The sequence below is a fragment of the Rhipicephalus microplus genome, chromosome X (genome assembly GCF_043290135.1).
Source record: "Rhipicephalus microplus isolate Deutch F79 chromosome X, USDA_Rmic, whole genome shotgun sequence".
NCBI classification, from domain to species: domain Eukaryota; kingdom Metazoa; phylum Arthropoda; class Arachnida; order Ixodida; family Ixodidae; genus Rhipicephalus; species Rhipicephalus microplus.
The window spans coordinates 395,723,865-395,868,043 of NC_134710.1; positions in this window are offsets into that span (position 1 = coordinate 395,723,865).

The window sequence follows — 144,179 nt, forward strand, 5'->3', positions numbered from 1 at the left end:
AGTGTATATCAAAGGACATTCAGGAGTTAGGAGGAGAGTGCAAGATAATTATACTAAGAGATATGAATGCACACGTAGAAGATATAGATGGGTATACCGGCCCGACAGGCAAAATGATCATGGATATATGTGAAAGGCTTGATTTGATCATTTGCAACAGTACCGAGAAGTGTGAAGGGCAAATAACATGGGAGGTAGGAGGCTGCAGTCGACGATAGATTACGCACTGATGTCACATAGGATGTATGATAAGCTATGTTTTCGAAGAGCAGTGAAAGGGGGAAGGAGACAAGATGAGCAACTACAGGAAAATTTTATTCAGAAAGACAAATTGAATTAGCCACTAAACAAATTGAGAAAGTAATCACTGAGGATAATAAAACAGTGTGGACATACACGAATATAATTAGACTGTTTGAGCTAGAGCTTGCTAAGGCACGTGATAAGTCACCCCGAAAAAGAAGACACAAACCCTAAAGTTGGTGGAATGAGGAAGTTAAGAGAGCCATAGCAAAACGTCACGAAGCCTCCAGGGAACACAGACATGCTAAGCAGCGGCATGTACCGACAGATGATGTTGAAAAAAAAATGGAAAATCTTCCTAAGCTCTAGAAGGGAAGCATCCCTCCTGATCAATGAAAAGATTAGAAGAAAGGATGCTCAGTGGCTGGCAGAAGTACATAAAAAGGACAGAAAGGCAGCTGCAAAATTTTGGAAATATCTAAGCTCCCTAAGAAATGAAACATATCTAGAGCAGAGGTTTATAACTACAGCTCAAGGTGCTAGGCTGGAAGGGGACGAAGCTATTCAATATGTAAGAACAAGGGTGACAAAAAAATTTCAACAAAGAAGTGCCTTATGCACCACAATAGGGGGCGACTGCAACATAAACCTTTTACAGCAAACTAAAACCTCTGGTAACTTCCAACTACTACTTGATTCCTTTGCGTGCGCTAATATTGTTACTGAACCTATACGAGTCACTTAAGATACTGAAAGCCTTATCGACTCACTTATTACAAATGACATAAGTGATTCAACCGTATCTGGAACTGTTATTGCCGATATTAGTGATGACTATACCTATATACATGTTTCAAAATCGCAACGAGTATCTTAATCGTGCAAAAGTATCAACTCCAGAATCATACAAAATACAGGAAATCAGTAACAAAACATTAGACACTTTTAGGCGTGAAATTGCGCAGATTTGTTGGGATCCTGTCTATAAATCAGTTAAGGCTAATGAGGCGTATGAAATATTCATGTGCCTGTTAAGAAAAACTTACCATAAGTGTTTTAAATATAAAACTGTCGAAACCCTAAATAAAGGTCGGAAACAATGGATGACGCGAGAATGTCTGGAAATGATTAAGAAGAAAAATCTACTGTACGCGAAATTTGTGAAAACAAGACACCATAACGATCTTTCGTAATTCAAGCGGTATAGAAATTTTGTAACGAAGTAACTGAGAAAAACTAAGGATGCGTACTATGGAGCTCTCTTCAAGAGGGTTAGCACTCGTGGTGACGTGCTTTGGCGAGAAATATATAAGCTTCTAAATAGAAGTTGCTCTCGAGACAACGCACTTGAGTTAAACATAGATAACAAGATTGTAAAAGGTCAAGAACTTGCTAATTAATTTAACGTGTACTTCACAACGCTGGTGTCCTTTGATTTACCAAACCCTTCTCGTGCCTGTAATATTGATTACAGAGACTTTCTAGGTGTGCCAAACATGAGTACTGCATATTTTTAAACACAACTCCTGAAGAAGTATTGTCTGTATTTATGTCACTAAAGAACACTACTGCTCGGGACATAGATGACCTACAAATTAGACCCATTAAAGCAGCGCTTAATCTTTTGTTACCTGTTCTTACCCATCTGTTTAATATCTGCTTATCCACGGGAGTTTTGCCAGAAAAAATGAAGCATGCGAGAGTTAGTGTCTTATACAAATCTGGTGACCGAAATATCTTTTCTAATTATCGTCCGATCTCGATACTTCCTGTTATATCTAAAGGGCTAGAGAAAATAATATATCAACGTGTCATGTCTTTTTGTGAAAAGTACTCTATATTATCACCGCATCAATTTGGCTTGCGACGGGGCATGTCCACGGAACTGGCTCTCCTCACACAAAAAGAACTCATATCTAACTCATTTGAAAAGAAACTGTTAACACTGGTTGTTTTTATTGACTATTCCAAAGCGTTCGATAGAATCAACCACGAAGTACTCTATGCAAAATTGCGTCATTATGGTTTTCGGGGAAGCCCACCTGACTTTCTGAAATCTTATTTATCACAAAGAAAGCAATCTGTAGTTATATATGACAGCCAATCCTCCCTACTAACCATAACGTCAGGTGTACCTCAGGGTAGCATATTATGGCCCCTATTGTTTAATATTTATATAAATGGTATAACATGTGTAGGAAATTATGTGGACTTTATAATTTATGCAGATGACACTAGTATATTTTTCATGGTAATGATTTAGGTAAGCTTGCAGACTCAGCCAACAACATTCTTAACGACATCTTTAGATAGAGTACTGCAAATTATTTAATGATCAACACAAAAAAATCCAAAGTTGTGGTATTCGCACCGGTTCAGAAGGCTGTCTGTCGTGGTTTGGATATATAACTCGGGCCCGAAAAAATTGAGGTTGTCAAAGAAGTTTCATCATTAGGAGTAATTTTTAATGAAAATCCTTATTGGGACGAACACGTTAATAAAGTAACTAGAAATATAGCTAGGACGTGTGGTGCTCTCTCTAAACTTCGACAGATACTTCCAGCAAACATTAAACTTTTACTCTATAATACGTTGTTTTCATCTCACATAAACTATTGTAGTCTAGTGTGGGCAGATACATCTAAAGCAAATCGGAACAAAATATTTTTACTGCAGAAAAAAGCGATTCGTCATATTGCAAACGTACCATACGACGCACATGCAAGTCATTTATTCAGAGAATATAAGATTTTACCGATCGATCACATACACAATTTCAACCTTATTATGAAATACAAACAAAGCTTGCTATCAAACAACGCTTGTTTTCTTAAACTGTGTAACCTCAGAAAAAATACACAATCCTATTATGACATTCGGAAAAGGCCTTCCTGGTTCGTTCCTTATTCGCGAACTAATCACGGTTTGAGAAGACTTGAACACTGTATTCCAGCTTGTTTTAACATGTTTGAAAATAAAAACATCGACATCTTTATTATACATAAAAAACAACTTAAGAACCTTCTCATCCAAAATGGCGGCGTGTAGTTTAGCTTCTTCTAGTTGTCTGGCTACAGTACTATACGTAAAAGAACCACCCTATAATAGTGCTCGTGTGTAACATGGCATCCTATGATGTTTGCTTTCTTTGAAATTTTTTTTCGTTGCTTTTTTTAGGAGTGAAACATGGAACATTTCACTCGTCAGTGTTTCCCTTGTGCATTAAAACTTGTGCTTTTCACATACCCAGTATTGTAAACGTTCTATAATCATGTTGTAATACTTTGGTAGCCGTTTAGCAACGTGTGCATTGTTTCATGATTGACCGCACGCTGTTTTCCTTTGTTTTTTGTTGTTTTTCTCTCTTTGTGGTTTGCTTATTTTATGTAAACCTGAAACTGATGTAATTTTGATGCATTTTCTTTTTATTTCCTAATTTCTTGAAGTTTTGAAAATCGACGTCAAATTGTTTTTTCATGTTTTGTGCTCTGCGGATTTTTGTAATGCCAAGTGAAAAGGGGTAGGAGCCTCGTCAAGCTGCTAACATAGCAGCTTTTTCCTCTTATCTTTGCGTTTTTTTCGCAACTTTGTGAAGAAAATGCTCAATAAAACTGAAAGTGAAACTGAAAACTGAATAGACAGGGATTATCAAGTGGCACAATGGCTCCATTTTCGCAACGAGAGTGGGAAAGGGCTGAGAAGAGGGTTCTAAGTAGTACATCAACAGGCCCAGATGGCATTCCAATTATGCTGATAAAGACATTGGGTCCGAAGTCTAAACAGACTTTAAGATAGGCAGTGAGCAGAACTATAATCAATGGTGAAGTCCCTGATGGATGGAAACTTAGCAGGATGAGCATGTTCTATAAAGGAAAGGGGGACGAAGCTGACAAAAACAACTCCCGTCCTATAACTGTGACTACAGTGGTCTACAGGCTGGCGATGCAGATTATAAAGGAATGACTGTAGGCATGGATAGAGGATGAGGGGGTGCAGGGGGAACTGCAGAATGGGTTTCGGAAACACAGGAGGTTGGAAGACAATCTGTTCTCACTGACGCAGTTCATCGAATTAGCAGAAAAGGAACACAGGTCTCTGTGGCTAGCATTTTTAGATATCAAGGGAGCGTACGACAGTGTGGTTCAAGAGGAATTGTGGGGAATACTGGACACACTAGGCGTAAAATATGTAGTATCTAATCTTCTAAAGGATATCTATAAAGGTAACAAGGTAATTATAAAGTGGGAAAAACAGGTATCCAAGCCTACAGAGATAAAACGGGGGCTTAGGCAGGGGTGTCTTTTGTCACCCTTATTATTCATGATGTACCTACAAGGATTAAAGGCCAAATTAGAGGGAAGTGGACTGGGCCTCAGCCTCTCTTTCTTAAAACAAGGAAAATTCATTGAACTGGTACTACCAGCATTAATGTACGCAGATGTTATAGTGCTAATGGCCGACAACAAGGAAGATTTGCAGAGATTGATGGACATCTGCGGTAATGAGGCAAATAGGTTAGATTTCAGTTTCAGTAAGGGAAAAATCAGAAGTCATGATTTTTAATGACAACGAAAGTAGTGAGCTTAGAATACAGGAGGTCACGCTAGAGATAACAGATGAATACAAATATCTGGGCGTATGGATAAGCAATGGGGCCGAGTACCTAAGGGAACACGAAATCTACGCGTCGACTAAAGGTAACAGGAATGCAGCGGTAATGAAAAACAGGGCACTGTGGAATTACAATAGGTATGATGCTGTGAGAGGAATATGAAAAGGGGTCATGGTTTCTGGTCTGACGTTCGGCATAGCGGTATTGTGCATGAGATCAGAAGTTCAAGCAAGATTAGAAATTAAGCAACGTGGAATAGGTAGGCTTGCCTTAGGAGCTCATGGGAATACACCAAATCAGGGAGTACAAGGTGATATGAGATGGGCATCATTTCAGGGCAGGGAAGCTAGCAGCTAGATAAATTTTGAGAAGCGATTGAGAGAAATGGGGGAGGAGCGTTGTGCTAGGAAGGTATTCAGCTACTTGTACGTGAAGAATGTCGATACAAAATGGCGGAAGCGAACCAGAAAATTGACTGGTAAATACTTGGAAAACAGCAGGGGGCCAAACCAAAAAGAAATATCGGTTAAGAAAAAGGTGAAGGAAGCTTAGACTGATATGTGGAAAATTGGCATGATTAAGGAGTCCACACAAGAGATCTATCAAACTTTTAGGCGGGAAATCGCCAAGGAAAGAATCTATGATAATACTCGGGGTAGTTCTCTACTGTTTGTGGCCAGGACGGGAGTATTGCGAACCAAGACATATAGGACCAAATACGAAGGGGTAGACACGGTATGCAGTGCGTGTGGAGAGGAAGAAGAAACTGCCGAACACTTGATAATGTTCTGCAAAGGGCTTCACTCTATAGTTCAGGATGATGGCGCAGAGTTTTTCAAAGCACTGGGGTTTAGGGACAGTGAGGGCAAAATATATTTGGAGCGGATAGAATTAACTAGAAGGAGGTTATCTGATTTGTGGCTAATGTCAAGGCACGAGTGAAAATTAAACCCTTAACTGCAAAGTACGAATCCCCAACCTGTTGATTTAAGGGAAACATTAATCTCGTTTTTGGTTCATTAGGTATTACGGCGTGGTGGCGTTAGCCACCACCTGATCTAAAGTGTACAGCCATATACATCCATCCATCCATCCATCCATCCATCCATCCATCCATCCATCCATCCATCCATCCATCCATCCATCCATCCGCCATCCATCCATCCATCCATCCATCCATCCATCCATCCATACATCCATCCATCCATCCATCCATCCATCCATCCATCCATCCATCCATCCATCCATACATCCATCCATCCATCCATCCATCCATCCATCCATCCATCCATCCATCCAACCAGCCAGCCAGCCAGCCAGCCAGCCAGCCAGCCAGCCAGCCAGCCAGCCAGCCACCGCCTTCTTCTTGGTGGCGCGTCCGTGATGTGGCGTGTGGCGGACTTTAACCTGCCGCCTACGGGGAGAAACGGTAGCGGTAGTGATTTTTGAAGGAGGAAAAAGGCGCCTCATTTCTGTCAGCCATAAGGTGACACTGCGCAGTACCTAAAAAAGAAAAAAAAGCAAAAAAGAGAGAGAAATAGGCGGCGCGCACTGTGCTCTGCACCCGTTTTGCTGGCCTTAAACCCGGGAGCTGTAGTGAAGAATCAGCCAGCCATCGGACACGGTGAAGAAGGTGGAAAGAGACGGCTATTCAATCACGTGTTCAATCGTGGCAGCGCCCGTTTGCTGCTGCGGAAAAGCCGTCTATAGATCTCATATGCAACTGATCGCAGCCTTTAATAAGTGAGCACAAACTGCTTGCAGAAAATCTAACCTTGCTTCAATTGTTTGCAAGAACTGCTCAGCGGAAGCCTCTGAGATAGCATGTGGTGATATTAAAGACGCACCCTTAAGGAGCGCACTTTCTTCCCTCCGAAACCATAACGGAAGCTATGATTAAAAGCCCCTCTTTGTACCATGAGAGAAGCAGGAGCCTATTCGTGGATTGGACGAAATGTCTGACGCGTTGTGAAATCGGCATGTACGTGTTGTATGTCTGTACAGTACGCCCCGCTGTTAAAGGGAACACTCGAATGAGTATCGTTTATTACGCTGGCCCTCTAACGGCTTGTGGATGAGGAAACGATGTTCACACATGGCACTATTTCGTCAGAAGGAGTCAGAACTGTCAATCATTGATAGGCGTATACAAATTTAGGCCATTATGCTTTGTCAACAAAATCTAGAAATGCAATACACGCAAGTGTTTCTTTAAACTGGGGATCCGTCTGTACATCGATCCTAACTGTTGCATTGAATGATCGAGTAGCACAAGGCAATGAAAACAAAAATAAGTAAAAAAGATGCTAGATCCCACGTACTGCGGCAATCGACGCTATGCGAAGCATGAAGGAGGAAGGTTGAATTGTCACTTTAAAACCGGCAGAAGCTTGCGAGACTGACGTAAATTATGCTGTACATGACTTCCATGTCTTGATTATTTATGGCATGATTATTAAATTTGCACCTAGCATTTGTGCTCATTATCCATTCACGTTACGTAATACCAAATTTGGTATATGTGAAGCTAGCGAAATGGCCTCAAGCGCAATATGAACGTTGCATGTATTCATATTTTACGTGACACGCATGTCATGATTAACATGTTTGGACATCTCATCTATCTTCTCGTCTATTCACGTCACGTAATACAAAATTTGGTATAAGTGAAGGTAGCGAAACGGCCACGGGCGCATCATGAGCTTGGTATGTAGTCATTTTCTTAAATGACATGCATATCATGATTATCATATTTGCATCAGTCACATACCTTTGTCCACCATCCACGTCACGTATCACCAAATTCGGTATGTGTGATGCAACTGAAATGGCCGTGAGCGCACTCTGAGCGTAGCAGGTAGTCATGTTTTACATGACTTGCATATCATGAATATTATGTTTGGACGTGTCATTTACCTTCGTATTCTATTCACTTCACGTGATACACAATTTTGTGTATGTGAAGTTACGAAACAACCACAAGCGCATCATGAGCGTGGTATGTAGTCACGTTCTTACATGACACGCATGCCATGATTTCTACGTGAGGGCCCATCACTTAGGTTCACCGTGCAGTCATGTCATACCTTTCAGGTTTTGCGATATGTCATGTGAAAGAAACCACCACAGGAGCAGCAAGACCTGGACACGTAGATCACGAAATTCTTGACATACATGTGATGATTTTTGTGTTATGACTAGGCACTTTATCTCGCCATACAGTCATGACATGCCACACCAATTTTGGAGCAGATTCTATTATCCAAACGGGCAGGAGAGCTAAAAGTCATAGATGGCTATATATATATATATATATATATATATATATATATATATATATATATATATATATATATATATATATAACTCATCCCCTGATGAAGGGAGGACCCCTCCCGAAACAGTTGGGAAACAAATATACTTATCCTTGTTGACAACGCTCCCGTTGTGCCATATCCCATATATATATATATATATATATATATGCTTTGTATTAAAAAAACGTAATGCCTATGCGGGGTGGTCGCTTTTCTGTAAACAATGGCACTGTTTTTTATTCGTGTATTGCACACTGTACCATATTTGCTACATCGCATATAATGACGAAAAGGAGATTACAAAGCTGTCAGAGCTTAAGAAAATGAAACAAATGGAGAAGAGAGAGAGAAGTGAACGTTTCGTTTTTGAAACAGTGCCCCGAGCAATGCCCGGTGTCACCCGGAGGTGGGAGGGATGGAAACAGAGAAATAAAGGAAGGAAGCAAGCCTGAAGGAGAAAAGGGAAAGAAATAGACGCTGAAAAAGAGAAATCAAATAATGAAAAAAATTAGGAGTCTGAAACTTGCTGAAGCCTTCCACTTTCACATCATCAACTAGCTGGCCAAAATTCACGCTTCAAAAGTGGAAAAAAATAGAAATAACCAGATAGCCACAAAATACGTCAAATACACAGAGAGGAAAACGAACAAAGAGATGAAGAAAAAAAATATAATAAAACAAACAGGCTGGCCTGCTGCGCACTTACGTCGTGCTTGGTACTTAAATGAGTAGGTGCACTCACTTTATTAATGTTTAGCAAGTTATACTCGTGATAACTTCATGCCTTCCTATGCCAACTCCAGTATATATACTGAGTTAATCACTTGACCATGAGTGCACCCATATCTAGATGGATAGATAGGTAAACGGAAACGCTCAGAGTGTTCTTGGTTAGCACAAAATACTTGACAATAAAAAATAGGCCTTGTTTATTCTCGGAACACATTTGAATTTCGCAAGGCGTGAGAACTTTTCAACCAATTTGCAGGCAGATGCCAGTTTTCAGATGTTCTTTCCCAAAGTGTGTTACGAAATGCGCCTGCGTTGTAGTTACTTTTCTTCTTCAGTATGGAAAGTGGTGTTCTAAAAAGTAACTAACAACGGTGCATACTTTACTATAACTTTGATGACGTGTCCCAATTTGGAGCCTCCGTGGTGGTGCAGCGCTTACGCACCTCGGTCGCCAACCCAAAAGTAAGAAAGACGAAAAAAGAAATGAAGGCCCAAATATGAGCGCTCTGCTAGGCGGGAAAATGTTGGCAGACGGGTCCGAATAAGATCCGGTCGGGTGCCATGTATACATATTACACGATCGAATGCCTGCATTGGTATTAAGGGCTCCGTGTAGACGTACTAGCAAATATAATGGGTGGTTGAGTCGCTCCTAATGACGACATCTAGCTAACCCGTTTGGGGTCGTGATTGTATGTCAGACACACCTGTGGACGTTTGCATCTGTCGATGTCAAGATGTACGCATCAATTTATAAAATGCCAATATAGCGATACGTGGCCTCCTTTGTCTTTTCATTAGGAAGATGGATGAATTTAATCGAACTAACTGTGTGGTTAGTTGAACGCTTCGCGGTGTGCTAGTTCTTATGTGGCATATGGCACACATTTTTCCGCAGTGATACTGTGTGCGAAAATACTTCACAACATATCTAAATAAGTCGCAAAGTGTGCTCATAGAGCAGTCTAGTTTCTTAATAGCTGTCAGCATCCAAAAAAAATATGAAGTACGGGAGTTGTGACAGCGGAGGCCACTGGATTAATTTAATGTTGCCTCAAAGTATAGTGTACGAGTATTTTTCATGTTTAGAATATGGCTGCCAAAACGCTTCCACTCATCGGGCACAGAGCTCCTGTAACGAACGGTGTAATGAAGAAATGCAGATGGTAACAAAGCCTGGTAATTAGGACATGTACGTCTGTATACAATAATTCTCTTGCATGTAAAGCATGCTAATTGTAATGCACAATGGCAAAGTAGTGTACAATACCAACAGCTGTTAAAAGAGTCAACTTGACAGTTTCCGTCTGTTGTTGGCAAGCGTAGTTCTGGTTGGCAGCATCTTGAAAAGTTTCCTCGACCCTTCGTGGCATTGCTTATCTCGTATGTCATTGCAACTTCCAGGCATGGCTATGCATTGTACTTCTGCATAAAGGAGGGGTTGTCACTTATGTAACCAATGCCTGCAAAACACTTGGAAGCTTTTGCCTTTCGTTATTTGTACCGTAGAAGTGTCGATTCTTCCCGCAGGGGCGTCTGCACAAGTAGGCGTTTGGTGCGTAGCGTCACCACGGACCCAAGCTAACGGAGTTTTTGACTCCCTCCCACGCATAGCCGTGCGTGGCTTAGCCATGTCCTGGGAAGGGGTTCCTGGGGGTTTAGCCGACCGGGTGGTTGGACTTTTACCAGGTGAACTCCATTGCCGCACACTTCGAGGAGGTTTCTAGCTCGTCGCACTATACTGCAGGGTTTCAACGATACAAAGTCAGAATAGAAAAAAAAACCTACAGCGCAAATACACAACCCATGTGGCATGCAATGCACCTTTCTGTTTAGCTGAGCTACAGGCCTCATTAAACTGCTGCAACAAGTCTGCCCCAGGCTCCGACCATGCGTCATATGAAATGCTGAAACACCTGCCGATCGAAACTCAAAAAGCCATTCTCTGCCTGTGTAATGTTGTACGGTTTTCGGGAGAGGTGTCTCAACCTGGAAAGAAGCCATAGTTATTACTATTTTAAAATAAAGCAAGGACCCGTCCTCAGTTTCAAGCTACAGGCCAATAGCATTAACCAGTTGTCTTTGCAAGTTCTTTGAAAAAATTATAAACAGGCGATTTATGTACTTCCTTGAGACTAATGGCCTACTTGACCCTTACCAGTGTGGGTTTCGGAAGGCCAGGTCTACCACTGACCACCTTGTCCGTATCGAGGCTCAAATTTTTGATGCCTTCGTTCATAATCAGTTTTTTCTCTGTGTGTTTCTCGACATGGATAAGGCCTATAATACCACGTGGTGCTTTGGCATACTTAGGGACCTTTCACACTTCGGTGTGCGGGGTGGAATTTTGAACATAATCAAAAGCTACTTGACCAATCGCACATTCTGAGTTCGATTAGGCACTGTTTTGTCGTGAGCATTTATCCAAGAAACAGGAGTGCCGCAAAGAGGTGTATTGAGTTGCACACTCTTAATCAAAATGAACTCCTTGCACCTCGCTATACCTCGCAATATGTTTTGCTGCACATATGTTGATGATGTACAGGTTGGTTTTAAATTGTGCAATCTCTCAATATGTGAAGTGAACGACAGGTGCAGTTAGGTTTGAACAAGGTTTCTCAACGGGCAGGTCAGAATGGTTTTGAACTGAACGCGCAGAAGAGCATATGCGTCTTGTTCTGCCAGACCAGGGGCATTCATTCTGATCCCGAGATTGACCTGCATGGACAATGTCTGTCTGCGTAGTCTGAGCACAAGTTTCTGGGCGTAATATTAGACAAAAAAACTAACCTTCATACCCCACAACAAGTATTTAAAGAACAGGTGCTTAAAAACAATGAATATTTTGAAAGTGTTGTCACGCACTACGTGGGGTAGTGACAGGAAATGCCTGATGAATTTCTATAGAAGCCTTGTGCTTCTTTAAGCCTTGATTACGGTGCTATCAGCTATCAGTCTGCGACACCATCAGCTTTAGAGATGCTTGACCTTGTCCACCGCCTAGGCATTCGCCTTTTTACGGGTGCTTTTCGATTTAGCCCCGTAGAAAGCCTGTATGCAGAGTGAAATGAATGGTCGTTCCATCTGCAGAGATGCTGTGCGTCTTTTACATATTATCTCAGTGTGAACGCAGACGGGAAACATCCCACTCAATCCACAATTACTGATCTGTTCCATTCTACTTTACTCCATAACCGTCCTTTGCTGAGACAGCCCTACTCACTCCGTGTCAGGAGACTCACTGAGGAAACAGCCGTGCCACTTGTGAAAGACTGTTTGATGGCTCGCAGTATATCTGCCATCGAGGCAATGGCAGGTTATAGACTGTGATTTATCTTTCGTGGAAGTCACTAAACATGCACCTACCGCACATATACGCATGCACTTCCTCGAACTCCAATACCAGTATACTTGCCCAGAAGTTTTTACAGATGCTTCGAAGTCTCACACTGGCGTGTCCTATGAAGCTGTTGGCCCATCTTTTTCAAATTACGGTATTCTGCACACCAAATCAAGCATTTTCACCGCAGAGCCCTTGCAGCATCTGTGGCTGTCAGGCATATTAAGGAACTATAACGCGCGGTTGTGTACACGGATACTCTGAGTGTCGTGACAGCTTTGAAAACACTCAAAAACATAAATATCCTGTACTTATGTTGCTTTACTATCTTTTATGCAGTATCTACGCCCTCAAACGACATGCTGTTGTGTGCTGGGTGCCAGGGCACTGTGAGATCGCAGGAAACGAGGCAGCAGACTAGCTAGCCGCGTCTACGCATGACCACGCACCCGCCAATACACCCATGGTCGTCCCTTCAATTGACATGAAACCTTTTTTTACCACGGGAGCTCAGAGCGTGCTGGCAGCGCCTATGGGATAGGCAAGCAGACAACAAACTACATGTTAATAAATCGATTCTTGGAATTTGGCCACCAGTGTCCAGAACACGCTACACACAAGTTGCACTTACAAGGCTGCAGACAGGACACACACACTCTACACATTCATACCTTTTGTCTGGCGATGATCAACCCATCTGTGAAAGCTGTGGAGATCAACTTACGTTGCTCCACATCCTAGTTCAGTGTAGTGATTTAGACGAATTAAGGAAAAAAACACTTTTCATTGCCCTACCGAAAGCAGCTACCACTACATCCTGTCATGCTCAACGTTAATTTTTTGAAACGGTGTAGCGGTGTAGGTTCCGCGTCCATCTTAGGTGGGAGGAAGAACCCTCTGTCTGGCCTTCGGTGCCTCCTTGGTTCTGGCGATGGGACTTCGTTGTTGGTTGTCCTTCGTTGTCCTCCAAAACGAGCTTGGCCTCCCACGTTTCGAGTAGGTTCCTGTGCACGAAGGGCTAGAGGGAAACGAGGCTGGAGGGTCCCTGAGCTACGGGCCCACGCGCGTATCTCCCATCATTGCGTTCAACTGAATTTTTTTCGTTGAACCGAAATCATTCGGCTGTTTTTTTCTTTCCTCTCTCGTGCTTACGCTTTGTGGTCACGCGAGTGTGTTCCCCCATCATTTTATGCGCCTCTTAGGCTCATCCTCTTCTTTTTCGGTGAATTATTTCTTTGGCCTGCCCGGCGGCTTTTCCTGATGGTTGCGGATCATCGCAGCGGTTTCGGACGCACGCTATGTGATGCGGTGCGAATGCTTTTCACTACCCTCCTTCTACCTCTTCTCTTCTGTCTCTTTAATTTCCATTCCCCCCTTCCCTGCGCATAACTGTGGCGGTGCCCTCGATTAAGAGAGGCAGTAACGGGACTGCGCTTTTTTCTTCCTTTTTCCTCTTTTCAAAAGCCACTTGGAACTTGAGTCACTTTTTACGTTTAAAAAAAGTAAATAGTTTTCACCCCATATACCAAAGTGATCCGTAGCTCGGCCCCTCTACAGAGGTCTTGGCTGCGGCGCTCCTCACCACTAACACTGCCATTTATTCTAGCGCCACGTGTTTCATGTCACCGCCATGATTTAAATACTTTTGAGGTCTAACCCGCCTCCAGGCGTGGAATTTTAGGCCCCTTTACAGCCGTGCAACTTTATCATCGTTCGTATCCTGTTCATATCACATCAATAGCGTACCATTGCTTTTCAGTCATCATAGTTCCTGGTGCTGTTTGGCCATCACATGGCCCTTGCGCCAATTAACGCCATAAATCATCATGGGTTGTCGATTCCACTTCTTGAATTGTTTTTAGAGGCTTGACATCAAGGCATTCAGTTGGAAGCGTGGTTTTCTTTACCATTAGAATTGTGCAGAGATACGTCGAACTTCACAAATTGGCTGGAGATGGTAAGCACGATGTTTTCACTGCAAGCTAAATAAACTGTCTAGGGTGTCGTCAATTTGATTTAGTTTAATTTCATTCTTCAGTAAAAGCATCGGCTCCAGAAGAACTGCAAATAAGAACGTTATCAAGCACGGCATGAACAACAGTGCATTGGAAAACAGCGTGTTTTGTTAAGGGGGTGAACCTGCCATTTATGACCGTGTGGAAGATATGTCTCTCAAGCCTAGAGTGCTTGATGCTTGATAAGGCCTTGCCACAGGTAATTGCAGAAGAGTGGCTGTGTTTGTAGCTTTTGTCTTTATAAAAAACGAGAAAACAAACATGTTTGATGGAGATTGACTTTAAGCTGTGAGGAGGAAGATGTTATTCTGGTCTCTTGGATAGTTTTGTAGTTTACGTAAGTATTCAGAAGTGTTTATTAGTGCCAGATTTTTCGCGAGATGAAAAGTTCGTCAGCACGGGATGTGTTCTGAGGTAGACGTCTCGACAAGCAGACTTGTTGGTATGTTGGCTCCAACGTTGTCCCGTGCTCCAGAATTTTTCGTGTAATCAAACTTGCATCTTGCCCTGTACTTCTGCCTTTCACAGCTTTGTCATGTCACATGTGAAACCTCCTGCAGTAGTTTTTTGTTTCTAAGTACACCAAAACAGTGCAGTCGATGTTTTTCAGCTGTTGTGATCTTGTTGTACGAACACGTATCAAGTTGGCTGTTACACTCGCTTATTCTGTGCGTGCACGCATCATGCAGAGCTGTCTGAAGAATTGGTAAACATCCAGGAGCCGGTGGTGGAGGGCATCACCTTCTGTGCCAAATACCTGGGCAGCACCTTGGTTGAGGAGCCTAGTGGGGACAAGGCTACGGCAGATGCGATCAAGGCCATCATTGCCATGGTGAGCGTGTTGTTCAGGGCCTTTGCTTGACAACTTCTCTGCACTACCATCGTTTCCTTACCGTTTTCCTCATTGCATGCAAGGCTTGCATTACATTGCCCACACAACCCTTTCTGTTACTCATGGTCGGGTGAGACTGAAAACGAGCTTTCTAAATTTGGCTGCACAACAGTGGAACCGGCCTCGGTGGTTCTAGTGGCTATGGTGCTTCACTGCTGACTTGCAGACCGGAGGAACGAATCCAGGCCACGGCAGCCGCATTTATGAATGGGGCGTGTGTACTTGTATTTAGGTGCACGTTAGAGGGACAATAAAGGCAAAAACATCATCAGATACCATGCACCTTAGATTATACGGAGAGAAGGTAAGAGTGTGTTGTAATTAAATTGCTATGTGCCATTGCATGGAGATGAAGAAGAAAAGCATATAGACTGGCGCGAGCTAATCTGTGTGGCTGGCGCTGCTCGCTCAACCGGCTGAAAATACATCCGCGACTACCCCTGCGAGTTGGTCCCCTTCTCGTAACATATTTGGTGGAGTTGTGCGATTCCTGTCCTCGCCACGAAACTCCGAAACGGATGCTCTCTCGCGACATTCAACATGCCCACTCAGGACTCGGCTATATCCTTCCCGGTCGCCCGCCCTTCTGCCCGGTCTGTCAACCTAGCATCCAACCCAACTTTCGGGACGCCTTCCGCCCTCAAAGACCCTGGCGTGTTCTTGGGCTGCGAGGGTTCCGACGTCGACAAGTGGCTACGCCTCTACGAACACGTCAGCGCCACTTACAGGTGGGATCCCACACTTATGCTCACGAACGTAATCTTTTATCTCGATGGAACCCCTCGTGTTTGGTTTGACAACCACGAGCATGGCATTACGAGCTGGGACAGCTTCAAGGAAAAGATCCGTGAGCTTTTTGGCAACCCCTTTGGTCGTCGTGAAGCTGCGAAGAATGAGTTGTCGACTCGCGCACAGTCTTCCGCGGATTCCTACATTAGTTACGCGCAGGCTGTCGTCTCACTGTGCCGCCAAGCTGACGAAAACATGTCCAAGCCTGACAAAGTTGCGCATATCCTAAAGGGTATCGCCGACAATGTGTTCAACCTGTTGGTATTCAACAATGTGTCATCTGTTGATACGAATAGTCAAGAATACCGCCGGTTCCAACAAGATAAAAGCAGGCTCATCTCCCATCAGTTGCAGCGTCTTCCGAACACCGCTGCGACGTCCTCGTGTCTGGACACATATCATACCAGACACCTGTGACAACTTGACGCGACTCGTCAGGCGAGAACTTAAAGCGGCTGCTCCAGCTAATGTTGGACCAATGTCTACTGATCCTTCTCCAATTACGTTGCCCCTCATTCATGCAGTCGTCCGGCAGGAAATTGCCAGCTTGGGAATTCACCCTATTTCACCGCCTTCCCGCACTGAATTCCAGCCCCAATACATGCCTGCACGTTCCTTCCCGGCTGGCTCTCCATCATCACCACCATCATTATCATCATCATCATCATCATCATCATCATCATCGTTATCATCATAATCATCATGATAATCATCATAAGCCTGACTACGTCCACTGCAGGACAAAGGCCTCTTCTATTTTCCGCCAGTCAACCCGGTCCTGTGCTTGCTGCTGCCAATCTATACCCGCAAACTTCTTAATCTCAACTGCCCACCTGATTTTTGGGGTTTAACGTCCCAAAACCACCATATGATTATGAGAGACGCTGTAGTGGAGGGCTCCGGAAATTTTGACTACCTGGGGTTCTTTAACGTGCACCCAAATCTGAGTACACGGGCCTACAGCATTTCCGCCTCCATCGGAAATGCAGCCGCCGCAGCCGGGATTTGATCCCGCGACCTGTGGGTCAGCAGCCAAGTACCTTAGCCACTAGACAACCGTGGTTGGGCTCTTCTGCCCACCTAACCTTCTGTCTCCCCCTAACCCGCTTGCCTTCTCTGGGAATCCAGTTATTCTTAACGACCAGCAGTTATCCTGTATACGCGCTACATGCCCGGCCCATGTCCATTTCTTCTTCTTGATTTCAGCTATGATATCTTCAACCCCCGTTTGTTCCCTAATCCACTGTTTTCTTCCCTTGTCTCTTAAGGTTACACCTACCATTTTTCTTTCCATTGCTCGCTGCGTCGTCCTCAATTTAAGCTGAATCCTCTTTGTCAGTCTCCAGGTTTCTGCTTTGTAGCTAAGTACCGGCAAGATACAGCTGTTATATACCTTCCTCTTGAGGAATAGTGGCAATCTACCTGTCATAATTTGAGAGTGCTTGCCAAATGTGCTCCACCCCATTCTTATTCTTCTAGTTACTTCAATCTCGTGGTTCGGCTCCATGGTTATTACCTTCCCTAAGTATACATAGTCTTTTACAACTTGAAGTGCACTATTACCTATCTCGAAGCGCTGGTCTTTGCGAGGTTGTTGTACATTACTTTCATTTTCTGCAGAGTCATTTTAGGACCCACCTTTCTGCTCTCCTTATCTAACTCCGTAATGAAGAGTTGCGATTCGTCCTGTGAGTTACTCAGCAATGCAATGTCATCGGCGAAGCGCATGTTACTAAGGTACGCTCCATCAACTCTTATCCCTAACTGTTCCCATTCTAGGCTTCTGAAAACCTCCTGTAACACGCGGTAAATAGCATTAGGGAGATTGTATCCGCCTGCCTTACACCCTTTTTGATTGGTATTCTGTTGCTTTCTTTATGAAGCACTATGGTAGCAGTTGATCCCCTGTAGGTTTCTTCCAAGATGTCATAGGCCGCTGACGATCAGCGACTTATGAGCTAAGCAGCCGCGCTTCGCCGCCCACCAGCCGTTGCACCGTCGTACCGCCAGCCATCGGCAGCCGTTCCTTGGTCGCCACCGCAAGAACAGACACCATGGCGCCCTGCCATCGTGCCGCCGTACGGAATGTCGCCGTACCAAGAGCTGTCTCCCAACAAGACACGGCATTTGCCTCATTACGAGCCGTTGCGGCGTCCACAGCTTCGTAAAACAGACGCTTGGCGCACTGTAGATAGGCGTCCGCTTTGTTTTACCTGCGGAGGTCTGGGCCACATTTTCCGTCATTGCTGGCACCGCGTAGATAAGTTTCGACCTCTTCGGCAATGGGCTGACGATCGACCCGCCAACGATGGCTACGCACCACGCCGGGACGCTCATTCTCAAGGACCCTCTTTGTATCAGTCCCATTTTGACAACCGCCGTGCCAATAATGACGACAGTGTCCCTGATTACCAGCCAGGTTTGGGACGTCGACCACGCTCTCCGTCTCCGGCTTATTCGCCTTCGTCGCGCCATTGAGCTACAGCCGACGTCACTGGAAGGAGGTCACCGGGTTCACGCTGGGGAAACCGAAGGCGGCAACCTCCGGGGGTGAGGTTGCAAGCCGTCAAGGCGATAAAAAAAGCCCTCGGTACTTGTACCACAGGACGCCGTGAAGCCGAGAAGTTGTAACACCGACGAAACTGTGACCACAGATCTTACCGTTTCGGTAGACGGACAGCAAGTAACAGCCTTAGTTCACACCGGCGCCGACTTTTCTATCATAAGTGAAAACCTTGCCGTACGCATCAAAAAAGTGACGACTACGTGGACGGGACCTCACCTGAGGACAGCAGGCGGCCAGCTGTTGATGCCTGTCAGAAGGTTTACAGCAAGACTCGACATCGGTGGCTCTTCTTTCGTGGCGACGTTCGTCATCCTCAACTCATGTTGCACGGACTTGATCATAGGGATGGACTTCTTAAGAGAATATGGTGCCGTCATCAACATCCTGGACCGTTCAGTTACATTCCACAACAGCCCTCGTTTAGTTGACTGTTCAGACGCAATACGTAACACTTTACGTATAATTGATGATGATGTGGTCGTCCCGCCCCGGTCATGCACTCTTGTTTCGGTGGAAGGCCACGAAGCGTTTGATGGTGATGGCATTGCTGACCAAATTGGCTCGTTGCTATTTAGTCATGGCATTTCAGTTGCTCGAGGTATCGTCCGTCTCACTGGTGGACGCAAGAATTTAACTCTAACAAACTTTAGCGCTGAGCGCCAGCACCTTCCGAAGGGCACAGCTGTCGCTTCGTACGACAATATTGTAGAAATGCGAGGCAGTTTATGTTTGTCGGTATTGGAAGAAGTGCCTAATCAAGAACCAGAACCCGTTCTTGACGTTGGCACTACCCTGTCAAAGGACGAGCGACAGAGACTTCTTCAGCTGCTAGCCGAATTCCGCGACTGCTTTTCAACGACATCACGAGTTGGACGAACGCCTTTGACAAAGCACCGAATAATCACTGAGGACACGGTGAGACCTATCCAACAGAACCCTTATCGTATAGCTTCAATGGAACGCGACGCCATACAACAACAAGTTGCGAAAATGCTTGCAGAAGACGTATTCAACCGTCACAGAGCCCCTGGGCACCGCCTGTAGTGCTAGTAAAGAAAAAGGATGGCACCCTGCGTTTTTGCGTGGACTACAGGAAGCTGAATCGGGTGACCAAGAAAGATGTGTACCCGCTCCCACGTATTGATGACTCCCTTGACAGACTTCGGCACGCTCGCTACTTTTGTTCCATGGACTTGAGGAGTGGATACTGGCAGATTGAGGTAGACCCAAGAGACCGAGAGAAAACCGCTTTTGTGACGCCAGATGGTTTATACGAATTTAAAGTCTTGCCTTTCGGTTTGTGCTCCACGCCCGCGACTTTTCAAACGCTTATGGACGCGGTACTTTCGGGATTGAAGTGGATGACGTGCCTAGTCTATCTGGACGACGTTATAGTGTTTTCGACCACTTTTGACAAGCATCTCAAAAGGCTGGAAGATGTTTTACGTGCCATACGGTTCGCGGGCCTGACATTGAAACCAGAAAAGTGTCATTTCTGTTTTCACGAACTTCAGTTTCTCGGTCACGTCATCAGCAACGCAGGCGTCTGGCCTGATCCTGAAAAAATTGCCGCCGTCGCAAAGTTTCCAGTATCCTTAAATAAGAAGGCTGTGAGAAGCTTCCTGGGTCTTTGTGCCTATTATCGCTGGTTTATCGCAGACTTCGCCCGCATCGCATCGCCACTAACTCGTCTCAATAGAGACGATGTTGCCTTTGAGTGGAAAGAAGAACAGAAGGCTGCCTTTAATGACCTGCGTCAACGTCTTCAAACGCCCCCGGTGCTTGGCCACTTCGACAAAAAAGCCCCGACGATGTTTCACACAGACGCTAGCAATGTGGGTCGTGGAGCTGTGCTTGTGCAACGGCAAGAGGACACAGAAAGAGTGATCGCCTACGCAAGCCGAACGCTAACACGCGCAGAGGCTAACTATTCAACAAGCGAGAGAAAATGCCTCGCCAAAGTATGGGCTGTAATGAAATTTCGCCCGTACTTGTATCACCGGCACTTCAAAGTTATTAGTGACCGTCACTCCCTTTGCTGGTTAACTAATCGAAAAGATCCCACCAGCCGATTAGCGCGTTGGAGCCTAAAACTGCAAGAGTTTGACATGACGGTCGTGCACAAGTCAGGCAAGCGACATATGGACGCTGACTGTCTGTCCCGTTCACCCATTGAGTCGGCAACCCTACCTGAAGAGGAGGAAACACCATTTCTTGGTGTCCTCGACACGACCGCCATTGCGCAGCAACAACGTGACGACACTGAGTTGCTTGGCTTAATTAACTACTTGGAAGGCAGATCTCAGAAGGTGCCAACAGTTTTCTCATGAGTGTTGTCATCGTTTTGTTTACGGGGCGGAGTACTCTACAAAAGAAACTTTTCGTCGACAGGATCCGCCTATCTGCTCGTCACACCAGCAGCCCTTCGTACCGAAGTATTCAAAGCATGCCACAACGAGGTGACCTCTGGCCATTTGGCTTACGTGAGAACGTTGGCCAGAGTACAGCAAAGGTATTACTGGCCGAGACTAACTACAGCGGTGAAGCACCACGTTCGTACCTGTCTCGACTGCCAGCGACGCAAGTCACCACTGACTAAACCAGCTGGCCTCCTGCAGCCCGTGCAGGTCCCAACAGCTCCAATCTACTAGATAGAGATGACATTTTGGGCCCATTACCTACTTCTACTGCAGGGAACCGTTGGGTTATCATCGCGACGGATTGTCTGACCCGTTATGCCGAGACAAAGGCTATCCAGAGAGGTACAGCAGCGGTGGTGGCAAGATTTTTCATCGAAAATAATGTACTGAGGCATGGTGCACCAACCGTCGTGATCACAGACAGAGGAACCGCATTTATGGCAGCTCTTTCGGATCACAACCTGATACTGAGTGGAACAACGCATCGTAAAACCACCGCCTACCACCCACAAACAAACGGGCTGACGGAGCGTCTGAACAAAACCATTGAAGACATGCTTTCGATGTACGTAGACATTGAACACAAAAATGTGGATGAAATCTTGCCATACATAACGTTTGCGTACAACACGGCCAAGCAACAAACGACCCACATGACCCAGTTCAGCCTCGTTCATGGACGAGAAGTACGAACTATATTACATGCGATGCTGCCGCACGAAATTGACGACATCATCCCAGACGCCAACACGTTTACGGAACGCGCCGAAGAAGCTAGACAACTGGCACGTTTACGGATCCACCAGCAGCAAGAGTACGATGCAGGCCGCTACAATGCTCACCGCAGAGCAGTTGTCTATCAAACTGGCGACAAAGTATGAGTTTGGACACCCGTACGGAAACGAGGACTATCTAAAAAGCTCTTAAGAAGATACTTTGGGCCATATCAAGTGCTGTGACAACTGAGTGACGTCACTTACGAAGTCGTCCCCGACAATTCGTGTAGTACCAAGCGTCGCCAGCACCATCCTGAACTCGTTCAAGTAGTGCGCATGAAGCATTACGTCAGCGAGTGATTGCGTGAGACTTTTCTTTAAAAAAACTGCATTATTTACTTCGCATCGGGTCGATGATCTTTGAGAGGGTGGCGAATGACCCGTGCCTACATGTGGACAAAAATGATGATTGGGGGATTTAGCGGACACCAGATAGTGGGCGTTTGGCTTGACTGGAGAACGAAGAAAAAAAATCTTGCGGCTCAGCTGTTGAGAACACGCTGCTTTCACTGCCTCAAGGCGTGCTTGTGCTTTGTTCGCGTTGTACTGCGACAACATACTTCATCGACGCCCTGATTCCGCAGTGTCTGCATGACGCCTGATATTTATACTGAATCAAACTCCTTCTCTTAATCTATGAAGGCTATGTATAGTGGTTGGTTATATTCTGAGCATTTCTCTATTACCTGATTGATAATAAGAATGTGGTCGATTGTTGAGTAGCCTATTCGAAATCCAGCTTGTTGCTTTGGTTGATTGAATTCTAATGTTTTCTTTACTTTGTTAGCAATTACCTTTGTAAATAGCTTGTACACTACAGAGAGCAAGCTAATCGGCCTGAAATTCTTCAAGTACTTGTCATGTCTTTTCTTATGTATTAAGATGATAGCGTTCTTCCAAGACTCTAGTACTCTTCCCGTCAGGAGACACCTAGTAAACAGGGTGGCTAGTTTTTCTAACACAAGCTGTCCTCCATCTTTCAGCAGATCTGATGTTACCTGATCCTCACCAGCAGGTTTGCCTCTTTGCATGCTCTCCAAAGCTTTTCTGACTTCTTCTATCATTACTGCTGGGGTGTCATCTGGGTTACTGCTAGTTCTTATAGTATTAAAGTCGCGGTTGTCCCGGCCACTGTACAGATCTCTGTAAAACTCCTCCGCTATTTTAACTATCCTATCCATATTGGTAGTTATTTTGCCTTCTTTGTTCCTTAGTGCTTACAGCCGATTTTCGCCTATCCCAAGTTTCCTCTTCAATGCTTTTACGCGTCCTCCTTTTTCAGAACGTGTTCAATTCTCTCCATGTTATACCTTCTTACATCAGATACCTTACGCCTATTAATCAACTTCGAAAGCTCTGCCAGTTCTATTTTGTTTGCTGTACTTGAGACTTTCATGATTTGATGCTTCTTAATGAGATTCTTCGTTTCCTGGGTAAGCTTGCCAGTGTCCTGTCTAACTACCCTGCCTCCAACCTCCACTGCACTCTCCGTAATGATACTCGCCAGATTATCATTCATTGTATCTATGCTAAGGTTGGTTTCCTCACTAAGAGCCGAGTACCTGTTCTGAAGCGACACTCTGAATTCCTGTACTTTCCCTCTCAGTGCTAGCTCATTGATTGGCTTCTTGCGTATCAGTTTCTGTCGTTCTTTTGTCAACTCTAGGCGAATTCGAGACCGTAACATTCTATGGTCACTGCATCGTACCTTGCCAACCACTTCCACATCCTGCACGATGCCTGGGTTTGCACTCGATATAAAGTCTATTTCGTTCTTATTTTCGCCTTTAGGCTCCTCCATGTACACTTGCGGTTTCCTCGTTTTCGGTAGAAAGTATTCAAAATCCGTAAATTATTGCGTTCTGCGAATTCTACTAGTAGCTCTCCTCTGGCGTTTCTAGTACCGATGCCATAATCTTCTACTGCCTGGTCTCCAGCCTGCTTCTTCCCTACCTTTGCATTAAAGTCGCCCATCACTATAGTATACTGTGTTTTTACCTTACTCATTGCCGATTACACGTCTTCATAGAAGCTTTCAACTGAAGTGTCACCATGACTGGATGTAGGCGCGTAAGTCTGTACCACCTTCATCTTGTATCTCTTATTCAGTTTAATTACGATACCTACCACCATTTCATTATGCCTTAATATTCCTCTATGTTGACAGCTATGTTTTTGTGAATTAGGAACCCCACTCTCAGTTCTCTTCTGTCAGCCAAGCCCCAATAGCAAAGGACGTGCCCATTCTGTAGCACCGTATAGGCCTCATCTGTCCTCCTAACCTCAGCCAGCCCTATTATATCCCATTTAACACCCTCTAGCTCGTCGAATAGTACAGCTAGACTTCCCTCACTAGATAAGGTTCTAGCGTTAAACGTTGCCAAGTTCAAGTTCCAATGACGGCCTGTCCAGATTCAGAGATTCTTAGCACCCTCTGCTGCGTTGCAGATCTGACCGCCGCCGTGGTCAGTTGCTTCACAGCTGCTGGGGACTGAGGGCCGTGGGTTATTTGACGTATGCATGTGGGAAGTAGTGGCCAGATACTGCACCAAGGTGGCCAATCCTTCTCTGGTCTGGGAGTGCATTCCCGGCGGTGGTTACCGGTGAGGCCGTACCCAGGCCTCGTGATGGGGTTCCATCACCACGCGGATATTTTTTTATCCGTTTGGGAACTGCGCGGATCCGGGATTTCAACTACGGACCTTTTACATGCGAGGCGGATGTTCTAACCACTACGCCATTGCCGCTTCTCTTAACGTTCCGTAATACTTCTGCATGGCGAACACATGATGACAAGCCGATCTGCTTTTCGTGTCACCGAATCGGGCACATTTCTCGCCATTGCAGAAGATGCTCGAGTCCTCCAGCACAAGCTTCCTCTCGTCCCTTCCATGCACGTTCTGCCTATCGCCATGAGACCAGCCGCGACCATTTTGCCCAAGAACATGCTACTGAACACCGCTACTTCCACTCTCCATCCCCCCCAACGTCGCCCGTCTCGTTCTCTCCAGCCCCGCCGATCATCTTTCCCCGCCTTCCCACGAGGTTCTTCGACGGCAAACTAAGTGTTGCAGCCCCCGGAGGTGGCGCTACATCGCTCAGGCTGACAGAAAATCCTCTCTTGACAAAATGGACAAAATAGGACCTTATAGACGTACAAGTAGACGGCGTACATGTCACTGCTCTTGTCGACACTGGCGCAAAACTTTCCGTGATGACGAATGATTTTCGCCACAAGCTCAAGAAGGTTCTCACACCTGTTACGACTCAGTTCGTCTTTGTCGGATGGCGGAATAGCATCTATCGTTAGAATGTGCTCCGCTAGTGTGAGCATTGCGGATCGACACACAGTTGTTCTCTTCACGATCCTTGATAAATGCCCCCACGACGTAATCTTGGGCCTCTACTTCCTGTCCGCGCATTCCGCACTCATAGACTGTTTGACTAGTACGCTCCATCTACACTTGGCTGCAACAGAACCTGTTGCACAACGGCCGAGTCGCCTCTGCACAACGGCACATGCGCACCTCCCTCCACAGACAGTGACCTACGTAGAGCTCGCCTCAATACAACCAGTTACCGACGGTGACTGTGTTCTGACCTCTATTGCCAATATCCTCATAAACCGCGGCATTACATTACTGCACACCATTCTGTCCGTCGCAGGAAATTCTACGCGCCTCCCAGTTGTCAGCTTTACCTTGACACCTCAAGTGCTGCCACAAGGGATCTCTTTGGCGTTGCTCTGCACCTTGCAAGACAATGCGGTAGATGTTTTCATGATGGCCGCTCCTTCTGACCCCCACACTCGACATCAATCTGACACTTGCTCTGAAAGCGCTATTACGTCGATGATCTCTTTCAACTTAACGCCGCAGCAGACTGACGAGCTCCACCGAGCTCATCTGTCCTACATCGACGTTTTTGACTTCAATGGCCGTCCGTTGGGGAAGCTACTGGTACGACTCCCCGCGTAATCACTGGTATTTAGCACCCTATTCATAGGCGTCCATAACGGGTGTCGGCGGCCGAACGTCACATTATCCAAAGTGAGGTCGACAAAATGCTCGCCAAGGACATCATCGAGCCATCCTGCAGTCCTTGGGCTTCTCCTTTAGTGCTAGTCTGCAAGAAAGACGATGCATGGCGTTTCTGCGTTGATTATCCACACCTCAGCAAGATTACAAAAAAAGACGTGTACCCTCTGCCACGAACAGATGATGCGCTTGATTGCCTCTATGGGTCCCACTCTTTTTTTCCTTAGACCTTCGTTCCTGCTACTGGCAGATAGAGGTAGATGAAATGGACCGTGTAAAGACGGCATTCATTACCCCCAATGGCCTATATCAGTTCAAGGTCATGCCTTTCGACCTTTGTAACGCTTCAGCCACCTTCGAACGAATGATGGACTCCCTGCTCCGAGGATTCAAATGGTTCAACTGTTTGTGCTACTTGGACGACGTCATCATCTTTTCACCAACATTTGAAACTCATGTAGAGCGCCTATCAGACATCTTAGGCATCTTCGTCGCACTGGCCTGCAGCTCAACTCGTCGAAATGTCACTTTGGACTTCATCAAAACACAGTACTTGTCCATTTAGTAGACGCCAATGGTGTACAACCAGACCCGGCAAAAATCAGCGCCGTCAAGAACTTTCCTGTACCACAATCTGCAAAGGATGTAACCAGCTTTATAGGACTATGTTCCTACTTCGGACGATTCGTGAAAAATTTTGCGCACATATTTGAGGCCGCTTACGTAGCTCCTCAAGAAAGACGTCCTGTTTTCATGGGGCTACGAAGAGGCATCTGCGTTCTCGACCCTCATCGCTCTTCTCACTACTCCTCCGATTCTGGCACACTTCAACCTTGCTGCCCCTACGGAAATCTGTATAGGTGCAAGTGGACATGGCATTGGTGCAATGCTGGCTCAGACACAACATGGCCATGATTGCGTTATTGCATATGCCAGCCGCCTCCTATCCGCACCTGAACGTAACTATTAGATCACAGAGCGTGAGTGCTTGGCTCTTGTTTGGGCGGTGGCGAAATTCCGACTTTATCTATACGGACGCCCATTTTCGGTAGTTACCGACCACCACGCGCTCTGCTGGATCAACTCTCTGAAAGATCCATTAGGCTGCCTTGGTTGCTGGGCTTTGCGCTTGCAAGAGTTTTCATATTCGGTCGTCTACAAATCTGGCCGTCTACACCATGATACCGATTGCCTCTCCCGGTACCCTGTAGATGATGCTGAGGACACTGACGAGCCCACGGAGAACTCTATCTTGTCAGTGTCCGACTTCCTTAACATTGGGCAAGAACAGAAGTGGGATTCAGTGCTGCTTGACATAATCAGCCACACGGAATCCTCCCCAAATGATGCTTTTGTCAGCTACTTTGTCATTCAATAGGGTGTGCTGTATCGCCGCAATTTCCGACGAGACGGGTCAGGCCTTGCTCGCTCGGTACGTCGCCACGTGTGACCTATGCCAACGTCGTAAAAAATCGTCCCTGCTACCCGCTGGCCATCTTCAACCAATCGACATACCCGCGAAACCATTTTACCGTGTTGGGTTAGACCTGCTTGGTCCTTTTCCCACATCAACTATGGGAAACAAATGGATAGCCGTGATTACAGACTACGCTACACGCTACGCTAATACGCGAGCTTTACCCACCAGCTGTGCAACCGACGTCACTGACTTCTTGTTACGGGACGTTATATTGATTCACGGTGATGCGAGAACACTTCTCACAGACCATTGCCGTACATTTCTATCCCAAGTCATCGCCGACATTCCACGTTCTTGTTCCACGCAACACACACTGACAACCGCTTACCACCCTCAAATAAACGGCCTCACGGAACGATTTAACAGTACTCTAACAAATATGCTCGCTATGTACGTGTTGCCCGACCACCGAGACTGGGACCTTGCCGTACCTTTTGCAACTTTCGCGTATAATTCATCCCGTCACGACACAGCGCGCTTTTGTCGTTCTACTTATTGTACGGAAGAGAGCCGACTTTACCACTGGACACAGTCATCTCAGCTAACACCTCGTCCACCAGCGAGTATGCCCGCGACGCGATTGTGCGAGCCGATCATGCCCGTCAGCTCGCTCGCGCTCGGCTGACGGCGTCGCAAACCAACCAATGCCGTTTGTACGATGCGGAACATAGAGATGTATATTTCAATCCCGGTACCCTCGTTTTACTCTGGTGCCCTCATCGTCAGCTGGGCCTATCAGAAAAACGTTTGTCTCATTATACGGGACCCTACCGTATATTGTGTCAAGTAACACGTGTCACCTACGAGATAAGCCGCATCTATACATCATCATCTGCTGTGCGTTTCAGGGATAGTGTACACGTATCGAAGATCCAGCCCAACATGAATGCGTCAGATAACGACCTTTAAAGCACCGGGACGTTGCCTCCGCCGCCGGGGGTCATGCTACATGCCAGTGCATGGAGACGAAGAAGAAAAGTATATAGACTGGCGCGAACTAATCTGTGTGGCTGGCACTGCTCGCTTAACGACTGAAAATACATCCGCAACTACCCCTCCGAGTCTGTCTCTTTCTCGTAACAACATTATTGAGAGAAACGTTAAGAAATTACACTAAAGATATGGACAAAGGTGGTACGCACAGACGTATGCTAAATAGTATAATGTTTACCGCTGCATAACAATGCCAACAGCAACACGGGTATTAACAACACCAGAAGCAGTAAGCCGATATGTAGTGCTTGTGCCACCGAGGATGGTGGCCCTAGACACTGCTAGATAAATGAACTTCAGTGCATGGCGCTTTTCTACAATTGTCATTAACCGTGACGGCTGTATAATAGGAGTACATATGTACTGTTTATGATATCGCATAGCCAGCACTGCAGCCACAATTGACGTTTCGTGAACATTGAGGTCTACTTCAAAAGTAGTTCTGAGACCTGGCCTGGCTTCATGGTAAAATAATTGATTACCACGCTGAATGATGGGGTTTGATCCCTGCTGGGACTATACCATTTATTGTAAGCGTTCGTTGGGTTAACGCTGCCGATGCCAGCTTTTAGGCATGAAGCTCCTTAGGGTCGTCATAGTTGGCGTCCATCATGCACCACAAGACCGAAACTGAAGACCTGCAGAACAAAAAACGAAAACACGTGTAAACAACCAACTTGATGTGTAATCAACTATATGAGAGCACAAGACATGATCATCCATGCCGCTCGTCTGTCTGTCCAACTATGCATGTGCACGTGCGTTTATTTATGTGTCGATCCATTATTCTGATCGACGACTTTAACTTAGATATTATGGACCTTAGGACCTATAGTTTTGCCCACTCATGGTCATTCACATCATGGAGATGCACTGATTTTTCTCAACAAGCTTGAATTAAAATTACCAAAATATCTGTGTGCGCCATTCTTTGGAGTCAACTACCTTCAGTGCGTTGTGCTTAACTGCAGTTGATTTTAACCTGATGTGACGGCTGTCTTGTAGGAGGACATATATAATGTCTATAAAATTGGATTGTTATCACTGCATCCCCTGCTGATGTTTCATAAACATTACGACCTATATGAAAAGCAGTTGCGAGACCTGGCGTGGCACTGTGTTAGAATACTTGGAGGCCACACAGAATACTGGGGCTCAATTTCAGCTGGGACCCTTACATTTTTTCTTTACATTCGCTGGGTCCCCGCTGCTGATGTCAGCTCTCTCTTAATGCTCACGCATTAAAATTACCGATGTGTGTCCTCGCCGTTCCTGGGTAGCTATGAAGTACGTGTCCATCACCACTCGCACATACTTGCATAGCAGTGGCACATACCCGCCCGAGGGTATGTGCCATTGTCTGGCAGAAAGTGTTTGACGGAGTACCATGATGAGATGGTGACATTATTCTTGTCATTACCAGCGAATTGTATTCATCGAACTATCTTGCTTTACCATACCAATCTTGGTTTACTTCAAGTTAACGGGCTGATCACCCGAGCACCCAGGCGTAGGAGGCTAGATAGATAAATACGTAGATAGACGCCAAAAAGTACACGCAGCACTTGAAGAAACGCTTCACATTTGATAACGATTTATGTCAGAGTGAAAACTCAATTTATGCTCAATGTATGTCCTGTAACTCTGCTTTAGTGTGAAACTTTCGTCAAGCTGTGGTGAGCGTAGTTGAGGTGCAGTGTGAGGGATGGTGCTTGTTTTCCATGAACACGAGAGACGCCGCAAAGCAAGATTGAAAAATTAAATGAAGACACCAACCATTACTTTTATTTTACATACTATATATATTCTTTATTTTTTTCTGTCCTCTACCCTATGGCCTTTCTTACCTCCACTCTTCACCTTCCTTGCAGAGCAGCGTGCTAGATAAATAATTGTACACTGTCAAATTTCTAGGTTCACATCGACCAGTGGTCACAAACTGACCCCAGGTAACGGCCTACTGTTACTGAAGCGTGTGACCAATCCCTGTAACCTACTCATTCATGCTTGACGTATTCCAAAGTTTGTTGCGGCAGTAGATATGCAAGGCAATAAGTTCTCTTAGAAAGCTCCAGAATTACTTAGAAAAGTGTTTCAGCACCCCTTTAAAGAAAATTTTTGTAGTTGCGATGCAGTAGTGACACTTTACTACTGGAGCTGGATACTTTTGGTATGTAAAACAAATGTTAGACGCAGCTTGTCACCTTCATTTTAGTGAAGTGGCTTCTCTTTTGAGAACGATAGTTTAGTTGGTATAACTACTGTGTACAGCTTACCTGCTATCCATACTTGGCAAATATCTGCAGGAAGGATTTCTTTGGTCACTTGTAGTCGTAATGCTTCTTGTTTGACAAGTTTTTCTTGTACACTATGTGAGTATTGTCTGTCAGCATTATTTAGCAATTGCATCAGTCAGTCCGCCATAGTGCTTTAGCATTGACAGGGCTTGGCTGCTGACCCGAATGTCGACGGTTCGATCCCGGCCATAGTGATCGCACATCCACGGAGGTACATCTTTTATGCGATGTCAGTGCACGTGACAACAGAGTTATTCGACCATACGAGTTGCGAAACTTCCCATAGGCTCTGTGTATCAAAATTCAGACACGCCATTGGCCCTGCTATCGGGAGGGAGCAGAGATACTCTATATGCTACCTTTAGGTAACAGAGTTGAGCATAGCTTTTCCTTCTGCCGCTCGCGCCGCTGTACAGCGAGCGCTGTAACGTGGTGCAAATTGATGTAAAATGTTCAGTTTCACGTGGCGAAGCCAACTTTACGTGCACGATAGCGTGACACTCGCGCGTTCTCTGCCCGCACCGAGTTCAATCTCATCGTGACCGTCATTAGGGCCGTTTAGCTTGTAAGTACTATATGATTTGCGTTACCATGTTACCATAGAATCTGCACATGCGCGGGTCTTTCCAGAACGTAAACCTTTACGTAACGTAAGCTACCCGCCGGATAGGCTTTATGTTGCGGCTCTATTCTGTAAACTACCTGCGTTTGTAGAAAGTTGCAATAGCCACATTGCGGAGACTCCAGACATCGTGTCAAAATAAGCTGAAGGGCGAGCGCCAATAGCGATTACATTGTTTCAGCCGGATTACCAAAGCTAGAATGGCCGGAAGATTGAAGCCTCGAACGTGTGAGCCCTCGACAGACTGGATAGGTGTCATCATCTAGCAGGGTCAAAATGAACCACGTAATCACAAAATTTTTATTGCAGACGTTCTGCATTGTACGTATAGTGTGAAAACGGTGCTGTGATGTTATTACGAATTAGTTACTTTTTAAAATAATTTTTGCCTCATTTTAATAATTGTTGAGTTTAACGTCCCTTTTGTATTTATAGCTAAAAACAGACTTGTTTGATAATTTGACTGATATTTTTCCGCTTGTTGTAGTGTTCCTCATTTATTTATCATTTGTATGTATGTTGCTGAATATATATATGTGCTGTTTTGCTGTACCTTCCCGAGGTGCCTCACGAAGAGTGGGCTAAGTCAGCAGGCACTCTCTTCGTTTGCCCCTTTATGGTCATTTGAAGAAATGGCCAAATAAATCATTAAAAATAAAAGACACCTTATTAATTTATGAGAGACGCCACAGTGAAGGGCTAAAAATATTTCAGCCACCTGGGGTTTTTAAATATGTAGCTGAATCTAAGCACACAGGCCTCAAGCATTTTCGCTAACTATAGCAATTTACCAACTCACTGCAACAGTGCAACGTTGCTCAGCACGCGCGAATAAGTCTGCAGCACGCTGCCCGCACCGGAACGTTGCACCCTATTTTTCTTGTTTGCGCGCTACAAGTGGCTTCACTGGACAGTCATTGAACATAATGGTGGAGCTATGCGCAACTCTGCTCTTGCAGGAAGCATATACAGTAACTCTAGAACTAAACAGATTGCCACGCCACCTGTTAATCTGCACGCCCACTATTAAACCCATTATTTGTTTTTTTGTGTTGCCACTCCCAGGTGGTGCGACAGTCATATAATTTCCGAAAAAATGGGCCAACTGCGTGTCCGGGTTTTGAAACGCAGTTTCGCAACTGGTATGATTGAGTAAGTCTGCATTGAAAAACACCAAATGGTAGAAATTTCCAGAGCCCTCCACTATGGTATCCCTAATGTTCACATCATGTTTCTGGGATGTGATACCCCAAATATAGATTGTTATTTGTATATATATAATGGACCCTGTCATATTTACAAGCATCCCGAGGTGAGGTTATCGGGGACTTGGCATGTGAGGGTACTACAGGGAACATTATCATGATTCTTGTGAACTTTTATGAGTTTTATGACTGCATATATTTACAATTATCTTCCCTTTTAGGATCTCTACCGATGTGGATCTGAGCAATCATGAATGGTGAAAATGTATGCATAAATGAATAAGACACTCTGTGTTTTGTGAATGTGCAGGCCAAGGCAAGTGGCAAGAAACTGCCCAAGGTGGCCATTACAGTGTCGCCCAAAGGCATCTCCACTCGTGACCTAGCCACAGGGGAGCTGCAACTGGATGTCTCCATCTAAAGGTTGGTGCAGTGCACTTACCCTTAGTGTTTGAAGCTATGAGCACCTGTTTTGGATTGGGATGGCTGAGAGGGCAGCCTACTTGACATGGGCTCCAGGAACATACGCAGACACGGTTTGTGGGGAAGAGCGCTCTCCTGTTCTAACCTACTTTATTTTATGGAGTGTTCAGCCAATAAAAGTCCCAGCAGGTGATGCCGTACTGTAATGCGCAGTATATGAGTGCACTAATAATGACTATTGGTATGTGTGAGAACAAGGTTGCATGATGTTAACAACTTCAAAAACTTTGTTGGTATTCACTTACCTTCTGCATGAAGGAGTTTTCCAAGCTGATGTTTCTACAGCTTGCTACGCACAGAGCATGTGTTTGGAGCACTATTATTAATGACAAGTCACGTGAGCAGCTACTTCCCAGAACTGTTGTCACTGTTTACAAATTACACTCTATGTGCAGTGAGTGTTTCGGTGGTGTGTTATTGGTGAGGACATTGCCTGCATATCTTGTAATGCTTGATACTCCTTCAGCAAACGTCCTTTGCCTTTTATTTCCTTCTTAATTCATTTGTCCAACAATACAAGATTGTCATGCTGTGTGTGGCAAAAGGGTGTGATTTTGATGGATAGCCCTTGGGAAGACCCAGAATAGGGGCCAGTGGGCCGGTTGGTTGTACATAGTTTAAACATTTAGCGCGCTACAAGGAAGTAAAGTCGAATGAGAACTCGCAAGAAAAAGAAATCAGTGAAGACTACGCAGTGCACTGTGCCGGCGCTGTTACCTGTGTTAGCGCTTTTTCGGTATTCCTAACAGTAGCGGCAGTGTCAATCCTTCATGGCAAGGAACCTACGGTAACAGCTGTCAAGATACATGGGCGCCGAAATGAGGATAGTATCTCTCTTGATGTAATTCTTGCGCATGTGTGAGTGTTTTTTGTTCTGTTTGTTTCCCTGCTTCGTCCTAACACATGAGTTTCTTGGAACAGTGGTGTGCAGCCGCACGAAGCACAATGTAATGGCAGGTGTGAACCCATGCCAATCTTAATTTATATTAACTCGTGTGTTAGGACGAAGCAGGGAAACGTTAGCCCGTGAAGTACTTGAGGCATATCACATACAAAGGAAGGGGAACGAATGCGCCAGTGTCCCGTCGATCGCTTTGTACAAGAAGGAATACCTGTTTCTAGATAGCACTGTGTGATAGCTTTCTTCTGTTTGTGTTTTTGGGTGTTCAATGTCATAGTCGCTTGTGCTGCATGCCCTCACTTTGTGCTCAATCTGGAAGCATATATATTTGGGCGATGTCAGAAAAATAATCGAGTTGAAAGTCTGGTGCCCAATCCTGTCTCCTTCTTTTTTTTCTTGCTTGTATCAAATGCGCCACAAATACTTCATTAAGCTGGTAAAAGCGTACAGGTAAAGGTGTGGTGCTGAGTTGTGTATGCAGGTGCTTTGTTGCCAACGTTTTTGCATAGGTATGAAAATACATTTTGTCTGTAATAGTTTGTTTAAAGATCAACAAAGTGAATTTGGGTGCACTACTCTGAAGGCAGGTCTTCGTAATGGGTATGCTCAAAACAACAGCATCCTTTTTTTTAATGACGTTGGCTGTGCAGCTGAAAGGTGAGTTTATGCAGAAGCTGTGAGCAGTTCTAGCAAACATAATCATTCTAATTGAATGATTGAAACAAGTCATGTGCCACCAGTGCTAATCAGCAAATGTTGCCTAATGCTTTTCGGGAATTGCACGTTGCCAGGCACAGATTATTTGCGGTGTTGCACCGATTGCTCGTTGATTGTTATGAACGTAGTGTTTCTTTTGCTTTGAATACCATAGTCCTCCTAAACTCAAACTTTTTAGGCATTGTCTTAGTGTTAGTGGCTGCAGGTACAGCATACTCATGGCAACAAAACAAAATTAATTGTGCGGTTGCGAAAAGCTTTCGTGGGTACCACACAAACTCTGATAAGCACAGATCGCGTGCTACATTATGACTTTCGGCAAGAAGTGCTCTGTGCATTAATCTTGGCCTAATTGTCTCTTGGACTCCTTTGGTTGTGCCCTCTATACAAGGCACTGCTGTTAAGTGGTTCTTGTTTACACTCAATGTGGCGGCTGGAAAAATGCCAATTATTAGGAAAAACAGTCAGAAAAAAATAATTCCACGATTATTAGAAGCAATATTTCATTGTAGTGACATTTAGCAACCACGACTTGATGGTGCAGCTAGGTGCATTGTGGATAGCGGGAGGAAATGCAGGCTCAATTATTGTGAATGCCACAAAGCCAGAATGACCCAGAAAAGCTGTAAATCTTTTCTGCAAGGCTCTCTTTGTGAAATCTGTGAAGTGCTTGCTTCCTATCCAATGAGTTCTGGGGCTCCTTGCAGGATCTCATTCTGCTCAGTCGATGCCAGCTTTGACCGAGTGGTGGCCTTCATCGGGACGCACAGCAATCAGGTGATGGAGTGCCATGCATTCCTCTGTGCTAAGCGAAGAGCTGCCCAAGTGGCTGCTCTCACCATCTCGAAAGCCTTTCAGGTGGGTGCCCAATCGCAGTCGGAGTGACATCTTTGTACATGTTCGCTCATCTTAAAACCTCTTAAGGGAGTGAATGAGACGTGCCAATAAAAATGGCAGTTTTGGTCAAAATGTACAATTTATTTTTGACTTTTTCTGCAACCATGAGACCATTTGTTATGTAATGGCAAAATATTAGGCGGAAATAAGTAGTAGAAGTTATGAGAATGGCTTTTTTACTGGTGGGCTCTCATTAAAAGCTATGAGGGAATTGGGGAGGGGGGAGATGATTAGAAAATACCTATCGGTAGTGTTCCCTTGGCACAATGGCACCATATTGGCATCATCATAAGGAGGACCGGTCGAAGCTCGAGACAGTCAAAAAACTGCATTTCTTCGGTAAAAAATAAAGCCAGCACCCTTCCGAGTTCCATTTGCTTAGCTTCTAGCTCTTATTTTTTTAAACTCAATTTTCTCAGCTTTCATTTTTGAGCAGTGGCTGTCAGTCATTCCTGTGCCATTTTGCAACGAATGAAGATGTAGCCACTTCGTTTTTTGCACTTAGATGTTGAGACCTTGGTGAGTGCCGTGAAGCTGTTTATATTTGTGGGCACATCATACAAATATTTATAATCTGAGATTTTGCTAATCTGTAAGTGCACTTCTTTGCGTTGCATATTCACCCTACTAATGGCAGTACCAGTAGTGCTTCAAGTCGAAATGAGGTCTTAGTTGCACGTGATGTGGCTTGTCTAATATCCGTGTCTATATCGAGACAGCCGAGGCGATATTTTCCACACCATTGCGCAAGAAAATTGTGCTCGAATACATTGCTTTTAGTAAGAGGTTAGGTGCCATTAGAAGTACAAACTGCATAGCAGAGAAGCGCACTTGTGGACTAGAAATTCTCCTATTGGCTTTTTGTGAAGATTGTTCGTTAAACAATATGCCCAGAACATTTCAAACATTTTTTGTGTGCTTACTTGAAAATTAAAAAAATTACGGCATATTCACGGGTTGAATGATGATGAATGGGTGAAGCTCCGGAGGGATTCATCGGTAAACTGTGAATCTTCCTTGTAATTCGCCCAGTCGATCATCATGTAAAGACGTGAGAAACGCTGTGTGTGTATATACACAAATCAACTTTTATTTGTTCTTAGAGGATGGATGGCTTGCGATGTCCCTTGCCTCGCGCGCTCGCACATCGGGATTCTGTCTGCGAGCGCGCGCTGCTGCCGCCTTGCGCTCTCTCCGCTGTGCAGCCTTATCCATCCGGCGACTCCGAGCGCGCGCCAACAGCGAACGGATTTTATTACAACGCTCCCCCTAGCGTACGTCGCCGCACTAAATCGAACGATTGCCTTCAACCAATGACACGCGCCATATGTGACATCATTCCTATTTTATAAGATCTCGCGTCTTTCATCAACTACAAGTACCACTTTCTAGTTTATAACATCTTGCATCTTTTCATCATCAGCTAGAAGTACCACCATCTAGTAAACACTACAAGAACTAAACGAGAGGTGGCTACATACAGGAGACGGTACCGCCATCTAGTGAACACTGCAAGAACTAAACTAGAGGTGGCTACATGGATGGATGGATGGATGGATATGGCTGTACCCTTTAGATCGGGCGGTGGCTAGCGCCACCAAGCCGTAATACCTAATGAACCAAAAACTATATATTTTTTTCCCTTAAAAAAAGAGTTTGAGGATTCGTATTTTGCAGTGAAGAGTTTAATTTTCACTCGTGCCTTGACTTTAGCCACCAATCAGATAACCTCCTTCTAGTTAAGTCTACCCGCTTAAAGTTTATTTTGCCCTCCCGGTCCCTAAACCCCAGTGCTTTGAAAAACTCTGCGCCATCATCCTGAACTATAGGGTGAAGCCCTTTACAGAACATTATCAAGTGTTCGGCAGTTTCTTCTTCCTCTCCACACGCACTGCATACTGTGTCTACCCCTTCGTATTTGGCCCGATATGTCTTGGTTCGCAGTACTCCCGTTCTGGCCTCAAACAGTAGAGAACTACCCCGAGTATTATCATAGATCCTTTCCTTGGCGATTTCCTGCTTAAACGTTCGATAGATCTCTAGTGCGGACTTCTTTATCATGCCCATTCTCCACATGTCAGTCTCCGTTTCCTTCACTTTCTTCTTAACCGATAGTTCTTTTTGGTTTGGCCACCTGCTGTTTTCTAAGTATTTACCAGTCAACTTCCTGGTTCGCTTCCTCCATTTTGTATCGACATTCTTCATGTACAAGTAGCTGAAAACCTTCCTAGCCCAACGCTCTTCCCCCATTTCTCGCAATCGCTTCTCAAATTTTATCTTGCTGCTAGCTTCCCTGCCCTCAAATGATGTCCATCCCATATCACCTTGTACTCCCTGATTTGGTGTAAATCCGTGAGCTCCTAAAGCAAGCCTACCTATTCCACGTTGCTTAATTTCTAATCTTGCTTGAACTTCTGATCTCATGCACAAGACCGCATTGCCGAACGTCAGCCCAGGAACCATGACCCCTTTCCATATTCCTCTCACAACATCATACCTATTGTAATTCCACAGTGCCCTATTTTTCATGACTGCTGCATTCCTGTTACCTTTAGTCGTCACGTATATTTCGTGTTCCCTCAGATACTCGGTCCCATTGCTTATCCATGCTACATATACAGGGGACGGCTACATACAGGGGACGGTACCGCCATCTAGTGAACACTGCAAGAACTAAACTAGAGGTGGCTACATACAGGCTACAAGGGACGCACAGCCCACGCCCTAAGGAGCTTCGCCCCTAAAAAATAAGCCAATAGCATTACAGCACAGAATGGCCCTTCTAAATATCTTTATAAGGGCCATTTATAAAAAAAATTTGACAGAATTATGGCTAATTAATTATTTTGGGCTGACAACGAGAGTCTTTAAAGTGTTGCAACTCAAGAACTGCATTAAACTGATTTCAGTTATGATATCCGCACAACAAATGGCATCTGCATGCCAAATTTAATCACTTTATAAGTAAAAGAACTAGTGCTCATCACCACATCCCCCCAGGGTTCCTGCATCATTTTTGAGCATCATCAAAAAACTCTGCCGATCGGTAGTAAAGTCTCCTGAGAAACCCTGAGCCAAATATTATAGCACAGAACGCAGCCTTGAATTCCTGATAAATTCTCAAAGTCTGCTAAAAATTGCTTTTTGACAAATGACGATAGAGGCTCAGAAATCGCTCGTCACAGCTGTTGTATCCGCCATTGGTTGATATGAGTATGTTGCATTTGTTTGTTACTTGGGCCACCACGAGAAACTGCGACTTCTCCACGTGCGCACGCAATCGCACTGAAAAGTTTCATATTCGAAGAAAAAAAAGGAAGAGAGAGAGAAAAGAAAAAGTTCTCGAGGTCACGCAGCGCTCGGGATGTGCTTTCTTTCCTTTAGCCATTCTTCCGCGCTTTGCTTCGCGCGCTTTCGTCAGAACGAAATCTGAAAGAATGCAATGGTAGCATGCGACAAATCGTGGCTACTCCGCTCGTACTGGATGGATTCTAAAAATCTTTGTGGCGGTGAATTTATTAGGTAATAAGCTCCTTTAGTGAATTCTTTCCAACGCTACTTCAAAAAGTGCTGCAGGGCCCCAAGTCGGAGACTCAGTTCAAACAGAAGAGTTGTCACACCTTTCTGAACTTTATAGCCTATGGGAGCCATTGCAAACGTTTTGTTACACCTGGTGCAGTTCCTTTTGCATAGCTGAATGTTTTCAGGTGTAGTTTTCGTGCAGCATAGCACTGCTTTCTTCTGTTCCATAAAACCCTATCTAACTAACATTTTAAATGTTTCACTATATTCCAGCTTATGGCACTCTGTCATGTATGACACATTTCCTTGTATGCTATGCAGACTACTGATATGTGGCTATTGACGGCAGTGCATCACCCAAGTCGGCCTCTTGTTGCATGGCACATCTTGAAAACATGGCTGCTTTGGAGTGTCCACACCAGCTGTGTTGCTAGCTGTATTCTTTCTTTTATTTGTTATTGACCAGCCACCACTGCACCGGGCTTGTGTGAAAACACTGATTGCCAGATCCACTAAGAAAAAAAAAGCCATTGTCTTGGCCAGTCAAAGCAGAAGCTCACTGCAAAAAGGTTGAATGGGGAGCTAGAATTACGAGTGCTACTTTGGTTCGACTGTTGTCTGCTTTCAGGGCCATCATTGTCAGCACCATGTACTTAATGGAGACACATAAACTGCAATAATTGATTAGTTCTATGACCCTAACAATCTTGACGCACGTATTTACTGTCCAATTCAACTTTAAAAGTCTGCGGCATCTCTGCCTTAACGGCAAATGCAGGCAAGCCTGCCCCAATGGAAATGCACTCTGAACTGACAGAACCAGACACCCGGTAACCTCATCTTTTGGGAAAGCATTGCGGACTGCACGAGCAGGCCCACTTCTTAAGTCATGGAGGTGATGTCTTCTGCCGTGATTTGGCCTTGTTTGCACGGCCTTTCTGGTTTTATCAAGTTCTGTCCGACTACAGTGCCCTAATGGGCAGATACGTTGTATTTACCATAAAAAATCATAATTTATTGTGCACAAAAGTGCATTCGCTGTGAAAACCTTGAGAAGCACATGCTGCGATCGCTCAATTACAGTACAGTTGCACTCAGCCCCTGAGCTTAATGTTGTTGGTTCGATTCCCGGCTCCCTCAACTTCATAAAAATGCAAGGCAGAATGCCAAAGAGTGCACGGTGTGCTCAGGTTTGAATGACAATTTCTCAATTGCTCAAAATCAATCCTAAGCCCCCAGCTACTGTGTCCATGATAGTTTACCACGCTAACTAGCTTAGGAATTGTTAATCTCACATGATTCCACGTATATCTGCGTCCGCTCTATTAGGTACGTATTGCATTCACTGTAATATGTATAGAAGTTTGCTTGTAGTACTATAGTAGGAGGGTCAATGAACGTCATCACATTTTATCTTTGTGTATGTCCCCTTGCTGTGAGGCATTTGGCCTAATTACTCTTTTTTTCCCCATAATTCAGGTGGCCTACCAAGCCTGACAAGGTTCACGACAAGCTGGAGCAGCCTCACAGGTACGTTATGACATTGCACAGATGAAAATTTAAATTCTCCATAAGACTGCAAGATGCTTCCTGCGACGTGACAAAATAGTGCGACCTGAATTCTAGAAGTGTGATTCATTAGGCTACAGTCGATCCCAGATATATCAAACTCAGATATATAGATTTATTGGCTATATCGAACGGTTGAGAAATCCCGTTGAATTTCTAATGCAAAAGTATGGGACCGGTGCACCCGTATGTCGAACTCCCGCACAGCTGCACTTTGCTGTATGAAATGCTGCGCCAAGCCTAAGCCTAGAAAGTGTATTTTTCCTTGCAAATATTGATCAATTTCGGTCATGTTTTAACAAGTTTCAATCCCTTTACGTGCGCATGTGACGAAAAGACGGTGTTATTCCATTGCGCTGATTTGATTCGTTGTGTGGCACTTACAAGGGCCCCGGTATGCTTGTTGTGCAATCTGCAGGTCTTAACGCACGGCCATCGTGTTTTTCAAAAAAAAATGTTGCCCAGGACACCAAAATGAGAATGCAAAGTGACTCAGGGATCTAGTTGTAATGTTCGCATTCTCTTCCTTGTCTTTTAGCACACAATGGCATGCGATGGGCATACGAGGTTGAAAAACATAGCCTTCGAGATGTGCATGCAACCTTTTGACGTAATTTTAGTGTTTTCGGGCGGGCGGGCGGCAGCTGAGCACTTAGTGAACCAAAAACTAGATTTCTCTTTTTTTTACGCTAAGCAGTGACGTTGAGCACTGGCACTTTGCAGTGAAAAGTTTAAACCTCTGCGCCATCATCCTGAACTATAGGGTGAAGCCTTTTACAGAACATAAACAAGTGTTTAGCAGTTTCTTCCTCCTCTCCACATGCACTGCATACCGTGCCTACCCCTTCGTAGTTGGTCCGATGAGTCTTGGTTCGCAATACTCCAATCCTGGCCTCGAACAGTAGAGTACTACCCCAAGTATTATGATAGATTCCTTTCCTTGGCAATTTCCTGCTTAAAAGTTCGATAGATCTCTAGTGCTGGCTTCTTAATCATACCAATTCTCTACATATGGGTATCCGTTTCCTTCACCTTCTTCTGGACGGATAGTTCTTTTTGGTTTGGCCCCCTGCTCTTCTCTAAGTATATACCCGTCAGTTTTATGGTTTGCTTCCTCCATTTTGTATCGACATTCCTCATGTACAAGTAGCTCAAAACCTTCCTAGCCCAACGCTCCTCTCCCATTTCTCTCAGTCGCTTCTCAAATTTTATATTGCTGCTAGCTTCCCTGCCCTCGAATGATATCCATCCCATATCACCTTCTACTCCCCGATTTGGTGTATTCCTGTGAGCGCCTAAAGCAAGCCTACCTATTCCAAGTTGCTCAATTACTAATCTTGCTTGAACCTCTGATCTCATGCACAATACCGCATTGCCGAAAGTCAGACCAGGAACCATGACACCTTTCCAAATTCCTCTCACCAAATCATACCTACTGTAATTCCACAGTGCCCTATTTCACATCACCGCTGCATTCCTGTTTCCTTTAGTCGTTACATATATTTCATGTTCCCTTAGGTACTCGGCCCCATTGCTTATTCATACGCCCAGATATTTGTATTTATTCGTTATCTCTAGTATGACCTCCTGTATTCTAAGCTCACTGCCTTCATTATCATTAAATATAATGACTGCTGATTTTTCCCTACTGAAATTCAAATCTAACCTATCTGCCTCATTACCGCAGATGTCCCTCAATCACTGCAAATCTTCCTTGTAGTAGGCCATTAGCACTATATCATCTCCGTACATTAATTCCGGTAGTGCCAGTTCACCGAATTTTCCTTGTTTTACGAAAGAGAGGTTCAAGCCAATTCCACTTCCCTCTAATTTGGCCTCTAATCCTTGTAGCTACATCATGAATAACAAGGATGACAGAGCTTTTGACGGCAAAGCGTGTGGGGTCTCGACGAGGTGAGCTAGCACCACGCTACGTTCTTGGAGTGAACGGACATAGTTGACACGGTCGGTACAAATCAAACAACATACATTCATTTAACTAATTTATAACGACCATATCATCCGCAAAATTGGTACATCAATTGTAATGAACACGCTAAATCATCATTACACAAAATTACCAAACACTCAAACAACATAAAACAAGATAACACAAAAGGCGGCGTCGTGAACGCTTCACTCACCACGTGGGCCTTCCGCAGGCGGTCCACGGTGCCGTCCACGGCAGACCAACCACGAGAGACAACCGTTCGCGGCAACCACCACGCGCAGAAGAGGCTCGCTCAACTCTCGCCCGCCACCAAGGCTTGCCTTCCACCAGGGGTCACTACTGGCGCTACCACTGTCGCAACCATGATGATGATGACAGTGGTAATTATAGCCACCTACCACCTGGTAGTTGTAATACGAAATGCGGCTTTTGGGCGAGGCCTTTGCGCCACACAGCGCAAACAACTTTACAGGGGGTGTCATCACCCCCACATTCCCCCAACCTTAAATCAAACCATATCCCGAAAACAAACAGATCCGTTACACAAGCTCCAACAAAAAAATAACATCACATGTCCATAATGTCCTTGCATCACGATCCCGCCGCTGGTCGACACTGGTGCACTGTCTGGCTCGACTTCGCCTCAGAACCGGCCCCGCAACATCAGCGTTGCCGTCGGCGCGACGAACCGTCGCTAGCGCCGACACGTCTTCCAGTTGCGACCAGCACTCATGAGGGCGCCGGACTCCAGGCAGTTGCGCAGGTCCCGGGCATCTCCATCGCCCGACCTCACGACCGCATCCCTGACCAGCGACACTGGCGATGTGCAGAAGACAGCCGGCCGTGGATGACATCCCTCCCGCTGAATACACCAACAACAACAAAAAAGAAAAACTCGAAAGAAGCAATGGAGCAGGGCCTAGGGAAGGGAGCTTCAGGCTTTTCAGTCACGTGGTACGATGGTCAGTAATGCTAGCTAATACATCGGCCGCGGCCGAGACGCCCATAAAAATAAAACAAAAATCACTTTTCCTAACTCGTGCATCGCAAGATTAAAAAAAAAAGGAGGGAAGCAGAGTGCAACACCTCAACGCCACGATCCACCTAGTTGTGCCACGTACGACAGGCGGCTGCGCAGAGCCTTAGGCCTAATGAGTCACTCGGCAACAACCGGCACCCACCCAGCACCCAGCCTAGGCGCAGAAGAGGCAACCGCGAGGAGACATCCACTCTGTGAGGTGGCCATATCGCTCGCCGCACACAGCAGCTTACCGAGCGATCGGCGTCCACCGCCCCGGGCGGTGTCACGACGTCCCGGCGTCGAGCCGCAATAAAAGTCAGCAACGACGCCCGGCTTCGTGAGCCCAAAGAGACAGAAGAAGCTATTCACAGAAAATCGGACCACCCACGAGGCTTCCGTACTCACTTGCTTCGGGCCTGGCCTACAAACCGCGTGCTCTAGGCCTTGCTCACCCCAGGATGCGGACCGCATGACTCTCCTCCCAATTCAACAACGGTTTTGAAAACTAACAACAACAAAAACACTTGTCAGCAGAAAAAAAATAAAAACTCGAGTGCCGACATGTTCGATCACATTCCAAAACCAATATCCTCGCTTCTCAAGAAGCACACAGCCGATGCTAGCAAAGAAGTCCCACTAGGCCTATTCTACGACCGCTCCAACAAAAGCTTCTACCCAACCGCAAAAACTGTCGTCCGATACTTCAAGAGCCTCGCGTTGGGCGCCAGTGTGGGGTCTCAACGAGGCGAGCTAGCACCACGCTACGTTCTTGGAGTGAACGGACACAGTTGACACGGTCGGTACAAACCAAACAACATACATTTATTTAACTAATTTATAACGACGATGTCGTCCGCCGAATCGGTACATCAATCGTTATCAACACGCTAAGTCATTATTACAGAATATTACCAAACACTCACACAACATAACACAAGAGCACACAAAAGGCGGCGTCGCCAATGCTTCACTCATCACGTGGGCCTACCGCAGGTGGCCGGTGGTGCCGTCCACGGCAGACCCACCGCGGGAGACAACCGTTCACGGCAATCACCACGCGCAGAAGAGGCTCGCTCAACTCTTGCCCGCCACCAAGGCTTGCCTTCCACCAGGGGTCACTACTGGCGCTACCACTGTCACAACCGTGATTATGATGACAGTGGTAATCAATGCCACCTTCCACCCGGTAGTTGTAACACGAAATGCGGCTTTTGGGCGAGGACTTTGCGGGACACGGCGCAAACAACTTTACAGGGGGTGTCAGCAACCCCACAAGCGTCATCTGTTGAATGCAGGAGAAAGCTTTTTGCTGATAGTGCCATGCAAGCACAGCGACACAAAAACAAAGGGAATGGCCTTCAAACTGGCGCGTGCGCGGCGTAGAGACACCTAACAATTTCGAAGGTCATGCGAAATGGAACTGCATCCATCGTGCCAACGGCGTGTTGTACGTCGCCATCTGACGCTGCGTTATATGGCAATAGCTATTATATGGATACTTTCGGCTGGGTTCTGCCACCGATGTCGGCGTCACTCACCGTATATGTATCGATATATATGAAAACTTCAATACAAAATTGGCCCCGTACGTGCATGGTAATCAGCAAATGTTGTCGAAAGACTATAGTCTTGCGTGTAGAGAGAGTGAACAAAACATTTATTTGATGTTCTGCGCAAGAAAATCGATGAATGGTATTCTGGAGGCGCTCCGTTAGAGTGCCTCGAGTGTGCAGCGGTGGCGAACGAGTGCACGATGCCACGCCACACGTGAGACGTTTCATTTCATGTCAGCCACGTGAGACATGAGCGCCATTTGGCAGTTTTCTTAGAAAACGAAGCGCGTACGTGGCTCTGAGATGGGTGTGGACGCCCGTCTCAGAGGTGGTAAAATGAAGAACGCAAGGCGACGGGTAGGTGCCACCACCGTCTCGTTTTAGTGAAGCGTTGAAAGCACTCGCCTTTTCGTCCAAGCGTTGCATGATCAGCGCAGTGTGATAAGCGCGACGGTCCTTAAAACTACTCATGTATGCCTGTTCTAGTAAAATATGAACATGCAGAATATATACGTGTTGTTATGGTGCCCCGGACATGCGCAATAATTTCTTTTTAATTGACAATTGCACAAGTATGAACGCTGAATCTTGAGCAACATTGGTGGGCGCTGCAAATGGGGTCGGCCGTTTCAAGCACCCGGTGCAGTTAAGTGTGCACAGACAAATGTACAGACAGACAGATCAAAATTTTTGCGTCGAAGGTCCCCAAGAAAGACTATCGTCTTTAAAAAGCCGTCTTCGCTAGGCACGCAGCTCGGTCATGATGCGCCGACACGCGCTTATCCCCCACGCGTACTTTGCCCGCGAATGAAAGGGGGAGGGGGTCTATAGGTGCTTGTGCGTGCGTGCTTATCTTTCGGGAGGGAGAATCGCGGGTCTTCCACTTTGACCGAAACGATTGTGTTTAGTTACCGGGCGCACAAAGATCCCTTTGCTCGCTGGACAGGCGCCGTTTGGGAAAAGAGGGCGCTTTTCAAACACAGCGAAGTAACAACTGGAGCGCTTTTTACTTGTTATTGCGCGCTCATATCTATACCTGTGATTACGCTTAGTGCGTAGTTTTTGTTTAAACAGTGCGCTACGTGTCGAGCCATAAACGTTAGTTAGCTCTCGTCCTGTGTGTGTTGTTTTGTGCGTCATGTGTGCATGAACAGCGTGTCGCACGTTTCGATCTGCTAGCCGTCCTCAGCGTTACATTCTAAGTTGTTGCTATCGTATTCATCGCTTCGCTTTTGCGGCGAAACTGCCACTTCTTTGTTGTCGGGTTTCTCGTTTGGAACTTAGTTGGGACACCTGCTGCGTGGGGCTCGTTCGGCTGGTACGTTAGCTACACGGCTGCTTACAAACAGCAATCGCTGGTGCATTTGGAGCGAGCGGCAGGACGACACTTCGGCGTTGATCTGTGCGCTTTCGTTACGAGAGGAAACAAAAAGAGCTTCGGGCTACAAAAAAGATTTGTCGCGCATTTCACGGGCCCAAACAAGCAAAGCCGTCACGCGTAATTTTCGCTGTTGTGAGACCCGTAGCTTGTTTTCCCCACGTAATGAACCCTCCTTCCAAATTGGCTCGAACATTTCTGAAAAAAAGGTGGGTTAATTACGCGAGTAAGTACTGTATTTTTATGCAAAATAAAGTGCGGTAATTTGCAGTTCACACCTTGTTCTTCATCATACTGTGAGCTAATTGTTATGTTAGCGCTGCTAACAATTTCCGAGGTCTGAAATGCTTCAATTTAGGCCTGCTACGCGCTTATTTTGCATTTTGAATTATCGATACATCAAACCATACCATGATTCTCTTCAAGTTTGATATATCCAGGATCTACTGTAGTAGGTCAAACATTTGTAACAAAAAAACTGCGCGAAGGAGGCGTAACACAAGCAAACAAACATACATGACAAGCCCTGCCCGCAGCGTTGAACACTGCGAATGTTAGACAGTGAAGGAGTTATAAATGTAGCACCAGTGCCGTCCTGTGTGTTCTACAAGCAATGGAACACACAAGACGAGCACTGCCCACAGTGTTGAACACTGTGAGTGTTACGCAGTTAATTAATTATATAACACCGTCAACCTGTACATTCCACAAACGAAGGAATATACAGGACAAGCACTGCCCACAGTGGTGAACACTGAAAATGTTACACAGTGAATTAATTCTGAATGTTCCACCAGTGTTGACCTGTGTCTTTCTTTGCGCTGCCTTTTTACAAGTGTCAACTGATTTCCTGCAAGGAATGAAGGAGGTAGCTTGCTGTGCCTTGGTATTTCCTTCTTCCTTGTGTTTCATTAGTTCTCCACCTTTCTTAGTTTATTGCCTAATTTTTATCCTATTGCTGTTTGTAGCTTTTGGTGGGCAGTTATGAATGTCTCGCCATTATAATGTTAGTGCAACTGTTTATCAAACTTGCAGAAGTTAGATTGATTGAAAATAGCGGGTATAATATATGTCTCAATTGATTCTAAAACATCCCCCCTAAAAACACATGAAAGGGCCCATTAGCCCTTTTCAAATTCCTATTTATTTTATTTGTGTGTATTGTTGACTCAAGGATCGACAGATAAACACTGCAATAATAGCAATCCAAAAGATGCTCAGTTCAGTTAAGTGTTTCTTATGTAAGTAAAAGCTGGTGGTTCTAGACGTGCTCCGCCTAATTTCATCTACATCTGTAGCCTTTTTGTTAGCACCTTCGTTGCCTTAAATTTATTCAAATTCAAGCTCGACGAGCATTCCTTTTGAATAAGATTTAATGAGCTCATATCGTATCAGATTAATTTGTGATCTCTTTTTGATTCAATACTCGTGTTCGACTGCATAAACGGGAGGAGAAATTAGGAGGTCGCCAGAACGTTTAAAGATGTGTTCAGGACCAGCAAGCATCTTGAGAGAGCCCTTGTTGGCAGCAGATGTTTTGTGTCACTGACTCGGTTACTTTGCTTAACAGCTAGCACACTGCCCCTCTATTTTCGCAGGATGCAGACAGTCAGCAGCACAACCAGGTCGAGGCCAAAGGCAACAAGGAGGTCGAAAGGAAGGAGGAAGGTCGTGTGACACCACTCATCGACGTCTCCTTTGACACAGTGGGTATAAAGTGGTGCTGTGCCCTTTCTTGCCACCTTTTTCTACGATGGTGTTCTGTGTGATACATTGACGGCCATCTTTGTCACGTCGAATGATGACAGCTTTGTAGGAGGTTAAAAGGCGCAGGCTTGCTTTCTTCACCATTGCTTCATCATTTCTTCACCATGGCTAGGACGCTTCCAGTGCTAGAGGTGGCATGCCAGAAGCATGCATACACTGGTAGCCGAATATATGGTGCATCGGGCTGCTGAGTTCGAGGAGAGCGATATTGCAGGTCTGATTTCTCGACTGATCAGGGATTATTTGGGGACCTATTGGGCTTCGAAGTAGCGGCAGCCGTGGCAATCATCATGTCCTTTGTAAAATGTTCTGCTAAACCACATCGGAAAACCTTTTTCGAACTGCTTCGTATCCATACTGCTTTGTGTTTTTTGTAGTTGTTGGTAGCTGGTAATCATCCTCGCCTTCTGAACAGTTTTCTCATTGAAACACTTGTTGGCGTGTTGCATGTCTAAAGGCCACACAATGTTTAACGATGGTGATTGCATGCTCTAAGGTCAAAGCATGTACAATTTGGCTACATTCATTATTTTAGGTTCAACATTGCAACCTAATTAGGCATGTGCAAATATTCAAGTATTTCAAACATTGAGACGAACGTTACGGTATTTTTAAAGTAATTTTGACTAAGGTTTAAATTTTTAAAGTTTCAAAGTATTTTAAATGAAATAATGCATATATTAGATCACTTATTCAACTGAAAGCTCTCTATGCTTAGGATAAATGTAGAAACAACCCTCACCAGTAAATTCAGGCCTATAAACAATCTAGAAGCAACCAGATTAGTCTTTAGAATTGTCCAGTTTTCCTGTTTCAAGCCTTGCGCGGCTTAGGGCTCTGTTATACCCCGCGGTTCAGAATGTGCGCGTGGTGGCATTAATTTAGTTGAATCATGTTGGCAATACGGTGCTGGGCGCAAATCCACCTGCCCGATATTCCTCTGCATGCCCCGTGATTAGTTGCCTTGACGCATGCGCGTTTGAGCAAGCTCGGCGTACCTCCGTTACGAAGAGACGCAGGCGCAGTGGAGTCTGAGGTTATGTTCTGGCGCGTATTGTAACATCTTGCGCAGGCTGCCGTCGGGGTGCGCCGACAGAGTATGGAGTGTTCATGCTTTGCTAGCATAGTGCTGCTGAGCCCAGTGTGTATGTGCGTCTACGCTACGTCGAACTATATTGGACCCTTTAGTGCAAGCTGCGGCATTTGTTTGTACAACTTTACAATTCGTTGCTGTCACATTCATTACTTGGCCCTTGTAGCAAATCTTTGAGGAGGAGAAGGAAATAACTGTAATAGAGAAAAAAAACTGCAAGATGTGGGAGAATGATCTCCTTCCCCTAGGTGGCAGCCATGAGTCCTTGCGCTCTGGCGGCATCCTCACCTTGCCGAAGAACGTCGAGTTGCACTTCTGGGTCTGCGCTTGGCAGTGCGGCCTCCCACTGCTCTCCATTGCTGTATCTTTTATATTGCCCTGTTACTGAGGGGCAAGCCCACAGTATATGATTGAGATCCACCCTTTGATTGCAGAACTTACACAAATCTGAGTATATATCTCTGGGTTCATTTAGTGAAAAGTTACCGGGTTCGGGAAAGTGTTGGTTTTTAAGAGGCGCCATGCTGACGCTTGCTTCTTGTTGAGCGATTTATGTGCCGGAGGGAATTGAACTCTTCCTAGCCTGTAGTGTTTTGTGATCTCTATTTATAACTAATCATGCCATCTCTCTCCCTCACCAGACTTCGCGCTGCGCTGTTTGGAGGCTAGTTCTCGAGCCAGATCATGCATGATTTCGTTCCCGGGGAGAGAGAAGTGAGCAGGTGCTCGTATAATATGAACTCCCGCTCGTTGCAGAGGTTAGCCAGAATTCTTAGCGCTTCCCGTGAGATTCTTCCCTTGGTCTAATTTTTAACAGCGGTTTGGAATCTCTGATCATGATTTCGGCTTTTGTGGAGGCTAATGCTAGTGCTTGTGCTATCGCAGCCTCCTCCGCCACTTTTACCTTATCTGTACGTACACTGCCACTGATGTTGGAATCCCTTTGAATGTTCGTAGGTACAATTGCCATGCTTCGGCCATTCTCGTATTCTGCGGCATCTACATAGACGCCGTCCCGGGCGTTGCTGAACTTTTATGTAAGCTTTTCGCCTTTTATATCCTTCTGGCGTGGTGATGCTCAGGATGCATATTTCTAGGTAATTAAGGCACCGCGATATGCCCCCTTGCCTCCCACGGAACGTATTTTTTACCCCATGTTGCACGTTGTACGTGACGCCGATTGTGTCCAAAATATGCCTGCCCGTAGGGCTCTGGATTAACCTATCATACTGTGCCATCGTGTGGGCCTCTATTATCTCTGCGAGTGTGTTATGTAGCCCTAGAGGTAAGAACTTGTCGTGCGACGTATTTCATGGTAGACCTATTGCTTGTTTATATGCTTTCCTAATGATGCAATCTATTTTGCTCTGTTCGGCTGCGTGTAGTTTAAGATATGGGGCGACGTACACGATGTGGCTGACTACAAAAGTCTGGAATAAATGAACTAAGTTATGTTCGTTCATACCATAGTTTTTGTTGGCTATTCCTTTGATCAGCCTGCTTGTTTGGTGGACGCTGTTCTCTAATAGCCTAATAGTTTCTTCGTTGTGCCCATTCTCCGATATATGGAGGCCGAGAACTCGTAGGTTTGCTACCGTGGGTATTTTACTTCTCCCTGCAAAAATCATGATGTCTGGCCTTTCCTGTAGGCTTTTGCGTCCCCTACATGTGTGCCTATAAATAAGCAATTCCAACTTTTGGGAGAACATTTTAGCCCCTTACCTTCTACATATCTTTCTACAGTGTCAACAGCCTCTTGTAATATGTTTTCAATGTTGCCGTCACTCTCACTCATCATCCAGAACGTGATGTCGTCTGCATATATGCTATGTCTAAGGCCCTCGATCTGGTTAAGTTTTGCGGATAGGCCAATCATCGCCACATTAAATAACAGGGGAAACAGCACCAAACCTTGTGGCGTCCCCCTACTGCCCAGTTCAATCTCTTCAGATCTTGCCTCTCCAATCGCAATTCTTACAGTGTGGTTGGATAGGAAGTCTCTCACATATGCGTAGGTGTGCTGTCCTATCCCCAGTCGCTGAAGATTCTTTAATATGGCTCCGTGTGTGATGGTATTGAGGGCGTTAGTCAGATCAAGGCCAAGGATAGCCTTAGAGTCTAAAGATCGGGTCCCCACGTCGAATATTTCATGCTTAATCTGTAACATGATGTCCTGCGTTGATAATTTAGGTCTGAAACCGATCGTGGTATGTGGGAAGAGTCCGTTCTCCTCCATGTAGGTAGTGAGGCGTGCAAGGATGACGTGCTCCATGAGTTTGCCCATACATGAAGTCAGTGAAATTGGTCTAAGGTTATCTAACTGTGCTTTCTTTCCAGGCTTTTATTATTCATAATGACAGGAGCAGTCTTCCATTGACGTGGAATGGTCGCACTCTCGCAACACTTATTCATGTACTCAGGGAGGGCCTTCATGTATTCGTCGCCCAAGTTTCTGAGCGTCTTATTAGTTATTTTATCAGGTCCCGGAATAGACCTAGGGATTAGTCCAGAGAGCTCGAATCTAATTTCGGCCTCCATTATATCAGCATTGAGTATAACGTTATCCTATCCCTTGTAATCGGGAAGTGGTTCTTTTGTTGCGTCGGCGAAGTACTTTTTCGTAGCTCGTGGAAAAGCTCCTCCTCGGTTCCTGCAGAGTTATGTATTACATGTTGCAGCTTATGCCTCTGTGCAGTCTTTGTACTTTGCGGGTCTAAGAGACTTCGGAGAATGTTCCAAGTCTTTGACATCTTCATTTCTTTATCAATCAAGTTACACATGGCTTCCCACTGTCGTTGGGTCAGCCGATTCGCATGGAGCTTTATCTCGTTGTGTAATGCAGCTACTTTCTTTCCTAACTTACAATTGTATTTTTGTATTTTCCAGCGCTTTTGGATGCTAGTCCTTGCCTCCCACAGACGCAACAGCATGCTGTCCTTCTCCGCCATTCCCGCTTCTTTGGGAGCAATTTTAGTGGATTTCTTCACACTCTGTTGGGAGCTTCCTTACACATTTTCTATATCTGCTATGGTATGATCCGAATCCTCCTCTCGAATCTTGTGGAAATAGTTCCATTCTACAAGTGCCAGTTTTTTTACCTTTCTTTTTTGAGGGCCTGCATGCACCGTTGTAACTACAATATAATGATCGCTGCCAAAATTTTGCTGCGTGTTTACCTATCGCGAATCTGCTTTGTTCTTCGTAAAAGTTTTGTCCTGTGTTGTGTCATTGCTAACGCTGTTGCCTATTCTTGTGAGCTCCTTGGGATTCATTATCAGCGTAAGGCCCTCGTGTTGAGCGTCTGTTCATAAGTTGCGTCCCTTTATATTCTCAACAGTGTATCCCCAAGGTGCGTTAATGTCGCCGACTATGACGAGAGCCTATCTCTTTGCTATGCTCAAGGCTTTGCGGAAAATTGGACCAAACTTGGGCTTCTGTCAGGGTGGGCTATAAATGTTAAGCATGAAGAGGCTTCCCTCTCTTTTACGGGAGGCTATTATTTCTATAAGGACGTGCTCTATGCTGTGCATTCCGGTATCATGCTCTACAGCCCTGAGGTTTCTATGTGCCAGAGTTGTGACAGTCGCCTTCTCACCAGAAGTACTAGACGACTTGTACCCTGATAACTTTGCCATCCCAGCGGTCTCCTGCAGGGCGATAACATCTGGTGCCTCACTGTTTATCACGAATTGCTTCAGGTTCCCTCGTTTCCTACGGTACCCACAGCACTGCCGAATATTGTACTGGTTACGTGGTGCCGTGTTTATTTATGGGATCCTCCCCGCTTACCTTGCTGATTTATACTGTGGATGTTCTGCTTACGGTTCTAATTTAACGGGCCTTGCACCAGACGACCTAATGTCCTTCGGCGTGCTCTCTATTGCTAATACACTGTGCTCGAGTCCATCAAATCGTTGCTTTATTTTCACGTACATACATGTAATTTGGTTTTGTAGTTTATCAAACATTTCTTTAAACAGTCGCTCAACCTCGCTAATCGAAAAAGTTCCGGCTTTTTTTGCTTCTTCCTGCGCCCTTCTTTTGAGTGGCGGTGACTCCCCGCTCACTAGCGAGAGAACAGATGTTGGGGCTCGATTAAGCGTTGGTATTTTACTAACAGAGGGGCCGCTAGTCATCGTACCCACGTTCCCCACATCCTGAAGCTTCGTATTTTCTTCTTTCAGTTGCTTAATTTCTTCATCAAGCATTAGGTTCTCTCTAGTAATTTGTTCTAACATTTTGTGTCAGCATTATTTTCTTTTCTGAGGCGGACCCTATAACATTACTTTAAGAGGCAGTGCCGGGGACCACACTTGCAAAGCTCACCTGTGTGCTGCCGCTTCCTCGAGTGGCATTTGAGTGAGACTTTGGCCTTTATCTTGATCTGGTTTTGGAGCAGGACCTGTACTGTCTTCTTCTCTTTCCCCCAGTAAGCTTTGGGGAGGATGCGGAGTGGTGTCGTGCGACGCCGTTCCCGTTGTTTTGCCTGTCAGTGTACTTGTCCGACTGCTGGCTGGTTGTTGTGTTGTGGTCGCCATGACATACGCCGACTTCCTTGTACTGGTAGCAGGCTTCAGCGCACGCTGCCCGTGCTTCCTCCTCGTCTCGCCTCGTCCGTTCCCAGTGATGTCTCCTAACTAGGTACGGAATCTTGTATCTTGCCTTACATCTCTTGTCTCTAGTGGGGTGATCTTTGCCACATAACTTGCATTCCACTTGACAACTGTGACCTTGCACTGGATTCTCGCTTCCACATCCTCTGCACACCTTGTCGTTGAGGTAGGGACACACGTCTGCTGTATGTCCATGTCTCCGACAACCGTAGCAGGCATCAAAGGGTTTCTTGTGGAGTGTGCACTTAAGAAGCATTGCTTCACACCTCACATATCTCGGAATGCGAAATTCCTCAAACAGCGCAATAATATTGTTACAAGAAGGAGACCGACTCGGAGGGGTAGTCACTGATGAATTTACAGCTGGTTAAGCGAGCAGCGCCAGCCACACAGATTAGCTCGCGCCAGTCTATCTGCTTTGTCTTCTTCAACTCCAAGCACTGGTATGTAGCATGACCGCCGGCGGCGGAGGCACCGTCCCTGTGCTTTAAAGGTCGTTATCTGATGCATTCTTGTACGGCTTGATCCGCGAGACATGTACAATATCACTGGATTGCACAGCAGATGATGATGGCTAGATGAGGCTGATCTCGTAGCTGACAGGTGTTACTTGACGCAGTATACGGTAGGGTCCCGTGTAATGAGACAGAAGTTCTTGTGATAGGCCCAGCCGACGATGGGGGGACCGGAGTAAAACGAGGGTACCGGGAGCGAAATGTACCTATGTTCCGCATCGTACCGATGGCATTGGTTGGTTTGCGACGCCATCAGCCGAGCGCGAGCGAGCTGACGGGCATGATCGGCTCGCACAATCGCGTCGCGTGCATACTCGCTGGTGGACGAGGTGTTAGCTGAGATGACTGTGTCCAGTGGTAAAGTCGGCTCTCTTCTGTACAATAGGTAGAACGGTGAAAAGCCCGCTGTGTCATGAAGGGATGAATCGTATGCGAAAGTTGCGCAGGGTAAGGCAAGGTCCCAGTCTCAGTGGTCGGGCGACACGTACATAGCGAGCATATTTGTTAGAGTGCGGTTAAATTGTTCCATGAGGCCATTTGTTTGAGGGTGATAAGCGGTTGTCAGTGTGTGTTGCGTGGAACCAGAATGCACAATGTCCGCGATGACTTGGGTTAGAAATGTACGGCCATGGTCTGTGAGAAGCTGTCTCGGAGTACAGTGAATCAATACAACGTCCCGTAACAAGAAGTCAGCGACGTCGGCTGCACAGCTGATCGGTAGAGCTCGCGTAATAGCCTATCGTGTAGCGTAGTATAACAGCTATCTATTTGTTTCACAATGTTGATGTGGGAAAAGGACCAAGCAAGTCTAACCCAACACGGTAAAATGGTGCCGCGGCTATTCATTGGTTGAAGATGGCCAGCGGGTAGCAGCGACAGTGGTTTACGACGTTGGAATAGGTCACACGTGGCGACGTATTGGCGTACATTGTGAGCAAGGCCTGGCTAGAAGAAACGGCGCTGGACGCGCTCGTACGTGCGGGATACGCCAAGGTGTCCAGCCGTGGGAGCGTCGTGAAGTTTGGTGAGAACACAGCGGCGCATATGCTTAGGCACAACAACGAGAAGGTCGGACCCGTCTGGTCGGAAATTGCGACGGTATAACACACCCTTTTGAATGACAAAGTAGCGGACGGAAGCATCATTTGGGGAGGATTCCATACCGCTGATGATGGCAAGAAGCACTGGATCGTGCTTCTGTTCTTCCCCAATATTAAGGAAGTCGGACATTGACAAGATAGAGTTCTCTGTGGGCTCATCAGTGTCCCCAGGATCGTCGACAGGGTACCGGGAGAGGGAATCGGCATCATGGTGTAGGCGGCCAGATTTGTAGACCAACGAATAGGAAACCTCTTGCAGGCGCAAAGTCAAGTGACCAAGGCAGCCTGATGGATCTTTCAGAGAGTTGAGCTAGCAGAGCGCGTGGTGGTCAGTAACTACCGAAAACGGGCGTCCGTATCGATAAGGTCGAAGTTTTGCCACCGCCCATACAAGAGCCAAGCACTCACGCTCTGTGATAGAATAGTTACATTCAGGGGTGGATAGAAGCTGGCTGGCATATGCATTAACGCAATCGTGGCCATGTTGTTTTTGAGCCAGCACTGCACCAATGCCATGCCCACTTGCATCTGTACGGATTTCCTTAGAGGCAGCAGGGCTGAAGTGTGCCAGAATCGGAGGAGTAGGGAGAAGAGCGATGAGCGTCGAGAACGCAGAAGCCCTTTCAGAGCCCCATGAAAACCGGACATCTTTCTTGAGGAGCTGCGTAAGCGGCATCGCTATGTGCCCAAATTTTATACGAAGCGTCGGAAGTATGAACATAGTTCGATAAAGCTGCGTACATCCTTCGCAGATTGTGGTACAGGAAAGTTTTTGACCGCGCTGATTTTTGCCGTGTCTGGTTGTACACCGTTGGTGTCTACTAAATGGCCAAGTACTGTGATTTGATGGCGTACAAAGTGACATTAGGATAAGTTGAGTTGCAGGCCAGCGCGACGGAAGATTCCTAAGGTGGCTGAGAGGCGCTCTATATGAGTTTCAAATGTTGGTGAAAAGACGATGACGTCGTCAAAGTAGCACAGACAAGTGGACCATTTGAATCCTCTGAGCAGGGAGTCCATCATTCATTCGAACGTGGGTGGAGCGTTACAAAGGCCGAAGGGCATGGCTCTGAATTAATATAGGCCATCGGGGGTGATGAATGCCGTCTTTTTACGGTCGATTTTATCTACCTCTACCTGCCAGTAGCCGGTACGAAGGTCTATGGAGGAAAAATAGTGGGACCCATAGAGGCAATCAAGCACATCATCTATTCGTGGCAGAGGGTACACGTTTTTTTTGGTAATTTTGTTGAGGTGTCGATAATCAACGCAGAAACGCCATGCACCGTCTTTCTTGTGGACTAGCACTACAGGAGAAGCCCAAGGACTGCAGGATGGCTCAATGATGTCCTTGGAGAGCATTTTGTCGACCTCACTTTGGATAATGTGACGCTCGGCCGCCTACACCCGATATGAACGCCTATGAATAGGATGCTCATTACCAGTGTTTATGCGGTAAGTCATACCAGTAGCTTTCCCCAATGGATGGCCACTGAGGTCAAAAATGTGGATGTAGGACAGCAGAACCCGGTGGAGCTCGTCAGTCTGCTGCGGCGTTAAGTTGGAAGCGATCATCGACGTAATAGCGCTGTCGGAGCAAGTGGCAGATTGATGTTGAGCGTGGGGATCATAAGGAGCGGTCATCGTGAAAACATCTACCGCATTGTCTTCTAAGATGCAGAGCAACGCCAAAGAGATCCCTTGTGGCAGCACTTGAGGTGTCAAGCTAAAGTTGATAACTGGGAGGCGCGTAGAATTTCCTGCGACGGACAGAATGGTGTGCGTTAATGTAATGCCGCGGTTTATGAGGACATCGGTGATAGGGGTCAAGAAATGGTCACCGTCGGGAACTGGTGGTATAGACCGCTACCGGGGTACGTCACAGCGTGACGTCACTGGTGCACGTGCAAGGCACCGGTGACGTTACGCACCCTTTCATTGGTTGGCAAACATTCCCGCCAGTGGTTGAGTGGGGTGCAGTCGCTCGGTTCTTGGGCCAAGTTTTTTTCTTTTTGAAAGCTTAATTTTCATCTCGCAGTGGCAGCATTAGGTGTGGTATGTGTCAGAGAACATTTAGGTATGTGGTAAAGTGCGTGATGAAATATTTGCCACGCTGGCTGGCCTTTTATTACGGAGAAGTGAACACACGTGGCGGCCTGTGCGAGGAACAGTGGCATCATCCTCGAAAATGCGCAGTGTTGACTGTGGCTTGTAGTGTGTTTTGAAAGGCATCGAAAATATTGGTTCACCATTACGGACGGTGAAACTTGGATTATTGTGCGTGCTGTGTGCAGTGTGAATAACGCGAAGCGTCCTGTTTGCGAAAACATTGGTATTCGTTGTGGGCCGGTTGTAGTAACTGGTTATCGTTGGAAATTTCCGATCTTACATTTTAGTCAAGGTAAAAATGCATATGACGTGATTATCTATGAGTGGGTACATCTACACGTATGCGCGGTGTGAAGAAAATTGAAAGTGCATGGTCTCCGGGTGATGTATATGACTACACATGAGGTAGGTATAAGCATGGGGCAGCGTTACCAAATCTGCATCTACGCTTTACCACGGCTGTAATTGGTAATATTGGAAGCTCACAGATCTTTTCCTTGAAGCTGTCCCAGCTTGTTATGTCATGCTCGTGGTTGTCAAACCAAACACGAGGGGTTCTGTCGAGATAACAGACGACGTTTGCGAGCATAAGAGTGGGATCCCACCTGTGTGTGGCACTGACGCGTTCGTAGAGGCGTAGCCACTGGTAAACGTCGGAACCCTCGTGGCCCGAGAACACGCCGGGGCCTTTGAGCGCGAGAAGCGTCACGAAAATTTGTTGCGGGCGCTGAGTTGACAGGCTGGGCAGAAGGGCGGGCGACTGGATGGGATGTAGCCGAGTCTTGAGTGGTCGTGTTGAAAGCCGTGAGGGAGCGTCCGCTTCGGAGTTCCGTGGTGAGGATGAGGATCGCACAACTCCACCAAATATGTTACGAGAAGGAGACTGACTCAGAGGTGTAGTCACCGATGTATTTACAGCCGGTTAAGCGAGCAGCGCCAGCCGCACAGATTAGCTTGCGCCAGTCTATCTGCTTTGTCTTCTTCAACTCCATGCACTGGCATGTAGCAATAATGTCCGTGTTTTCCATCTTTTTCGCACGAAAGACTCCTGGGTTACGTGAAGTGACCAAGTTGCTAAATATGTCTTCTGGGCTCTCTTTCTTGTACACCCCTTGTTTCAGTCTCCTTGACATGTTCTTCGGGGCTGCCCTGTACGCACTGGTCTCAAATTCCTGCTGACCTCTTCGTAGTTTGGTAATGGCTCCATATTGTCGGGCTCGATCCTAGGATGGTGTACTGATGACGAGTATGTTTGTTTTTGATGCAGTTACTGTCTTCCACAGCCGCCTCCCGGCCGACCCCCGCAGCGTTGCACAGGCAGCAATATATGCAATCTATACTGTAATCAGAGACGTTAAGCCCACCACGCGGATGCCCAATGATTTTATAATCTTCCGTTGGCAGATTGGGCTGTCGACTGGCCTTGATGATTTTTCGAGCGTTCCGCTCATTCTTCCATTTGTTTCTTGGCGCCTTTTCTACAACGGCGTATTTCTCGCTGAGCTGGGCTCCCGGTCGATCTGCGTCTTGGTGCCTTTTCGCACTTCGCACCAGCCTGACCCTTTTCTAAACTCTTCCGGTGGTACATCTTCTCTGTCGACAGGTATGACCTCTAATTCGGCATCAATCGAGCCTTCGAAGAGGAACGGGGGGCCCGGAATAGCTCCGACGGCACGTTCGGCCGAGCTCTCCAGACCACCACGGCGGTGGAGACACTAGCGTCCAGTTCGCATTCGCTGAGCTTAGCTGCTGCGTTGACATGGCGACTCAAAAACCACGGTTGTTGCACCAAAAAGATGCAGCCCACCTGTGAAAAGGTGGTGTCCAGAAGATCTCCAGGACTTCCGTCGTCCACTGGGTAAAAAATGGAGCTAAGAACTTCAATATCGTGCCAATAATATTTAAAAAAACTACGGAGCCAGTGCGACGTGCGTCCGCACTCCGTGGCCCCCACGCGGTGATCCTGCAGAACTTTGACTTCTTTTTTTTGCTTTTGTGCCCGCAGGAAATGGAGGCTGCCTTTGGACGCCTAGGTGCCAGCCCGCCCTTCTTCTCGAGTGGCCTGAAGCCTCAAGAGGAGGAAGAGCGGCGGCAGTTCGTGGCTTCGGGCACGAGCAGTCGCGAGGCAGGTTCGCTCGACCGCGAGGACGACCTCTTGTCACTCTGAATGGGAGCACCGTGACGGTGCAACACTGGTGCAACACTGGTGCGACAATGACACACAGCAGGTTTACATCTGCATCTGCCGATGCCTCCCGCGGTGGATTTGGCATCTGGATAAGTCAACAGCAAGTGGTGGCATATCCGATAGAGACTGCAGTGTTGTGTATTGTTGTGTGTATAATTTGTGCAGAGCGCTGGCCTTATTCTGGTCTGTTTCGAGTGAAGTTAACAGACGCAGTAGCACGAGGCTGGAAAAAAAAGTACGATGCCCCACTGTGGGTGGGTGACACCATGTGTAACCCCACGCTATTGCACATAATGAGAAATGTGCCACAACTGACCAGTTTACCAGAGCTTTGTTTCTGTGAGTACAACCCTACATTGATTAACGTGTGCCAGGCTTCTGCCCATCATAATCACCTTGACATGTCCTCGGGTCTCTTCAGTGACTGCTCTGGGCACTGACTCTAACCTTGCTGAAGGAATAATTGCACAAAAGACGTGCTGTCGACATCTCCTGTCTCCCGTGTTACACCACATGCAAGGGAGGCCAGTAATGAGCGTTGTGTTAACTAATAAAGCGACCGCTCGTTCTTTTGCTGCATAATCGTAAATTGCTTTTTTGTGCGTCGTTTCTTTTCAGCGTTTGGTTTGCTCCTGTCTGCGCGTGTTCTCAACCATGGATTTGAAAAAGCATATTGCTTGGAATGTCATCTGGCTGCCACTTTATAGGTTCAGTGCAAAGCAAATATTTCTTTTTGTGGCCTTTTCTTCACAGCTGTACAATATATTTTTAGGGATGTGTCAATAGTGTTACTAGAGGTTCAGTGCAAGCAGAATAGCATGCAAAGGAAATTGAACTGTGTTGTATGTAAAACACCAGCAAACAGTGTTCCAAGTTATGGAAGGCCATTTCTACCCCTAATATGAAATGTTCACATCGTGGTGCTCATAATTTCAACATTAAAACCACGAATCAGGCTTTAGGATTGAGTAAGTAGGTTTTCTGTACAAAAACCTTCAGAGTTCATATTGCTGTTTATTTGTGTGCAATCCAACGTTCTGAAATGTTAGGACTACTAGAAGCATATTTGCGCTTACGGGTAGCATACCTTCAAAATCTTGGAATATTTGCACCCTTTCACACCTCTTGTTTTATTGTTCTAAATGGCGTTAACACCTCTGTAGAGTGCAGTTGGTTCGAGCTTGCCAACTACCACCAAAAGGTAAACTTAGCCAGCTGGTCACTTTGGCACACTTCGGGCATGTACGGGTGCTCCTGTTTGTTGTTTAAGTCGAGATTGATACTATAGCAAGGGTGCAGTACTGTCCCGAGTTGACCTTTCCTACAGGTCATGCCGCCACAGTCAGTCTTATGCCCCATGAAAGGTGTCTAAAAGTGTCTAATTTTTTTTCGGCGTAGCAAGCCCAGGTTTCATGTGTGTTGTACATAGCACTCGGTTTTGAATAAGTCCGGAGTTGTTTATATATGCTGGCTGCTCTAGGTAGCAGTTGTTATGCATGTAGTTTAGTCTTGAACGCAAGTAACGCTGTTGTATTAGGACAGCAGAGGATGACATCCTCCATTATCGTTAAGCATAGGAAAACTGCTAAGGTATCAAAACCATTTTTTTAACTCTTTGTACTCTCCTCGCTTACATTATGCGTGGCAATTTTTTTGCCTGTCTTGGAGGTGGTGGTTTGCAGTGACTGCCGAAGCTGCACATCCGACTGATTGTTCTGCCATTAGTTAAAACTGAGAGTTATGACTTGAAGGACTGAGAACAATTGTTTCGTATGGAAATACCAACCTCATCGACTGCTTTTCTCATTAGCTCTTATTTTTCAAGGATCAAAGAAGTGTTGCGGTTATCCTAGCATGATTGCCTGCTAGGTATTCTTCTTAAATTGCGCTGTGCTGTACATGCATTCAAACATAATGGCAGAGCTTTTAGCAGTTTGGCAATGTCAGCACTAGTTTTACGACATTTTCGCCATTGTGCATATCACTGTTGGTGTTAATTGATGCAAGGCTTATGAGGTGTCCCTTGTGACTTCGGCAAGGTGCCTCAGGATTCCTGGGGCAAAGTTAGATGCTCAACTGAACGAGATCTGTGCGAATATTTTAGATAGCAATTGAGTGGGGAAGTCTGTGGTATCTGATATAGGCAGCACACGGTGCCCAAGTGGTACCTAACTCGGGTAGGCCTCATAGCCCCCACTGGTATCAGCTCTGCTTAACTGTGGCTTCCCCCGTCACAGCCTAGCCTGGTAAGCCCTCTCTGGAAGTAACACGTGGCTGTTGAAAAAGCAAAATGTCCTCTGCCACTCCAAAATCCTGAAAGCACAGCGTCTAGGATGGCCTTGCTTGGCATCTGTCGGAAATTCCTTTTTGTCAGGCGAAAGCTCTATGTTGACCAAAGGGTGGGAGCCTAAACAAAATGTCTTTCACTTACTGACCTTTTGTGTTCTTACATGCCTAAAAGGCAATTTTTGTTTTTCTTGGTGCAATGTTGCATTTTCTTTGTATTCAAGACGTGTGACTGTTGCATAGTTATTGATGCACCACCCATGTTTTTCTCTCCCGGTTGTTTTTAAGGGTGTGTTGTTTTGTTTTTTATCATGCGATATAGGTAATTCTATGACTGTCAACATTGTGCATTGTTTGCCTATTTGACTTCATTATCAATCATTGCAGCCCCGCAGCGGTTGAAGTTCTAGCAGCGTGTTAGCGAAGTTAAGAAGTGCTCATACCTCCAGAACAGCAATGCAAGCTCGTAACATCTGTTGATGGCCACCAGAACTGATGTCTGTTGTTGACATAGTGCTGATAACGCGGAGGGGCACATACCTGAGCTGTAATTTCTGGTTTAGTCTTGTTCAGACAGTATCTCTGTTGCGAATAAGAGTTAGGACTGCGACTTCCAAGCAAACACTGAATCCTCGGGCATGCCAGTGCTAGACAATGCATGTTTGCCCACACACTGGAATAGAGGTGTCATTTTCAATCCGCTGCACTGTGTCCTCGATGGGGACGGTGTTTCGAATGTTATGCGTGCTTCCTTTAGGATAGCGCTAATTGTTGGCGGGATGAGGATGGCAGTGCACTTAGGTGGTGGTGTTCGTAATAGACCGGAGCTTTGAGTGTTCGGTCTCCACCGTGTCACTAATGCGGGAGCCAGTGTGGCTCGCTGATGGCATTTAGTGCACATCTTGCATTTGATTCTACTGCTGATACTAAATGCGCTTTGCATTCGTCAAGTATGGCGTATGGGGAACAAGTACTATAATGGGATGCTGCTCACAGAGATGCCGGTATTTTGAACATACGCAACACTTAGTTTTGATATATATGTTTCACGCCAGAGATTTTACCTCGTTCTAGCATCACAGCTGGTTGGAAGTGTGCCTCATGTGAAGAGGCTTTCAAAGTCTGGGATCCATGAGGCCTCTAGATGTTTGTTCGAGAAAGAGAGCTTTTATTCAATGTTGGATGGACTGTACGTTGCTCAGAAGACTGTTCTCTTGCGGCTGTCTGTAAAAATATTGTATTTCATGCGCTGAACGGCATACGACCTTTTTTTTTACTGTGACTTTTATATTTGTCTATATGTGCTTTCATTAAGAATGACATGACTTTTGCAATCTGGCTGTGATGTTCTGTAGTGTTTGGCCAGTTAGCGATGAATGTTGAAAGTTGTCGTGCGGAGTGAAGAAATGCTGTTTTGTTTCGTTATACATATAAATGTAAAATAAATGTATATATTCTATGCACTGACAGTTTGAATTGAATTGCTGGGAAGGTTGTGTACTTCAAAGGCATTGCTGTTGTTAGTCAAGCCTACGTGTAATTTACCACTCAGTCGTGCGCGGCCTGTTCCAATTTTCGGAAAGAGATGATCCATTGTCAGTTGCAGAGGAGAGTGTGCAATTGCTTTTACGTTTAACCAAACCAGATATATAGTGACATTCAAGATATTGCCAATACATAATGTACGTAGCTTGCCATGGGAGGTACTTTTGGATCAGGCAGTAACGTCTCCATTTTTCATGTTTGTGTTGACTATGAGTGGACCATTGCAGTACCATTTTTGATGATATTTCCTATTGCCTAATGAGGAAAAAGCAATGAAACGTTTCCATTATAATGAACGCTTCATCTGAATCTAACGTTGCTGCTTTCTTTCCCACTTGGAATAAAAATCTTTATTCTCGCAATTGATGTTTCTGTTGTGTTACTGTTGTGTACGCATCTGTATGTTTGTTCCTGTGGGAAAAGCTGTTGAGTTGTGATGAAAGAGAAACTCTTTAACCTTATTGATGTTGTAAAAACCAGCGCAATGTGTTTTGCATTATGGTTAGCATTTCAACTGGTCTATAAATTTCGTTTTGAAGCTTCTTTCGTTTTATCTGCAATGGGCACCTTCCTGCAGCGTTTGCTTTTGTTAAAGGAGGTTTCTTAAACATGATTTGTTTCGCGAGCAGGGCTGAGAGTTTTCGCTAATGATTTGAACCAACTGTCGAGAGCGGTGTTTTGCTGTACAGTGTATGAACCATTTTCACCATACACCAGTTCGTGAATGCGCCAGTGAGTGCATGTATGGTATCATCTTTGCTTTGCTGCCACTCACGTGTATGTGGACATGATGCATCTTAGCGAATTGTGACTTTTGCATATGTATGCCATATTGAGTAAGTAAAGATATGGCTTTGCTGCAGTTGGCAGGCTTGTGCTTATCTGGTTTGCGACATTGTATGTATGAATCCATGTACCAAGGTGTAAAACTGTATTAATTACTCTGCGCTCGGAAAGCATTTGTATGCATGTCTACTTTTGTTTCTGCCCAGGCTGTTGGTACCCAGCAAACATTGTTTAAAGATAAATAGTATGGGTGTTTTTAAGTGTTAGCAACACTTAAAGCAGCTAATGTTTTATAGTTGCTTAATCTTTGAAATCAATAATTATACACAAATATCCCTTTTATGGAAACGAGGTGTGTTGTAAATCTGAATATAACGGTATAGGGCATAAGGTAGTGTTGACACCTTTGTGCTGCAAAAAAAGGTGCCTGCTTTGTTTTTTCAGAGTCATACTGACACGTAAATGGGACATCGAGTGCATGTGTCGGCAGTTGCAAAAATAGTTTTATCACACGCTCGGTGTCGTCACATTGGGTCACAATTATGTACACGCTGTAGCTTTTTGAATCTCGCTTTCAACTTACTGCTCATTCATTGCTACTTGCTGTCTGCAAGCTGAAAGTTAAGTGCATCTGGTTGCTCAGTTGTGAAAATTGCATCGACTCATCCCAGCAAGAGGAGGTGAAGTCAGCGCTAGTTTGAATAAGTGAAAAGGAAAGATGTACGGCACGCTTCTAAACGCGGAGAATGCACATTCACATTTCTCTCTAGTTATGTTATGAATGGTTTTCGCCATTCAGGTTTACACGTCCTGCATTTTTACAGTAACTTCACCTTCCGTTTCCACAGCTCGGTGTTATAATCGCCACTCTTGTTGTTTTTTGCAAATTATTTAATGCTGTGTTTGTGTAGCCTTCAAGCGTTCAGTGTCACCATGCCGGCATGCATTAGTACTAGAAAGTGCTTTCTCTTCGGTTTTCGCTGAAAAAAAAAACGACATGAACCTCATGTGATAATATCGCGACAGAGCACCTAATGCCTGTGTAAATGACACATGTAACATGCTCTAAATTGTGGTAGTTGTGTTGCTTGGTGACGATGGGTAGCATTGCCGTAGGACGTTTAGATCTGCCGTGCTACAAAAGATTGTTAAATTCTGGTGCGATGTTGATGTTGTAATATCACCAGTAGTGTCGCAGACTCGCCTCTACCCCTAAAAATAAGTCGCTCACGTCTATCATATCTGAAACTCTGCACTGCAGCCCTCTCTTGAGACGGTATTGATATATCTTTTCATGCCCCTGTGGTAAACATTTGTCAGAACTCTATTAGTTCCTTGAATTTAGTGCTTTTCTTTTACCAATGTTTGATGTTTGTCCTCGTTATTACTCTTTATGCCCGAGTGAGTTGCGTGCTATTTGCAGAAGCAGTGCGGGTGGTGCACCCCGGTTACTGGGGGTTTTTTCGCACGATTTATTTTGCCGTTGAGGTGTAAGAAACTGAAGATCTGTTTCTTATTATTTTTTTGAATAAAGGTTGAAAAGTTTCAGGCCAACTGTGGACTTTCTGCTGATTACTTCACAACGCCATAATTTTTTGTATGGTTACAGATTTACTCATATGTGAGTACAACCTTTGTATTAAGGCCGTTTTAGCGGTTAAGACACAAGTGCGTACTCCGCAAGAAAGTTATTGCGGGGAAACTGGAGGCTGAAAAGGTCATTGAGGAGGGATGAAAGGTATTCTCAACGTAACAGCAACCGCGTTCAAGTGTAACTTGCACCGTGCTCAAAGTCACCACAGTCGCAGAATGCTGACGCCGGTGAGTTTCACGTGGAACACGAACACAGTGGCCAGACGCTGCGTCGGCCGCGTGGCAGAATGCAACCGTAGAAGGCGCACGACCGATTGTGTTGTCTGTACAGTTGCTGCATTATAGACGTGAAAACACTCACTGTTGTCAGTGCATCTAGCGCGCATTCTCTTGTACTTGCTTCGTTGTCGGTGAGCTGTTACTCGCCGTTAATACTCGGACGAAATGATTTCGCCGAAGGTGATGCGCTGGGCCAGTGTTGAGCCCTGTTCCATTAGTTTCGGATCGTCACGACACGCGCGCGGCGCAGCTCACGTGCTTTCCGAGCCGGAGAGAGAGTCGTGCCTTCTGTGGTGCAATTATATACAAATTCCAAATCCGGACGGAGTCGGTCTGCTTTACATTCAGATGTAAACAAAAGAAGAGAATTCGCCCAGTCAATATGGCCGACTTCCGGCTTCATCGCGGCTTCACAACAAGTGACGTCAGGGCCTCTCCTACCTTTCTTTCCTCCGTGCTTCCCGCAGTCTATATTTCTCGGCGGCTGGTTGCGAGTGCGTGACCATGGCGCACGCTTAAAAAGTTATGTGATTGTTGACATTCCAGTTCCCTTTCCTATTCAAAAATAATTTTTTAATGTAAACCTTGTGAAAGTGCGTCACAGTTTTGTGTGTTGACGTGGTCAAGAACTGCACACGCTAAGTGGCGACAAGTGCACCCAATTTTTTAAACTCTCTCAAACCGAAACTGAAACTGATTAATAATGAAGGGCTTGTAATTAATTATTTGTCGCGTGCTTAAGCAAACGATGTGTCGTGTCATGACTAACAGGCCTCCAGCAACACATTGCAGCAAAAAATGCGAGGCCAAGGTTTTTGTGTCAGTACCCCTTTAAGGATGAACTCTGAAGGTGATGACAAATCAATCAGTACAATTGGAATGACCAGAGGAGGGCATGCTAGTAGGAACACATTCTCGATCACAATTGGCTCTATTCAAGAAAAAGATATGCAATGGGCGCGACAAATTTGATTCTCGTCGCTGCTACGTTGCCTAACCTGAACAGGATGCAGTTATGCGCAGACGTCGATCAAAGTGTGATGTCTCGGCCAGTTTATGATGCACATACAACAATATTCTTTATCTCGATCGGACCGGATCGCGATCAAGAGTGACCGCGTAGCCGAACCAGATCCGGATCGGCCCTGATCATAATCAAAGCTTCCCGTTTGACAATGTGCTGCACAGCACACGATACTAAATAGGCAGAGTGACACTACAGGCACGGCGCATGTTCTATCGCGATCGAGCACAATTGTGATTATATTTCTTAGTCGCGATTGCGTTATTGGTGAGAACACATGTGAGAGGGGAAAGACAGCCAATCAGTCCGATCACAGTCGCACAAGTACGTTTTTACTTATGCAGTTTATTAAAACTATTACATGTTGTTTGTATTGATTTTACTTATTAATAAATTTTGTCCAAAGCGGTATGCTTAATTAATAATAGAAACTCGTTGGTACCGACTGGCGCGTCCCCAAGCGTCGACTTTGTGTTCATGGGCGCGGGTGCAGCGGACAGCGGCAGCCGGAAAATTCAAAGGAATTGGTGGCTCGGTGTTCTGTGGTAGCTCTGCGGCGCATAGCAGTCTTGCTTCACTCGCCCTGCTTACTCGTGACGCCTGCTGTTGCGTCTCGTCGTCTCTCTGCACGTCGTACTTGTGCCAGAAAACGTTCTCACCGTCATGTGAGTATCATTTCGAAGCACTCGGCGAGCTCGCGCTTTCTTGCCCGATGTCATCACGAGTTCCGTCGTGATGTCCTCGTTTGAAAAGCTTTCCAAAACTCAGCTGCCTTACAGAGAGAGCCACGACATTGCATCGTCCAGGAATTGACAAGAGCAGTGTCTTGCATAGAAGAAATTTAACGGCGTTTCAAGAACAGCGCGTCCTTACGCATCGTTCGCGATCTTTGGCATTAGCTTGGTGCCACTTTTTGCGAGCTACGTGAACTTCTTGAATTGCATCTGAATACGGCTGCGAGCCCAGACGAGATATTGCTTTTTCCAATGTCGACGGCATTCAGAAGTCTTATGTGCTTTGACTCTGCCGAAGCTCTCTTTCTCGCAGCAAGTGGCGCAGTCGGGTGGCACGTGTTTCCCATTTGATCAATTTGCCGGGTGTGGCTGTCGCACTCCGAATCTTCACTTGTTCGACTGGTGCCTCTGCATGGTTCAGTGGCGTAAAACGTCTGCTAGCTTCTTAGGTCACAATAACTATTGATATGCGGCTGTTCTGTACGACTTGAATTTGTTCACATTTCTTCGCTGATGTTGAGGCAGTTTGTCGGGAGATTTATGGCTACACGCGTACAATTGCAAGGTGAAGCTATGCGCAAGGTGAGGAATCTGGGGATTCAGTACGTGCGCATAATTCATTGTGTTGCTTTCGGCATATGAAATCTGATCATCGCTGTCGTTGGACTTCGTTCATAAATGTCCTACCCCATCAACTGTACTCACCATTCTGTTATCATTGCAGGTTGGCCAAGAAGTGGTGTCTCCAGGACTTTGAGATTGGTCGGCCACTTGGCAAAGGCAAGTTTGGCAATGTGTACCTCGCACGCGAGAAGACAACCAAGTACGTCGTGGCACTTAAGGTAAGTTTGAAGCTTGTCTGCAGCTGTGTTTTGGCACTGACAAGCATGCCAGCTCAGGCAAGTAATACTTCCTGCATTTTAAACATGTAGCTGCTAACGAACATGGTCGTCCCAGTTTATTTGCGCACTGCTGGTAATTTGACTGATAAAACTGCTCATTAACACATTTATTTGTTTACTGTGCATGTGGTTATTCTTAAATAGCACCTTGCAAGGTCAATGCTTCACGAGCAAAGTAGTACGGTGCATAGATAACACCATAGCTAGAGTGTTTATAACAGCATCAAAGGAGTGCTGACACAAATTTTATATATTTTCGCATTCTTGTTGTAAGTAATAACACTGGTGTCGAGTGCCTTGAAAGTAGTATTGTGGTGTTTAAATAGGCGTTGAATATATCAATACCGCTGATGGTTGTGGAATCGTGGGGGTGACTTCCCAGTAACATGTCATTGCAGTGTGACGTCAAGGGGAGACAATAATTCACGAGGCTGGCAGTGGCAGATCTTTCATGTGCTGGAGGTGCATGAAAACAGAGATAAGTGAATTGTCATGCAGCAACACCAACAGCATGCAAGACACTCAGGCATAGAAAATGGCATTCGGTAGCGAAGGCATTGATTTCCTGAATGAAATTTTTTTTCGGCGGCGCTGCTACACGTCCAAAGCGAATGACATTTGACTTGATGATGTCGATCGCAGCACCTTCCTCGTGAGCATTGGGTAAGTAGCAATAAAAAATAAACAAGCTTTTGCTAGCTTCATACACATTAGGTAATAATTTAATGTATAAATAAGTATATTACGCCGTTATTAAATTTCGTTTGTTACTTTGTTTCACCACATTGCAACTGACCGTGTAGCAACCTAGGCCAAAGCTTGTCAGATCCACAGCTTAAAGGAAAATGGTGCCTGTCGCATTTATTTTACAGTATCTTCCAGCTGAAGATAACTTTAAAGTACTTGTTTAAATGATTAGTGTAAATAAAATATGCAAAAAGTTTTTTCCAGTCAAATGAAATGTCATTTGATACAATTACTTCATCAGCTGTGCCAATGAGAGTACGCATTTCTCAGTTGAATGAGTTTTGGCAATGGCATTACGTGACGAATGGCATTTGGGCGAATGCCAATTCATTCATCCGTGTGGCACCGCGCGAATTACATTCAATCTGAAGGCATTAGGAGGTAAATGTCATTTTCTCTGCCCGTGTGGCACGGGTATAAGTTCCCAAACTAAGTGAGAATGTGTTGATGGTGATATAGCCACATCGTTTGGATCGGGTTGCCTGTACTCAATGTGTAGGGTTGTCTCAAACAATATTTAAAAAAAATAGCAATGCCATAATGTCAAACAAGAACATCTGACAACTTTTCACATGATCATTTTCATCCTGCTTATGTTGCCACCATTACCTGCCCATCCTTGTTTCAGTAATGTCTAAATAACCATTGTGAAACTATTTAGTTTGCAAATCGTGTGAAAGATTCTTAACCCACCCCTCATGTAATATCTGCGTCGGGAGACGCTTAAGGTGAATAAACTGAATTGAATTTATTCGTTGAGGTATTGTTCATTGTGGTGGGACTGGCTTGCAGAAGCTCAGCGACAAAAACAAGGTAAAAGTAAAATATTTCATGTGTGTTGACTGACTTCGGTGTCTGGAGATCAATAATTCTGCTTAGTGAAGAAACGAAAAACGTCCCTTTTGCAATGTCCCGAAATCGCATCTGTGCGGCTTCATGCAAACAGCCGTGTCGTATAGAAACTGTTGAAATGTCAAATTGAATAGCGTTCACCCTTCCAGAGAAAGTTGCAGTTTCAATGAGAGCCGAGATGGTATGCTCAGTTTCCCTATGCAACGCTCACTGCTTCCATACAACAAAACAAACTCTGACCTTGACATGGCTTCATCTCATCTGGGACACACAACTGCTTTCCCTGCAAAGGTACCTCAATGAAAAAACGCCAGGCCTGTGCGGAAATTGCAGCACAGTTACAGCGAAATCTAGAAAGCGACCTTTCAGAGCCTTTTCTAAACACTCATTGGATAACTGCTGCAAGCACTCTTGCTGGGTACCCACTACAGCATTAATGATAATAATTTCTTGGCAGTAGGCCGGCATTCGCTTTGCTATCCTTCGTCATTCTTCTTAGAAGAATGACGAAGGATAGCAAAGCCGTAGTTGTCTATTATTGTTCATGCAGTGGCTGACGATGACAAGGAATCATGGCTGAAGTGGGTATGCGCCACAGTGAATAGGTGATCAAGAAAAAGATATTGTAGTGGGTTAGAGCATTGGAGGACCCACTCGTTACACTATTCGCATTGTCACCCTCCTGGTTGTTTTTTTGCTGTTATAAAACACTTCTTTACTCATTTTAATGCGATTCCTTTCCCGGCGTCAAGACTGCCAAAGGAAAGTTAGTGAACAAGTCTCAAGCACCGGCACGAATGAATGGCAGAACTATGGGCTGCTACGCAACGGACCCTGGTTCGAGCCCCACTGTGTCATTGGTGCTAGATTTTCTAGGGGCGAAGCTCCTTAAAGCGTGGGTCTGTACATCCCATGGGGTTTGTTGTTGGTGAAGGACATGGCCACCAATGGTGGTACTTGTTGTTGATTATGCTTGTATTTGATAAAATTTAAACTAGATCGCGATAATTGTAGTTGACAAACTTAAAACATGATAAATTTAAAACTACATGGCGGTGCTTGTAGTTGATGATGAAAGGTGTGAAATGTTGTAATATGAATTATGTCACATATGGCACGTATCATTGGTGGAATGCATTTGTTCGGCGACGTACGCTAGGGGGAGCTTTTTAATGAAATTCCCTCGCTGTTGGCGCGCGCTCGGAGTTGTTGAGTGATTCTAGAAGGAGGAAGAAGGCACCTAATTTCTGTCTGCTTCATGAGCCACACGGCGCAGTGCCTACACGCTCGGAGTCATCGGATGGACAAGGCTGCGGAGCGTAAATCGCTCAAGGCTGCTGCGGCGCATGCTCGCAGGTAGAATTCTAATGTGTGAACACGCGAGGCAGGTGAGCAGTTCCTATACAGGAACCGGTCACTCTTCATTTCAAGGACCATAAAGCCATCATAATGAAGGGACATCGCAAGCCATTCATCGTCTCTAAGAACAAATAAAACTTGATTTCTATATATACACACACAGTGTTTCTCATGATGTACTTATATCATGATCGACTGGGCGAATTACACACGGAAAATTCACGGCTTCACTGATGATTCTCTCCGGAGCTTTGTCCACTCGTCATCATTCACCCCGTGGATATGCTGTGATTTTGTTTCGTCTTATTTCCTGCGAAGTGGTTACTACGGCACCACGCGTGACCCGAGTTGTTATCTCATAACAGCTTCCGCTCTAAATGAAAGTGGTGGTCCGCTGGGGCGGTATGGTGATTGCACTGCTCAGCTGCCGACTCGAAAGTCGGTGGTTTGATGTTGGCTGCAGTGGTTGCATTTCTACGGAGGCGATATGCTAAAGACCCGTGCAAGGTGCGACATATATGCACATTAAGGTTGAGCGAGCGTTTTGTCGGAAAACTTGATTGTGAGATTTTGCAATCGTCTGACGCAGCTTTTTTTTATCTGTCAGAAAATTTGTCACCCTTGGGTGCTCGCGGTTCCAAAAATCATTTTTGGTCCTTCTTCTTTGAGTTATGACAGAAAATGTGGGTGTACCTCTACGTTGTCTCCGAGTTTGAGTACCTTTTTCTGGGGAGCTTTCTGACATAAACAAAGATTCTCACACATGTTCCTTAGCGGTATTTACATAACTAAAACTGAAGCCTAGGCACTGCATTTATATATTTTTACTATAAAAGATAACCTACATATCTGGCAACTGTGATACAGTGACAAGTCTAGAAAAGCAGTTTTTGTTGTCCGCTCGCAATTTTATATCCACTTCAATAAACCTTCGATAGCTGCCCTTGTGCGAAATTGCAGTGATCTGCAGGTAGTGTATATTAACAAGAAGAACAAGAAAAACTAAAAAAGTATAAAGAACACCATCTACAATTTAAAAATAATTTTGGGTTGTAATGCAACCCGCGTCTATTTTAAAATTTTTTTATTCTTTATTCTTTATTCTTTATTCGGTGAGTGCCCCGCTTTGCTCAAAAGGGCGTTACAGCAGGGGGGTTACAGACTGGAATAAAAAAACTCTTCGTTTATACAGCACACTTGCTTGTCTTGCAGCCGGTTCAAATCTCTAATGGTCATTACAAAAAAGGAATTATAAAACATGGTCGTTCTTGCACGATACTCTTTCACTTTGCGTCGGTGGCCATGTCGACTAGATATGTAACTGGGTTCACTGAAATAGTTATGACGGTCAATCCCAGTCCGCCCATGAAAAACAGAAAAGAAAAACTTCAAACGAAGTTTTTTCCTGCGTAAAGAAAGCAATTCCCAACCCGATTAAGCTTTCATAGCACTGCAGCTGTCTCTCCGCTCGTACCACCCTAAAACAAACTGCGCAGCTCTGTTTTGTATTTTTTCAAGCTTATCAATCAAGTTCGCCTGCATCGGGTCCCACACAGGACATGCGTATTCCAAAATCGGTCTAATACATGTGAGATAGGCTATATTTTTTAATGTTCGGGGTGCCAATCTTAGGTTCCTCTGAATGAAGTTTAGAGCCCTTGCCGCTTTGCCAGCAACGTGATCTCATTGGCATTCCATGAGCAGTCATGCGACAAAACAATGCCAAGATATTTGCATGTTGGTTCGGTAATAACAGTATGCGTATCTATGGTGTACGCCGTTACTATTGGTTTCTTTTTTTAGAAACACGCATATGAACGCACTTTTTGGGGTTTAGCGTCATTTGCCACTTCTGGTACCACTGTACAATACAATCCAAATCGTTCTGCAAATAAGCACAGTCACCTTCGTTCTGAACCTGTCGATATAACACACAATCGTCGGCAAATAAACGCATGCGCGACGAAATACTCACAGAAATATCATTTACAAAAATAAGAAATAAGAGAGGCCCAAGGACAGAGCCTTGGGGCACGCCTGATGTAACGTTAACATAGGATGAACACTTCCCATTTAAAAGAACGCATTGACGCCTGTTCAGCAGGTAATTGGTTATCCAGATGAACACATTTGGGTCGAAATTTAAAGTCTGTAATTTAGCCAGCAGAAGGGAGTGTGACACGGTGTCAAAGGCCTTTCGAAAATCTAAAAACACACAATCTGTTTGCCTACCTTCACCAACGTTGGAAGCCAGCTCGTGAAAAAACTCTACAAGTTGCGTCGTACAAGAAAAACCTTTACGAAAACCGTGCTGCTCATTTATTAATACATTATTAGCAGTAAGATGGGTCAATATGTGCTTGGATAAAATGTGCTCGAAACTTTTGCATGCCACTGACGTCAATGAAATGGGTCGGTAATTTGTTACATCTTTTTTTGAGCCACCCTTATGAACCGGAACAACATGAGAAATTTTCCAATCTTCGGGTAGAGTTCCGATTGTAAGGAATTTTGAATAAATTATATAAAGGTAAAGCGAAATTGGCAGTGCACATCGCTTTAGAATACGAGGAGAGATGCCATCAGGACCAACTGCTTTGGATTCATCTTGGTTTTCTGGAAGAGAACATATGCCACGGACACTCAGTTCTACCGGTGGCATTGGCGGAATCGTGGTTGGGTGTGGTTTTGAAGGAACGTCAAGCTTGGGCAAAAACACGGACTGGAAATATTTGTTTAAACAGGTAGCTTTTGCTTCCTCATCAACTACAACCATATTATTAAAGTTTAGTTCGGCCACTCCAACATGATCAGACCCACACTCTTTGATATAATGCCAGAAACACTTTGAATTAGTTTTCATTTTATTGCTGAGCTCTTCGAAATATTTCGTTTTTGCGCTTTACACACAAGATTTATACTGCTCCGTTAATGCTTGTAATTTTTTCACGTGGTCACTGCTTCCAGATCTTTTTTTACCAAAAACCCGTCGCCTTTTCCGGATTAATCTCAAAACACCGGACGTCATCCATGGCTTCTTGCGTTTACGAAGCTTTCCGGCTTGTTTCGCAGGTATATACTTATCTACGAGTGCTAACAACTTGTCCTCAGCTAACAACTTGTCCGCAGTGTTCAGCTAGGCATTAAAACACGGGCAAATAATCTTCTAGCTTTTCGACTATTCTTGTGTAGTCACCCCTACTGAACAGAAAAAAAAACCTTTCTTGCCGCAGTATTTGAGGTGTTTTTACATTCTTTTTTGATTTCTGCAACAACAGCCATGTGGTCGCTGATTCCTGGAATAACATTGACATTATTCACCAAACTGGGTGAATTTGAGAACACAAGGTCAAGAAGGTTATTATTTCTAGTTGGGCAGGTAACAAACTGGGTAAGGCCGTAGTTGTCTATTATATTTTTCATTTCTATGTTTGCGCGGCACCCAGTGCCTCGTACGCATATTCCATCATGCCATTCTAAGTCTGGCTAATTAAAATCACCAGCAAGAAGGAATGTTCGGTTTTAAACTTCCGAGATAATCTCATTTAACGACTGAAGTGTTTTGTAGTCCGAGTTTGGGGGTCGATAAAATGCACCTACAGCGAATGAAGAATTATCATCTAGGGTAATCGGGCACCAAACAGATTCAATATCACACTGAATGTCGAGGGCAGCAGATTTCAAAGAACTTCGCACAAGTAAGAATACACCGCCCCCATGGCATACAGCAAATTTTTGTAACTCCACTCGCACTGGACGGATTCTTAAACATTTTGTGGCGTTGAATTTGCAAAATTCATAGCAATAGCTTTTCAAAAACTGCTGTACAGTCAAATATTAAAACTCCCTAAGTCTCGCTCCATGTTAAGAGGAACATTAGATGGTCTAAACTTGTGGGGCCCTCGTCTGTGGAGTCACTCATAATGGGGCGGCGGGGTATATGCTACACATCGTGAATGAATGAGAAACCATCACAGACGACGAAGGCGATCACGCTTGTGTTGTTGTGGTCGCTTCGGCAGGAGCAGGGGCCCCTGGCTTGCCATGGTGGAAAAAACCAAACCTTGGTCGCTTCGAAGTTTACTCATGTCATGTTGTTGCCCACAACTCCGCCAAATGCGCGGGGTTGAGAGTATGAATGAAATATATATATATATATATATATATATATATATACATATATATATATATATATATATATGTATATATATATATATATACAAAGATAGAATTTTCGGGAAGCTGCAGGCAAGATGGCGGGACAACAACACAAGTGAGATCACCTTCGTTGTCTTCATTGTCCGTCTGATGGTTCCTCATTCGTTCCTAATGTCACACAACAACATTGTGGTTTTGGTGCAAAACCGTACAAATGATTTATTATTAAAGGGGCCCTGCAACACTTTTTCAGCATGCTCAGAAAACGCTGCCGATCAGTAGTAGAGGCTCCTGACAACACGTGAGCCAAATATTATGGCGCAACATGTGGCCTGGAATTCACAGTAAATTATCAAGGTCAGCTGAAAATTGCTTTCTTTTCTGTCGTCAATTGACGGAAGATGCTCAAAAATCACTCGTAGTAAGCCCACCTATCAGCCAATAGCTGATTTGAACATGGCACACTCGGTTGTCACAGAGATCGTCGCGATATGCTGCGCGATCACACTGAAAAAGCCGCAAATTCAAAAAAAAAGTAACAAAGTCCTCAAGGTCACGAGGCGTCGCGTGACATATTTTGTTTGCCTTGGAATTCGAAAAAAGAAATTAAAAAGTCCTCAAGGTCACGAGGCGTCGCGTGAAATATTTTGTTTGCCTTGGAATTCGAAAAAAGAAATTAAAAAGTCCTCAAGGTCACGAGGCGTCGCGTGACATATTTTGTTTGCCTTGGCCATCCCTCTCTGCTTACCTTGTAGCGCTTTCGTCGGGACGAGAGAAGAGATAATGCAAGTGTAGCATACAGCAAATTTTTGTAACTCCACTCGCACTGGACGGATTCTTAAACATTTTGTGGCGTTGAATTTGTGAGGCAATAAACTTTTCCTGTTAATTCGTTCCATGGTTACTTTAAAAAGTGTTTCAGGGCCCCTTTAAAAGCAAGTGGTGTGGTTCGGTGCGGGAATGTGACATGAATGGTAGGCTCTGGAAAATGGGAGAATGCAGAGAATGACCAGCGCTTCAGGGCGCTGATCGTTGAAAAGTCGGTAAACAGTAAAACTAGTCTCTGTGTGATGTGCCTACATTTGATACTTCATGGATATTTTGAAAACTGCTGATTTACACTGCAGGATCAGCTAGGTTGCTAAAGAAAGCTAAAAATGAATGACAGTGGCCTTGACAGGCTTTCAATATGGCTATGCTACCACGTTTAAATGAGCAGTAGTAACGTATGGTTATTTTGTGTAAAAGTACAGTGCAAGCTGCATAAAAACTCATTTGCATATATTATAACGCTCAAGTGACCGTGCCAGCTTTTGCAATGAACAATATGATGTACTAACATAATGTAGTAAGATAACATGCTATGTGATGCCAACAGGCAAAAAATATTCCACGCTTGCTGTAATACCTGCTGACTGCGCTGACTGACATTCTCGTGTTTATATGCACGCACACACCCCATAAAGTGGACGGAGGGATGACCGCTGGTGTAGCTCATTAGGTAGAGCATCAGATGCATTATTCTAAAGTCACAGGTTTGGTCCCTGCTCGTGGCGAGTTATCTCTTCATCTGCTTTTCTTTCTCCACATCTACATTTCAATTATTTCTAATAACATCTCATGTTAGGCTTGTGCGAGTAGTAAATTCCAGATTCAAAGTGAATAGTGATCTTAGTAGAATAATTTTGAAGAGAATTCGAATAGTATATATGATATACAAAGAAAAATGGACATATTTATCGTCAAGTAACTAACCTGTACATTCTTTCTTCAAAATTGAAATAGGACCTCTATGCAAATGCAATATTTCTTTTGTTCAAAGAAATTCAAAATAACTTTGAGTAGTAGCAGGATTTAACTTTCAGTAGGGTGTGAGTGATGACCTGTAAAATACGTAAGATTTCAAAATTTATTTACTTACGAGCATATAAGCAGTCATAACAAGCTTTTAAGCTTAATAAAATGATAAATTGATTTGAGGGTAATATGCTTATTGAAAAGTGCCTTGCAACACTTGTTCAAGTAGCCAAGGAATGGATTCAGTAACGAAGCTTATTGCCTCGTGAATTCACCACAGCAAAAATTTTTAGAATTTGTCCAGTACAAGCGGAGTTGCAAAGATTTGTTTCCCACTGCAGTTGCATTCTCTTCTCTCGTCCTGACAAAAGAGGAGGAAGCTAAGCAAGGAGGGATGGCACTGGGAAAGAAGATCACGCTCTTTTTTTCTTTTCTTCTAATACGCAACTTTTCAATGTTATCGCGCACGTTCATGTAGACAAAAGGCGGCTGTCTGCAGCAGCCCCTAGTAATGACTGAGCGCGCCATGCTCAAATCAGCAAGTGGCTGATACAATGGTTGTGACGAGTGATTGTTTAGCTTGTGGTATCATTTGCTGAGAGAAGAGAGCAGTTTTTAGCTGACTTTGAGAATTTATTGTGAATTCAAGGCCGTGTACTGCGCTTTAATATTTTGCTTGCGTGTTCTCGTTAGCCTCGAGTACTGATTGGCAGCATTTTCTGACCATGCTCAAGAAATGTTGCGGGCCACTTTAAATTTGAGGGGGAGGGGGGCTTCGCGGCAGAGCGGATTTCTCCTGGACAGGTACTTTTTTGGCTTAGCATTATTACACTACAGAAAAGTTGCTTTTAAAGGCAGTTGCGTGCGGATTATTATACTATACATTTATTGGTTCATTGCGAATACGTTGAAATGTTCAATAATTTGAATTTGAATACACTACTATCATTCACACAAGCCTATCTCATTTGCTTTCTTTGGCATCGTTCTCTATTACCTTGTATTATTATAATTATAACGTCAAGCAGTAACTACTGACTTAGTGGAATAAAGCTTCTTTGATGCCCCGCTACAGTGGTCTAGTGGCTAAGGTACTCGGCTGCTGACCCGCAGGTCGCGAGTTCAAATCACGGTTGAAGTGGCTGCATTTCGGATGGAGGCGGAAATGTTGTAGGCCCGTGTACTCAGATTTCGGTGCACGTTAAAGAATCTCAGGTGGTCAAAATTTCCGGAGCCCTCTACTACGGCGTCTCTCGTAATCAAATAGTTGTTTCGAGACGTTAAAACCCACAAATCAATCAAATCAATCAAAGCTTCTTTGATGTTTTCCCCTATTCTATATATAGTGAAAGAAGCACATTTGATCTCATAAGATGAACATCACAAAATGGAGTTGTAAAACCTGGAACATAGAAATGATTGCTGGCGCTTCGGTATTCTCAAAGGTGCATGAGCAGCGGCAATCGCTATTACTTGGTGACACTTGTGTAAATGACAGATCGGCTCATCTCGAGACGTACAGTATTGTCAAATTTTACTGCACTGTTGTGTGCATATGACCACTGTTGTTTCGTAAAGTCCATCGAATGAGAACCAAACTGAGCGTGATGCTCTTTGCTCAGGTCATGTTCAAGTCTCAGCTTCAGAAGAGCGGAATGAAGCATCAACTTCGACGCGAGATTGAGATCCAGTCTCATCTCAGGTGAGCTTAATTTTTGACGCTGAATGTAGTGCGGCTATCATACACAATGAGACGTTGGCAGGCTTGTTACGCCATCCAATGTACGTTCTTCCGTAACAGCGATGACCGCGCCACTGTTTTTTTTTATCTCTAAATATGACAGCTTACGGCAGATATCTGTTTTCCTCGCCTGCGTTGTTAAGGTACGAGGCCAAGAGTCAAAAATTTTTTTAAGGCAATAATCATTACAGAATATTAGTCTGCAATATAAAGCACACCATTTTAGGCACATGTGAGCATTATAAGCAATCCCATTTTTTGTTACCTTTTCATAATTAAAAAGATTTTTTAAAGGTAGGCCCCACACCAATACTTGTAACTCAAGTTTTGCTTGTAACTCAGAATATTATTTTTGTAGGGACATAGGGAAATAAAAAAGCTTTAGCCTGTGCAGTGAACCAAAACAAATGAGATCTCGTGAATATTTTGAAAAAATTTATATTAAATGAATACCCAGAAATTATCCCCTAGTACTAACGGCACATAAGTATTAACGTACTAACGGCACATAAGGCAGCCATATTTATTATTGTAGCACGATGTTTGCTCATTGAGGTTCATCGCGTTGCGGGAATCGAGGCTAGGCCGCCGCCTCTTTCTGCGTTCTGATGTCCCGACATGACTCTCCTCTCCTCAACGGTCTGCCGCGTTGGGAGAGTGGGGAGGGACGTTTAACCCCTCTCACCCGGTTGCGGATGTTGACTGTGGCACCGTGCGCGGAGTCTCTCGGGACGTTTCGCGCACGCGCGTCGGGAGTGAGAGAGAACCTCTCCGGGACGACATAAGGTAAGCACGCACTTCTTTTTCGTCCGTCGGCTGCTTTTGTTTGGGGCTCATTTGGACTTCGCCAACCGCGCCTTGCGCCTGCAGAGGACGCTCACCTTTATCTGAAGCCAGTGCGCACGGAGTTTTTGCCCTCGTTTGAGCAACCGGGCCCTTTGTCCTGGTGTTACCGTGAATCACATTTGCCCACGGACACGTGCTCGTGGCACCACTGTGTAGTACTTCTCGCCCGTGGCATGGATACGCCCATTTGCTTCCCCGCTGCACCTTTGCAACTGGCTATGTACTGTGTTTTGATGTTGCTGCAGACAATAAAGTGTTACGACCTTCAGCAGTACTGTGTTTTCGCCACGGCGACGGTTATCGCGTGCCCTGCGGCTTGCTAAGACCGAACCCCTGCTAGTGACCATACTACTTCGGGATACGTGTACACTACACGGGCGCCCAACGTGCAATCAAGCGATGGGGCACTAAAGCATGCATACTAGTTTGATAAGGAATTGTGTCAAGTTTTACTGAAAACTATTTATTAGCAAAAGAGTTATGACTGTTCCCGTACGGAAAAATAGCGGGAATGTGTGTTCTGAGACAGTCGACAAAATAGACGGGAACAAGCAGATCGCTTGCACCAGATAATAAGCATTATCATCATAATCAGCCTGACTACGTCGACTGTGAAATAAGGGCCTCTCCAATGTTCCGCCACTCAACTCGGCCCTCTGCTTGCTGCTGCCAATCTATACCCGCAAATTTCTTAATCACATCTGCCCACCTAATATTCTGTCTCCCCCTAACCCACTTGCCTCTTCTGGGAATCTAGTTAGTTACCCTTAATGATCAGCGGTTATCCTGTCTTCGTGTTATATGCCCGGCCCATGTCCATTTTCTCTTCTTGATTTCAACTATATGATCCTTAACCCCGGCTTGTTCCCTGATCCACTCTGCTCTCTTCTTGTCTCTTAAGGTTACACCCACCATTTTTCTTTCAATTGCTCGCTGCGTCATCCTCGATTTAAGCTTAACCCTTTTTGTAAGTCTCCAGGTTTCTGCTCTGTAGCTAAGTGCCGGCAAGATGCAGCTGTTATATACCTTCCTCTTGAGGTATAGTGGCAATCTACCTGTCATGATTTGAGAGTGCTTGCCAAACGGGCTCCACCCCATTTTTATTCTTCTAGTTAATTCAATCTCGTGGTTCTACTTTGCTGTTATTACCTGTCCTAAGTAGACATAGTCTTTTACAAGTTCAAGTGCATTATTACCTATCTCGAAGAGCTGCACTCTTGCGAGATTGTTGTACATTACTTTCATTTTCTGCAGATTAATTTAGGACCTACTTTTCTGCTCCCCGTGTCTCACTCCGTAATCATGAATTGGGATTCGTCCCCTGAGTTACTGAGCAATGCAATGTCATCGGCAAAGAGCAGGTTACTTAGGTACTCTCCATTACCACTTATGCTTAACTGTTCCCATTCTAGGCCTCTGAAAACCTCCCTTAAGCCCGTGTTAAACATCATTGGGGAGATTGTGTCCCCCTGCCTTACAAACTTGTTAATTGTTATTTTGTTACTTTCTTTATGAAGCACTATGGTAGCAGTTGATCCCATGTAGATTTTTTCCAGGATGTTTATATATGCTTCGTCGATGCTCTGATTCCGCAGTGTCTGCATAACTGCTGATATTTCTACTAAATAAAACGCCCTCTCGTATTCTAAGAAAGCTATGTGTAGTGGCTGGCTGTATTCTGAGCATTTCTCTCTTAGCAGATTGATAGCATGAATGTGGTCGATTGTTGAGTAGCCTGTTTGAAATCCTGCTGTTCCTTTGGTTGATTGAATTCTAATGTTTTCTTGATTCTGTTGGAAATTACCTTTGTAAATAGCTTGTATACTATAGAGAGCAAGCTGATCGGCCTGTATTCTTCAAGTCCTTGTCATCTCCTTTCTTATGTATTAAGATGATGTTAGCATTCTTCCAAGATGATCAGGAGTCCTGAAATTTTCAATATTTGCAGCCACTTCTGTCGCCGACTTTACTGCTGTGCGCCCTTGCTCGAGTGGCAACTCTACGTTTTTGTTTTGTAGCTGACATTGCAGGGTCAGTACCAGAACCACGGTGCTTTCAGGCTGTGGTGCTAATTAATATTGAGGCAAGCTTTTGCAGTGCAGAGGCCAGGCTTGATTCAAATTTGCTTCTAATATCAAATGTTCTTCTCCTGTTATTATTGAAATGACAGGCAGCATCAACGAGAGTAAATTTGATGGTTGACAAGCTCACATATCAGTTCTTGAGCACGAACAACACATTGACCTTGTTATGTGTTTATTTAGTTAGACGTTTATGACTATTATGATAAAAAATGAGGAGTTGACAATGCTTTTAGAGCACTGTTACGTTAGCACTTGATATGATAGCTAAATAACGAAGAAAATACTACATATCAAGCTAATCATAGGATGCAGACGAAACTCGCAGTTTCAGTTTTGTGGGTGATTGGTGGTCTAACATTTTTGCCTGTAACTCTTCATAAAGAAAACAAAAAACTAGGCAAAAGCTTTCTGCAGCAAAATGTTGGGCGAAAAAGTGCACATTTCCCATGATCAAAAACCAAAAAACTGACCTTTAGAAATAAGTCAGTTTTTTTCACTTGACGTAATATGCATATACAAAAACATTTCACAAAACATTGCCTTATGAATCGACCGCCGTTAGATTTTTTGGAATCTGTGAAGTATGAGCAAAGTCGAAGATTTCTTGCACACTAAATTGCTTTTTCTCTTCTCCTATCTCGACAAGGACGGTGGAAGCAAAGCAGGCAGGGATGGCACGGTAGAAACAAGTTAAGTCACGCATGTCAGGACCTTGAGCACATTTTTTTTTTCTCTTCGAACACGCAACTCACCTTCAATGTGATCACGCACACGGCTGCGTGTCTGTCTTCTACGGTGACATCCGTAACTGTGCAGCTAACAATGCTCAAATCGGCCAGTGACCACAAATTTGGGCATACAGCATCATTTGTAGAAAGAAAAGGGAACAATTTGTAGCCTACGTTGTGAGTCAATTCTAAATTTCTAGCTGCATGCCGTGCTATATTGTTTGCCTCACGTGTTCATCATAGTCTTGATTACTGGATAGCAGTTTTTTCTAACCCTACTGATAAGGTGTTGCAGGTCCTCTTTTAATTCCCACTGAGGCATGTGCTGCAACTGTGCAGCTAGCAGTTCTCCAATCAGCCAGTGAACATAAATTTGGGTATGTGGCATAATTTGTAGAAAAAGAAGGGAACAAATTCTAGCTAACGTTGAGAGTGAATTTGCTGCGATTTTTGTTGCCTTCCCCAGCTGTTACACCCACTGTGGTAGCTTAACAGTCAGGCGCATAGCCAGAAATTTTTTTCAGGGGGTGAAAGGGGGGGCACCAACTTGATTTCGGGAGGGGCACCCTCTTGCAAGGGTTATTTTTCACTTTCTATGCCTTAGTGGAAAAAAAATTTGGGGGGGGGGCAGTGGTCGGGTGTGCCACCCCCAGTGTAGGTCTCTGGGTCATGTTGGTGATATTTTGAACACAGATGTGACTTTCAGTCATGGTTGTCTAGTTTCAGGAAGGATGGAATTTGAAAGGGTCGAGGGCCATGGATATGTAAATGGCATGTATGTGAACCTAAATTTAGGAGTATTTTGGATAATTTCACGAAATTGATTTGCTCTCCCCTGTTACGGCATATCTTTGTTGCGACATGTAAAACCCCTAATTTCATCTAAAGCCTGTGACTGTGCCTGTGTTGTTAGGAACATTTTGTTGAAGACTGTCAATAGTGTCTTATATTGCAAATACATCTGGCATTTTTACAAAAACCTGCAAAATCACTCTTCGTGCCTTTGTGGAACTTAGCCCGGTGGCTTATGAATTTGAAGCTTGCTGAACATGTGCTTTTTTGTATCTCTCGAAAAGTTTTCATCTGCTGGTTTATTGACATTTGCTCCTAATTTTTGCTGCCATATGCTCCTGCTCCTGTATTCGACTAATAATCAAAATCATTGTAATAGTAGGCATTCTAACCTGTGGCCCCATGTTCCTTAGTTTTCTTGCCATGGTAGCCCAGCAGGCTGAGGCATCTTGCTGCTACACTCATGAATGGCAATGTGATTTCTGGAGACTCGCTAGGTTTCAGTGGAGGTGCAATGGAAGAATACCAACATACTTAGCATGCAGCATGACCACCATTAGTGCGCATGCGCCAACTATCTCCTTACGCGAGCGCGAAGAAAGGGGGAGAGTCGGCGCATAAGCAGTGGGGGAAAGAACAGTCGCCAAGGGCCCCCTCTTCATGTGAGTGCAACGTAGGATAAGGTGGCTCAGTGCTGCTTCCGCTTTGTTTCTCTTCTCCCGTTTATCTCTCTGCCACAGCTGTGCGCTCATATACTGCTGTACATGCTCGCTCCGTTGCCCTCTCCTAGAAGCGCTGGGTGTTCACTAGAAGGTGTGTTGTGGATACCACGCTTCTCTGGCATAGTGAATGCCAGAATACTACACAATTATTTATGGCATGATGGGTACCCAGCAAGTGTGCTTGTAGCAGTTACTCAGAAAGTTGAGAAAAGGCTGTGAAAAGCTGCTCTTCGAGATTTCGCTGTGACAATGTTGCGCGTTCCGCTCAGACCTGGAGTTTTTTACCATGGTTACCAGCACCCCGGCAAGCATGCCGGCAACGAGAGAGGTTTTACGTTACGATAAGAGGGTGGCGCTAGGTCGGGGTGTGGAGAGCGGCGTGATGAAAGAGTCGCCAAACTCTACCGAAGAATATCCATGGCCGCCCTGCTGCCACCGGGTGGCACGAACCTTTTCGAGGCAAAAGTGTTCGGTTCACCCTATAGCCGCTTAAAACCGGCTTGACTTGGCTGAAAACGTATGAATAGACGGCGATAGAATCGCCGTGTTGGACATTTTTTTGGGGACGTTTAGGTGGTGGGAACGAAAGGTCTAAGGTTCCTCACTAACTTGTGAGGATCTTTACTGTGCGGTGGTTATTTATCCGTGGTCTTTGCTTGGCCGGGAGCCTTATGCATTCGCGAGAACCGCCTCTGCGCATGGATACGTGGTCTCGTTCTGTAATACTGTCTAAAATCAATGTGGTAACGACTTGCCCGATCATGAACACCGTGTGTTATGCTATTTGTGGATGTATGCCGTACGTGTATGTCTGGTAAGTGCGTGTGTAGCGTAAGGATCGATGTGTCGCTTCGTGACATGTATGCTTGCGTTAAAACTTTCATTGAAGCTTCTTCTTGCGTAACTGCGTGAGACAGATACGAAATGCACAAGTTGGAAGCGATAGAATATTACCAGTCGTTCACACGACGTTATTTTCTAAGTGGCTTAAATATGTGGTCGCCGATTACGATAATCGGTTTTCTAAGCTATGTCTTTTCTTGTGGGTGTATACAAAGAAAAAAAAGAAAGAAAGTTGAAGATATGCTGGGAGCACTATAAATATTCGCTCGAAATTGAAACCTTAAGCGTCTTCTTAAAATTAAACAGTGCCGCAAGGCAGTCGTGCCTTGCGGTGAAGTGCACGCTGTGCATTGCGGTAAAACATACATATTGCGCGCGCTCGTGTTTAAATTGGAAATGTAGCACTGACATTGGGCCTCGTGTGTGCACCTAAATTGTACACGCGCTATCCTCTGCCTCATCAGTGACGATGCGGCAGTCAGTATCGTCATCATCTTCAGCTTGTGTAACATGCACAGAACAATTTACCTAGTAAAATATATTTTGTGGCAGGTAATTCGCAAGGCATTCAGATGTTAGTTCATTGCAGGATTAATTCATGATTGTTAAATGGCACGTTCAAATAAACGAAACATGCATATGAGAGGCTTCAGTCGTACTTCAAAACTTGTGCCATGCCTCAAATTGAAAATGATTATAAAGGAAATGTATGCTAAGGCAGGGTGTAGATTACCATTCACAATTCAATTACCATTCATATTTTAGAAACTTAGAAAATTTGTAGCTCATGTTTTCCTATCGAGTAAGCAGAAAATAACTGTTGAAGAATGGTCTACAATTACTCACACAGTTTGCAAGAAATAGATCTTTGAAACGTATGTCGTGCCAGAACTAAGTGCAAGGTGGTTAGAGGAAACTGGTTATGACCCGACATAATAGCGCATGTTTGGCGTTTTACATGGGCTGCTTGTTGGCAAAATGGTGTGAGAATTAGGTAAGTGCCTGCAGGGATCTGCACCAAGAGACGAAACCTGCTACATCTTTTTCATAAATTTCATTATTTGTGTCAAGCATGCGTGCACTCTTCGTTGTTGTGTTCTCTCAGGGAGCAAGTATATGGCATACGCTTGAAATCCATACGTTACCCCTGCGATTTGAAGATGTTATCACAGTAAACATGAACGTACAATGTAGTTGAAAACGTTGCTGGGCACCAACTTTCTTAACAATCTGAACCCGCTTATACTATAAAAGTTACCACGTGACTTCAGCCAAATAGTTTCTAACTGTTGTGGTTACTGTCAGATAAAAGTAATAATGAACTAGTTGTGCTTGGACAACAGCCTTGCTTTACTGTATTAAAATACAGTAATTTAGTACCTGCATATAGAACTGACCACTTAGTTATTTTTTTTATTTGTGGTCCTATTTTTTACAGTTTACTTTCAAAATATTTCATACAAGGTGGTTAAGTTCTAAGTCCATACAGTGGGCAAATTTTATCAGCAGTACCGCATGCTGTACAATCACTTTACTTCTCCTAGAAAGCATGGTGTTCCACTATTCCGGTATGTCTCGACCTCGACGACTGTACATGTCATGCTTCTCGACCTCGACGACTGTACATGTCAAACAGTTTGCCAAGTGTAACTACTTACTCCCCCATAACTCTAAATTTTGTCGAGCCATAATAAATAATTGGCAGTAAGGACCAGTTACAAAACCCTTTTTTTATGAAGTGCTCATTAATCGGGGACCTAACAATTCTGTACATAAACGATGACAGCAACCACTTCTCCACAGGTTGAACGATTAGGTTGTACTAATAAAAGCATTAATATAATCAGACTTTTTTTTGGAAAGTAAATACAATGCATAAATAGTCTTACCAGTCCGTGATTCAATATTGTAGCAAAACTATCCTTGAAAGCCAGAGTCATTTCAAATGCCATGTGAATTCCCGGAAAGTGCTAGGTAGCTTTATATAAATTGGGGATGTCTGCAAAAAAGCAAAAAGCCTACGTTTATGTTGAGCAGAAGTCCAAGTGAACATGCATGCATATGTTCATGAACTAGTTCCCTGTAACATGTGGTGCAACAGACCTAGCTTAAAAGCTTCAGGCAGCTTTTATGCTGCTCCAAAAAGATTTTAGTTGCACCACAAGCTCCGGATATCCCTTTCATGAGTCACGTCACTGTGCCTGTTGAGTCTTTAAAAAAACAGGTTTGAAGGGGATGCTAAAAATTTTTTTGAAGGGGTGAGTAGCAGAGAACATTAATTTATTAAAGTCTTCAATTTTATTATGTTAGCTCTGAGGCTTGCAGGTATGTTAAATGAGCATGGTCATATGAGTAACACCTCATAGGTCAATAATTTTTGGGTTGACAGCAAGGTATGAAGAGACAGGATTATGAAAATTGCAGAAGTAGAAGTAATGAAGTTGTCGAGAAGACTTTGTTAACAGTACATTTACAGGCTTCACGCACAATTTGCTTTCCAGCAGGGTGAATTTACTTTTGCTGATGCTTCCGATGGCATCATTGCACTTCATAAGCACTGGTTTTATGTACTGCACGTCACGATCTTGTTTTTTCAAGGTTTATGTACTGATTAAAAAGTATAGGATCAAGAAACTTACATGCTGTCTTAAGGCATAATCAGGCGCACCATAGAGATAAGTGGTGACATTTTAATGAGTTGTATGTGGGAGTTCTGTGTACATAACATCATAGTAATCTTGCAATGCTGTAGCTTTATTTGTGTGACGAGTGAAGCTTCTTTTCCTGTTAAAACTTTCTGCCAAGCAAACAAGCTCCAACAATAGGATTTGCCCTTGGGTAAAGCAGGTGGTAAGAGTGAGCTTATTCAGAAGCCCTTCAAGAGTTCCCACTAAAGGAATTAGTACCTATGGGGCGAAAATTCCTGTGCACCAAGAAGGGCAAGGGAGGACGGTGCAGGTTAACATTTCAGGAGGGCATCTTCTGGACATCATTCTTCTCTAACCACAAGCTTGTATGGCCAATGTTTAGCAGACTCCTACTAACATAAACTAGGTATAAATGTTGCTTCTCTATTGCAAGATGACACACCATATACCTATTGAGAGTCTCCTCACCACAAGCCCTTACATTAGCCTAAAAATATTTTTTTCTACGGTGCCCTTTTTCTGTCGTAAACAGTTGTCTGAAGCAACAATATGCACATTGTGACAGTCTAGCTGGTGACCACAGAGATGGCTCCCGCCATCACGATGTATACTCCACTCAAAATGTAAGACACTGCAAAATCATAGTCCGGTGTGCGTGCATACGACCTTGAACATGCAAGCAGGGACCACTTCTCTTGTGTTCTCTGCACTGGCGCATGCTTGTTGCACACCTGTTCAAGATTGTGACAGTGAAATTAGTTCTGGCAATGCTGTCTCAGAGGTAAGACTGTGTACACCCTTAGGAACACCATGGTGGAGCGAGCAGAGATTCATATCAAATGACGTAATAAACTGGCAACACCATGGTGATATAAGCACACTTGCATTAATTTATTACATTTTTATTGAGGCAGACATCACACAGCTAAGCCTAGTTGTGATCTCTTTTCATTATTGTCTATATAGTTTTCCCGTTGGTCACAGCACAGGAAGAAAGATTTTTCTGTGGGAGCACCATATTTTAAGCTTGCATGACTCCAATGAAGCACTGTACGAACGGATATATGGAAAATGTCAATACTTCGGGTCCTATAAATGGTGAACTGGTTGTCACATTCAGCCGGTGATCCTGCAGGAGCTTTAGCATATACTCTAAGGTCATTTTGCATCAACAATGCCACACACAATAGTTTAACAATGGTTGTTAATGGGCAAGATGATGCATAGCTTCAGGGAGGTAATTAAGCTAAGGGGGAAATTATAGATGCCTAAGCACCTCTGGAAAAATGAAAAAGCACAGAAAAAGAGCATCGGTCGCAGCTGAACTACAGAAAATATTTACACTCCACCACACATTCGCATCGTCTAGAATTTTCCCTAATAATGTTATACCAACCTGCCTAGCAGCAAGTACTTCCAAGGAGGTAATGAAGTGCAGAATGACACTTGCATAAGACAGAGTACAGGACGCGAGTTAACTGCCATCTATCTTTGTTTGTGCAGGGTGTCTACCAACCTGGGAAAGTCGGGGAATTGGGGCCTTGCAGGAAAACTGCAGGAACTTTGGTAAAACCTGGCTAATCCATGGAAACTGGCAGGAGTCTGTGCCACCATCACAAAAATAAGCATTACCCTTGATCAATACTCAAAAAGTCACTCCTTCGACTGCAACTACAGTGAACAGCTAGAAGAGGCCTAAAAAAAGGCAATGCATAACTGTTTCTTCTTAGTGTACAAACAAAAGGATACACCGACCAAAATAACACAAAGTTTATTGATGTTTGGGCACCTGATATTGTTCTGAATGACAGCCATAAGAAAGGTACATCGTATTTATGTATGACTAGGTGCGTGATGTAAGCACCAAAAGTATATGGTGAGCGTTCCATAAATCTTATTGAGTATATGTGCAGGCAGCTGTGTGAATGTGCAGGGATTCCAGGTGCTGGCATGATGCAAGCTTGTTTTCTTCGACCAGAACACGGTTGCTTGACCAGTCTATTTGAAAGCCTGTATATTCCGCATGTTCAGCGAGGGCATCCAAGGCCACCCATTATTTGGTGACTTCATTTTGAACTGTTGTGTTGTTTAACTTTTTCATTGAAATCACAGGTCTCATAGACTGACATGTTGTCACACTCGTGGCAGATTACAGTGTAAAGAAGACTACAGAAAGTTCGCTCGGCAGCTTATTCTTCCCATTGACTAAAGCATTCCTTAGCTTCCACGTTGGTACATGCACTATTTTGATGTATGTTCCTTTTACATATCACATATCATATCTGACTTTCCAAGCACAGCATTTCTCACATCGATAAACTTGTGCATATTTGTCGTGGCCACAAATTTGGCTTGGTTTGAAGGCCTTTTAGTTTGGTGCTTATGTTAGAACTGCAATCACAAGAGGTTCGCTGGGCTATGTCTTGCCTTGTATAATATTATTGCTATTATTATTATTATTATTGGCGATGCAGCTGCAAACGTCCTCCACTATGCACTTATTGCAGATATTTCAAGAGTAGCACACTCTCTTCTCATTTCATTTCCTTGAGATGGTGTTATTAAATCCTTGAGTACTTTTTATCATTATGTTCATAGAAGAGTACGTAAATGAAGGTAACCAAAACACGCAACTTAGCTTCACAAAAAAAGCCTACTGGCTTTTTCAGCTTGCCTTTGTTGTACATAGCCTGGTCACTCCTCACAACGGTGTTCATGCTGTCTGAGACGCATCTGGAAGCTAAGTTGCATGGTTTGGTTGCTGACAAGGAAGGCTTCTTTTCAACTCTAGATGGCTCTATGTATAATGATAAGGTAGCCACTGGTTTGGAAAAAAGCTGAATAAATTATTTTCTGAGCAACTGCAGCCAATCAATTTATGTGGATGGACATGCATCTTCACTTTCACATGCAAAGTCTGGTGTTCCCCAGGGATCAATCATGGGACCAGTTTTGTTTCTCATTTACATCAACGACATTGGACATGGTTTGTCATCTACTATCAAATTATTTACATACAACTACATCATTTATATAAAAATTGACAGTACCCAAGCTAACGAGTCAATATAGTTGAACCCTAATAAACTCGCATTTTGGTGTCACCATGGCAAATTAACACTTCCAAAAAGAAGGCCATGACGTTTACAAGAGCACATAAAACAGAAATGAGTCAACATGAAATTCAAGCTCTCCCCATTGAAAAAGTATCCCTATTTAAGTATCTTGGAATTCATTTATCTTCTGACCTGTCTTAGAATAAGCGCATCGATATCATAACTAGTGAGGGGTCAAAAGCACTTGGATTTATTCAAAGAAACCTTTACTTGGTGAACTATACCTCTAAAGTGCTAGCATACACTACACTTGTCCGTTCAAAGATAGAATATGCATCTATCATCTAGAACACACATCAATCATATCTCATCGATTAACTAGAATTAAAATAAAATGAAGAAGCAGGATTTATCACCAAGTGGTATTCTCGCAACTGCAGCACTACAGATATTACACACTCACTTTCATTACCCCTTCTTGAAAAACGCAGAGTGTCGTCACTGTTGTTGCATTTTTGTACATTTTATCATAGTAAATGTGCCTTCATGAAGCTTGTACAAACACACCTCGTAATATTTTGAAACATATTGATCACCAATTCAAAATACACCCTTTTTTGGCACGCACAATTATGTATCAACACTCACCATTACTTCGAAGCACACATCACTGGAACACACTGCCAAGCGACATCGCTTGATTCATTGATCGTTCCACCTTTGTAAACCAATTCGATATTTTCTTGGACATATGACTTACCTATCTGTGTGAGTTTGTAAGTGCATGTATGTGCTTATTTTTACTCTTCTTTCATTGTAAATATATTTCATCCTTAAAGATGATAGTCTTGCTTGGGATACTCCAATGCAAAAATTTTGGTCTGTCAGCAAAAAGGCTCAAGTACGACCACATCCACAGCATCCACCAGTATTGCTCAAGTTTCTGCGTTCATACTTGTACGATTGTCAATAAAAAGCAAACAATGAGCATATTTGAGGCACAATATCAACACGTCGATATTATGCACTGTGTTTATTTATACTAGAAAAGGTATAAATAAGTAATTCTAAGCGCTGCAGCTAACATTGGACGCTTCGCATGGAAAGGCGAGTCTCCTACGCTTTGCTAAGACGATACTGTGCTGCTACCTGTCTTGAAATCTACAAAATATGGCCTCCAAGATTGCACGCATGCTGCGTGCTCGCTATAACAAAGGCCATTCTTTCGTTTTCTGAAATTACCGCCAGATGGCACTCATGTCTCACGCAACACCTCCAGGATCTCATTCACCAGTTTTCTCGTGCAAAACATCAAATAAATATTTCTGTCTATTCACTCTTTTCACACGAAATGCAATAGTCTTTCGACGACATTTTTGGTCAAATATGCAGATAGGGGGCAATTTTTTTCATGGCAATTTTCTGTATATATATATTTTTTGCACTATAGCTGTGTCTCTCTTATTGAGTTTTCATTCCTGCCACATTTTTTTTCCTTTTGTATCTTTGTCTAAGGAACTGTATTTTACATTGTTTACCACTTTAATTTTATAATGGCAATGTTCTGATTTGCAAATTTATTGTATAACTAAAACCCCCTGCGTAATGCCTGAATGGGCCTTTAGGGTATATAATAATAAAAAAAAGTGTTGATGCACAAAGCGGGTGACTGAACGAATAAGTTTATGCCCTGTTACTAACGCTTAATCAGGAACATGTAGCGGCAAGTGTGAAAAAAGCAAAAAGGCAAAAACTATCAGTTTTTATTTCAGTGAAGATTCATGTTGCCACTAAGAGCTGTTGTTTCAGAAACAGACACTTGGTAAATAAATGTTTCAGAGTATATTCAAAGAAATTCGGAGCGTTTGAAGACTTGTGATCCGCTAAGAATTTCTAACTCAGAATCTATCATCTTATCACTAAGTGAACAACCTTCTTTGTGCCGTAATGCATTCGGTATAGACGTAAAAGATTTATATTATTGTTTGCCCCAATGTGAAGATTTGAAGTGTATAAAGCAGTGCATGAGAGAAGATAATGATGAGTTGTTGTTTCAGTGCCAGTGTGGCATCTCTATTGCGTCGTTTTTAGAGCTCATGCAGGCCACCTAAATTCTACCGTTGTGTCTTGGAAGGGAAATAATTTTGTCCAAAAATCTGGTATCTGCATTGAATCATGAATATACCTGTAATTAGTTATATTTTTCTTGGGTATGTAGACGGGCAGCTGCAAAAGCATTTGAATTGGTTATCATCACACGCTGTTTGATATGTCCATGACTTCTTAGTTCTACTGGACATTAACAATTGCTCTTTACTGGTTGCTAATATAAAGAAAGATGTTGAGGAAAACAAAATGTCAGCGCTTCACTTTGGAGTTAAAAACATTGATGAGCTACAGTTTCTTGAGTTAAGACAGGCTTTCATCAAAGATCACATATATAGCAATACCAACCTAGATTCATAAAGCCAATTCTAAATTTTAATTCTGGCCACTCAAAACCATACAGGGAGCCATTGCATCAACTGTGCTGGGTGCCGCTCTTCAGAAGTTACGCGATCACCTTTTGGCGCATGCATTTCATGCACAAGTTGCTCGCCTTGCAAATTCTGGCTTTCTGGGTGACGTGATTTGCTCCTTGTCGGAAAAACTTGATTCAAAGATCGAGAAGTTTTATCATTGTGATTCTAGTGCACTAGAAATTAGCAAGAAAAAGAGGCAGGCAGTTATCCTATACATACACAGGATAGCACATAGTTTGAAAAATGTTGGTGCTCGTTATTGCATAAACATGTCATTCTCAGCACGTAATAAAGTGCATAATGTGTGTACTTTGGTGGATAGAGCATTGTGTCAGCAGCCAGGGAAAGGGAACAAATGTGTCTCCAGTCATGTCCACAGATATGCTCCTTGCACTACTGGCGTGGTTTATGGGATTCCACTGTCTTGCAGCTGCAAATATTTAGTTGAAATGGGGCATTACATAAACGTGTGCTTAAGAGAGCATGGGCTAATGCTATCAGATGCTAAAATCACGTCTAATTTGGCAGCTCGTTGTAGGCCATGTGGATGTGTGCTCAGGGCTGGGCAGAGATGCCCGAAAAAGTATTCTGTAATGCAGATATCGAAATGCGTGGTTTGGAAGCATAAAATACAGATACTGAGATAAATTTGTAATTCATGTGACAGGATATTTCAGAGATACGTTTGCAAAAAGACAAAAAAGTATTCCAGAATACATATACTAAAATACTTTTGTCTATGTCGAGGATAGTTATACTCGCAGCACATTGAAATTTGCAAATGAAATTGATTTATTATATTTTCGCCATTCTCCGAGTATCATTAAGGCATTACAAAGGATGCTTACACTGCACATAATTGTTAATAACCACATATTTACAGATATCAGTTGCAATAAAAAACTATGCCATATGAGAGCATCAGTCACACGCATTGTACACTGAAATCCGGAACTCAACAGCAACACTATTAGTTATGCTAGAAGGAGCATAGTTCAAGCGAAGTGCTGGAACCACCATAAACAAACGAACTTCCAGTTGAAGGTTTAGTATTTTCTAGAAACATCTTAGAAAAAGCAGAAAGAATTAAGAACAGAAAAAACAAGGAATGCGAAAGGAAATTCAAAAAGACCTCTTTAGAATCGCTGTTTGGCCATGCTGGCGTTTTTCAGAAATGCTCTGCAGAAAGAAGTATCGTAGATGGAACATGGCACCAAATTCTCTTTGGGTGGTTTGTGGCTTCCGCAATAAGCTCCAGTTTTTCAAATGGGTGCTGCAAAAGAAAAGTGGAAAAAAAACGAGAAAAACAAACACTACTCATTCAATTGGCATGAGGAAATACACTTAAAAAATGGCACCCATTGTGCAGTATACAATACTCCTCACAATGAAAATATCTGTGCTAGAATTCAATATAGCAGTATAACATTGTTGTCACGCTGAAGCAGGCCATCATTCAAACACGTCATGGGATGCGAGTAGGAAAGCAACTAGATCGCTTTCAAGAAAGTAGGAGGCAGTTTCGCCCTCAGCAGAAATGTAGAAATGGGGGGTGCATATCTTGCCGTGGACTGCCAAGGTCACAGCAGAAATTTTTTTCCCCTTTGTCAACACGTCTCAGCTCACTTACAAAAAAAAGTAACAAGATACCCGTGTCCTGGATACTATCGCGATACATGCGATACACCGTGAAAGTATTTCACTACTGAGATACAAATACATTTTTTAAAAGTGCCTCGATACAGCAATACAGACACTCAAAAGTATCTCTTAAATACTATTGCGATACTACCCAGCCCTGTGTATGCTACACTTGTAGAAAACAAATATCAAATATTGACATGTTGATTAGCGCATGTGTGAAGTAGCCAAAGCATTTTCATTAGATCTAACAACAAGTGCATAAGTATTTCATGTAACACTCGTCTAGATGAAGAACATAAGGTCTTAGAGAAGAAATGAATCATTCTGTGTTGTAACAAATGTGTACATGTGCATAGTTTTGATGAGTCAATATTTTCTATATATTTTCTTTCCTTTTCCAAATAAATTTCAGTTGTGAAATCAGCGCTGTGACCCTCTCTGACTGCTTCTAACCCGTTCCTTTGTAAAATATTTTACGGTGAACACTCACCAATTTGACAAACTCACGATTCTGCATCTTTTATTTACCTATGAAATCGGGGAAGCAGTTGCGGTCTGACAGATTCCTTTTTTTCCACCCCATATTCAAACATCAGCGCTTCAAACGCTACCGCAGCTTTTATTGCAGGTGTCTAAGTACTTTGATTGTGCTTTGTGCTCCACGTGTCAGAACCCAGAGAAATAAAACACCAACAAGCATGTGTGCATTGTGTAAAAAAAAGAGAGTGAAAGAAAGGATAAAGTAAATTTTGCTGTACAGTTTCGTCGTCGCGACATTGTTGTTAGTCGTTGTCAAGACAAGGTCGCATAAAATACGTAAGTACTCCAGTACTCCTTTTTGCTGAAAAGTATATTTTAGACATGTACAAATGAGACGGGGATGCAAATCATTAGTAAATACAGATGTCTAGATCAAGGTAATCTAATCCAATCCTAAATGGCCTGCAGGCTATAGCCATTATAATGAACTAGAATGTGCTCCAGTAAGCCAACTGGCCGGGCTGTTGCATCCTTGTTTTATACGAATGCCATGAGATAGCGCCACCTTTACGTTTCCTAGCAGCATTGGCTGCACTGTTGGACTATCGCAGGCTCCTTCAAACTTGCAGCTACAGTTGATTTTATTTGTGTGGTTGTGTTCTGGTTGTTCCAAAAACCAAACAGCCAACTTCCTCAGTGCCTGGGTCGCAAGTTTTGTTTTGACCAGATACACACATTTTTTCATATTTACCACATACACTCACAACATTATGAGTGTGTGTGTAAAATGTGTTCATTTGTTTTATATGAGTGCCTCTTATTTTATTTTTTTACTGCTAAAGTGTTCTTTCCACCGCACGTTTTCCAAGAAGACATTATGGTCATGGAGTTTGCTTTTAATCTATGTGAAAAACCTGGAAAAATCACTACATTTGAAAAAATGTTAATTGATAAACACCCTGTTGTGGCTTTGCTAGCAAGTATGTTAGGAAACAGACACATGTGCAGTATGGAAGTGTGCAATGTCACAGTCATGTATTGTCAAGAAACGTCACATATCTACGCTTGAAATACTTTTCTGACCTTTCAAGTTTCAACAGATGTGTCAATGACACATCACTTCTTTCTTAGGATGAAATGCTTTCAAGAGTCCTATCAGGACCCCTGCCTGTGATCTTTTTCAGGTATTTAATATGAACTGACATGCCCTAATGCTTGCATACTTACACAACAATCTGTAAAATTTTCCATACACTCTTAACAGCCTGTAAATTCACTCCTAACAACACCCCCTCCACTCTTCCAGTATAGGCCAAAAGGGTGATTATTTACAATACCATGCTTGTGGAACATTACTATCTATGAATTTTACATTTGTTTGGTGAAAAAAATTAGGGGACCCTCAAGGTTTGAGTAGAACACAACAGTGATATCCTGTCCCTAGTGCATACTTTAACCACCTAGTGCATACTTTTTGCAGGGTAACATTACTTGAAAAGTTCATACTGCAGATTATTACTACGTAATCAATGTTTAAAGTGGCTTGTGCTAGTAAGGGTTTTGCATATAGTTGCAGTCTGCGTAATGGATTTCTGAAAGATGGCTAAGCGAGCTTGTTGATACGTACACATAGTTACTTCGAAGAGCGCAGAGATGGGACACAGGATAGACCAAGCAATACAGGTACTGTGTAGTATGCTTTAAACCACGAGAAACTATGTGCATGAAATGTTTTTAAACTTGATATGCACCCAGTACATGGTCCTAAGAGAATACTCCAGTAGCATTTGTGCCTTTTGTTTTTCGTGGCTACGTTAAACAACGAAGTCATTATGATAATCACACGTTCTGATGGCCAGTGGCAATGCACATTTGTACCATGAAATATTGCAATATTACATATTGTATTGTGAAGCGTGTATACTAGACGCGTGTATTTGTAAAGCATGAAAATTATTTTTGAGCAGGCACGTGGCTTTGTGGTAGAATGCCTGCTTGCCACACAAGCAGCTTGGCTTCTATTCTCACTATGACCTAGAAGGTTTTAGTTGTTATTCTTTTTATTTCCATGTTTTTATATAATAGACCCGATGTAAAGTGAACACAAAGAATTTCATGCACCAAAAAAATGACAACACTGCAGCTGTACAGGTGGAATCACACTTGCCCAGAGCAGCGGAGCGCATGGCTCTTGTTAGTGACGGCTTCTACGTCACCTTAGCTACATGCTTCTGATCACGCTTAAATTATCGCACAAAGGCCTAGCACGCCGTATGCCATGTTAAATATTCATACGGCGTCGGCATTAACATATTTCAGCAGAAAACAGCAACTGGAGCGATCGGCTGGGTGTTTTAGACAAATGTGATTCGATCTCTAGAAATATTAAGTGATTTAACACTCCAAATTTCATTTTGTTGTGTTCAATTCAACAGTCATGATTTGCAAAACTGTATATGTTTTAAATGTTTACTAATGTTTTAAAATGTTAAGTGCACCAAAATAAAAGAAAACTTGTGCAACAGTATGATACACAGCATCCGCCCTGGCACAATAAAAGAAAAAAAACTTGAGAAGTTGTGTAGCGCAGCTGGCTACTCAGCCCCAGGAATGTGCTTGTACCAATGAATACTTACCCTTTCTCAACGGTTCTGTGGATTTCGAGGGCCTGATTATTTCCTACGGCCAATCAATTTTTTTAATGTACATTTCTTTTATGTCACTGGAAAGCTCGTAATTCAGAATGTCTAATCACGCATTGGCAACACAGAAAAGGCAATAAAACAGTTTTCACCAACCGTTGTTGCTGATGGAGTCTTATATGCAACACATGTTGAAAACAGTGGCCTACAGCTGTTCACTGCATTGGTACCAAATTCTGCCATGACAGAGTGCATGAGCAAAGTGCTGGAGAGATGGTGTGTGCATGCACTGTGGTTCAATGCAGGTTTTTTGTTGCTGTGGAGGAAGCTCCACTGCTGAGCATCAATTTCTTAACCTTTTGATGGTTAATAGGATGAATGCATCCCACTTTTTTCTCAGTAAAACTTTCTTTGCCACTTTACGTTGCCATCAGCACAATGCCTTCCAGTTGTGGTGTACCAGAAACATTAAGGAAACTGAGAAACTATATATTGCACATTTACAATGCATGGTATCAGTGATACATTGAGTTTAAAATCTTTTATTCTGTTATTATTTTTTTTTCAGCCGGTGTCATATTGCGTACCAGGTAGCTAAAGTTTCAAATTTATGGTATTCTTCTGTTCAGATTTTTAAAGAATTTTAGCATGCAACTATAGATTTTCTTTCTAAATTGCAAAAGTTATATCTGCCTAAAATCATTGTGGAAGTGCACTCGAATAAAAAATGATGAAGCAGTTCCTTGCATAGCCCAACAACATAGCATACATGCATAACTGTTTTTTCATGTTTGATGGATGCCACAAAACAGCACATTATTTGATATTTTTTATCATTATGAGGAGAGGCAATGAGACCAAAAGCTGTGGCTAATACACTGTTGCTAAAATTTCTTGCCAAAGGAAAAATATGGCAAAATTGCTACTTCATACAGCCAGGAAGCCAAAGAGAACACGAATTTTCAAGATCATCAAATCATGCAAGATATATGAGAAAAGCAAATATGTCACACCTGAATAGAGTTCACGAATATGATGCAGCATTTGTTAACACACTTACAGCATTCAGTGCATTGACACCACGTCAAAGTGGCTTGCCATGATTCATTACCACAATTTTAATTATTTGCGAAAATGCAGGCTTAACTAAGATGTTCGCCCTTATTCATTGCAGATACAAGACAAGACAAGCATAGACATAGCTTCGTTAAATGTGAATGAAAAGCAATATTCTCCTTTTTCTTTATTTTCATATGAATGCGTGCACTCATCTATGCCTGCTGTTTTCTCCTTGTTTTCGACGAGTTTCAATATTATCGCCACCTACCGACAAGACAGACACAAGCTGAAAGGGTACGTGTATGTGAAGACCTTGGGACAGAGCCGCTAGACTCAATGCCACAGGCAGAGATGCAGAATTGCGTAGAAAATCTGAAATTAAGGTTCACTGCAATTTTTCTCCCACAGTTTTAGAAGTGTTCCTCTGTACTGCTTCCATTGGGCCTTTTTGGGCAAGAAATTTGGCAGCAGAATTACAGCTTAGTGCCTTTATGAGACAATGTGACATGTGTGGCCCCACTTATTCAAAGATGCTTCATGGGTCGATGAGCCACATGCGTCCCACTTTTTTCTCATAAACTGATGGCCATATTTTAGTGAAGATTGTGTCACAGTATTTTTAGGCATGAAGTTCTGCAAATTTCTGTTATTATGTGAAAAATATCGATGAATTCACGAAGGGTAAGTTAAATTGCATAATAAGCAAAATTGAAAGTGAGAATGCAATATATATACTATATAATTTTAAGCCAGATTAACGATTGTCTGAGCTGCAGCAGGCAACGTGAAGAAATTCTCCAGAACTTGATACTAAGCTTTTGCCACGAAGCGGTGTAATGGCACAGCTGCTGTGATTTTCAAACACCATTTCAAAATACATATACAACTCAAATTACTCAAGGGAAAGGGAGCTTGACTTTATCATACTTCTGCATGTTTCCAAATAAAGATCTATTTACACTTCCTGGCCCGTTAATTGCTGTACCCCTAAACAGACATAAAAGTGAAAACCACGACATTTGGTAGTCTAACAACGGACCTAGGGATTTCAACATCACACCAATGTGATTTGGCATAAGCTGCAAAAGCTTATTCAATCAGTCATACATTGTTACCCTTTTATGCCAGTTTCAACGCGATAGTTTTAAAAATCTCGTGGGCATCGTTGATTGTGAGTGATGAACCTTGTGAGCAACCGGAAAAATCAAGAAAGATGCAAATAAAATAAGTAAAAAAAATTTCCCAGTTTGCGGGAGGATCAAGCCCAGGCCGTTTGCATGGCAAGCGGGCGTTCTACCGCACAGCTACACATCTGCTTGGAAATTAAGGAAAATAACTTCATCTGCTTGAAAATGCAGTGAAAATAATGTTAGGCTTTGCAAACACATGTGTCCTGTATACTGCCTTCACAATTCAATATGTAATATCACAGTAATATTTCTTGATACAAGTGTGCATTGTAATCAGGCATCAGAACATGTGATTATCTTAAGGACTTCATAGTTAAAAGGTGGCCAGCCATAACAAAACGCACACATTTTGCTGCACACATTTCCTCCAGACCACATAGTGAGTGCATATCAAGTTCGAAAATATTTCATGCACCAAGTACTTGAAGTACGCACTAGGGCCAGGGTATCATTATCGTGGTCAATTCTCGAAAGCGAACCTTAAGGGTCGCCCAATTTCCTATGATGCAGCTGTGATATCGGGTTGACGTCAACTGTTGCTAGGTGCCATACACTGAAGTTGATTTATGCAGCAGCGCCCAGGCCTACCATCCTCACTAGCACCAGCACTTCATACCAGCTTATTGATTCTGGTGTTCCTAATGCTCAAGTTCATGTTTGTATTATTGCACAAGTGCAAACAACTGGTTATATAAACACTTGGAATTCTTCAATGTATGTCTGTGTGTGGTACATTTGGACGTATATTTGGCATAATTTCATGACGTGCCGCTATAAAAAAATCACAACATGGTCACGCTAAGCATGCCTCCGCATGCTTCGCATATTGTCGATTCCGGAGCTACGTGGAATATGCTGAATTTTTCAGAAATATCCTTGGGCAAGACGTACTTTCGGCAAGAATCTTGACATAAGTATGTGTCAGTTTTTACAGAAAATGTAACTCTTAGAATTGCCGATTACCATATTTTTAATTGTATAGTCAGTGTACTTAACATTTTAAGCAGTACTCTCTATATTCACACAAAACACAGCTGTAGTGTATGCCTCATAGTTGAGGAAAATGCTGGCAAAGCACAACTTGCGCTTTTGCAGTCAAGACAACATAACTTAAAGGCCCAGTGAACGTTTGTGTTATGCATGGTGTACTACTAAGTTATTACCGTTACTTCGTGCGATCAGGCTGACATTATGATCTGTGCATGATACAGCTCCTCAGCTGCACGATAGTGATTTTCATTGCAAAGCTATTTTCTGGCATGACAGGCATGAGAATTTCGGGACAGGATGTGACAACGAGCATGTACGCTAAATCTGAGTGTGCCGTCGATTCAGTCGATCTGTGTATAGGAGCAAAAATTTAGTCAGGTAACGGTAAAAAAGTGACACAGGGAAAAAACGAGGAGCCCTCAAAAATGAGGGCGAGAGAAGTTCAGTGTGCGTGTGCCTCCTTCTTTCTCTCTTTTCTTCTCTCTGTCTCTTTGAGAGCTCGCCTTTTTTTTTTCTTGCTCTGTTCCCTGTTTTATCTTTCCTCTTTGTTTTCTTTTCTCCCTTTGGATGCATCACTTTCTACATTCTTTCCTTTCCAGGTGAAAATACTCCACGGTTTCTGTTCACTTTGACTGAAACCATGGCTGTATACAGCTGGGACTAAGTACAAGCCAACACATTGGCAACAGGTTTCAGTTGGTCCCAGCATGAACCACTCGAGACTGAAAATGAAACCAGCTGGCCTGGAAATGAAATCAGCTGGAATCATTTGTTATAATGAAACCAGTTGGTGTGAATTATTAATAATAATATTATTATTACTATTATTATTATTATTAATATTATTATCTTCCTTATGGCCATTCTCTTCATCCCAGAATAGCTGTAGTGCAAGGCAAATAAGTGATAAGGCACATTGCTTTCATGATGGTTTTTTTTTGTACATCTAATGCTGACAGCATTTACAGTTCATTTTATGCCAGTACAAGTTTCATTTCAAAAAGGCACAGGGTATTTCAAGCATTGCAAACAACTAAAAAACAGTTTGTGTAAAGCACAGGACATATGCACAACCAAATATTGCTGTGTGCTGCATCGAAGTTTAAACGGGCTGGCACTCCCTTACCTCCTATTGCCTAGCATCTCTCTGCCAGAGGAGGACATGGCACTGCAATTTATAGAAAGGCATAAAGCTACTCTGAAAAGGTCTAACTCTTTTGCCTCATACTGCCATCACCTGATCTTTTGGAGATAAGGTAAGGTTGCATAAAAAACAGGTAGCCGTGCATCAGTCATTCCCTAATACATACCTCCTTCAAAAATCCAAAACATCCCCGGGATGTCCTGAAATGACGAAAATATTCTTGTCTTGTAAGGTGTGCCTCAAGACTGGCTGATATATCTGAGTCCATTAAATGCAGTTAAAAGATGTAGGTCTTTGTAAGGACATTATAAATACTGCCTTGAACAGTGTAACAGTGAAATACAGATTTAATGAGTAAACTGCAAATCAAGTGCAATGTTATCAATCCAATAATAATAATAATAATAATAATAATAATAATGGATGAATATATTACTAACATGATTATAATAGTATTGTGGGGTTTACACAGACAAAGTAACTAATTGCAAGGATTAAAAGGGGGTGCACAGGAAGGCAGTGAGGTATATTTATAACAAATTCAATCTAACGAATTCTCCTACTGAGTTGCAAACGAAAGCTGGTCTATTAACACTACAAGGTAGGGCAAAAATAGCAAAACTAAAGATTCTATTTCAATTAATTCATAGTGACATAAACATCGACACGTCAGAAGTAACTTTTTTCTGTCATTTTAAGTTAACACCTTACAGGCACTCACAAACACATAATAAATACACTTTTAAATCAAGTTGCTATAAATATTCATACTTCCCCCAAACCATGAAAGAATGCAAACCAAATAAGTCCTTTTGGTACTGATGCCTCATCTTTCACTGTGTCCTTAGATATGGTACAAGCATCACGCATAACCGAGAGAAGAGAAAACAAAGAAAGGAAGGCAGTATTTGCCGAACAGTGTAATAGACAGCGCTTTCTTAAGAATTACATAGAAACTGCAGTTGGGTAAAGATAACTAGATGGCGCTGTACCCCTACTCTCAGATTGGCTGCATGGGGGGCTGTGCCTGGATATGCATAGAACGAGCAGATCTCTCAGTCTCCTTTATAGTCACCATACGTAGTGGATCGTTGGTGGGGCATGACCGAAGCAGAGTGGCGGGCACGTTAAAGACGCTTGTGCTCGGCTCCTTTGGCACGCGTCTCATCGGTGTTACCCATGCGTCATCTGCATTTTTGAACGCGATCGAACGCATAGACGCATGCATGGACGGACGCTTCACCCCACTCATAATCAATCACTCCGTGAATATGCTGTAATTTTTTTTAATTTTCTTTTTTTCTTCTGGAATTTAAAAATTTATTATTATTTTTCCTCATTTTAACTTGCACATATGTTGTAATACCACTACTATTATTATATTCTAACAAAGCTTATTCAGCAGCTAAGTACCTCTATATCACCCTACATTTCATACAACACTACGCAGTATAGATTTAAAACTACGCTTGAAAGTTACACTCCACTTATTTACTCATAAATTGTGCCATTCTCTTGATGGAGTGATTCATAGACTGAATTATTTTAGAATTTTCTAACACATTTGAGAAGATCAGTCGTAAACATTTGTTCTTAAAATTAAGTCATCTGGACCTTGGCACTACCGAACAAAGTTTAGTACTTTGAATGCTTCGCATTAAATTGAACTCACTTTGTGCTCAGCTAAGCCCAGCTTATTTCTCATTTTAACTGCCAATGCCCCTTCCTTGCTATCATCTAAATTTCGTCATGATTTGCTGATAATAGTGTTGTGATTTGTGAAATTACTAATAGAAACTATTTGTACCACATGTTATAGATATATTGCGAAAATAGGCTGGAATTAATTTGAAACTCCCGCACTAACTATAAAGTTAGTGCGGGATAAATACCATATTCTTTCATCACGATCGTAAAAATTCACGTGGCGGAGGCATACTCATCGCCACTAAAAAAGAACTATCATGCTCTCTAATCAGCACATCTTCACGACTAGAATCATTATGGGTAATATGCCGTGCCCCTCCCGAAGCAATAATGCTTGGCGTATGCTATAGGCCCCCTCGAACTGACCCAGACTTCCCGCGCAAACTTAACGAAATCTTATCCCAGCTAACTAATAAACACCCTAACGCACGTGTTCTGCTTTATGGGGATTTTAACTTTCCCTCCATTAATTGGCTCAATCAGGTTTCACCAACCTCGGGAAATACTGAAGTAAGATAATTCGTCGATGTTTGCCTCAACTTTAACCTCATCCAACAGGTAACCAAACTAACGCACGTCACTAGTGAATCCTCAAACATTTTAGACCTGGTATTAACAAATAGCCCCGAAAGCTTGAAATCTATTGCATACTTACGTGAAATCAGCGATCACAAAGTCATCCATACCATATTTAACTTCACCCCAAAAATACGCTCCATTTTCCGCAAAACGATTCACTTGTAGGATAAGGGTAATTATGAATTAATTAATTGTGTATTACTAGATTTCCTACCATACTTCGAACTCAATCTCGGTTCCTGTTCTCTCAATGACAGCTGGCTAATGCTTAAGGACAAGATAACTGACTTGACTAATAAATTCATCCCCACAGTGAGCTTTACTGCCAATAAAAATAAACCATGGTTTTCCACAAGTTTGAAAACACTTGAAAATAAAAAAGCACCTCTTTCGAGCTGCGAAGTTTAATGGTTATGCGTGCGCATAGAGCAAGTACTATGCTGCGGAAGAAGCTTATTATGCTGATATTAGAAAAGCGAAACAGACATTCTATCACAATGATTTATCTAAAATTCTGAAATCTAATCCTAGAAAATTCTCGGAAATCATAAACATGCAACTAACACGAGACATCACGCTTACAAACGATAAAAATGAAGACGTAAGCGACACTGTTTGTGCCAATATCTTTTACACCGCGTTCTCATCAGTGTTCACTAAAGAAGCCAACGTACCGTTTCTCACGCCACCTACTACGACATTACCAGCGATGGCCCCTGTTGTGTTATCCGTTAGTGGCATTTCATCACTCATTGACAAATTAAAACTTTCATCATCAGCTGGCGTAGACAATATTAACTCTAAATTGTTAAAAATACTAAGGAAATTGTTGCAGTGTACTTTTTGATGATGTTCTCTTTGTCACTCGAAACAGGAATTTTACCAGACGACTGGAAGAAGGGAAAGGTCATTCCAGTCCACAAATCAGGTAACAGACAGTCCCCCCTAAATTATTGACCCATCTCTCTAACAAGCGTCCCCTGCAAAATCATGGAACATACCATATATTCACACATCGTGAACTTTCTTGACACTAACAATTTTTTTCATTCTTCCCAGCACGAATTTCGTAAATCATTATCCTGTGAATCCCAACTTGCTACATTTATTCATGATATACACTCTTCTCTCGACCATCACTTTTAGACCGATTCAATCTTTCTCGACTTTGCAAAAGCCTTTGATAAGGTACCGCACAAACGCCTACTGTTAAAACTTTCCCAGCTGAACCTACACCCCAACATTCTTGCATGCACCACACAATTTCTTACTAACCGCTCTCAGTTCGTCTCCATTAAAAATACCCGTTCTAGCTCCCTCCCAGTAACATCCGGCGTCCCCCAAGGATTTGTACTCGCACCCCTCTTGTTCCTAATATATATTAACGATCTTCCTATCATGTATCTTCCCATATCCATTTATTTGCGACGACTGTGTCATCTATCCCGCAGTTACTAACATTTCTGATCAAACTACACTCCAACAGGATCTGGATCTCGTGCAACAGTGGTGTGATCTTTAGTTAATGAAGTTTAACCCTACAAAATGCAAACTCGCCTCATTTCAACGCCAGCGTAATCCTTTATCATTCTCATACCTAATCTCTAATTCCGCTATCGAACAAGTTCAGTCATAAATACCTAGGCGTCACCTTAACATCTGACCTTTCCTGGAACACTCACATAAACAACATCATATCATCCGCGAACAGACCCCTCGGTTTCCTAAAGCGTCATTTGCGTCACGCACCACTAGACATAAAACTTCTGGCTTACAAATCGCTCATCAGACCTAAACTAGAATATGCAGCGGTCATCTGGAGCCCGCACTAGATATACCTAATAAACGAAATAGAATCTGTGCAAAATCGTGCCACTAGGTTCATTCACTCTTCATATTCATACGAAATAAGCATATCATCCCTAAAACATGACATTGATATTGATAATCTTTCTGTGCATCACCGCATCGCCAGCCTCTGTTTGTTTCACAAGTTCTTTCACAGTTCCCTCAATCAAGCACCTTACATTATCCCACCAACGCGCATATGTCACCGCACAACCCATCCTTATTCAATCGCATGCGCACGCGCTCGCACTACTACTTTTGCTGCCTCATTTTTTCTTCGCACAGCAGTGGACTGGAATGGCCTTCCCCGTGACATTGCAGCCATCACGTGTTCATCAATGTTTGCGCAAAACATAAATACATATTGTTTGTCAGAAGATCACTCTCAGTAACCTCCATTTGTTAACCTACCCCTTATGTAATACCCCCTCACCGGGGTCTTTAAGATAATAAAGTGAAGTGAAGAGAAAGTTAGCAATGCTAACCACATGCTTGGCTTGTGCCAGAAATGTAGCACCACTCCTTCCTTTCTTAATGTTAACGTACAATCAAACCAAAACATGTGCACGCATGTGCCTTTAACACATTTTGTAAACAGATTTGTCCAATGCCTATGAACAAGCATTACCAATGCCTTTTGGCCTGTTTGACACTTCAGGGCCTTCGATGTACTTTAAGGGAACAAGAAAACTTGTGGGTATTAAAAGTGACTTGTTTCAAGACTTTGCAATATGATGGTTGATTGAAAGTGATAAAATACTGAAGTTGATAAATGAGTTAGTTGTGGTGTCTTGTATAATAATATGCATACTCTGTGAAAAAGAAGCAAGCATGCAAAGACATCAGTGCAAGATTGGTTGTTGTGGTAACTCACCTGCAGCTTGATCGTAATTATGGAATATGAATGTTTAACTATCTTGAGTTTTAATGAACTGGCATTTAGTTTGTGAATAACAGTATGCTAAAGAGCATGTAAATATTCTTGTTTGGTTGTACAACAACAGCGTTAGGAAATATTTTTAAAGAATGAGTGGTAAAAAATTTGTGGCACAAGCCAAGAACATTATTAGCATTGCTTATTTTGTAGCCAGCCTGGACATTCGAGAATAATTTAACAGACATCTGCCCAGCCAAGTATTTAAAATTACCAAGGGTGTTTCAAGGGATCACTACATAATAATTTCACCTGCATGCATAAGCTCGTGTCTCTCAAGTCTCATGCATGTGCTTCGTCATGGCAGAGCATGGTGCAAATACACCCAATGGTTGTCGGCCACTGTTTGGTACACAAGTTGTGCAGCAAAACGAATTTGAAATAAAATTTAACACAAAATGTTTCATTGCTATTTCCCAGTTGATGTATTATTTCCATTGCAATATAAAAACAAGTACATCAAACACTGGCTGTATCTCCCTTTGCAGCTGTGATAAAGACTCCTACAAATCTTAAAAGTAGGAATCGAGTATCTGGCAAAAACAACAAGCCCTTAAAATCTACAGAAGTGTTAAGAAAGGGTAAGTGACAATTGTATAGGTAGCAAAATCACTTTCCTAGAGCGAAGCAGCCAGCTGCACTAGTTAAGCTGTCATGTTTAATGCGTATAACCTGCCACAGACGAAACTTATGATACTTTTACACATTTTCTCTTTATTTCAGTGCACTTAACATTTTAAATTTTATTAAACTAGTAAAAATGTTTAGTTCTACAAATAATGGCGACTGAATCAAATAGAACAGTATTCAACTTGGTATGTGAAATCGTAGAATATTTTGCACACCCTTCGAATGTGGCAGTTGCAGAATTTCCCTGGGACACATACTTCTCCATATGGGCTTTACATGTTTTCTAGAGAAAGCTTCTTTGCCATCATCGTGAAATAATTTTTTTAATTAAGCCATCATAGCAAGTGTTATACTTGTACTTCATTTGTTTTTTGCAGAGCAGTTGTAGGGTTCACATATTTCTATTTTCAAGAAATAAAGTGAACGAATGAAAGTATAGTTAGACAGCTAACTGAATGATATAATGACCCGTATGGACTATGACCATTGGAAGGGTGGAGCGTGTGTTGTTACACGTGGACTTACAGGCTGTTAAGGGTAGATAGACAGCTATGGCTGATTGTGTGTAAGTATTAGGGCATGTCAGTTCAGATTAAATACCAGACAAAGATTACAGGCAGCAGTCCTGATAGAAGTGAACTGTCGGAAGCAGTTCAAGTTGGAAAAAAAGTGGTGTATTTAATTGTGACACATTTGTTGAAACTTTGAAAACTAGGAAAATTTCTCGAGCAGGCAATTTTAAGTGATGTTTTTGATCACTGTGACATTGCACACTGTCACTCTGCACATGTGTCTGTTTTTTTATATATTTTCTACCAAAGCCACAAACAAAGATAGATGGCAGTTAACTCGCGTCCTTTTCCCTGTCTTATGCAAGTGTCATTCTGCACTTTATTACCTTAGAAGTACTTGCTGCTAGGCCGGTTGGTATAACATTATTAGGGAAAATTCTAGACGATGCGAATGTGTGGTGCAGTGTAAATATTTTCTGTAGTTCAGCTGCCACCGATGCTCTATTTCTGTGCTTTTTCATTTTTGCAGTGGTGTTTAGGCATCTATAATTTTCCCCCTTAGCTTAATCCTTTTGTTGACGTAAGGTTATATGCAGATGATTGTCTCTTGTTTTGTCATGTGAAAAGTGTTTCTGATCAAATGCTCCTCAATGATGCTCTTCGATGTATTGACAACTGGTGTGAAAAATGGGACATGAAAATTAATTTTGATAAAACTGTGTGCATGACAATTTCAAATAAAAAAAACCCCCTTAATTATAAATACACAATAAACAATAGAGAAATTAAGAGTTCTAATGAGCTTAAATACTTAGGTGTTACTATATCCAGCAGTTTAAAGTGGGACAAGCATATTGACAATATTACAGGACTGGCGAAGCGAAAGCTGGGTTTTCTGAGAAGGAAACTCCGTAATGCACCGCCCTCTGTTAAATTGTTGGCGTATAATACTATTGTTAGACCAACGCTGGAGTACGCAGCTATCATCTGGGATCCGCATACTAAAACTGAAATTAACAAACTTGAACGAGTACAAAGATTGGCCGCGAGGTTTATTTATTCAAATTACATGAGAACACAGTCTGTATCACTTTTGCTTGCTAGGGCTGACCTTCAATCGTTAGCTACACGTAGAAAAATAGCTCGCTTAAAATTTATTTATGACCTTTATCATAAAAACTACAAGCTGGATCCCAGTGTATACCTGCGCCCCCCAGGACGAGTATCGGCTCGTACCAATCACTCATTTTCTGTCCAAGCTTATGTACCGCGGGTGGATGTATTTAAGTTTTCGTTTCTGGTGCGATCTATTGTTGACTGGAATGCGCTTCCTCCCGAGGTACTTACAGGATGTAGATCCTCACAGGATTTTCAACGACGGCTGGACTTGTTTTTTGCCTAACATTGTTTGTGTATTGTTAACCTGTTCACCTCCCACCCCTGCTACAGCCCGCAAGGGCTAGCAGTATTGTAAATAAATAAATAAATTACCTCCCTGAAGCTATGCATCATCTTGCCCATTAACAACCATTGTTAAACTATTGTATGTGGCATTGTTGATGCAAAATGACCTTAGAGTATATGCTAAAGCTCCTACAGGATCACCGGCTGAATGTGACAACCAGTTCACCATTTATAGGAACTGAAGTATTAACATTTTCAATATATCTGTTCGCACAGTGCTTCATTGGAGTCATGCAAGCTTAAAATATGGTGCTCCCACAGAAAAATCTTTTTTCCTGTGCTGTGACCAACGGGAAAACTATACAGACAATAATGAAAAGAGATCACAACTAGGCTTAGCTGTGTGATGTCTGCCTCAATAAAAATGTCATAAATTAATGCAAGTGTGCTTATATCACCATGGTGTTGCCAGTTTATTACTACATTTGATATGAATCTCTGCTCGCTCCACCATGGTGTTCCTAAGGGTGTACACAGTCTTACCTCTGAGACAGCATTGCCAGAACTAATTTCACTGTCACAATCTTGAACAGGGGTGCAAGAAGTATGCGCCAGTGCAGAGAACACAAGAGAAGTGGTCACTGCTTGCATGTTCAAGGTCGTATGCACGCACACCGGACTATGATTTTGCAGTGTCTTACATTTTGAGTGGAGTATACATCGTGATGGCGGGAGCCATCTCTGTGGTCACCAGCTAGACTGTCACAATGTGCATATTGTTGCTTCAGACAACTGTTTAGAACAAAAAAAGGGCACCGTAGAAAAAAATATTTTTAGGATAATGTAAGAGCTTGTGGTGAGGAGACTCTCAAAAGGTATATGGTGTGTCATCTTACAATAGAGAAGGAGTATTTATACCTAACTTATGTTATTAGGAGTCACCTAAACATTGGCCATACAAGCTTGTGGTTAGAGAAGGATGATGTCCAGAAGATGCCCTCCTGAAATGTTAACCTGCACCGTCCTCCCTTGCCCTTCTTGGTGCACTGGAATTTTTGCCCTATAGGTACTAATTCCTTTAGTGGGTACTCTTGAAGGGCTTCTGAATAAGCTCACTCTTACCACCTGCTTTACCCAAGTGCAAATCCTACTGTTGGAACTTGTTTGCTTGGCAGAAATTTTTAACAGGAAAAGAAGCTTCACTCGTTACGCAAATAAAGCTACAGCATTGCAAGATTACTATGATGTTATGTACACAGACCTCCCACATACAACTAACTAAAATCTCACCACTTACCTCTATGGTGAGGCTGATTATGCCTTAAGACAGCATGTAAGTTTCTTGATCCTATACTTTTTAATCAGTATATGAACCTTGAAAAAACAAGATCATCACGTGCAGTCCGTAAAACCAGTGCTTATGAACTGCAATGATGCCATCGAAAGCATCAGCGAAAGTAAATTCACCCTGCTGGAAAGCAAATTCTGCATGAAACCTGTAATTGTACTGTTAACAAAGTCTTCTCGACAACTTCTTTGTGTCTATTTCTGCAATTTGTATAATCCTGTTTCATACATAGCTTGCTGTTCACTCTATAATTATTGACCTCTGAGTGTTACTCAAGTGACCATGCTCATTCAACATACCTGCAAGCCTCAGTGCTAACCTAATGAAATCGAAGACTTTAATAAAGTAATGCTCTCTAATGCTCACCCCTTCAAAAAAGTTTTTAGCATCCCCTGAAAACCTATTCTTTAAAAATTTGATCATCAGAGATGCGATGTATCTCCACATCTGATGACAGACATTTGTGGAATTACAGCCACATTATAACAACAAGCAGCCTTTGTAAGATGCGTGAACACGTGCCATCATCTCAGGTCAACATGTTTCCTGAAACCAGCTTGCTCTTAGTTATGCGACAGAATGGTTTTCATAAATCATTTTCTTGCTAAGCTCAACTTGCCCCATGACAAACTGTGTGTTTAATTTTAGACCATTCTTGGGAAGCTATTTTTTCTTATTAACTCAAGAAAGCCCAATAAAGTGAAGCATGAGCTTTTAAAAGGAAATTTGCAAAACATGCACAATCGTCTCCAATACCTAGCCTGAGTATATATTTCACTAATAATGATCATTTTCATTTTAGAGCACATATCTGATGGCACAAAATCTGGAGTACCAAGGAGTCTGTCACAGGTATTTTTCACTTCTTAATTGGGGGCCATGCAACAATATTAAATTATTCATGCAATATACTAGTAGTTTACTGCAGTGTGAATCACTTGCCACAATTAAAAAAATAATTATGGGGGGAACATAAGGACTCTTTACAAAGGTAGAAGTTGGTGCTGTTGCCGTCTGTCGCATGACCAGTAATGAGACAAAGCACGGCGCATCGCATTAGGCCTAATAGCAGTGTTACGCTTCCATTTCACACACACACACGCGCGCATATTGTATGCTTTACTGCAATACACTGCAAGCACTTCACCCCATGACACTGCTGTATTGCGGCAACGTTAACTTTTAAAAAGACCTTTACGGGTTAGCAATTGAAGCTCGACAATGCTCCCAGCAATGAAATTTCTATTTTATTACACTTTTTTTCATTTTTATACACTTGCCTAAACTAGTGTTACCAGCCGTCCCGAATTTCGCTGGACTGTCCAAGATTTTGCCCGCGCCCTCCCAGTCGGGACAAATGTCCCCGATTTTTTCCGGACTGTTCAGTAAATGAAAAAAAGAAACGTTTTGCGTTATAAAAGGCATGCCAAATAACGAGCGTCCATCTGATCACATAGACAAAGAAATGTTGCTGTGGTTAGCTGCAAGGAACATTAAACACTTCAGCTGAACATTAGCGTCAACTTTTACTAGAGCATTCTAGAGCGAGAGGAAGTGTCGCGAAGAGCACATAGCAAAATTTAGTGCCACATCAAGAGGCCGACGCAATGAAGAGAAGCAATAACGGATTTGTTTGGAAGGCACCGCAACAAAGAAAACTAATTTCCTCACCCACACACAACTACCTTCACTGTTGGTTACCCCAATCTAAACACACACTGCTAAGCAAACAAATTTCCATCATCTGCGACTGCTTAGTAAAACCACTCGGACAAGAACGTTCTCTAATTCCAACTTGTGCATTCCGTATTTATCTCGTGCACTTACGCAAGAACAAGCTTCAATGAAAGCGTTGGCACAGTATATACTTCCTCCCAAGTGACACCAGCTGTTTGATCGGTCCTCAAGCAACACGCATGCACCTACCATACATCCGCGTAGTACATGCGTCAGACCAACATTCACAAATCGCGTTCCAAAGGCCTTTATTTTATGCTCGTTGTCATTGCTTGTAGATTTGGTGGCAAACACTTCGGGCTGGTAGGTGTTAATTCTGTGCTTCGGGCGAATGACGTTAACTACTCGATAAGCACGGATAAGAAGCTCCTGAACACGGCGACATCGCAGGAATTAAGAAAAGCGGCAGCGACTTGCGTATGAATCACTTTCTAACAACAGAAAGCGACCACAACCCCACGGGCAGAGGCGCTTCTCGCTATTTCAAACAGATTACAGTCCAATCCAACACCAACATCGGAGAAAAAAACATCACGACTAGAATACGATGAACCCGCCACAGACTGTGTGTCACAAGCTAGTGAGGAACTCTACCTGAACCACAGAATAAAGAACGCCCAAATCGCCTGAAAAATGTTTTCCAACACACCGATTCTAACGCGATCTATTCATACACTTTAAGCCAAGTCAAGCCGGTTTTAAGCGGCTATTGGGTGAACCGAACGCTTTTGCTTCGAAAAGGTTCGTGCCACCGGGGGAACCGAAACACTTCCAATATCCATGGCTCTGGGTCACCCCTACCGGTGGCGGCGCGGAGGCCTCCTGGTGCACCGTGCTCGTTACGCCGTGTCCATTCCATGCAGAAAGCCTCACCACGAGTTTTCATCGAGTGGACATAACAAGTGGTGGTAAGAAAAGTAAGAAGGAAAAGGTGGAGAGAGGGCAGTACAGAAGTAAAGAAACTGGAGAAAGGTAAACTGAATGTGCTTTCGCCTGGCGATGTCGCTTCCTTGCCAGCTCCATGGCTTACGCAAATTGCACAAGCGCGGAATGGCTTTTAATTTTTTGTTTTTCATATATGTGCGTGAGAGCTGCGATAGATGCCAGCAGTGGCTGCAACTAAGCCATCATAATCTGCTCCTGTGGATAACTCATATCAGATATCGCTTTATAAGGCTTCGGTGCAAGAAAAGAATTACTTTCACAGAGTACAACCTTTGCTTCTACGTCGATCAGAAAGAAAACTATGCTTGCGCTAACAAAGAAAAACGTCTTGCGCCTAAAATGCACCAAACGCATTGCACAGGAATACGATTAACACACGTAGACTTACCAAAAACGTATTAACCATAACAAGAACAGTCGCCGCTTATGCCTCGTGTAAGAGGCAACTACGAGTCAAGCGGCAAGAAGTGGCATTCCTTGTGCACTATTAACAGTCAACTCCCGTCACACTTGAAGGCTCGTGAAAACTTTCGGGAGTGTTGCAGGAGTCTGTTGCAACTTTCCAAAGACCAAAGACTGCCTTTCTTCGCGCACAGCACGCGACAAAGCTTGATGAAGAAACCTTCTCTTCGGTGAGTTTGCTAGTCAGATTAAATTGGAAAGTGTTTCGGAGGTGCTTCACGAAGACCAAGTGGATGATGTGTAGACCCACTACGGCTGAAACGCCAGCAGGGGCGGCGCAGTATTTCTTTTGTTTGAGGGCCTCTGCTGACTGCTCACATAGCCAAGATCCGGCTACGTCGAAGCTTCCGTTGGGATGCACGTATTGCTTATGTTCGTCCAGCGAACACAGGAGGAACGCCATGAGGAACCAGTCGAGACCGCCGTAGAGCATGCTGGGAGTGCCGCTCATCCAGTACAAGGGTCTGGTGAGGGCCGCCATGGCGATTCCGACGGTGTCTTCGAACGAGTCGTAGCTGGCGAGGTAAGAGATGAAGTTGCGCTGCATCGAGAACGCGTCTTCCCGGCGCTTTCCGCGCAGAAGATCGCTAAGGCATCGACGAGCGCTTATCCAAAAAACTCACGAAGGACCGCTTGCTCTGAGGGCAGCCGGGGTAGAGTACCTTGAAATCGAGCGAGTTATTGACAGTCACTGGCGGCCAGAGGCGTACGACGGTTGACGCGAGCTGCCGCTTGAAGAACTGCCTGGCGGCGTCGTCCAGCCAAGACATCCTGCTCACACCGTCGATGGCCTTCTGTTTGAGAGTCTCTAACAGGGAGGCCGCTAGCGCCTCTCCCTTCTTCGTGATCCGACAAGACATGTAGAGCTTTGCTAAGACCGGGTTGTAGACGGCCTTGACCTGCGCCGCGCACAGCAGAGCCAAGCAGCTCGCTGCGTACGTGCCGCTTCTCAGGACGTCTTCGAGCAGCTTCTCGTCGAGGGCAAGCACGTACATCTGAACGAATTCCCAGGACAGGAACATGAGGGCTGTGACGTCGCCGAGGCGCTCGACGTAGCCTTTGGTGACGAACAGGGCCGCCGAATTGGCGACTAGCACGTCGTCGCCGGCGGCCGCCGACTGGTCATTTTCTCTGAGCGCCTCTAACTACATGTCGACGCTTCCGAGAGAGGACGCGTTGGTTTTGCGGATCAGTGAGGCATTCGTGTAAGACCTCCGGATGGCCATCGGTATGAGTATGGCGACCGCGTCACCTTGGGATTCGGCGCTTTCTTTGATGACCATCTCGCACTCAGGACCAGGTTGCTGACCAATAAAGAAATGATAGTACATGAGACCCCAATACCTGGGCATACAGAAATTCCACAGCAAAAGCGTGAAGTGCAATGAGAGCGTGTATATAGCGAATAACCAGAGCTATGTATCTATTTACTTATATCGCCCATTTGCAATGTCAAGTCGGCAGGTCCTTTGGAGGATTGAAATGAATAAATAAAGCTAATTTTTGGAAGGCGTTGGGTAAGTTGCTCGCATTAAAATAACAAGGGAAGCCTGACGCTGAAGCCAATGTTTCAAGAAATGTTTCGACCAAATAACCAAAAGTACAAATCTAGCGTGGGTTGTTAGCCACACAGCACATACGCAGCGTGGCTATTAACATGACATGGCCTGCGTCTAGCCCAATCCTAATTTGGCCACGTGTGACATATTGTGCATTTGCGACTACTGTGAAATGCTGTTGGTCTTTCGAACACGCACACTCAAAGTGGCTTGAGAAACCAGTGTTCTGAGCTCCCAATTCCAGAACCCTCTAAGCGGGGAGTGACGACCTTTAAAACATGCCCTTCTAGTAATCTCGAGGGTGATACTGAGGCCCATTCAGGCTTTTCGTATCACCTGCGGTAAATGGTGCATATGATTAGCTCGTCGTTAGTACGCTAAAGGCTGTATGCTGTATGGTCGAATTGTCTAACGCGGGGCTCTGTCTACGGAGCAAGAGTTTGTAGGCGCGCTTCGCAAAATTCTTATTTTGAAATATTTTGTTTATGATATATATATATATATATATATATATATATATATATATATATATATATATATATATATATATATATATATATATATATATATAGGAGATATGGGCATAGTAAAAGAAGCGCAAACACAACAGATGGAAATTTTAGAACTCTTTAAAACGGGTAGTTGCAGGATTCAACGTTTTGTCATAAGTGTGATTCCACGTATGATCCAACAAAGCATTGTTGCTTGATGAGTGGAAAGAAGAGATCCGCAATTGGTTTTACCGAAAAAAAAAGTGTTGAGGCACAGACAATCAATAATTTCAAAGAGGTTGGGTGCCACGCTTACCTGCTCTGCTGTTTTTCGACCGTGGCGAATAATTACACAAAATATTTTAAAGCGACATACCTCAAATTCGTTTAGCTAAATATTGGTGGATTTGTGCTTATGTTCAAACATTTTTCGATTCTATGGATATACAGTGTAGATATATTTATTAAAAAAATTTCAAAATTGAGCCAGCAAACATTCCTTTGCCTACTTTGCAGACCTTTATTTCAAAAAGGGGCTTCGACAGATTGGTCAAAGTTCCCTTTTCCTTTCTGAGATGCTTATTTGCAAAACTGCGAAAGTTTATATTATTAACAATTTTAAATAAACAGATAAATATACGCCAACTACAAGAAAACAGCATGCAAAATAAATTTCCAACGATGATAAAAAACATTTTTGATAATATATAACACGTCCCTTGTGATATAACACGTAAGCTTTTACAATCAATAAACACATGCTGCATATTATATGGTTTGACATGCAGTTACGCCACGACAAATAATGCTTTTGTGCAAAGATAGGAAATCGTAGAATGAAGGCCTATACTTCAGTTTCTCAAAAGGAAGCCGCACTGTAATGGCTGTCGACTCCACTGTGGACCCCAATTTTGAAATGATTTGGTCACGGGAGCGGCCATTACCGCAGAAAGAATTAACAAGCAAGCAAGCGCAGTCCGGCGCGTTCCGGTGTAAAGAGGGCTCGTTTTCGTGTACTCAGACGGATAGATTGCGACACTGCCGGGCGTAAATTTCACGAGTGTGCGTAGGAGTGTCGCTATTTTCTCCGCCCTTTGCTCGCATCAAAGCCATGCGCTGTTAACACGACATATCAGAAATGCAGACGTAGCAGAGATTGATTTGTTTTTAAAGACTATAGTCTTTCTTGGGAACTTTTGGCGCAAAAACTTTGGTCTCTCTGTCAGTCTGTCTGTCTGTCTGTCTGTCTGTCTGTCTGTCTGTCTGTCTGTCTGTACATTTGTCTGTCCACCGTTACCGCGAACCGGGTACTCTAAACAGCACCTGCCGATACCTCGAACGGCCAACCCCGTCCCCAGCACCCACCAATGTTGCTCAAGGAAGAGAGTTCATACGTGTGTGATTGTCAATTAAAAAGCAATTATTGCGCATATCTGAGGTACCATAACAACGCATACATTGTCTGCATGTTCGTATTTTACTAGAAAAGGCATACATAAGTAATTTTAAGGACCATAGCACTCATCACGCTGCGGTGACTATGCAACGCTTGCACGGAAAGGCGAGCGCTTCGAGCGCTTTGCTAAGACGACACGGTGGTGGCCCCTGCCCGTCGCTTTGCGTTCTACACCTTATGACCTCTGAGATGGACGCGCATGCCCGTCTCTCTAACGCAGTGCCTCCAGAATAGCAATCACATATTTTCTTGCCCAGAACATCAAATAAACGTTTTGTTCAATCTCTCGAGACGCAACACTGTCGTCTTTCGACGACATTTGCATATTAACATGCAGATACGGGGCCAATTTTTGTGTGTGTGTGTATGTGTTTAAAGGAAACACACACACAAAAAATGCGTCTACAATGCATATACTTATATATTCAAACAAAAGCTTCACGAAGTGACTGATGTGGCATGGTGGAGTTTCAGCGCACGTTCTCGGCGCGTAAACAGAGGCAGTCGGCTACGGTCAGATTCGCCGTCTGTAGCTCAAGTTCCCCGACCGCATCCGGCGTCCACACAAGAAATGCTTCAAGGCGTCGACGGAGAAGTTGAAATTTGCCTGTGTTCCCTCAATGGGAAGTACCATGAAAATTCTCGTCGGGAAGCTGCGAGCGCTCGCTTGTCACAAGCGGGTGACACCGCTTTCGCCAAAGAAACTGCGCTGCGTGAATTGATCTCACTGAAATGCCGTGAAAGTGGCGCCCCAGGAGACAAATACAAATGGAACAAACGAAAAACATATGGACAACTGGATCCGCCTGCCCATCTAAGATGACGACGGCAGATGACTTTTGCTTGCCGTGCTAGAGTTACCTAAGGTCACTCTAGCCGTGCGCACAGTCCGCTGCTCACACTTCATCTGATTCCGACAGCGCTCGCGGTTTTCTCGGCTCCTGTGCGTTTCATGGTGATAAACTATACCCCTTAACAAAATTACTGTGCAGACTACCATTCGAAGCACAAAAAACTGGTTTCAAAGAAACGAAATTTTCGCAGAGTTGCCAACTCATACGTCACAGCTTCATGTAACAGTGCCTCAAGGAACGCCACGAGTACAACAATAATTTGTAATCATTCACTATACCGTGTTTATAACTGCTAATTTGCATTGGCAAGAAGTAATTACTCAATACAATATCATGCCAAATTTCGGAGTCCTACGCACTCACAAACAATCTTCAGACCCACATGTTAATTGTGCCCAGTCTTGCACAAGATGGCTCTGTTCACACCGGAACACGCCGGAGTATGCGCACTTGTTCGGTAATTTCGCACTCATGACCGCTTCTGTGACCAAAAATCTCAGAATTGGCGTCCTCAGTGCAGTCAAGATGTATTTCAGTGCTGCGCTTTTTTTAAACTGAAATATTGGCCTCGAGATCGGAGTGGCGTGCTCTCGCGTGTGACGTCAGTTTGTGGACTCCCCTCTCAGTCACGCTGCAGCAGCCGCTGCCCTTGTGCGCGGGTACTGGTTCGGGAAAAAACTTTGTCGAACAAACAGCCTCGCAAAGGTGAACTAACGCCCTAAACGACTGTTTTTGAGTGCCATTATCAATTAGTTCAATTGTGGCCCAATGTACAGCGCCAAAAAACCTCCCAGATGGCGGATAAGCGTGCCGATGCCGCCAACCACATTGCTGGTCAGAAAGTGAAACTGTGTATGTCTTGGCTCGTCATCTGTAGTTTCCGCGGTGTCATACTCATTAGTTCGGGTGTTCAGTATCTCTTCTTCGCGCTCAAAACTGAGCTGCGCTTAAAGCAATATTTTATCATGGCTCGCCCAGTAAGCAGTACTTGTGGATTTCTTCTTTAGCTTCGGGTCCCTAAAATAGTTGTGAAAGCTAACGTCACGGGTGGGTGATCACATAGAGGCACATAGCAGTACTCCATCATTGCGCAGCACACGCCGAGACAAGCGGCCGCAGTTTTAAGAAATAAAGCACTGCGCTTTTAAAATGACCTTTGAAAGCGGACATCCACTGTTGTCGGAACAGCGTCAGTAGACACCACTCACAAGATAACCAGTTGAACTGCGTCTCTGCTGAGTTTTACCACGACGGTGCCTCAAGAGCGCGCGAACACTCGAACTGACGTAATACTACAGTGTCTAGAAATATACTGCCTAGTGTGTTGAGCGCGGGCTAGGAGACGGCCCCGCAGCTGATGACTGCCGGCGGCGCCCGCATGGTGCGCTGCTGTGCGAGTGGGTGCATTTGCGTTCAATCCTTGCGCTCTGAAAGCGCTGCGAAGCTTTCAGGAGGCCGAGCCACGTGAGCCCAACTATTTTCCTGCCTCTTCGGAGTGTTTTTTACACAAGGCTTTATTGTATAAGAACTCCTCGATTGCTTTCACAGTTGTGGCGCTTTGCAATACCAAATGAAGATCATTTCGTGGCGTACATTTCGCCATCCTCTACTGCCAGCAAAAAAAGAGGCAGATCCCACGTAACTTGGAAATCAATGCTATGCAAAACATGCTGATTGAAGGCGACTCTGTTGTAAATTTTTATTCAGCGAAACATTACGAAGTGGCGCTAAATATATCCGAGAAATTGGAGATTCAACCCTGAAACCATCATTGGCGTTTCACGAACATTTGGCTCTTCTTGCAAAGTATTTCGAAGACCTGGCGTGGCTCTGCAATAGAATACTTGGTTTCCATGCAGATTGCTTGGCTTCGATTCCTGTAGTAGGACACCAACGTTTGTTATTTGCATTCGTAGGATCAATGTTGCCAATGCCAGCTTAACGCTCACGCATTGAAAAAGATGTGGCGAGAAAGGTTTGATGGCGTACGTGATGGGATTGTGAATTATTCATGTTAGGACCAGCGAGTCATATTCATTAAACCATCTTACCCACCCGCACTAATTTTGGTTTACCCTAAGTTAAGAGGGTGATCGTGAGGGCACCCAGAAATATATCTATCTATATATTTGATATATAGATAGAATATAGATGATAGATAGATAAATAGATAGATAGATAGATAGATAGATAGATAGATAGATAGATAGATAGACGGACAGAGGGACAGACGGATGAACAGACAGACGGACCGACCGACGGACGAACAGACAAACAGATGGACCGACAGACGGACGGTCAGACGGAAGGACGGACGGACAGACAGACAGACAGACGGAAGGACGGACGAAAAGACACAGAGGGACAGACGGACGGATGGATGGATGGACAGACAGAGGACGGACGAATGGATAGACAGACGGACGGATAGACGGACAGACGCACGGATGTACAGACAGACGGACAGACAAACAGACGAACAGACAGACAGATAGATAGATAGATAAATAGATAGATAAATAGACATATAGATAGATAGATAGACAGAGAAATAGATAGATAGACAGACGGGCAGATTAGATAGACAGATAGATAGATAGACAGATACATAGATAGATAGATAGATAAATAGATAGATAGATAAATAGATAGATAGATAGATAGATAGATAGATAGATAGATAGATAGATAGATAGATAGATAGATAGACATGTGCTCAAAGTGGTTGCAGTACGCAAAGAAATTAATTTTAAAAATCACTGACAGTATAACCACCAGAGTCACTTTTTAAAATGTGCTTTGTTCTTGAAAGCAGGAATTATCACAGAAGATCCCAAAACCTTTACCTCTTAGCCTGCATTCCATTAGGATTCGAGCGAAAACAAAGAATGATAACATGCTAATGAAGAATCTGACACTCTCAGCATATATTAATACGTTGTTGGAAAGGGAGTCTGACGTTGAAATGGGGGAATGGGGGGGGGGAAGTGTGTGAAAGAAATTTGAAAGGGTATTTTCAATTTTTAGGATAAATACTGATATTTGAAATTATGCCTATATGGCGATTTCGTTCTCGACACCATTCACGATAACCCGAAAAGATAGCTCGATGGCGTCACTCTCAGAATGCTATTCTCACACGACAGCCTTCGGCTTCGCCTTCTGTCTGCCCTCTTGATCCTAATTTTTCATTAAGAGAACCGTGCAGAATCTGTTAGTGCGGGGGAAAAAGACAACTTTTCCTTGTTCGACCGATGACTTTTTTGACACAGCGGTAAAATACACGTCCGTTATTGTCGCATAGCTTTTAACACCTCAGGGTGTTGCAGTGCACATTAGGCGCCGTCGAACTTCACAAGGAGAAGGTGTCCTGTTCCCCGCACTAACAGATCCAGCATGGTTTCCTGAATGAAAAAGTAGGATCAAGAGGGAAGAATCCGAAGGCTGTCGTGTGAGAAAAGCATTCTGAGAGTGACCCCACCAAGCTATCTTTTCGGATTAGGGTGAGCGGTGTCGGGAATGAAATCGCTGTTTAGGCGAAATTTCAAATATTCATATTTATCTCAAAAACTGAAAATACCCTTTCGAATTTCATTCACACAGTTTTTCTCTGCATGTCAACGTCGGACTCTCTTTCCAACAACATTTTCAGTATCATATGCGGCGAGGGTCAGATTATTAGTTAGCATGTTATCATTTTTTGTTTTCACTTGAATCCTAATGGAATGCAGGCTAAGAGGTAAAGGTTTAAAAGTCTTCTGTGATAATTGTTGCTCTCAAGAACAAAGCACAATAAAAAATAACTCTGGTTGTTATACTGTCAATGGTTTTTAAAATTAATTGCTTTGCGCGCTGTAACCACTTTGAGCATCTGTATATCTTTCTATCTGCCTGTTCGTCTGTCCATCCGTCTGTTCGTCCGTCTGTCCATCTGTCCGCCTGCCTGTCCATCTGCCTGTCTATCCGTCCGTCCATCCGTCTGTCCGTCCGTCCGTCTGAGTGTCTGTACGTCCATCTATCTATCTATCTATCTATCTATCTATCTATCTATCTATCTATCTATCTATCTATCTATCTATCTATCTATCCATCTATCTATTTATCTATCTATCTATCTATCTATCTATCTATCTAATCATCTACGTCTACTTAGGGTCTTCAAAATACTTTGCAAGGAGAGCCAAATGTTCGTGAAACGCCAATGCTGGCTCCTGTGTTGAATATGCAATTTTTTGCATTTATTTAGCGCCACTTCATAATGTTTCACTTAATAAAAATTGCAACAGAGTCACCTTTCTTAGCATTGATTCCCAAATTATGTGGCATCTGCGTCTTTTTTTTTGCGGGCAGTAGCAGATGGCGAAATGTATGCCACGAAATGATCTTCATTCGGTGTTGCGAAGCGCCAGTACTGTGAAAACAATCGAGTAGTTCCTATACAATAAAGCATTATGCAAAAAAAACTCCGAAATTGCAGGAAAATAATATTTGGCCTCGCGCAGCTCGTCCCCCTGCAGGGTTCGCATCGCTTGCGGAGCGCAACGATTGAACGCAAGCCCCGCCGCGGTGGTCTAGTGCAGGGCTAAGGTACTCGGGTGCTGACCCGCAGGTCGCGGGATCGAATCCCGGCTATGACGGCTGCATTTCCGATGGAGGCTGAAATGTCGAGGCCCGTGTGCTCAGATTTGGGTGCACGTTAAAGAACCCCAGGTGGTCAAAATTTCCGGAGCCCTCCACTACGGCGTCTCTCATAATCATATGGTGGTTTTGGGACGTTAAACCCCACAAATCAATCAATCAATCAACTTTTTCTTGTTCGACCGATGACTTTTTTGACACAGGGGTAAAATACACGTCCGTTATTGTCGCATAGCTTTTAACACCTCAGGGTGTTGCAGTGCACATTAGGCGCCGTCGAACTTGACAAGGAAAAGGTGTCCTGTTCCCCGCACTAACAGATCCAGCATGGTTTCCTGAATGAAAAAGTAGGATCAAGAGGGAAGAATCCGAAGGCTGTCGTGTGAGAAAAGCATTCTGAGAGTGACCCCACCAAGCTATCTTTTCGGATTAGGGTGAGCGGTGTCGGGAATGAAATCGCTGTTTAGGCGAAATTTCAAATATTCATATTTATCTCAAAAACTGAAAATACCCTTTCGAATTTCATTCACACAGTTTTTCTCTGCATGTCAACGTCGGACTCTCTTTCCAACAACATTTTCAGTATCATATGCGGCGAGGGTCAGATTATTAGTTAGCATGTTATCATTTTGTGTTTTCACTTGAATCCTAATGGAATGCAGGCTAAGAGGTAAAGGTTTAAAAGTCTTCTGTGATAATTGTTGCTCTCAAGAACAAAGCACAATAAAAAATAACTCTGGTTGTTATACTGTCAATGGTTTTTAAAATTAATTGCTTTGCGCGCTGTAACCACTTTGAGCATCTATATATCTTTCTCTCTGCCTGTTCGTCTGTCCATCCGTCTGTTCGTCCGTCTGTCCATCTGTCCGCCTGCCTGTTCATCTGCCTGTCTATCCGTCCGTCCATCCGTCTGTCCGTCCGTCCGTCTGAGTGTCTGTACGTCTATCTATCTATCTATCTATCTATCTATCTATCTATCTATCTATCTATCTATCTATCTATCTATCTATCTATTTATCTATCTATCTATCTATCTATCTATCTATCTAATCATCTACGTCTACTTAGGGTCTTCAAAATACTTTGCAAGGAGAGTCAAATGTTCGTGAAACGCCAATGCTGGCTCCTGTGTTGAATATGCAATTTTTTGCATTTATTTAGCGCCACTTCATAATGTTTCACTTAATAAAAATTGCAACATAGTCACCTTTCTTAGCATTGATTCCCAAATTATGTGGCATCTGCGTCTTTTTTTTGCGGGCAGTAGCAGATGGCGAAATGTATGCCACGAAATGATCTTCATTCGGTGTTGCGAAGCGCCAGTACTGTGAAAACAATCGAGTAGTTCCTATACAATAAAGCATTATGCAAAAAAAACTCCGAAATTTCAGGAAAATAATATTTGGCCTCGCGCAGCTCGTCCCCCTGCAGGGTTCGCATCGCTTGCGGAGCGCAACGATTGAACGCAAGCCCCGCCGCGGTGGTCTAGTGCAGGGCTCAGGTACTCGGGTGCTGACCCGCAGGTCGCGGGATCGAATCCCGGCTATGGCGGCTGCATTTCCGATGGAGGCGGAATTGTAGTAGGTCCGTGTGCTCAGATTTGGGCGCACTTTAAAGAACCCTAGGTGGACTAAATTTCCGGAGCCCTCCACTACGGCGTCTCTTATAATCATATGGTGGTTTTGGGACGTTAAATCCCACATATCAATGAACGATTGAACGCAAATGCACCCACCCGCACAGAAGCGCACCATGCGGACGCTGCCGGCAGTCATCAGCTGTGGGGCCATCTCCTAGCCGGCGCTCAGCACACTAGGCAGTATATTTCTAGACACTGTACTCTAGCAAGTGTGCACATGGTTTGCAGCGCGACGCCATCGGTCGCACACTTTGACGGGTCGCAACTGCAAGTGATATCACATTATGAAACATTTTTGATTGATTGTGAAAGCTGATGTGCAAGAAAATAAGTGGAGAAAGTTTAAGAAATATCAAAAGTGTTTTTTTTAATTGTTGTCTTAAGTTTCCTTTGCATGCTGGTTTCTTGAAGTTCGCGTGATCGTGCCTTTTGTGTGAAACTGTTATCAATATAACCTTTGGAAGTTCCATGAATAAGCATGCTGAGGAAGTAATGCGGAATTTTCACCGTTCTGTCGTCGGCCCTTTTTGAAAGTCCTGTATTGTGAAAAAGGACGTTTTCTGGGTGAATTTTGAGATTAAAAGAAATATCTGCGCTATCCAGATAAGCGAAAAATAATTTCACATCAGCCCTAATACGCCTATATTTACCTAAACAAGATTGAGGTAGGTAGATTTATATATTTTGTGTAATTTAACGCCAAAGTCGAAAAAAAACAGCACGGCAAGTAAGCGTGGCACTCCATTTTTTCGTCATTATAGAGTTACTGTGCTTCAAAAAAATTTTTTTTGGCAAAACCAATTGCCGATATCTTCTTTCCACTAATCGGGCAGCAATATATAAAAGTGTGAAAAAAATTTAAGGGTTCGACTGGGCATGCTTTGTTCGATATTACGTGGAATCACCCATACTTCGCTTTTTTTTTCAAGAACACCAGGTCATGTTGCAGCCTTGATGAAGACAAGCGCGCTTGCCAAAATGCTGCTCCAGTGGCTCTCCGCATTTAACAATTTTCTATCTTTCGAGCTTACATGTTTCCATGGGTTTCTGTATGCACGCCGTAGGTCGGAAGTAATCATGGAACTCATGCAGACTCACTCATGAAATATATTTTACACTTTGGACTCAATCGTGTTCAGACTCACCAAAATTTGCCTGAGCCCCACCCACTCGGACTCGAATTCACCAAAGTCTTACTCATTGGAGTCAGATTCGGAGCTCAATCTGAGTTCGAGTTCCAGGGATCGACTCACGAGTCCATTAGCCTATAATTAGGTTGTCTGACTGTGGTGTCAATACGCTTTAGTCGGTCAGTCATTTATAATTCTTACACAATAAAATGTTGTTATAGAAAAATATACAGGCTCCCATAGTCGAAGACTGCAGCGGGTCCCTGCAGTGGAACACAGATATTTAACGTAATCGATTCTCTTCTGGGTGCCTTTTGATATAGTTGCTTGGAATACGAGTTACGAGTGGTCGCATAGAATTGTAAATACATTTTTTACCAAGATGACAACATCTCATATGTTTATCAATAACTTCCCTAAAGAGTTGGCGGGGGGAGAGTGTCAAGGAACCCCTTCAACGTAATTCACGCATCTGACGAGTAAATGTCGAAATGCTGTATGAACGATGTTGCTCTTTAATGCGTGAGAATAGGTATGAGTACAAATGTGAATTCACGTATGGCTTATAATAATGCTGAAGATGAGTAGGCGCGACAATAGGTCGATAAAAAATGCGGAACTCACTCGGACTCACTTAAGAATTGCATCTTGCTCTTTTGGCTCACTCGGAGTTAGACTCGCCAAACTTTTCTTCAGCCGAACTCACTCAGACCCGCCAAAATATTGCTCATCCGGACCCTCTCAGACTCAGGCTCATGATTTGATCCAACGTTTTTAGATACTAAAAACGTTAGTTTGATCTGAGTGTGTCCGATTGAGTCGAATCAAGAATGAGTTTGCCAGCCTATGACGTCGCACGCATAACGTTATAATACAAGTAAAATGAAGATATATGTACATTGCGCAGTCGCCTGTAGACATGACGTACTCGTGCAACGCTGCGAACAGCCGCACGTCGCTCCTTCGACCAGGTAGTAGAAGGAACCGCTGTGCACCGGGCGTGGACGGATGCTTCAACACGCTGACGCGCATCCACAACGTCATCTCCCAATTCATGGCTAAGTCGACGAACACAGTAGGCGCACGGACGCCGCCACGTGGTTTGTCGGGCCAGGCCAGTTTGCGAGCTCTGAGAAACTCGAGAATTAAACCCTTGTCCGCCTCGCTGGCGCCACTGTTCTCCACGCACGAGGAGTACATGGCCAGCGGTTTAGCGGCCAGCGACGCAACCTTGGCTCCCTCTTCGAGCAGCTCAGGCAAGCCGTCCAGCCAGGAGATGCTGAGGTCATCCAGTGATGTCTGGAACACCCGGTTAAGCTCGCGCGCGAGCAACGTCACATCTGGCGACCGTCGCTGGTGTCGCACCAGCGTGACACGTCTTCTGCGGCCTGGTTGACGGTAGCAGAAGCGGCAGGATTGTGAAGGCGCACACAACGGCCAGTGCCAGCGTAATGATCATGATGAGTCTCTTGGTGTCGTCAGGCCGTATGTGGGCGGGGCCGTGCCGGGCAGAGCCGTCGTGCGCATGCTGCGTGAACAATCCGACGGCCGCACGAGGAAACAGAATATCATGGCTCAAATGAACACCAACGGCCAGAGTAATTTACTTGCGAAGTCCTGTTGCACGCTCCTAAAGTAGCAGAGTAGTAGCGAAAGGGGAATATTCGATATGGAATGAGATTTTTTTAGCACGTATACGCCTTACTCGGTAAACTTGCGCTGCACGACCGATGCACACGCAGAACTCTTCTATGCGCAGTTTTTTTTGCAGTACACATGATGAAATATATATTGCGAAAGCGGCACTATTTGCGTTATACTGCGGACATTTAGGCTCTGAAATGATTATTTCAACATGAAAGAGTTTTATATTTCCGTTATGGAAACGACATTGGTAAAATGACACTAACGATTGAGAAAAAACAAAAACTAGAAGAAAAATTTCTGCCGCTGGGAATCAAACCCGCATCTCTCGGTCAGGGATGATAGGCGCACGGCGCTCTGTCAACTACGCCACGGAAGTATAAGCGCGAAGTTCCACAAGATGCGTTTTATATCTCTCATATTTTTTCTCCCGCATGAGCCGAATTTTCGAGCACGAGCCTGGCCCGATCCATGCTATCTGCTTCGAAGACCCGCCAGACCTCGAGACTAGAGCTGCGGGCCCGCCCGCTCCGGTCCGACGTGCAAACAGCCCGAGTTCAGCACATAGTCTGGTCCCATAATATGAAGGTTTGTTGCGGAAAAGGGTTATCGGTTTCAATAATGTGGCATCGTAATAAATCTATAAAAATGAGACAAACAAGGAACCCATGAAAGCCGCATATTACAAGTCGTGTACCAATGACAAACTGTCTACAATGATCCGGGCTTCAGAGAAATGCAATGCTCCACGTCACATGTCCCGTCGAACTGAAGTTTCGTTCGCTGCTCGCACAGTCGCAATGGCATAGCCGCAACTGCCAGCATCGTTTTGTTAACGTATAGCTATAGCTTGGAATATTAAGATATGCTTGTTCCATCAGGAGTTTAGAACCTCAGATACAGGACAGGAGCCTGGTTCTATGGGTCAATGGTAGGCAATTGCCTTTTGAAGCGGAGGGCTAAATTTGCATTAAGCCGACACAGTGAGGGCCGTATGGTGAATCGGAGGGAGGGGGAGTCTTGCAGAGAAGGGGCGAAAATTCAGGGCATTGAGAATCTACAAAATTGAAATGAAAATCATGCATATTTTGTGGATGCAGGGGCAAGTGTGCAATTTTACTAATATAGATTGCAAAAGAAAACACCATTCGAGGTCAAAGCTGCCGTGTCGGCCTTCAGATACGTATATATGACAAAGTAAGGGGGCGGGATGTTCTCATATATAGTGTTTGAAACTGAAATGTGGCCCGCTGGCCACAGGTTGCCAGTCTTTGCCAAGGATTATCCCAACACCCATCTTGTATGCTATCGCTGCATTCTGGAAAACAATTCTGGTGCAATGCTTACATCCAAGGGTTGATTGGGGCTTTGGGTTTAGTTAGGCCCTCACAATAACGAACAAAGCAGCGCGGAGCAGCCCGGGCCCGAGGTGAGAATACGTATGCCTACCCGAGCCCGATTTACCGGCTTGATTGGACTCGGGATTTCAGGCTACCCAAAGCCCTGGTACACCTGTCTCCGTCTCTCGACGGAGCGGAGTGGTGCCCCCGTCTATGAGCAGAAGAGTGAAAGACTCATGAAACTATGTAATGAGTTTCGTGGGGGCTATTTGGGGACGATGCAGGTAGGGTGTCTCGGTGACAGCGAGCAACGCTGGCCACAACGTGGATGCTTCCCGTGTCGCTCTGCCTCCCGTGTTTCTCGGCCTCCATAGTGTGTTGCGGAAGCGCAGTGGGGTAGCGTAGAGCAGAGGCAGTGTTTACCGTATTACTCGGCTTTGACGCGCACAACATGCCGTGCCTCTACTTAATTAACGGCGCATTGAAGAAGTGCATATCGAGTACCAGTTCAATAAGGTGCTTTGTTGGATGCGCTGGTTCATACTGGAACCGATTTGAGCGCAAACGGACAACACGCAAGAAGAGAGGACGATGTATGAGCGCTCTCTGCCAACTGGTTTTATTCCGAATAAAACCAGTTGGCAGTGAATGGTCATAATCGTCCTGTTTTCTTGTGTGTTGTCCGTTTGCGATCAAATATATTCGAGTACTAGTGTTTATTATATGCTTGTTTTTTATGTTTGCGATGGATACGAGGTATTTGCTGTGTCCAGGCATATTATTAACATCTTCAGCTGCCACAGCGCTTAAAACATGATCATTAGCGTTAATCGTTGCGATGTAGATGTGTCACTAGACGTCAACGTAGGGGCATCCATGCGAAATGATGCTGTAGCTGTTGCATACCCATAAAAATTGTTCAAGCTCTCAAAATGTACAAGCTCTCATTTCTAAGGCTTACGGTCTGAGAAATCTACAATCAGCGAAACTTGCTTCTCTCGTGGCATGTTCTGTGTTCTGTTTACTCTTACTCTAGGTGCAGCCGATTTGAAGCACACCAAGAGAGCGTGGTTTGTTACGCTTACCGATTCACATTAAGATAGTCAAATGGGGTGTATACGTGATTGAGCCGCTTTTCATAGTTTTCGTCATCATCAGTAGCCTGACTGGGCCCAACGCAAGGCGAAGGCATTTCCCATGTTTCTCAATTAACCCGAAACCTACCCTTGCTATGGCTACGTTATGGCCACAAACTTCCTAATTGTATATACCCACTTAACAATCAGGTTCTCCTGTCACGCTAGCCTTCTTTTGGAATACAATTTCAGTAATAATGCGATAGCTATGACATGAACAGTCGCCGCCGCCGTCCTGAACCATATGTGTATACGTATCTATATATATGAAAACTTAAGAAAGGAAAAAAAAAAAGCTGCCCGCACTCGGCACCCAGCTCGTCGCAATGCGCCAACGCGCGCTTATCTCCCAACGCGTACTTTGCCCACAGATGGGGGTGGGGGGGGTAGGCACTTGTGTGCGCGTGCTTATCCTTCGGTGGGCAGAATGATGTACCTAGGCCTTTCACCGGAACGATTGCGTTAGTTGTCTGAGCCACAAAGGTCACTTCGCTCGCTGGGCAGGCCTGGTTTGCGAAAAGAGCGCGCTTTCAAACACAGTGAAGTAACAAGTGGGGCACTCGTTAGTTCGCACTCATATCAGTACCTGTGATTAGGTTACGTGCATCGTTTTTGTTTAAATAGCGCATTAAGTGTTGAGCTGTAAGCGTTGTTAGCTCTCATCCTGTGTGTGTTCTTTTCGTGCTTCATTTGTGCGTGAGCAGCGTGTTGAACGTTTCAATCTGCTAGTTGTTTATAGCATTAAATTCTAAGCTACTATCGCATTCATTGCTTCAACCCTGCGGCAAAACTGTGACTTTTTATTAACCAGCAGTTAGCTTTGTATTCTGCAGCAAGCCTGTGTATGTGCCCATTTTACTTGATTCCTTACAAGCATTTGTTCTTTCACCCACGTGGTTCTCGTCTTTTCCCTCAACGCTTTGCGTACCGATTTCCCCTCCATGGCTCGCTGCCTGATTTCCACTGTTGAGAGTTCCCCTGTTAGGCGTGGAACTCATAACGGTGAGACAGGTAGCGATGCGCTACTGATGCCCCACAGAACACCGTTCATCTAACGAAACTCAGAATAAACAGCATACGCGAGAAAGTTGATCGTAGCTAGTGTGTCACGTCATGCTGACTGCGTATCACAGCCTGTCGAGTTCCCACGCATTCTTAGTCCGACTCGGAAAGAAAAGGTCTACTCAGCACGAAAGTCTACTTAGACTACTTAGACCGGGCCTACTTAGGCCTACTCAGCAAGGCTGTGCAAGTAAGAGTAATTCAAGCTGGATCACCAAACTGCGACTCGTATTACCACCTGCGGAAATTGCTTCCACGACGATACATTTGTCACTGTCTGCCAAAGGCATTTCTGGCAGCTCGCCATATCAAGTCGCGCGTATCAGTGACGTAGCTTTAGGACGTGGCACACCAGGCCCGTTGCCTCTCCCCCCAAATTGGTTTCGCCCTTGCATACAGATTGCAAAATTACCATTTTCCTGCTGAGCCCCACTTCAGACCAAGGAGGTGCCCCTCCCCCACTCCAAAAAAACTTTCTGCCTACGCTGCTGTTATGCATGGCCCACGACGACAATCACGACACAGTCTCGCCGCCTACCGTAGCAATTGGGGTGCTTCAAATAACTTTCCAACATAAAATACCTCTTGCGTCCATTTTACAGCTGGGACGGAACAACTGTCAGTGAGTAGTTCGACTACCGCGAGACATCTGTCGGCAAATCCTTATTACTCAAGACGTGTGGCCGAGTGGAGGAAAAGGAGGGGCACTGGGTTTCGGAAGTTCGCACGCATGAGCGTGAGGACAGAACAAAACGATGGAGGAGAGACCAGCTGGCCAATAGAACAGGCGTAATCGGGTAAATGTGGCATTTTCAGCGTCCGAGATACACCGCTTGGTGACATCTCTGAGTTGACGCAGTCCAAGCAGCTGAATATTTAAAGCAATGACCAAAAGAGTGGCATTTTATGAATGCAGAGAAATGTACTTAACGACATCTATTGCCAGAGTACCAGAAAAGTTCTAGAAACAGTCGAATAGGTCTGCCGGGAACGCCTGGCATGTGGAGGATGTGGACAGCGTGGTGAAAGATTAGTGATTGAAGGATCACCAGCGGCATTGTTCGCGCAGCGTGCATTCGGGCAAAATATGGCAAGAGATATAGCTTACCGTGTATCGCACCAGCGTTGGGATGTTTGCAGTGCCCGTTGGAGCGTAGGATGCGTCGGCTTGCTCCAGGCCCTGCTTGCACCCGGTGCCTGGCAGGGCTGGCGGCGGGTCTTCCGAATCGTCCACCCGAGGTGCATCAGAAAGACGAGACTGCTGCTGGGTGAGGTCGCGTTCGACAAGCGTCCGCACATCGGTGGATGAGGGTTTGTGCATTGACACTGTCCTGATTGATTTGCCCTGCTCCAAGGTGGCCACCTGGCACAGCCCACTTTGGGGGATCGGCATGCATCTGATGACGATGATGCCTCTGCAATGCCTCTGCTCCTGGAATGTGAAGGGCATTGACCAAGAGTCGAGTCTGATGATGATGATATCTGCTGCGTCATGGCGCTTATACCCGCAACAGAAAATGGAAGTTTATGATGAAAAGAAAAGTAAATCACTTTGAATATCGCGGTGCAGCGGCTTGGGGATCAAGAGAATGCGCGTTTGTCGTTTGAATGTTTTCTTACTAAAAATGGCAAATACCCACTCTGGAGGGCTAAGCTAAAAACCCACTCATACCCAAAAACCCACCCTGGAGGACTCAGCTAAACACACACACACACACACACACACACACACACACACACACACACACACACACACACACACACATAGACACACGGAGGATGCTTCAACTTATCTTTCAACAGTAGAACGTTACAGTGTACTATCGGGCTACGTTCGCATCAAGGTATACACTAGCCGGCTTTTGCTTCTCGGTGGACAGTTTAAACGGACGGCTAGAAAAAGAACGTCTGTGTGCGCAACATTGGCTCTTTAAAACAATCCTACATTGCCTACCACGAGTACTTCGCCATGTGCCCATTAGGACGCAGCTTTTCCTTTTGTCAACTGCCAGAGTACCCACTAGCCATCCGTAAGGCTATACGCGGCCATGTGCAGCTGTGCACTGTGTAGATGTTGCTGCTGATAATGTTGATTAATTGTGCCTGTGGGCTTTGTACGGGAGGACCAACGACTCGTTGCGCATTGCACGTTTTGACGCCTCGTGTGATTCCACGCTTCTGCCACGCGATACTGCACGCCTTAAAGGAGCTCCTCGCACTAAATGGGAATGCATTTCTTAGTGGGGCTATGTCCATCTGGATCCGTCTGGATCTGTCTGGATCCGTCCTCCGCCCTCTCGCACAGCAATAGCTGTGGGCGCGCCCGCCCCAAGAAACCCAAGCCACCACATGTCACGCTTCGGCGTCGACAGCTGTCAGCAGCAGCTGCGGGCGCGCTCCCTTGTCCACGCCCAACCGTAGTCCCCACCTCTTTGACTTGAACGTTACTTGCCACAGCCTCAATGCAGTGCTTTTAAAACGCGTTTGTAGCGTTCGTGCTGCCAGCGTTTGTGTAGCGTTTGTTTTGTTAAACGCTGACAGCATGGCCGTCAAGAATGACAGGTGCAGTGCTTTGCCGCTCCTTTTCTCGCCATTTGCTCTCTCTCCTCCCTGTGCCTTACTTTCTCGTCCACTCGCGCCTCACTCTCGACCGTTCGCTGGCTGGGCGCCTCTCAAGAACATTCGGAAATTTGTGCCCGAGACGGTGCTGTGAAACACCAACGTCGAGCCAAGAACACTGTGTTTGCTTCGTTCACTTCATAGTTCTGCTTGGGCTTTCACTCCTGGTTCCGTGTGCAAAGAAGTTTTTAGAACTTTCCGTCACAAGGAACTCACCCACCACACTATTATTTCGACCCTTCTCACCTTGGCTTGAAGGTCGGGCGCCTTCCCAATGTCAACGAGCTAGCCCACTCTAAGGCACGAGGCTTCACTTACCGCGCCGGGACTTTTGCTTCTCAGACAGAGTAATCAGCCCTCAACCTTCATTATAGGGACATTTTGACAACCTTCAACGAGATCATGAAGCACTATCAATGAGGACGTAGGTCCTTTCCGTTGCCGGTCGGAAAACTGTCTAGGCCACAGGCAATCTCTCTTCGCATGCTTCAGACGGGAACATACCCTAGCCTCGTAACCTAGAGCCATTACTCCGATACTTCAGAACTTTGTCCGGACTGCCGCAATCGCAGTGATTTTAACCACATGCTCTGGAGGTGCCCCTCATTACAAACAAAAAATGAAGATTTTCCCCAAAACTCCTTTCCTTTAATTCTCACGAGTCCAGTTCTCATACAACAACTCTAGGCCGTCCAGAATGCCCATGATGCGACGATGAGGCTCGGCCTCCCCGTCCCTGCGTGGGAGCGGCCCACGATCCTACTCCTATAAAACGGGGGTGGAATCCTTCAGGACACCAATAAAAGTTTTCAACTGTGCACGCTAGCTACGATAAATGTATACTTACACACACACACACAAATATATATATATATATATATTGCAACGAGTGAGTTTACGCAAAAAACACTTGTTATTAATCAAGAAGCGTTAGCCGCAAGAAGCTGGTAAAGGCAGGAACCCAGCAAGCACGAGCCACACACGGACGTCAACGTCTTCTTTCACGCTGGCACAGAGCTGGCGCCACTATGCTCCGGTACAATTACTCCCAGCGCAGAAAAGTGCCAACCTGGCGATCTAAGGAAATGACACGACTGGGGGGTCATAGCATGGTTTGATTCGTGATACGTGAACCGTTTCACGCCCACGGCAGCGTTGGTCCGAAGGCGGATCACTGGGCTCAACTTCATAGTTGACGGGACATGTTTGTCGCACCACACGGTAGGGGCCATGGTATTTCGACGAAAGCTTTGGGGAAACACCGGGAGGGGTAGACGGGACCCAGAGCCAAACCAACATTCCTGGGTTATAGTGGGCACTAGATGCAGATGCATCGTGGTCAGTTTTCGGGCGCCACTGGTCTTGCGCGGTAAACGAGCGAGCGAGTGGACGACACTGTTCGGCAAAAGCAGCTGCTTTGGAAACGGGCGTCACTTCGGAAACGTCAGGTCTGTACCGGAGAATGGTGTCCATGGAGCATGATGGTTCACGTCCGTACAGGAAGAAGAAAGGAGAGAAGCCGGTGGTTGTTTGTGGCGCAGAGTTGAACGCGTACGTTACAAAGGGGAGCACTTGGTCTCAATCAGTGTGGTCGTCAGACGCGTACATGGCAAGCATATCTCCAAGGGTGCGATTAAAGCGTTCTGTCATGCCATTGGTTTGGGGATGGTATGCCGAGGTTTCCCGATGGACAGTGCGACATTCCTTGAGCACCTCGTCGACGGCGTTCGAGAGAAACACGCATCCACGGTCACTCAGTAATTCACGAGGTGCACCGTGCCGCGAAATCAGATGGTGAAGAAGAAAGGACGCAACATATTTCGCAGTGGTAGCAGGCAGCGCAGATGTTTCAGCGTAGCGTGTCAAATGATCGACGGCGACGATAATCCACCGGTTGCCTCGGGGAGTGTTGGGTAGAGGACCATAAATATCAATTCCGACGCGGTCGAATGGTCTCACTGGATATGTTAAGGGTTGAAAAGGGCATTAGTGCTGCGGGAAGGCGTCTTGCGGCGTTGACACGTGGCACATGACCGAACGTACTGGCGAACGTGCCGATACATGCCGCGCCAGTAGTATCTTAGACGAAGGCGAGAGTAGGTCTTGAATACTTCACCGTGGCCACACTGGGGGTGAACATGAAAGGCAGTGATGCCCGAGCGCAAATGACGGGGATGACAAGGAGCCACCTATGGCCATCAGTCTCGTAATTGCGGTGATACAACAAGCCTTAACGGACAGCAAAGTGTCTTGTTTGACGAAAGAGGGACCGTGAAGTCGATTTTACCAAACTGTGAGAGAGGAATTCGAGCAGAGAATTGATACAGGGATCCCTGTGCTGCTCGGCTGGTACGTCGGTGTTGCTCAGCAATGAATAGTTGCAGATGGGAGATGGTAAGCAGGCAAGATCAGGAGGCAGCGGAGAACGGGATAGGGCATCGGCGTCTGAATGTCTGCGTCCTGAGCGATAAACAACATGGATGTCGTATTCCTGAAGGCGTAAAGCCCAATGAGCGAGACGGCCAATGGGGTCTTTCATGGACGCTAGCCAGCATAAGGCATGGTGATCTGTGACAACATCAAACTGGCGTCCGTAAAGGTAAGTGCGAAATTTTCCTATAGCCCAAATGATAGCTAAGCACTCCTTTTCCGTGACGGAATAGTTGGACTCTGCCTTTGTTATGGTACGGCTGGCATAGGCGACAACGTACTCTTCGCAGCCATCCTTGCGTTGAGCGAGAATGGCACCGAGGCCGACACCGCTAGCATCCGTGTGAACTTCAGTAGGTGCATTGGGATCGAAGTGGCGGAGAACTGGTGGTGACGTGAGTATCCGGCGCAGCGTCGTGAATGCGACATGGGAATAGGAAATCCAGCCCGAGAGGTCCGCACTACTGGAAATAAGCTGAGTTAGGGGGGCGATTATAGAAGCAAAATTGCGGATGACACGCCGAAAATACGAGCACATGCCTACGAAGCTACGGAGCTCCTTTAGGGTGGTAGGCTTGGGGTACTCAGCAAAGGCACGCAGTTTCGCGGGGTCTGGCGATATTCCTTATTTTGAGACAACGTGGCCGAGAAATGTGAGTTTGCGGGCGCCAAAATGACAATTTTTGAAGTTCAGTTGCAACCACATCGGTGGAGGCACTGGAGAACTTGGTCCAGACGGGAAAGGAAAGTTTCAAAATTTGTAGAGAAGACAACTATGTCATCTAAATAGCAAAGACAGATATGCCGTTTAAGTCCCCTGAGGCCACTGTCCATCATCCGTTGAAAAGTTGCCGGCGCATTGCAAAGACCGAAGGGCATTACATTAAATTCATATAAGCCGTGTGGGGTCACAAACGCCGTTTTTGGACGGTCTGGTTCGGCCATTGGCACTTGCCAATATCCAGAGTGCAGATCCAGTGAAGATAAAAACTCCGCACCTTGAAGGCAATCCAGGGCGTCATCAATGCGTGGCAGGGGATAAACATCCTTGCGTAAGATCTTGTTTAGTCGCCGATAATCCACGCAAAACCTAATATAACCATCTTTTTTCCGTACAAGGACCACTGGCGAAGCCCAAGGACTCTGCGAGTGTTGAATGACACTACGTTGGAGGATCTCAACGACGTTTTTCAAGATAACGTCACGCTCGGCCTGCCAGACGCGGTAGGGGCGCTGACGAAATTAATTATGATGACCGGTGTCGATAGTGCGAGCGACAACTGACGTGCGTACCAAGGGAGGTTGTCCGTGGTCGAAGGAGGCGTGGGAACTGTCAAGTACTTGAATGAGCTGATTGCGCTGGTCTTGCGTAAGCCCGATATCCACGATGCGCGACAGAACGTCTTCGTCAGGTAGTGAGGGTGCGGTGGCAGCCGTGACAGCATCCACGGACATCGGCGTCGTATCGGAAGGGGCATCGAAAGGAAACATGGCATCATAAGCGTCAAGATGCCCGATACAATCGCCATGTAATAAGGTAGTGGGACCAGGTAACAGATTGCACACGTATACGGCACTCGAACCATTGGCAAGCGTTATGACGGCGAACGAGACGACAACGTTCCGGGGACGAGCGCATTCTTGCGACGGTATAAAGAGGGCAGTTGAATCAGGGACAGAGTTTCAAAAAATAGAGACCATGGCGACCGCAAAAGCAGAGATGATGACGTCAGTGGTGGCGGTCACCTTTTTAGGCGAGAAAGAAAGATCTATGAATGTCGTGCTGAACGGAAACAAAACTAGTTGTGCACGGGCGCAGTCGACAACCGCATGTATAGCGGAAAGAAAGTTTCATTCCAGGATTATCTTATGAGACGCATGCGGAAGGACGACAAATTCAAAAATGTACAGCACCCCTTGAATCACAACACGAGCAGTGCTTGTGGCAGAAGGCTGGACGTGCTGTGAACTCGCTGTGCGTAAGGAAATATCAACCAGTGGAGTCGTCACTTTGTTCAATTTGCGGCACAATATTTCACTCATTACACAAATAGCGGCACCTCTGTCGACAAGAGCAGTTGTGGCGAAATCGTTCACAAATACGGCAATCTCCTTAGGGGGCGAAAGATGAGGACTTGAAAATTTAGTCGGTGGCGCAGTTCTTGCCTCGGGAACTGTGACGGTTAGTTTTCCTCCTGGGCGTGGTTGGAACGGCCAAGCATGGGAGAAGGAGACCGAAGACGGGGTGAAGGAGGTCGATGTGGGCTGACGTCTGGTCGACGTGAGCGGTGGTCAGGTGCATCAGGTGTAACATGCGATTCTGTTTGCCGAGGAACGTTGCCGGAATGCTGAGCCTCATTAATATAGAATCTACTGCGACGACAGTAGCGCACGACATGCCCTGGAATACCGCAGTTGCAGCAGACTGGCCGGTCATCCGGAGTATGCCAAGAGTTAACCCATGCTCGAGGCGGCGAGAAGCGTTGATTTACCGGATAAACTGAAACAGGTGACCTGTAGTAGTTGGTGGCTAGACTGTATGAAGGGAACGGCGGTTGGGCAGGAGGTCGGCGGACGGCTTCTGCATAAGTCAGCGGTGCAGTACCTGTTATTGGGGACGGGGGCGAAGGGAGAGCCTCGGCAAAGTGCGTCTGAATAGCATGGCGAAGTGAGTGGTCCAGTGCTTGGGGGTCTCGTCGATCGTGGTCACAAGCGGGAGCTGTCGAGCAACTTCTTCACGGATGTACTATTGAATTTGAGGCATCATTATGGTGTAGTCGGAGCCACATCTTTTCCACTCCAAAGACGAAATATCTGCCGTTTGCATATTACCGCGACGTGTAGAAATTCGCTGGTTGCGCAGCTCTTCAAAGCTTTGACAGAGCTGAATCACGGCAGTGGCGGTCTGTGGGTCTTTGGTCACAAGCGTATGAAAAGCGTCGTCATCAATGTTTTTCATTATATGCTTTATTCTGTCAGCCTCAGTCATCCTCGCATCCACTCGCCTACAGAGGCCGATCACATCCTCAATGTAGCTCGTGAAACTCTCACCGTTTAGCTGAAATTGTCCCCAGAGGCCAAGTTCAGCGCGAAGCTTGAGCATAGCTGAACGACCGAAAAACGAGGTCACTATCACCTTGAAACCGACCAGGTGGCGATGTCGGCTTGGTGGTTGGTGAACCATAGATTGGCCAAATCTGTCAAATAGAAGAATGCATGAGTCAGCTTCGCAAGGTAATCCCACTTGTTAATCGCGCTGGCGCGCTCGTACTTTGCCAGCCAGTCCTCGACATCGTGATCTTCAGTGCTGTTGTAGACTGGTGGGTCAAGCAGACGAAGTATGCCAGGGCACATGACAGGCGGCGACATGGAAGAGGCTTGTGGGGGATCGACGCGCTCGGTAATTGCGGAATCAGATGGTAGCTTACGGCTGTGGAGCACCAGGATGTTACCCAGCACATTTCCACCAAATGCAACGAGCGAGTTCACGTAAAAAAAAAAACTTGTTATAATCAAGAAGCGTTAGTCGTAACAAGCTGGTACAGGCAGGAACCCGGCAAGCACGAGCCACATGGACGTCAACGTCTTCTTTCACGCTGGCACAGAGCTGGCACCACTACGCTCTGGTACAATATATATATATATATATATATATATATATATATATATATATATATATATATATAAATATTGCCACGTGCCACGACCCGCCGCGGTGGTCTAGTGGCTAAGGTACTCGGCTGCTGACCCGCAGGTCGCGGGATCGAAACCCGGCTGCGGCGGCTGCATTTCCAATGGAGGCGAAAATGATGTAGGCCCGTGTACTCAGATTTGGGTGCACGTTAAAGAACCCCAGGTGGTTGAAAATCCCGGAGCCCTCCACTACGGCGTCTCTCATAATCATATGGTGATTTTGGGACGTTAAACCCTACATATTAATCAATCAATCAACCGCGCCTGCAGTTTTCGAGAAGCTTCGATACTGTAGTAGATCATTTCGATAAGATCATGCCCACTACGCGAACTGTACAGATTATTCTGGAACACTCGTCACCGCCAGCGATAACGCTAGAACATTAGATGGCAACAGTATAAATGCCAACGCCCTTCGCCACTTGTCAGTAGTTGATCGATGGCCGACGCAGCGTTCGCCGCTTACCTGGTGCCGGGATTCCCGCGACCAGGCACGCTGCCAGTCGTCGACCCCATCTCATCGACATCAAGCGAACCCCTGGACAACCCCCGGCTCTATCCAGGCCTTCATCGTGAGCCAACGCCCGGGCACCACAGCGCAAGCTGCGGGAGCCAGGGCCAGGACGGAAGTGTGATGGCTTTCGCAGTGCCACCACCGAAAGCTCATTGCTTTAACTTCAGCGCTCCAGAGGGGATCACCGTCGATGACATCATAGATGCCCTCCAAGCAGTGACCGGCTCAGGCGGTATCAAGTTCCTCCAGCACATGGGAGGTACAAAGTTCGGCGCCACAGCCGCAAACGTCCATGAAGCCACCAAGCTGAAGAGCCGGGCCGCCATTCTCTTGAACGGCGAATCAATTCCACTAGTCAGCGTAGGTCCTGAAATAGTCCACGTCACAGTCTTCCGGGTACCGCTGTGGGTAGGCGACGCAGCCCTAGCGACTGCTCTCTCCACCTACGGCAACGTGCAACGTATCCACGAGCCAGTGTTCAAAGGCCGCCCTGGGGTTGGCACAGGTGTCCGTGTGGCGCGAGTGGAAATGAAAAGCCAAATACCAAACTTTCTGACAGTTCAAGGCTACAATGTCATGTGTGACTACCGGGGTGTCAAGAAAGTGTGCTCTAAGTGCAGGAATGCTGGCCACATCGCCAAAGATTGTGCCACGCCCCGTTGCATGGGTTGCAACGTGTTTGGACATGATCCAGAGGGGTGCGCAGAACCGTGCCGCAAGTGCTCGGGCAGCCGTGCAACAGCTGACTGAGTACGTCCGAAGTCCTTCGCAGCGGCTGCAGCAGCAGCATCCGAAGAACAAGCGTGCTCCGACCTCACGCTCGCATTGCAAGATGGACATCCGGTGCTCGAGCCTGCGAGCGACACTGACACCAGCGACACTGATGCCCATGCTGAACCACAAGACGCAGGAGACCTGCCTCCCCTGTCTGAGAAAGCCTTATCAATCCTTCACGCCCCGTCCGAGACCAGCGACTTTTCGCCGGACGCCTATGAAGAACACAGCTCATTTAAAGCCGAAGCCTGAGTGCCCGTACTTAGCAGAGACTACGAGAGCTACAGCTCTGACACAGTTGGCCCCACCAGTAGCTCCGAGGCGCCGAGAGCTTCGATGGAACGCGGCACCAGAACAACAAGACGTGCGGACGCTCCGGTCATCAGCGCAGACAAGACCACAACGGTGATTATGCCACTGAAAACGATGAGCGCCTGCGCCAGCAAGTACTCGGCTCAGACCCACAAACTAAGCCTGTCAAACCCCATTTACCAGATTACAGGTGCGGCCGCTGGTGCGAGTGTTGGTGCGAGCGCCATGGAAATAGACCGTCCAGCCACCAAACGAGCCCACCCACCGACCACGGACTCTGAGGACTCTACGGACAGTAGTAAGCCCCGAAATTTCGCTAATGCTCTGACGTCGTCAGAGCATTTTTCTTTGTAGCCATGTTCACTCGTTGAGCGCTTGCCCCACCCTCTGCAAGGAGGTTTTCTGAAGTTTGCGCGCACTCTCCCTTTTCAAAATGACTACGGTGCATTTTCTTTCTTTAAACGTCAGGGGTATCAGACGCCAAGATAAGAAGAGAGAAGTCATGCACTTCGCAAGGTCACGTCATGTCGACATCCTCAACTTACAGGAATTTTTGAACCTCTTTTGATGTGCAATCCTGTTGTTCACACTTTGGAGTCGAAGCCCTTTTTTTCGCTGACTGATTCAAAGATGTACGGATTCCGAGTTGTTTTTTTAACACCAGCGTTACGTCGAAGAGCACACTGTGTTTATGGTTTTGACGGCCGTACACTAGCAGTAGACTTTGACCTCCACGGCAGACGAGTAAGGGCGCTCGTAAATATGCCCCAGCTCAACGTGGGGGCACGGTCGATTTTTTTCAATTCACACGACTCATTTACTGTTTGACAGCTACCCTACTTTCTTAGTAGGGGATTTTAACTGTGTTGAGGACGCCGACAGAGATGCGCGCGGACGTAGACAAACCAGACAATATAGCGGAGTTGGCGCATTGCGACAACTCATCCACAATTTCAAGCTCAGGGATGCGTGGGTCGACACTCACGGAAATGACTTCCTTGCAACATGCAACGGGGTCCCAACATGACCCGGCTAGACCGCTTCTATTTTCCAGAAGTGCTAGCCACACATGTCCTTAATTGCGAGATCCTACATTTCCCAGTGGACGTTCCATGTATTACAGACCACTTTACAGTGTCTGTAAAACTTTTTTTGCACAATGCACTACATTTAGAAACCATCGGAAAATGAACACGACACTCGTTCACGACCCGGAGAGCGTAGCGTTACTGCGCAATGCACCAGAGCAAGCATGCAAAAGGCCGCCTGAACCGCGTAACTGGGACGCATTGAAACACAGTTGGCGCGCCGAGCTTATCAAAGTGGGGCGCGAAAGGAAAGCGCGCCCGACGATAGAGATAAACGACACGCTACGAAAAGCGCGCATTGTACGCAGAGGCGAGACGCTGACGTTCGCAATGCATGACTATCTTCATCAATTAAAGGTGCAGTACGAACATTTGCTACGTCTTAGTTCGCGCACGGCTGCGCAGTCCTTTATCAACGAACGACCGGTTTCAGATCCAGCTGTTCTTCGAAGTATTTGCAACGGCTCCTTGGGTGAACAAATGCATGTTCCTTTCGTTCAGTTGCCGAACGATGAACAGTCCACACGAGCAGGAGACATAATGAAGGTCTTTGAAACACATTTTTCGAATCTTTTCAGGGCGTAGAACGCAAACGATGTGAACTATACCACCATAGTTAATGAGTTTTGCGAGGGAATTTTCCGCGTACCGGAGGAGCTCCGCGATGGTCTGTGCAGCCCAGTGACGCTGGATGAAGTACGCATCGTGCTTCAGCGCATTGAGCACAACCGCCGCCACCGGCCCTGACGGGTACCTTTGAGTTTCTACAAAACCTTCCTAGAAACAAT